The 144,179-nt window shown below is 38.4% G+C and overlaps 3 protein-coding genes, 1 non-coding gene and 1 pseudogene across 5 annotated transcripts; 4 read left to right on the plus strand and 1 right to left on the minus strand.

Annotated features, from left to right (window-relative positions):
• Nucleotides 1–13,597: 13,597 nt before the first annotated feature.
• On the minus strand, nt 13,598–74,778 carry WDHD1 (WD repeat and HMG-box DNA binding protein 1). Of its 2 annotated transcripts, XM_045823976.1 has the most exons (27): nt 74,701–74,718; nt 74,375–74,467; nt 66,866–66,957; nt 65,602–65,713; nt 61,376–61,527; nt 60,597–60,708; nt 60,375–60,425; nt 59,248–59,343; nt 55,698–55,790; nt 54,788–54,894; nt 54,250–54,391; nt 47,699–47,903; nt 45,077–45,264; nt 43,564–43,748; nt 40,521–40,762; nt 38,277–38,414; nt 35,729–35,885; nt 27,793–27,907; nt 27,009–27,140; nt 23,921–24,144; nt 23,687–23,823; nt 22,443–22,499; nt 20,457–20,500; nt 19,716–19,886; nt 18,982–19,112; nt 17,010–17,148; nt 13,598–15,258 (listed from the first exon to the last, which is right to left on the minus strand). In XM_045823976.1, exons 3-27 carry the CDS (start codon nt 66,898–66,900, stop codon nt 15,058–15,060), a joined length of 3,366 nt encoding a protein of 1,121 aa, XP_045679932.1. In that variant the 5' UTR covers nt 66,901–66,957; nt 74,375–74,467; nt 74,701–74,718; the 3' UTR covers nt 13,598–15,057. The 2 variants fall into 2 exon arrangements, with proteins under 2 accessions (XP_045679932.1, XP_045679931.1); XM_045823975.1 differs by lacking the exon at nt 66,866–66,957 and having other exon boundaries at nt 74,701–74,778.
• Nucleotides 22,102–22,301, plus strand: LOC123809084. The gene has a single exon (XR_006783950.1). It is a non-coding gene; the product is annotated as a U2 spliceosomal RNA (small nuclear RNA).
• Nucleotides 74,779–74,876: 98 nt separating the features above from the next.
• Nucleotides 74,877–99,079, plus strand: SOCS4 (suppressor of cytokine signaling 4). Its single transcript, XM_045823601.1, has 2 exons — nt 74,877–75,150; nt 94,041–99,079. The coding sequence occupies exon 2, from the start codon at nt 94,130–94,132 to the stop codon at nt 95,453–95,455; it is 1,326 nt and encodes a 441-aa protein (XP_045679557.1). The 5' UTR covers nt 74,877–75,150; nt 94,041–94,129; the 3' UTR covers nt 95,456–99,079.
• Nucleotides 99,080–104,032: 4,953 nt separating this feature from the next.
• MAPK1IP1L (mitogen-activated protein kinase 1 interacting protein 1 like) lies at nt 104,033–118,439 on the plus strand. Its single transcript, XM_045822266.1, has 4 exons — nt 104,033–104,228; nt 111,345–111,366; nt 111,993–112,700; nt 114,072–118,439. Exons 2-4 carry the CDS (start codon nt 111,349–111,351, stop codon nt 114,081–114,083), a joined length of 738 nt encoding a protein of 245 aa, XP_045678222.1. The 5' UTR covers nt 104,033–104,228; nt 111,345–111,348; the 3' UTR covers nt 114,084–118,439.
• Nucleotides 118,440–139,118: 20,679 nt separating this feature from the next.
• LOC123807885 overlaps nt 139,119–144,179 on the plus strand; it is a 5,844-nt pseudogene continuing 783 nt past the window's right edge.

Genomic DNA, 144,179 nt, shown 5'->3' on the forward strand with positions numbered 1-144,179 from the left:
ATTCTCTCCCTCACTACTTTACACCACTCCATGCTGTGTATGACGAGTTCAACATGTTTTCTTTACAACCGCTTCCTTCGTGTGATCTAGGGTGTTCTCTGTGGTACTATTTCCTATAATTTATAGCTCAGCATATGGTTTAAACACACACACGCATACACATTTATAATTAATCAAAGTGATACACATGAATAGTCAAAAAATCAAGCAGAAAAGATGACCCTATAATGGAAAGCCACAGCGCCCCCTCAGCTGTGCTCCTGAGAGGCAACATCTTTTCTTAAACAGTCCTTTTTGTTTTGGGTTCTTCTCAACCCTACACATCTCTAAATCATCTGCTTCTACTGCTGTTTCTTACTAATTACCTTTGGACAGTGAGTTTTCACTTTCTTCTATGAAGGCAAGAATTTAGCCCGTTTACTCCCTCTCTGCCATAGTGACACCACTATTCCTAGCTCTCCCACAGGACCCCTCTGTATCTTCCGTTAACATATTGAAATCTCAGCTTTTGTTCCAGCCGCTGTAGAAAGGGAACTGAGCCCCGCTTTGTAAGCAAAGAATATTAGCACTCTAATACCCTCTTCCCCTCATCTAAAGGCCGTTCTGTCAGTGTCAACTTACAACATTTTCATTCTGCTCTGTAATCTCCATTCTAATGTCCACAATTTGTCTATGAGTTCATTCTACAAGATGGACAACTAATAGGAATTACATTTCTGTGACAATGTGACCATGGCTATTGCAGAGCAAGCAACGAACGTGCTAGACGTGCTCCACGGGGCCAGGACCATGACCGCTTGTCACTTAGTGGAGAATGTTCCCTGTGCCAAATAGAAGTGGGGACTCTACCTTTTGTCTCCACCAAATCCCTCAATCAAATCTGCATGTTTTTCCAACTTCTTGCTGCTGCCTGATCACATTGTCCTGGCATCCACATTTTGTCTCTGGCATAGCCCTCCCTTCTCGGGCTTTGTCAGTGTGCAGGAGCCCTTGAAGTGCCAGAATCTCCCACTCTGGTTGTCCCTAGAACGTTTGCTCTGTTTCCTTAGGGCAGCCTTCCATTTTAATTGGTTGCCCAGAATGAAACAAATTCAGGAGATTTCGCATAAATTCTCCATTTCTATCTTATCTACTGAAAAATTACAAGATTGAGTAACTCTGGACTGGAATTCAGCAGCAGTGAATGGGTGTAGTGCCACGGGACCAGCTCTCTTCCTTTTACCAGGGGTAATGAATTTTCAGCACTTGAAACCAATGTGCACTTAATCTCCTTGGCTCCAGCCTCACGACTCACCCCTGCCCTAAAGCCTCTGTCAGGTTGCACAAGGCAGATGGTACCTCTCCTGGGCCGCAGCCTCTGCTCATGCATTCTCCCTGCTACTCACTCAGTGTGTGTCCAGACCAGAACAGCTCCAGTGGCATCACCTGGGAGCTTGTTAGAGCGATGCAGAAACTCGTGCCTACCCTGAACTTACTGAATCATACTCTGCAGTTTAATGAGATTTCTTGGTGACTCGTAGGCCAATTCAGAAAATAACTGGTCTAGACTATAGTTTCCCTGCCTTGCTTCATTGGGCATCTTTTTTTTTTTCTCTTGTCTTCCTAAATGTATTGAATTCTCTCATGCATGGATGTCCCTCAACCCTTTCACTTCATTATCGATGTTGTGAATTTATTTACTTTTTCTTTTCATTTCTTTTCCATTATCTAATGGAAACTCCAGAGGCAAAGGAAAAGAAATTGTGTGGTCGGTAATTCAGCAAGCCATCTGACAGCTTCAGACGCAAGCCTTAGAACACTGGAGCGATACAGATTTTTTCCGTGCCCCGTTTTTGTTCAGTTACTTTGTGTTTTACAGCTCTCCTCCCAACAAGAGCACGGACTGGGAGCCTACAACAGATGTTTCTGATCTTGATGAAAGAACTCTTCGTGCGGGAGTCTCCTGATGCCCTGGGGTTGATTACTTAACACCTGGAAGACTCAGAGATGCTGCTGCCTGTAAGACGGACAGCCGCCATTCTGCCAGAAACGAAACAGCATTAAACAAGCAAATTGGAAATTACAATTGTGAGGGAGAAAGAAACTTTTGTTTACCCTAAAGGTTCTTTTGGTTGGTCCAATAATCAAAAAAACACGAAACAGATTAGCAAGAGGAGATAACCAAATTTAATAAATATGTATGGGAACCCACACACATGAGAAAGTCAGAGACCCCACATACAAGACAGGTTCAAAGGCGGAAAGGGAAAAGGAGGTACATGTGACATTCTGAGCTAGGCGTGAGGTAAGGCACCTTGAGGTTTCAGAAGGTCATTGCAGGGAAAACAGGTGTTCAGTAATTACTAGTTTGCACTGCCATATAGATGATCTCTGATAACACCCTATCATGAGCAAGGCCTCTAATTCACATTCCTCTAGATAGTTAAGTTTCTCTTGAGCCTGCAGCGTCTCAGTTGCCTGTAGCTCAAAATAATCTGCAAGTCACTGAGGTGCATCCTGAGGTGGTTCTTTCTGAACCCCCACAGAATAAAGACAAAGGGAACGGAACAGCTTAGCAGAGATGCACAAAACCCTGTCTCTTTGCTGTTCTGGGTGTATTTTTAGTTTTAGCATCACAACTGTTACTGTACATTTGTCCCAGCCAGTCATCCAAGTATTGGTGGAAATTAACTGCAATGTTATGAATGTTTCACAGATGGATGAACCAAAGCTGACGAGAAAACAAACTGGTTCTGATCTTTTCACCATTTCAGAGATGAGCTTTATCTGGCTGAAAATAAGTCTTTTCAATCAGAATCTACTACATAGAAATAGAAAAGTTTGGGGGGTACTTTTTCTGCCAGAAACTGAATACCCAACTAAAAGTGGTGGTTCTCAAAATTGCCTGCACATTGGAATCCCCTGGGAAACCTGGCTTCTGCCTCGTGAGGTCCTATTTCGTCGGACTGGGTGTGGACTAGGCATTGAGAGTGATTCTCCTGGGCAACCAAGCTTGAGAACCATTGGCTTACACGAGGCAGATACTTTCTGTTCCACTTAGCCCGAAGCCCGGTGGTGGTATTGCAGGTCCGATCGGGACTCAGAAATGTCATCAAGGACCCAGGCTCTTCAACTTTCTCCTTAGTTCTTCTCAGCATGCTGTCTCCACTCTCAGGCACAGACGGCTGCTGCGTCTCCAAGCACAGAGCATTAAACACAGCAGGGAAAGTGAGGTCAAAACCACCTCCTGCTCCCACTTGTCAGTGAAAAAAATCTTTCTAGGAACCCCCACACCTTCACCCACCTCACCCCAGAAATTTTTCCTGTACCTCATTGGCTAGCACACAGCCACCCATAGATCAACAGCTGGCAGAGAAGAGTGGCTTACCTCAATCACCATGTTGCTGTTACACAACAAAATGAAAGTTCCACTAAACCAAATAAAAAGAGAGGGATGGCTATTAGGGGGGCAACCAACAGCATCTGCTCTGTAACCTGTTATCCAAAAACATTAGCAATGATTCTTCAGCTTTTGGGACACCATCAGGCTCCACTGGACTTGACGTTCATTTATTTTCTTTTTGGAGTCGTTCTATTTGTAAGGAGCATGATTTCGTGACTTTCATTTTTTTTTTTTTTGTAGAGGTCTCCCAAAGAACATAGAGAAAACTAATTTAAAAATAGGATAACATTCATTCTGTCTTGGTAAGTAATACATGGGTCCGTTGGCACTTTTATAAACCTAAGAAATATGGGAGCTTACCGTTTTTACTTTTTCTACTTCATACTCTGCCATTTCAGCATTTAAGGAATTATTTTATCATATTCTTCCATTTTTCCCAGCTACATTAAAAAAGGAATTAAATAATGAAAAAATAAAAATAATGGAATCAGCCCTGGTTGGTGTGACTCACTAGATTAAGCGTTGGCCTGTGAACTGAAAAGTCGCCGGTTCAATTCCTTGTCAGGTCACATACCTGGGTTGAGGGCCAGGTCCCCAGTTAGGGGCAAGTAAGAGGCAACTAATCAATGTTCTCTCCATGTTTCCTCTCCCTCTCTTTCTCCCTACCTCCCCTCTCTCTAAAAATAAATAAATAAATTCTTTAAAAAAATAATGGAATCAGAGTTCCAGCCAAGACAGAGGCATAGGTAGAAATGTTTCACTTCCTTGCACAACCAAAAGGAGGATAACAACCAATTTAAAAACAAAAACAACCAGAACTGCCAGAAAATCAAACTGCATGGAACTCTAACGACCAAGGAGTTAAAGAAACATTCATTCAGACAAGTAGGAGGGGCAGAGATGGGCAGATGCTCACAGAGTGCCAAAGGAATTGGATCCAAGAAGAAAAACACCAAGACATATCATAATTAAGTTACCCAAGATTAAAGATAAGGAGAGAATCTTAAAAGCAGCAATGTTGGGAACTGCCCTGCCTGGTATCAGAAGCTGTAACCCCCGCCTAGGCTAAGGCTGAGGGAGTGGCCTTGGACCGTAAGCCAGAAAGGAGACAAAAGCTTATCTCCCTGGCAGGAGCACTGCTTCTGCTGCTTCATTCATAACTGAACCCCAAAACTTGGTCGGTTAGCCAAAGACAGGTAAGATTCCCCAAGGGGGGAACAACCTAAGACAGGCACGATCATGTAAAAGGCCCCCAAGGAAGGACTTTGGGGCTACAGCAAAAGGGGGTGATGGACCCTCGCTCCTCGGCTCTGATATAGCCTGAGTCCTCATCGTCTGGGAGAAAATCTCCTTATCCCTTGGCTGCCTTACTTCCCTTACTCCTGAAACAATGACGGAGGGTGGTGCAGCTCTGTGCTGAAAAGGGCGGGTTCCCCAGGTAATCAGGCCTAAGAAAGAATATGTAAGATCCTGTGAAACCTGCTTTGTTTAGAATGCTCTCAGTTGAATGATAAGGGTCCAAGGAAGAAGTAAGTTTGTTCCTCAAAGTTTTACAGCTCTTTGACCCTGACTCAAAATAGGCCCTCACACTTCCTTGTTATCTATTGTTTGATCCTTACTTCCTAGCAGTGAGTAATGAGCTTTTACCTGAATTCTTATTCAAACAAAATCAATAAAAAGCCTCTCGGAGGGGAGAACGGTGTGCTCTCCCCACCAGGGAGGGTGGCCAAGTGGCGCTCTCACCACCAGAGAGAGGTTGGCCAAACGGCGCCCTCCAGGAGGGAGGGTGGCCGAGGTGCTCCCCACGTGAGGAGTGGCGCTTCTGTTCCTATTCCCCCACAGGACCTGGTTGTCTCTCTGCATGTTTTTAGCATGTTACGACGAACATCCACAGCCAAGATGGATGCTGCTGGCCGGTATCCTCTACACAGCAAAAGAAAAGGAGACAGTTACCTACAAAGGAGTTCCCATAAGACATCAGCTGATTGCTCAAAAGAAACCTTGCAGGCAAGAACGGTCTAGAAAGAAGTATTCCAAGTCATGAAAGGCAAGGACCTACATCCAAGATTACTCTATCTAGCAAAGCTATCATTTAGAATGGAAAGGGAGATAAAGTGCTTCCCAGATAAGGTCAAGTTAAAGGAGTTCATCTCCACCCAGCCCTTATTATATGAAATGTTAAAGGGACTTACCTAAGAAAAAGAAGATAAAAAATATGAACAATAAAATGACAACAACCTCACAACTATCAACAACTGAACCTAAAAAATAGCGAAAACAAAAACTAAGCAAACAACTAGAACAGGAATAGACTCACAGAAATGCAGATCATATGGAGGGTTATCTGTGGGGAGGGGGAGGGGAAAGAATGGGGGAAAGATACCAGGAATAAGTGTAAATTGGTAGGTACAAAACAGACAGGGGGAGGTTAAGAATAGTGTAGGAAATGGAGAAGCCAAAGAACTTATATGTACGACCCATGGACATGAACTAAAGCGGGGGGGGGGGGGGAATGCTGGTGGGAGGGGGTTGCAGGACAAGGGGAATAAAGGGGAGAAAAAAATGGGACAACTATAATAGCATACTCAATAAAATATAGCATAATTAGAAGAATAATGGAATCACCTAAACGGATGATGCAATGGTAAAAAAAAAATGTTGTCCTTCAGTTTTCTGATTGCACCATTTTTCAAGAAGGAAGACTTGAGGAAATATTTTTATAGTTTGCTTTATGTTTCATAGAACATGAGAATTCAGAATTTTCCATTTTCCATCCATAGTGGCAAAGGAAAGGGAATTGAGAGGATAATGTTTCAGAATTATTAGATGAATCAGAAGATAAATACAAAGAGACACCAACACTCTAAACTCTAATAATGATGGTGGAATTGATCATATAAATGAAACCTGATTATGAGTTTTCAGACGATACTGTAGATGAATTTTCTTAAACTCAAGAATCAATAAGTGATCTATGTATGCCTAACGACAAAAATGTGGTATTTTTTATCCTGTCAGTCATTGAACAGGAGGCACAGCATCACCCAATATATACATCCTCACCCAAGGATACACTTACTGATTTGAGAGAGAAGCAGGGGGGAGGGAAACATTGATGTGAGAGGGAAGCATTGATTGGTTGCTTCCTGCACACACCTCAACCAGTGATCAAAACTGTAACCCAAGTATGTGCCCTGACTGGGGATTGAACCCTCAACCTTTTGGTGCATAGGATGATGCTACAACCAAACAAGTGCCTGGCAGGCAACCCACCCAATATTTTTTTGTTAAGAACTTGGATTGTCTTGTTTTGCTAAAAGGATATATGATGGTATTCTTAAACATTTTACTGTTTGTGCACCGGTATTTATTGAAGGTTTGCTATGTTTAAATTCTTGTTAGCATTTCTAATACATTTTTTCTTACTATCCATTTAGGTTTATTCTTTTGGAAATTCATCATAAAATGACTTCAAAATGGTATTGAGTATATTTCTTGGTATATTGACAAAGGCCCTTCAGATCACCCAGTTGTGGGCTTAGAATCCTTTATCAAAGTGTCAACAAGAGCAACATTGATTATCTTGTTTAGGACAGGCACTGTGCCGTGCTCTGAAGATACAAACAAAACAAAGCAAAACAAATAAAAAATGGGTCTGCTCTTGAAGAGCTTATAACCTGGTTGGGAGTTAGAAATGTAACTTCTCTCCCATCGGTTACAAATGCCACCTTAGAGTTTTTCACTGCCAGTTGTAGGACACCCTCTTAAACTCCCAACTTTTCCCAGTGTTAACATCTCACACAACTATAGTAGAACATCAAAACCAAGAAATTGACCTTGGAACAAGCCATACAACTTATTCAGATTTTACCAGTACAGACAGATTTGTGGGGTGGGTTGGGGGGTGGTAATGCTCTATACAATGTCATCACTTGTAAGGCCTTATGAAGCCACCACCATAATCAGGATGCTGAACTGAGCCATCACCAGCACGACTTGCTCTGCTCACCGTTAGAATCTTATCGGTCCCCTTCCCATCTTTAACTCTGGCAACCACTCATCTGGTCCCCATCTCTGTGTTATTTCATAAATGTTATATAAATGAAATAATGTCGTGGAATGAAATCAAAACCTCCTTTGGAGATTAGCTTTTTCCACTCAGAATAACTTCCATGAGGTTAATTCAAATTGTTGCATGTATTGAGTTTGCTCCTTTTGATTGCTGAGTAGTAGTAATACACCATGGCGCAAATGAGCCCTAGTCTTTCTGGGTAATTTCCAGTTGGAGGCTATTAAGAATAAAGCTGCCACAAACAGTCATGTATAAAGGCCTGTGTGAAGTTTTCATGTATCTGGGATAAGTGCTAAGAGGGCAACTGCCGTTCATATTTTAAGTCCATTTGAGTTTCGAAAAAAAAACTGTCAAACTATTTTCTAGAGGAACTGTACCATTGTTCGTCCCCAGCCATGCTAAGAGTGATCTGGTTTCTCTGCATCCTCACCTGCACTTGGTGTTATCACTATTTTTCATTTTAGCTGTCATGATAGGTATACAGTGATATCTCACTGTAGTTTAATTTGCATTTCTTTAATGGCCAATGGTACTGAACATCTTTTCATGTGTTAATTTGCCATCTGTATATCCTCTTTGTAAAATGTCTGTTTTGCTCATTTTCTAATTGGATTATGTTTTAATTTTTTCATGCTGAGTTTGAGTTCCTTATATATGCTAAATATACACAGCTGCTATTTTTTAAAAATTACAGTTGACATACTCAGCTATTTTTAATCGGCTGCTATAACATTCAGTGTGAGGGTCTAATGATGTCATGAAGCCTCTATCTCACCGAACCACACTGCCACTCCTCCCTCTTTGGCAAAGCCATCTTGATCACCTCCCACCCAGCTGTCTTCAGAGCGGAACACTGTGGGGGCCAGGTTCCAACCCTGGGCATAACACTTTGTTTGCCATTAATCTGTTCCACACTATTTAAGAATTTGAGTGTTGCCCTGGCTGGTGTGTCTCAGTGGATTGAGTGCCAGCCTACGAACCAAAAGGTCACCGGTTCGATTCCCAGTCAGGGCACATGCCTGATGTGCCCATGCCTGTTGTAGGCCAGGTCCCCAGTAGGGGGCACGTGAGAGGCAACCACACATTGATATTTCTTTACCTCTCTTTCTCCCTTCCCCCTCTCTGAAAATAAGTAAAATTTAAAAAAGAAAAGAATTCAAGTACCAGCTCTTCATCCTTCTTTCTCTAGAGTTTTTGTTATCAGAGCCATGAAAGCAGCTGAACTGTTGACATGACAACTTTTCTGTTTTCAACCTCCCCCCCCCCCCACTTTCACTAGGTGGGTTTCCTCTGCTCACTCGTTTCTTGGCTTCCCACAGCTTTAGCTTTCAAGCCCTGCTAAGGCCATGACCCTCACCTTTACAAGCCTGTGCAGCACAGTTCCTCAGGTTCACTAATTCTGCTTCTGCTGTCCAAGTCCACATTTCTGGGAGAGAGATGGGACCCCTGAATATTGGGGTCAGTTGTGCACTTCTAGTGCAGCTGTGACCTGGGGAAGTGATGGCAAGAGACATGTGGCTCTCCTTCTGGGGATGTGGCCCATGAGATTCTCTGAGAAGAAAGTATGAACAGCAAATTACTGTCATCTTTATTACAAGGACCATAGGGAACAGAAAGTCGAGAGAGGTGACATGGTTCACAGAGCCACAGCTCCAGGGGTAGAGGCGGGATATAAATCCTAAGCCTACTAAGCTCCAAAGCTTGTTGCGGCTCCAGCAATCACCCGCCCCCAGCATGGTTCCTGCCCTCGAAAACCTCGGTTTCTTGGTGAGATCAAGTAGCCATGATTACAATAGAGACACATCAATTTCAACAGAAAACCAAACCGGGAGAGAACAGAAGACATAGATCTATTAAATGAAATAAAATCATAAGGAAAAGAACAATAGTTCTACTCCCTTTTAACAAGTTTTACAGTAGTTTAAATTTGTTTATATTGTCCTCTTCATAAAAATACTTAAGCGTTTATGAGCCCTTGGGTGACGTTTCAGTGACATACAAAGTTAATGCCATAAAGTGACGGGAAAAAGCAAAATGGCACAAATCCCTTTGAACAAGATACCTGCTTATGCAAGAGCACTCTAATCTTGTCCTGGAATCAGCATTAACTGAACTTCTACTATTAAAGCCACATTGTATTCTCAGGATTGAGCAAATGGGGTAACTAAACAGCATCTTTTTTACAGCATGTTGAGTCTGGCCTGCTAAAATTTTTACTTAGGAGTTTTCATCTATGTCCATCAGTGAGACAGGTTTGTAACTTTCCCTCTTGAACTAACCCTGTCAGGTTTTGATACGAAGACTATGACAACTGCTATCCCCAAAATGTGTACAAAACTGGGATTTTACTCGACTCCAAATGCATCTAGCTTGGTGTTTTCTTTTTGAGAGGAATTTTAAATAGAGTCATTTTTAAATTAGATCTTCTATTTCTTTAAGGTATAATGACTTTATAGAGATATAATTCACATACCATACATTCACCCATTTAGTGTGTGATTCGGTATTTAGTACAAATTCAGAGCTGTGCAATCACCACCACTAATTCCAGGCCATTTCATCGCTCCAAAAAGCAACCCCGTACCCGCTGTCAGTCATTCACCCTTCCCCCCTAACCCCTATTCCCAGGCAGTCTTACCAATCTACTTTCTGTCTACGGAGTGTCTATTCTGGACATGTCATATTGATGGAATCACAAAATATACAATCTTTCATGATTGGCTTCTTTCAACTAGCATGTTTTCATGGTTTACCCATGTTGTAACATGTATCAGTACACTTTTTTATTGCCAAATAATATTCCATTGTATGAATACATCCCCTTTTATCTATTCATCCCTTAGACATTTGGGTTCTTATTTTTTGGCTGTTACAAATAATGGTGCTCTAAATAGTAATGTGGACTTTTGTGTGGACCTAGGTTTTCATTATTCTTGGGTTTATACACAGTTGTGGAAATATTGGTCAACTTTCTTTTAGGAACTGCCAAATCAGTGGGTCCTACCAGCAATATCTGATGGTTCTGATTTCTCCACCTCTTTATGAACACTTGTTATTGTCCATGTTGCTCATTATAGCCATTCTAGTGGATGGGAAGTGATTAACTTTGTGGGGTTTTTTTTTAAAGATTTTTAAATTTATTTTTAGAGAGGGAAGGAGGGGAGAAAGAGAATCATCAGTGTGTGGTTGCTGGGGGCCATGGCCTGCAACCCAGGCATGTGCCCTGGCTGGGAATGGAACCTGTGATGCTTTGGTTCGCAGCCCGTGCTCAATCCACTGAGCTACGCCAGCCAGGGCTAAAGATCTTTTTAATTAATTTTTAGAGAGGGGAAGGGAGGGAGAGAAACATCAATGTGTGGTTGCCTCTCACCTGGCCCCACTGGGGATGTGGCCTGCAACCCAGGCACATGCCCTAACTTTGTGGTTTTGATTTGCATTTTCCTGAGGACTAAAGATACTGAGTATCTTTTTATGTGCTTTTGGCCATTTGTACAGGGTTTGGCAGGCCTGCTTGAGTGTGGTTGGTAGGGTAATAATATGGATATAATACTTCATAGTGTTAATTTGAACATTTCACCTAAAATGTCACATGGTGTGCTTGAGTGTGATATTGTTGTTAAAGAATTACATGCTTATGATGTTGTAATAAAAAAGGGGAGGGGGTGTTATTTGTGCCAGACCCTGTATATCCTTTGGAGAAATACCTATTCAAATTCTTTGCCCATGTTCTGTAGCTTGCTTTTTTTCTTTGTTGATGGTGTTCTTTGAAGCACAAAGTATTTAATTTTGATGTTGGCTTCATTTTTCTTCCGTTACCTGTGCTTTTAGTATTATAGCTAAGAAACCACTGCTTAATCCAAGGTTGAAGATTTGCACCTATGTTTTCTTATAAAACTCTGTTTTAGCTCTTACATTTAGGTCTTGATCCACTTGGGATTTACTAATATGGTATGAGATAGGGTCCAAGTTCATTCTTTTGCATGAATCCAGTTGTCCCAGAACTGTTTATGGAAAAGACTATCCTTTCTCTATTGAAATGTCCTGAGCACCCTGTCAAAAGTCCGTTGACTTTTAAATGTGAGCTTATTTCTGGACTGTCACTTCTATACTCTCATGCCAGTACCTCATGGTCTTGATTATTGTAACTTCATAGTACCTTCTTTTTCTGACTATAAGACGCACCTTTTAACCACATTTTTTGCTTCAAAATTTTTCCCATTTTCCTCCTCTAAAACCTAGGCATGTCTGGGGTCCGCCCCATAAGACACACCTAGGTTTTAGAGGAAGAAAATAGGGGAAAATTTTTTGAAGCAAAAAATGCGTTAAAAAGGTGAGTCTTATAGTCCAAAAATACAGTAAGTTCTGAAATGGGAAGTGTAAATCCTCCAACTTGTTCTTTGAAAAAACTGTTTTGGCCATTCAGGGTCCCTTGAATTTTAGGAGCAGCTTGTCAGATTCTGCAAAGAAGCCACCTGGTATTTTGACAGAAACTGCATTGAATCTGTAGGTCAATCTGGGGAGTGTCTCCATCTTAAGAAGTTTCTGATTCATAAACATATCTTCACATTTATTTAGGTCTTCTTGTCTTTCAACGTGCTTATAATTCAAAGTATAAGTTTTGCATTTATTTGTTAAATTTATTCCGAAGTATTTTAGCCTTTTTGATGTTTTGAGTAACTTTTAATAAGCTCTGCTTTTTAAAAAAGATTTATTTATTTTTAGAGAGGGGAAGAGAGGGAAAGAGGGAGAAACATCAATATGTGGTTACTTCTATTTTGTGCTCCCCCAACTGGGGACCTGACCTGCAACCCAGGCATGTGCCCTAGACTGGAAATCAAACTGGCGACCCTTTGGTTTGCAGACCAGCACTCGATCCACTGAGCCACACCAGCCAGAGCTAATAAGCTCTGCTTTTGTAGGTACTTGTTCACTTCATTAGAATTTTCCAATTTATTTGTCATGAAATTATTTAAAATAGTCTTGAATTAGTCAGTGTTCAATCAAAGAACACAACCAGTAAGAGATATATAGTAAGAGACTTACTGCAAGGAATCGACTCACACAATTGCAAAGGCTGGAGGGCAAGTCTAAAAACCTAAACCCATAGGGTACAGTATGGAGTATGAATTTGGACTGCACAACTATGTGAAAAAATTGCACAGAAAAAAGCCTAATGACATACACTCAAATGTTAACCCAATACCCTGTGGTTATCACTGGGTATTGGGATTGGTGATGTTCCCCCTCATTCACTCCTGTTTTAAAAAGCATGTACTTCTAATAATAAAGTGCAATGCAGGATTCTTGACTGATCCTACATGGGGAGGGCACTTAAGGAAGTCAATCTAGATAAAGGGTATAACTGTGTTCACTGTACTATCTGAAATCTTCTGTAGGTTTAAAACTATTCAAAATAAAAACCTGGGGGGAAATTGTACTTTTCTATAATAAAGCAGCTGGAAAACAAAAAAAAGCCCACCAGACAACCAGTCAAGATGCTGTCTGTGTGGAAGGGTCTGTGGCTCCCACGGGCTGTGAGAGGCTGCAGGTTCCCATGGTCCCCAGAGCTGGCAGGCACAATCCAGCTCTCACTCACCCGCTCTCTGGAATAATTAGGTAATGACCTTTTGATGAATTTAAAACTATAAAATAACCTCCTCTTTAAGAAGTTTTTGCTATTAGAGAATAAAATTAAGCATGGTAACTTTGTATAGTGCCTAGTAAGTTCAGAATAGGCAATATTATAGATATCACGATGGTGGTTAATAAATTATTTCCATTTTCACGTTCCTACCATTAAGCCTCAATTCTCTAAAACACTTTTTAAAAAAAAGGTTTAATCTTACACAGAAAAGGAATAAGGATAATGTTTCTTGGTTTCAATGTTCTGACTTTTAAGTAAAACCAAGTCAATAGAAAAACCTCCCTTCGGCAGAATAAAAGGGGATTAAAAAAACCATTTGCAAATCTTTGATGTTATCAGGTTCCTATGGATCTGAAACAGAATACTCAAGGATTAGATCCTTAAGTATTATACACTATGTACAATAAGGAAGTTGAGGAAATAAAAACAAAATATGTATCCATAAACACGCTTTCCAAAGTATTATAAACAAACCTTTACTTCAGGATCTTGAAATCGAATTCGTGCTCATGATCAAACTGAATGACAAATCAAGGTAAAATACCCAGTAGTACTATAATAGCTGACATTTATACTAAACATCACTATGTGCTAGGAACTCAGTGCGTTTGTCTCATTTAATTCTCACAACAACTCTATGCAGTAGATACTATTATTTATACCCATCTTACAGATGAGTTAAAGGCAGAAATTACCCAAGGTTATTCAGCTGGTAGGTACTGCAGTGGGTTTTCAAACGTGGGCAGTCTGGTATGGAAATCTGTGTTCTTAACCACTATGCTATAATGTCTCTCAATACTAAACACTAATTAAAAAATCAGAAATGTATTCCTTTATAGCCTTAATCATTGTGAGATAAGGAATATCCTTTGGCTCCTATACATCTAAACTTTTAACATATTTTTTTCCTTCCAAACTATAAACTTGATTTCCAAGTTTTCCTTCCAACCTTCCAACTTCATTTTATTTTACGATTATCTACCTACCCCCACCCCCGTACCTTGCCCTCACTAAGTGGCTGCATTTGTACTAAGCTCAATTTAGAATAGTAATCAAAAAAGTATGGAATAAGTCTTGTTCCTCAAAATTAAAAAATAAAAAAAAAATTAAATCTTGTTTCTAAAAAAAAAAAAAAAAAAAAAAAGTAAACATTTTCCCTAATTCTTTATTCTCTTCAAAGGCTGGCCAGAAAAGTACTGCTAATGCTGGTAACCAGAGTACCTTACCAGGAGCACATTATTTATGCCCTGGGCTGCATACTACCAATACACTGTCTTCAGTTCTTCTCTTCTGTGTGTGTGGATAATGTACAGCAGGGTAGGGATGGTGGAGGAAATTATGGTAATAAATATAAAATGTATTTTTAGAAATATTTCTATCTCGTGGAAATACAATGTATCGAGCTATATACAGAAATGTGAAAGTTTTATTTATTTTTTAAAAACTAAAAACTAAGCTATGCAGAGAATTAAAAGCCATCTATGAAGAAATTTCCAGAACAAAAGCAAAAGTCTCATCTACAAAATTATGTACATGTTTAGGGCCCATATTACAAAACATGGCCCCTGGGTCCGGTATGGAGAGAGAGCAGTGTGTGGGACACACTTGGGAAGAGAACTACTGCGGTTCCCTCCAGCACATGACATAACCCAACAGAAGAATTCCCTACAAGGCACTTCAATGCGCGGAGGCAGAAGTACCTTGGCTTTTAACGGTTTTGAAGGTAAAAAACAAAATCAAACTGGCTTCCCATGGAATCTGCAGAAATGACTGTTTTTATATATTCCTAGAGCTACTACGCCAGTATAATTACTACACTACCTTACAAAGACAAACAACTGTCTTTAAACTCTTTTAAAAAATATATAGTGTTTTCTAAAGATTTTTTTAAAAGTCCAGATTCATCAAAGACAGTTAAAAAAAAAAAAGCCATTAGTTTCCTAAGGCTACTTCCTTACTCTATTCCTGCTTAAATGCAAAAGCTGACAGTTTCTGATTTGTAGAAAGATCTAAAGGTTTCTGCTTTTTAGGCAAATTCAGATTCTCCTTTGCTTTTTTTTCCTGGTGTTCAGTTTCTTGATTTTCATTATCTTCGTGTTTCCGCTTCTTTGCTTCAGTTCCATCACTTGCAGTCCCTCCTTTGGCCTTGGTGGCCCATGCCTTTGTCAAAATAGTGGGGGAGAAAAAAATTTTACTCAATAACAAGGAAATAGGAAGAAAATTATTTAAAAAAATTTTTTTCAGGTAACATTCCTGTATATAAAGTAGTATAATTAGCACTTGAATTGTTAAGCTAATCATAAAGGATTCTCATTAAGAAATTTCTTATTACGTAATTGCAGAATACATTAAAAAATTTACATTCTACCTCTATAATATTTCAATCAAAACTCTGCTTGTATATAACCATATTAAGTGCGAAGTGCTTTTTAAAGTAAAACTTTTCATTTTGAGATTGTAGATTCACATGCAGTTGTAGAAAATAATACAGAAAGATCCTATATACCCTTTACCCAGGTCCCCCTAATGCTAAGAATCTTGCAAAACTGTAGTGCTATATCATATCACAACAAGGACGCTAACACCACAAATCCCTTTGAGTGTGTGTGTGTGTTCAGCTCTACTGCAGCTTCAGTGGTTACCACCACCGTCACAATACAGAACAGTCCCGCCCCCACAAGGAGCCATCACGCCGCCCCCACTCCTCACCAAGGCCCCACAGACTCTTGGCAACAGGCAGTCTGTTCTTCATCCCTCCGACTCTGCTGTTTCAGGGATGTTGCGTACAGTATACATTCTTTTTGGGACTGGCCTCTATTCACTAATCAAGAACCTAACAGCTTCACTCATTTCATCTGTCTCTTAAATCTCTTTTAATTTATAATAGTTCCTACTCCCCCTACTTTATATTCCTCCCCATTTATTTACTATAGAAAAAGAGAATTTGAGCTGTAGAATTTCTCACATGAACAGACTGGATGTAAATAAATGTTTAAGATTTATCTTAAAAATATTGATTACAATTCTAAGTACTCAGAAACAATCACAACTTTTGCCAACTCGCTTCCTTTAGCTACATAAAGTCTGATTCATTCAAAAGTCAGAGGGCGTTTTACCTAATTCTTTAGAATTTTTACGCTTTTATAAATACCTATTAAAAATGAGGAACAAAGCTACTGCTGAGATTCTCAATGAAACTATAGGTGGTTAGACCAGTTTCTTCCTCATTTTACAATACCTTTCCTCACAAAACCCAGTTTATCATGGCAAATCTGTCACTAGGTGCCCTAGTGACACCCAGGTGTCCGTGCTGCACACTGCCATCCCTGGGAAAGTGAAGTCCCAGGATTTAACTGATACACTACACACATTCCTTCCCACTGCAACAGAAAGCTGTTCCTAGCCCTCCTTCACATGGCAGAAATTTACATGAAGAGCAAGAGGTACAAGCCACCCGTTCTCATTTCCATGTGAAAGGCTGAAACTGAACACCAGCTCTTCCCCCCAAAAGCAGTATTCAGTGTAAGTAAATAGCATTTTTAAAAATTCTGCTTATAAGACCCTAAAGTACCAGTCTAAAAACGTGAATTAACTTTATTTTTATTTATTCATTTTATTTGCTTTTAATTTATAAGTAATGGACTTTTTCTTGGGGTAGTCCCCTAACTTAAAATATACAGGAACTAATACAGATGTAAACAATATACCTGCCCCAAATTAACCAGCTGCACTGAGTAATAGCTACTATATATCCATATGTTCCATGCTGACATTTTAGTTACTTAATTTCCTCTCCACACAAAGTTTATTGAAATGTATTCTATTTTCAAAAACAGAAAAGGTATTTTCCATAAGAATTTTAAAAACTTGTGAATTCACCAAGATCTCAACCTCAACACAATTATCCTTACCTTCCTTTCTTCAGCGGACAATACTCTAAATCGAAGCATTCCTTCTTTTATTATGTCTGCTTCATCTGAGAAGTCAGGATTGTCAGACAAAATACTACTTCTGTTTTCTTCCAGCCACATCTGGAACCCAGTCTTTGGCCTAAAAGAGCACAATCATGAGAAAAAATGTTATACCTGAAATACTGTTTAAAGTGCTTTATGACTTTTCAGGTTAGTAATTAACCATTACTCTTTGCATAGTTGTGTGAAGAGAGAAACAATTAATTATACTTGTTCATAATCATATTATACATTACTTAAAACTGCCTGGAGACTACAGGAATAATGAACTGAAAAATTCTTTGTAAGGTCAGTTCAAAGGCATTACTCACACTTGTATTTTCTAAGTGCGGCAAACTCGAACTCTGCACTTACAACTCTTGTTTTAATGTCGACAGGCTCAGGGTCTCCAATCCCCACTGGAGTAGTAAAATTTTTCCATGTAGCCTTGGTAGGCTCTTTCTCCATCTCCCAAACCAGAACCTGCAGGATTTCTGTCAAGCTCTCTAGCCATCCTCTTACCCTGGCTCTTGCAGCTGACCTGGAGTGTGGGTCCTTTCTTGTATCATCATCATGTAAGTAAAAAGTGGACACAACACACTGGTCGATTTTATTAGATTTCACTTCTGACACAACTGTCTTTAGGTCACAAGTGAGGGTGTAATGTGGACATTTAATATTTACTGAGTATATTTTTTCTGTATACCCTGTTGATAGTATAAAACACTGAATCTTCTTAAAATTTTCAGTTTAATACCTAAATTGAATTCAGAGCAAAACAACAAAAAACATAGCTACTCTCTCAAATTAAACTAGTTAATGTAATAAGAATAAAATGACCTTTTCAATTTAACTGATGCATTTTAAATAAATGTAGCACGACAGATCAAGAAATATAGTCACATATTGCAATGGTGGGAAAACAGGACATGGACAAACAGTGTACAATGCAGAATAATCTGGCAATATCTATCAGAATTATAAGGCCACATTAACTTGAACCATGTAAGTGGGAATCCACAGCTATAGGTCTACGTAGAAATGACATTCATATAGTTATCCATTGCAGTACTATTTGTACTAGCAAAAGACCTTTCTCTACCAGTAGAGAACTAAGTAAATTATGGTATATCCATTCAATTACTATCAAAAGATGAAAGAAACTCTGTGTAGAAATCTGAAATGACCTGAAAAAGCTGCTAAGTGAAAAAAATCAAGGCACAGAACAATGTGTAAGATACCATTTCTATAAAACAAAAAAAAACAAAACAACAAAAGATTAATAGAAGTGTTTGTACATTCATAGATTAATTGTGGAAGGCTATATAAGAAACTGGTTGCAGTGACTATTTGTGGATAGAGGAACTGGGTAAATAAGAGATTTACTCTTCATCATACCTCTTTTGACTATGTTTTTGCCATATAACTATATTATGTATTAAAAAAACTAATTATAAAATATAGTGCCCTAATAAAATGTATCTATAATTTAAAACATCCAAGTTATCAAAGCACACTTTCACTCTAGCTGGTGTGGCTCAGTGGATTGAATGCCGGCCTGTGAATCAAAGGGTTGCCAGTTTGATTCCCAGTCAGGGCACATGCCTGGGTTGTGGGCCAGTTCCCTGGTAGGGGATGCTTGAGAGGCAACCCCACATTGATATTTCTCTCCCTCTCTTTCTCCCTCCCTTACCTTCTCTAAAATAAATAAATAAAATCTTTTAAAAAGCATATTTTAATAAGTAATATAAATAGGTATAAATCAATATTTGTGACTTCCTTAAAATTGTAATTATTCAAAATGCCCACTACAAGTGTCAATGAGTGATTGACAATAACAAATCACAGGGCTGCATAAGTGTTTCTGCTGCTTCTGCATGTCTTTCACTGGGAGGCTGTGTCTTGAGAATACTACATTTCCCTATGCACTGACCTTTGGTTTTCAGTGTTTTGAGGACATGTGGCTGGAGTTTCAGATAATGAATTTCCAGGGCTTTCTTCTTTCACTTCCTCAGTCTTATCAGCTTCGGAAGTTCTTTTCTGGAAATAGGATGCTGCAGATGCCTGTAAAAACAATCATAAAGAGTACTGCAACAAAATCAAGTATGAATTTAAATGTTACAATCAAGTTTTGAAAAAATGTGGAAAAATATTTAGAATTCTTATGCCAACATGTTAAGCCCTTAAATTCTCAAAAAATAAGAGCGTGCACACACACAAACCCCCAAAACCATACTTCAAATTCAATGTTTTCTAAATAAACAGAGTTATAAGAAATGGAAAGATGAACAGTAGATCTATTTTACTCATGACAGGCATGGGATGAAACCTGAGAAGCAAAATCAGAACACGGGACAAGGGAAGATTACAGCCAGGTACTCCACAGTCATCATTAAATAGAAATAACACATCAGAACCATCTGGAAAATTAGAAACAACAACAACAACAACAAAAGACAGATGCCCAAGTCCCCAGGGTCTGGGCATATATTTTGGGGGCGGGGTGGGGGGAGATGATTCTGAGGCAGATCCAGAAGGGAGAATCTCTGCCCTCACCAGACAATCGATGATGACATCTGGGGCCTCCTGGCCCACACCTGAAACAGGGACATGAACTATAGTAAGGCAAACAGAGCATGTGTCTGCTGCAGATGCGGTAAGCAGTACCTGCTTAGACTTTGGCTTTGGAACGAGAGGCTTTATTACTGGAGACTTTTCATTATTTGTAGCTCGATTAAGTGCAGGAGATTTCTTGTATGATTTGTTCATACTGTCTAAAATGTTAGCAGAACGTCCTGAACTCACTGAAATGGCTGGCTCTTTGGAACTGGCCGATACCTAAAGAACAAACTTGTGTTAACATCTTGTTTAAAGAAGAAAAAGAATCCCAGTAATTTATTTTCCCTTAATATTTCAGTTAAGTTTGTATTGTAGTCTCATTTTTGAAACGGACTAAATTTGGTACAACCCAAATTTAGACTGATACACATATTCCCAAATACCACGTCCCCAATAACAACAGGTACTTAGAAATAAGAAGAAAATACAACCCGAGAATCTGTGCTGCTTTTGCGTTTGTTGGCACAAAGATCTGCTGCAGCCTTAATGCCTCCAATTCAGGGAGGGTCATAGAGTGGTTTGAAAATACAGGGTCTGGCAGAAGTAACGCCTTTGAGGGTAGTTGGTACGGTACGTGAATGTCTCACGTGAGATGGAGAGCAATTTGAACATTTCACCTAAAATGTCACATGGTGCGCTTGAGTGTGACATTGTTATGTCACAGGAATACATGCTTATTTTGTAATAAAGATTTTTATGTAATAAAACAAGGATATTATTTGTGTCAGACCCTGTATTTCTCTGGATGGAAATGTATTTAAATAGAAAATACCACTGGAAAAACTTCACCTTGAAGGGGTTTACTCGTCCTTGGCTGCCAGAGGTAGCTGCACCTTTCATGAGAAAGAAACCCTCACTTAATAGTGGTAAAAAAGAGAGAACTTCTGACTTCTGTAATAATACAATGAGCATTTTAATCTGTATTATATAAAAAGAAATATACTTCATAACTTTAAAACTATTAACTACACATAACCTCCTTCCTATTCCCAAGACAAAATAAAAGCCATTGGACAGGCACCACTGCAACTTGCCACTATAAAACACTCCAACCCAATACATGCAGATCTATTCTTTTCTCCTGTGAGCACAGAAAAATGGCGTCTTATTTTAGCAAGGTTAGTAATTCCACTCCTCGTGCTCTCCATCTCACCCCTCCTGCTTTGTCAAGACACTTGTCCTATCAATGGCTACACCATCTTTGACTTTTCCCTGGTTATTGGCTATTCAAGTTTCCCAACTTAAAAACCAAACAAATCCTCTCTACTCTCCAGCCACCATTTCCCCTCACCCCCCATATACAGCCAAATTTCTCAAGAGCTGTCTACACACTATTCCCACTTCCTCACTGCTCATAACGTGGCTTCCAGCCCCACTACCCTACAGAATCTGCTCTTGCTAAGTACTTACTAAAACTTTCTGTGGCCAAATCTGGTGGATGCTTTTCAATCATCTTTTATTTCCTCTTAACAGCATTCTGCACAGCTGAGTGTTCCTTTCTCCTTGATACTGTCTCCTTCCTTGACTTCTCGGATACTGCATTACACTTACTTACCTCCTCCTTCTCTGGTCTTACTCTCTGTCGATGGTTCCCCTCTTGTCCACTTCTACCTTGTATTTAAATGTTAGGGATTCCCTAAGCCTAAGCTCATTTTTCTCCTCACTTTACATACTCCCCCACTGCTCCCTTACCCACGGCCACGGTTTAAATTGTTATACTAATGCCAATGATTTTCACTTTATATATCGACTACAGAGACATTACTTTCCTGAGCTCCTATCCAAATATCCAATAGAAATTCATCGTCTTCCTATCTAAGCCTGCTTTTCCCTGGTGTTTCCTGACTCAGTAAATAGTACCATCATTCACTAAAGTACAGAAGCCGAGAAACTGAGTCATTCTTCATACCCCAACTTCTACACTCTCTACATCATCTTCCAAACTACCTCCTCAATTCTTCCCGTTCTCTCTACCATCACCACTCCCCTAGTCCAGGCCACTATTCAATCTTACCCGGACTCCTCCGCAGTCTCCTAACACGCATTCCTCCTCTGCAGTGTGGCACACTACGCCCCTGCTTAAAACCTACAGCCTCCCAACAACCTTAGAATAAAGACCAAAATCCTTACTATGGACTACATGACTCTGCGTGATTTGGCTCCTGCCCATTTGCCCCCAAACCATTCACTCAGCACCACTCTTACAAGTTGTCGCACATGTTTTGTCTCTGCTTCTGCTTCCACCCACCTTGGCTCACTTTACTGTCACTGTTCGGGTGTCAGCTTTCAACACTCTGTGCGGTCTTCCCTAGAACCCCAGCCCACCTCCCACCACTGAATAAACTGCACGCTCTTCTAATACTCTGTGCATATTTTTAAAGATAGTATCTTAATCACAGTGATATATATGTGTATAGTTTAAAAAGCCAATCTGATTGTTTCTCGGCCTTTCTCGGCTAAGATCAAGTGTAGTATCTGTTCTCGTTAGTTTAAAAAGTCAATCCTCACTATAAGCTTGTATACAGGGATCGGCCATGCATGTCTTCTTGACTTCCATATCCCTCATCTAGTCAAATGTCTGACACAAAATAGGCATTTAATATTTGTTAAATGACCATGGTTTCATAAACATCACTGATAAACAACAAAACCCACAAACAAACAAATAAGAAAACAAACAGGCCCTAAAGGGTAAAGTGTATTTGAGTAGATGTATCACTTTAAAGACTACTTAAGAAATCTTCTTAATATTACAAAATTATAAGTATTTCTTACCTGGCTTAACAAATGGCACATCAGAGGAATTTGCACTTTTGGAAAATGGGTTCTGTCCTAAGTGTAAATGGGAAGATAAAGTCATCCTCTATAATCAAGAGACAGGTATCTTGAAGAAGGAAGTACAGCAGTCCCCCCTTATCCATGAGGAATACATTCCAAGACCCCTAATAATGCCTGAAACCGACCGAGAATAGTACTGAACCCTATATGTACTACGTTTTTTCCTACACATACAGGGCAGAGCAAAAGTACATTTATAGTTGTGAGTATACGAAATAGTTTACCCTTGCATGATTATTTATTAATTATTGGATTATTTTTCATATGAACTATAAACCTACTTTGGACCCACCTATACATACCTATGATAAAGTTAAATTATAAAAAGGCACAGTAAGAGCTTAGCAACAATAACTACAATAAAATGGAGCAAGTATAACAATATGCTGTAATAAAGTTATGTGAATGTGGTCACTCATTTCAGGGGACCCCTGCTGAAGTCTTCTAAGGGCTCAGTGCCTCTGGGGCAAGAGGCTGCCACCAGCCTGAAGGTGTTTCCTGTTCACGCCTTCCCCCCACATCTTAACAAACCATTTCCACACACTGTGGCCACAACTTTTGCACTCTGAGGTGTGACAGCAAAACTATCATTAATTTTTTTCCTTTGTCATAATTTCAGATAGGAAATTCGTTCTTACCATAGATCTTAGCAACCTCAGCATACAATTTCTTCTTTTCTTATGAAGTCAAGAGCTGTTACTTTTTCACTTAAAAGAACTTTACAGCTTCTCCTTAGCATATCTGAATTGCCAGCATCACAACTGTTATGCCTTGGGGCCATTATTAAGTAAAATGACAGTTACCTGAACAAAGGTACTGTGATACCACAACTGATCTGATACATGAGTGACCAAGTGACTAATGGGTGGGTAGTATACACAGTGTAAATACACTGGACAAAGGATAATTCACATCCCTGGTGGGATGGATCAGACAGTACAAGATTTCATCATGCTGCTCAGAACGACACAATTTAAGACTTATGAATAATATATTTCAGGAATCTTCCACTCAATATTTGAGACCACAGTTGACTGTGAGTAACTGAAACCATGAAAAGCAAAATCATGGGTAAGCAAGACTACTGTATTCATTTTTATTAGCTCAGTAAATTAGGGAAAGTCCCACACATGACATTTCTCATCTTGAAACTGCATCTTATAATTTAAAATGTATCTTACCCTGCTTAGGTATTTCTGATTTTTCTTCTGTATCATCAGGTTCTTCAATATCATCTACTTCTCCAGTGTCTTCCGCGGCTTCTTCAACCTCATTTCTGAGCCTTGACCGGCTCCACTCTGTAGGAGTCTTACTGTAACTAAAAAGATAACACTATTCAATAAGAAGCTATATGCGAAGACAAAGTTAATATTCAGAATGGTAAAGAAAAATTCAAACAACTAAATACTTCTTACCCAGCATTCAGCTTTTGTCTGAAATCATCTTCTTCCTCTTCCTCCTCTTCTTCCTGGGTTGCTGCCAATTCTGCTGCCTTCTCTGCAGCCAGTTCACTAAGTCTTTGGGCCAACATTAGTTTCCCAGAACGAGTAGCATATTTAATGGCTAAATTCACAACATGTTGAGCCATCAGATCTGCAAGTTCCACACAACGAAATTCCCGCTCCAGTTTACAGGAAAGCTAGCCCAAAAAGGAAAACAAAACAAAGAAATCAAATCGCATTAAGTTAAACTTTTTAAAAATTAAGGAATGAAACTACTAATAAAACTGAGAAAAAAGTTTTCTAGATACTGCATCTCTGATTCTAAGATGCACATTTTTACACATTTTAACATCTCTGAAATTGGGAAGAGTGTTACAATCTGTGGTAGATCAGAGTTTAATTGGCAGCATTTTTTTCTCAGTGGCGTAAATGAATAAAATAATGGTGCATTTTACAATCAACAGTAGCTTGGATTCAATGAACTATGGTATATCATTTTAAGCTATTCATTGCAAGGAAAGTAAGAGATTCATTTAAAATTCAAATGTGATTCTCCTAAATTTCTTTTCCCACTCTCAACAAATAGGGCTAGAAATTCAAAGAAGGAATAAAATTGTAGAGGATTTATTTGTTATTACTTTGCCCAGAATTGGCACACAAATACTGCTATGTGAATTTGGGTGGGGATAAGCAGATTTATCCAATAATTTTAAAGTGTGATTGTGGCCCTGACTGGTGTGGCTCGGTTGGAGTGTCAGCCCATAAACTGAAAGATCACAGGTTCTATTCCCAGTCAGTGCACATGCCTAGTTTGCACATGCCTGGTTTGGTCCCCAATTGGGACACATATGGGAGGCAAATGATGGATGTTTCTCTCACATCAATGTCTGTCTGACTGTCTCTCTCCACCCCCTTCCTCTGTCTCTGGAGTCAGTGGATATAACCTTGGGTGAAGATTAAAAAAAAAAAAAAGTGTGATTATCTATGATCTCCAGCTATCAGAAACAGTTATATACAACTTCCAAATTAGCAAACAACCTCCTTTTTCTTGCTCTGTTTATACTTAATAATATGAAACAAAGGGCATTCATTTAACATCTCTTAGAAAACATTGACTAGTTTTCTTTCAGTATGAACTTAGACAACTCAAGTACAATGTGAAAAAAATTAACACCTCAACGACCACTAAGGGTCTCATAATTCACAGGGTAAAAGGACTATATATTTTGTTACTTGGACATCCCATGTCTGATTCATCAGACAGAAGTTTAAATATTCACCTGCACATCCTTCTCAAGTTTTCTAGTATCACTATTCTATAAGCAGTACTTCTCAATCAGGGTTAGTAGTCTGCCTCAGGGGGCATTAAGAAATAAAAGGAAGTACAGTTAAGTCCTTATTTAACATGGTTGATGGGTTCCTGGGAACTGTGACTTTTAATCTAAAGGACAGATAACAAATCAATTTTACCACAGGCTAACTGATACAAAGTAAGAGTTAAATTCCTACAGCATACTTCTGGTCACAAAAACATCATCAAACTTCTAAACAAAGACCCAAAGCAGTTCTAATATTAAACATTGAAATAAATGTGTGCTATTCACATATTTAAGAAAGATTGATAAGAATGAGATAATTCTTTTCCAACCCACTATTCCAGTTCAGGCTCATGGGTGGCCGGAGCCCATCCCAGTAGTTCAGGGCACAAAAAGTGACCCCATTCTTCAAAGAATGACCTCCCTTCACACTCACCCACACTGACTTACTCTGGAACAATGTAGACACACAATTTACCTAGCGTGCACATCTTTGGGATGTGGGGGGAAACTAGGGTAGCTGAAGGATACCCGCCCAGACATGGAGAGAACATGCCAACTCCACATAGGCAGCAGCCCCTGCCAGGAGTTGATTCCCGCCCCCCCCCCCCTTATTGACATTGAATGAAATGATGTTATTCAAGAACCTGCTGATTCTCCCAGTAACCAGGCTGAACAGGCATTTGCCGGGGGGCCAGGAATGCTAAAGACCAATCTCCAGAGTTACCAGTATCCCCCTGAGAAACACTGCTCCAGAGGAAAAGCTCCTGTAAAACTAAATCCAATGTTTCCTTAAATGTGTTGTAGGAAGTAAAATGGTTAGTAGTTCCTAGACCACAAATGACACTTTATAAAAGGAACACAGTTTACTCTACAATAAATTAATTGAACTCCTTTAGTACTAAACTCAAAAGGCAGTGCTGCCCAAAGGTGACTGTAGTAAATACCATCTTCTGGAAACTATAGTTACAATTGGCTCTGAGGTCTTAGAAACCACTTTTCCCTCAGAACTCTTTCCCTCAACTTTAAAGGGACAAGTCTGGACCACTCCTCTCTCAGGAAATACTGAGGTCTACTGTGTAGTAGATAGCATTGGGTACCTGGCATGCCACTGCCCTCAAGCGACTTCTAGCCTAGTGCAAGATGAGCAAAGAAGGTATTATATCCCACTACTCTGTATAAACCCACTACTCTGTATAAACAACATCATGTTTCAAAAACTGCATTTACCTCCAAAGGTAAAAATACTTAAATATACCAGGCACTGAACATGGTCACTGGCTATAGACAAACTTTTACCATCACAGTTACCTAAAAAGGTAAGAAAAAATAGGCATGTCTAAAAGCTTTATGAAAGTTCTTAAGATTGGACACCCTTGGAAGTCTAGGAACTCTGTCGCACAGCATAAGAGTACGAGCTGGAGTTCCTAGTTCTCAAACTTTATTAAGCATTAAAATCACTTGGAAGACCTATTAAATTAAACAGTGTGGGGGCAAAGGCAAAAAGAGAGGTGACACCAGAACAGTTTATTACTGCCTATGATCTTAAATGCAAGATAATGTTTTCAAATATTTTAAATGCAACGTCAACTGAAAAACAACCTTTGTTAAGAGAGAAAAACACCACTGGATACAACTTAAGAATTCCAGGTTGTGGAAGTCAGTGCTAACTCACATACCTTTAAGAGATTCAAATTTAGAAGAGCATTTAATTTTAATTTTTTCAGTATATTTATTTTACTTACTGCAAACATTTTCAATAAAAGTTCATATTGTTCTCTCATTGCTTGATTTTTAGTGCTCTCTTCATATTCATAACCATTTTTAGCTAAATAATCAAGGTGGTTGTGAAACATGACTGAACGCCAAAACTGTTCCTGCAAAAGTAGAAAAAAAAATCACTCAGTCAACTATCTATCATTTAATGCCAGGCAAGTGTTAAATATTTATCTTAACGTGCCAGTTTCTGAATAAAATATTTTCTGAAATACTCATCTCTATAGCATCAAATTCTAATTAATGGGATACTATGGCTTGATTTTATCTCCTATCCTTAAAAGGGGAGAGGGAATAGTGAAGAAATGTAGTGTTTTAAAAGAGTTTCCTAGCTATTATAGTTAATACTCAAATAACTGGATTAACTAGTTATTTAGAAGCAAATTGATTCTTGTTTAGAGTAACTAAATACAAGATTTCAAATGACTTTAGATGATGTAGGGTTAGGACTAGGGTGAATCAAAACTCATGGCACAAAAACCTCATAGAGGCACACTGTCTCAGGACTTGCCCTACTCTGACAGTGATGCTCATACTTGTGCAGCACTGGGGACACTACCCGTTCACCTCCCAGGCAAAGTTGTTGGCGACAGAGATGGCAATAAGGCGCCCTGGTGACCATAAGCAGTTCCCTCCCTCTCTGCGACCTCTATTTAATTACAAAGTAATGAATTCTCAATACTGGTCATCGGGACAATTCTTAAATGGCTGTGTCACAGGCAGTTAGAGTGTCAATGCAAGATTTCCACATACCTCCATCTGTCCCTTCTCTGTTGCAATCTGACAGTAAGGAAGCTTAAAGGATAATATAGCTACAGCGGGGCGCGGAAGGGTGGGAGGAAACCGAGAGCCTTTACAAGGAATGCACCTGTTAGTAAAGAAAAAGTCTTAGCATAAAAACATATATTTATAATATTAAATTAAATACACCTTTTCTTTTTTTTAAGATTTTATTTATTTTTAGAGAGAGGGGAAGAAAAGAGAAAGAGAGGGAGAGAAACATCAATGTGTGGTTGCCTCTCACATGCCATCTACTGGGGACCTGGCCCACAACTCAGGCATGTGCCCTAAACTAGGAATTGAACCGGTGACCCTTTGGCTCACAGGTCCATGCTCAATCCATTAAGCTACACCAGCCAGGACTAAATATACCTTTTCAAGATGGCATTTTCTAACAAAACAAATCATCTTACTTGCATAAACATTAGATGGAACAGTAAAAATCCATATAGGTTCAAAACTTAGCCTCTTATGATAAAAATGTGAATTCTTTCATTCAAATTACTAAATAACTTGATTCCTGAGAATAACATGCAAAAAATTCCGAGAACAACCTACACCCTAAGAACTGTTAAAAGTAGTTAACTAATATACTCCATTTGATATTAAAAATGTCCAATGGAGTACTTGGAGATTTTGAAAAGTTAAGGCACAGGGATATTAACCAGCAATTAATTCCTTTATGGTTCTCTATTAGTTTGATTTTGCATTTTCTAAGATCATGTTTTCCCAAACATCCCACACTGCCCACCACTGCCTCCAAAAATACCCTCAACATGGCTCCATGACCTGCCAACACTACAGAAGCCCTCAGACAGGAATTCCTGTCACCTTTCAACCACTAAATATGTCTGCAATTGTCTATCTTCTTCCCTCTCACGACTGATAAAATGTCTTATTTCCTATTTTAGACAGATGGTCTAAAGTCGATCACCTTTCTTTTCTTTTCTTTTCTTTTTTTTGAGGATTTCATTCCTTCAATTCTCTCCTTTTCTTACATTATCAATCTCATCCTGTTTACTAAATTTATTGCCAAAAGATGACAAAAATGCTGTAAAGTCACTCAAACTAAATAATTCCTTCTTTGATTTAATAGCCTTCTTTAGATACCACCCCATCTCTTCCACTTCACAGCTGAACTTCTGTTCAAGTTATTTACATATTATGCATTTTTTAGAATCCTCACCCAAGGATATGCTTATTGATTTTAGAGAGAGAGGGAGAGTTTGAGAGAGAGACATTGATGTGAGAGAAAAACATTCATCAGTTGCCTCCTATATGAGCTCCGATGGGGGGTCAAACCCACAACCATTTTGTACATGGGATGACGCTCCGACCAACCGAGCCACCCAGCCAGGGCTACATATTATGCTTTTATTTCTTCACTTCACATGCTCTCAGCCCACCCCAATCTGGAATTTAACGTTTTATCATGTCACTAAAAGTACTTTCATAAGGGTTACCAATCACTTCCATGTATCTAAACTAAGAAGTCTTCTTGAACTTAACCCCTATTCTTATCTGATTCGGGTTACTGAATTTCCTCTTTCACTTAAAAAATTTCAACTTAATTTTCGAACAAGTAAAACATGTACATAAACAAAGTGTAAAAGAGAATACGGAAAAGTCTCCTGTACTATCTACTGAGTTTCCTTCTACCAGGTAACTGCTGTTAGTTTCCTTTTTTACTCTCCCAGGAATTCTTTGGCATATATAAGCAAATACAATTACGTATTTTCCATATCACTACATTCAGCATCCTTACCCTTTTTTAATAGCTTTATTAAGATATATAATTCATATACCAAAGTTCACACTGAACATACCATAGTCATATGATATCATAGTGTATAATTCAGTTTTTAGTATATTTAGAGTTGTGCATCTATCACCACCATCTAATTCCAAAACACTTTCATCATCCCAAAGAGAAAGCTCACACCCATCAGCAGTCTCTCCCTATTCTCCACTGTCCCCTCCCTTGCAGTCCTTGGCAACCACTAATGTACTTTCTGTAGCTATGGATTTGCCTATGCTGAAGATTTGATATAAATGGAATGATAGTATGTGGCCTTTTGTATCTGGCTTCATTCACTTAGCGTAACATTTTCTAGGTTCACCCATGATGTAGGATGTATCAGTATTTTATCCTCTTTTATAGCCCCAAAACATTCCATTGCAGGGATACACCACATTTAACTTACTCATCAGGTGATTAACATTTGCACTGTTTCCACTTTTTAGCTATTATGAAGAAATCTATGATGAATAATCAATTATAAGTTTTTGTATGGATGTGTTTTCAACTCTCCTGAGTACATACCTAGGAGAGGAACAATTGGGGTCATGCAGTAACTCTATGTTTAACCTTTTGAAAAACTGCCAAAATCTACCATTTTTACATCCCTACCCAGCAATAGCTGGGGTTCCAATTTCTCTGCACCCTCATTAACATCTGTTATTATCTGTTTTCCAGGTTATAGCCAACCTAGTGAATGTGAAGTGGTATCTCTTGGGTTTTCATTTGTATTTCCCTAATAGCTGATGATGCTGAATCTTTTCATATGCTTATTGGCCATGTATATGCTTTTGGAGAAATGCCTACTCAAAATCCTTTGCCTATTATTATTTTTAATATTTTATTATGTATCTATTTTTAAATCATCACTCAAGGATATATTAATTGATTAGGGGGGATGGGGGGTGCAGAAAGAAAAATATCAGTGTGAGAGAGAAACATCAATTGCTTGCCTCCCATACACGCCCCAACCAGAAATCAAACCCACAACTTAGGTATGTGCCCTGACTGAGAATCAAACTTGCAACCTTTTGGTGCACGGGATAATGTTCCAACCAATAAGCCAAAATAGTCAAGGCTGCCTATTTTTTAACTGAGTCTTTTTTGAGCAACAGGGGAGTGGGAGGAGGAGAGAGGGGGAAAAGGTACAGAGAATAAGTAGCATAGATTGTAGGTAGGAAATAGACAGGGGGAGGGTAAGAACAGTATGAGAAATGTAGAAGCTGAAGAACTTATAAGTATGACACATGGACATGAAATAAGGGGGGGAAGTGGGTGGGAGAGGGTGTACAGGGTGGAGGGGAGTAAAGGGGGGAAATAGGACAACTATAATAGCATAACCAATAAAATATATTAAAAAAAAGAGTTCTGTTTATATTCCGGATACACATCACTTATCACACATATGATTTGCTTTACCATTTAAAAAAAACTACATAGTACTCTAGTGTATAAATAGTTTTATAGAATATATTTATTTTTCTAAAAGAAATTTAGGTTTCCAATCTTTTGCTAATATTAACAATCCTTCCATGTAAGGTATCTTTTACATGTCTCATTTCCCACATTTGCTAGCAGCGGTATTTTTAAAATTTTAATGTGCACACAAATCAATAAAAGATCTTGTTAAAATGCAAAATCTCATTGAGTAGGTCTGATGTGATGCCTGAGATTCAGCATTTCTAATAATCTCCCTGGTGATGCTCATGCTGCCTGTGTATCGTACATTAAATAGCAAATACTAGTATATCTGTAGGACAAATACTAAAAGCAGAATTATTGGGTCAAAGGACATACACACTTCTAATTCTGGTAGTTCTTGACAAATTGCCTTCAATCGGGATTTTAACAAATGTGTATTCCCCGTCAGCAACACATGTTATTATTTCACCAGAGCCTCACCAACACCAAGCAATTTTTAGATTTTACCAATTTGATATGTAAAAAGAGAATTCTCTTTTTAGTTTTGATTTATATTTATCTTATTTTTAGTGATTATCAATCATCTTTTCATATATTTGAAAGCAAATTTTATTTCTCACTGTTGCCTCTTTCTTGAAATAGTCCCCACTTACAGCATCTGTTATATGATCTTCTTCAGATGATTTTTCTCTTACTTACCTAGTTAATCCTATTTTTTCTCATGCAAAAATTCCTACTCTAATACCTGACACCTCTAAATGTTGGAATTTCTTAGGGTTGGGTTCTAAGACCATTTTCCCTCTTTCTTCTTGCTAAATCATCTAATTTATTACTATGACTTTAAATAACTTCTATATTCTGGTGACTCCCAAATTTATATTTCCAGGCAAAGCTGCTCCTCTGAATTCGAATTATATATACAATATATATTTATACAATTGATAGCTCCATTTGGATATTTGCATTTCAAACTTAACACATCTAAAAGAGAATGGATTTTAATTTCCCTTATTCTTGGGAACCGCCCTGCCTGGTTTCAGAAGATATAATCCCCCCTGCCATGACTAAGGCTGGGTGAGTGACATAAGCCACTGAGGAGACAAAGCTTACCTCTCTGGTAGGAGCACTGCTTCTGCAACTTTTACTTCATCCATAACTGTCCCCCAATGCTTGGTCAGTTAGCCAGTGACAGGTAAGATTCCCCAAAGAGGGGAATGACCTAAGCCAGGCACGAAAATGTGGGAGGCCCCCAGGGAAGGACCTTGGAGGGGCTACAGCAAAAGGGGGTGATGGACCCTCGGCCCTCAGCTTTGACAAAGCCTGAGTCCTCATTCTGTCTGGGAGAAGTCTCCTAGTCTCTTGGCTGCCTTACTTCCCCTGCCTGACTTAAGCCTGAAACAATGACAGAGGGCGGTGTAGCCCTGTGCTGGAAAGGGAGGGTTCCCCAGGTGATCAGGCTTAAGAAAGAATATACAAAATCCTGTGAAACCTGCTTTGTTTAGAATGCTCTCAATTAAATAAATGATAAGGGTCCAAGCAAGAAGTTTGTTCCTCAAAGTTTTACAGCTCTTTGGCTATCTGACCCTGACTCAAAGTAGGACCTCGGAGTTCTTTGTTATCTATTGTTTGATCCCTACTGCCTAAGAATGATTAATAAGCTTTACCTGCATTCCTGTGCAAATGAACCTAATAAAAGCCCACTGAGGAAAAGGCTCTTGGCCCTTCTCCTTTGAGAGATCAGCCACCTTTCCTCCCCAAGCAGATTGTGTCTTGGTAGACTTATTCTCATCTGTGGCGGCAAGGAGGGGCCCTGTGGACAGACCCCCCCACACCCTATATCTTTAAACAGTTCAACTATCCATCTAGCTGCTTTTAACTAGAAATATGAATGTCATTCTCCCTCACACCCACTCCCCAATTTAATAGCAAATCCTACTGTTTCTATCTTGCAACTGCTTCTCTTCATTTCCACTGCCCCCACACTAGTTCCAGCCACTGTTTTAGCTCAGCTGGATGACTACAAAATCTTCCTCAGTGTTTCTCAATGACGGCACTGAAAGCATCTGGGATTACCTGTAGTTGAGAAGGACCGTTCTACACTCTATGAGATGTTTAACAACCCTGGCCCCAGCTCTCTAAATGGCAGAGTAACCCTTATCATTGTCACAGCGGAAAACAATACCCCGAATTTCCAAACATGCCCAGAAGGAATAAATCCACTTGTGGGAAAATGGTCATCCTACTTCTAGTCTTACCTGTGCCAATCCATTTACAATTATATTTTCCTTTTTATAGCATAAATCAGATTACAACATTCCCCTGGATAAAAATCTTAAATGGCTTCCTCATACACTTCAACTAAAATCCAAACTTCTCTATCATGGACTATAATGCAACATATGTCTAAATTTCTGATATCTTGAATTTATACCCTCCCATCACCCCTTGATTCTTATATGTTAGCCACATTTAGATCCTTTCAGTTTCTCAAATACATCAAGTTCTTTCTGACCTCAAGGCCTTTATGTATGCTGTTTACTCTGCAGAGATTGCTTTTCACCCTATTCTGCCATAACAGACTCCTTGGCATCCAGGTCCCATATTAATATTACCTCCACTAAGAATCTTCTGTGATCAATCCACCTAAAACATGCCCTTCTGTTATTCTCTATCATGTGTCTGGCTTTGATTAATTAATGGCTTTTATCCCAAGTAGTAAATAATATTTAGTTGTTTCTGTTATCTGTCTCCTTAGACTATAAGCTCCATGAAAAGAGATATCTCTTTTTTCACCAAGTACCTACATATCATTGACAATCTCTTACACCAAGCAGATACCAGGTCAAAAAAGAGGGAAATCTTCAACACAATACTAAATATAGACTATCTGGACTGAGAATTCTACACCTGCAATATACCATTAATTTCTCTACCCTATTACAATAATTAAGCTAAAAATCTCAAAAAGCGCCCTGGTTGGTGTGGCTCAGTAGACTGACCGCTGGCTTATGCAGTCAGGGCACCTGCCTACGTAGTGGGACAGGTCCCCAGTTGGTGACATGTGAGAGGCAACCAACCGCTATTGCACACTGATGTTTCTCTCCCTCCCTTCCACTCTCTAAAAATAAAATAAAATCACAAAACAAAAAAGCATTAGAACTGCATGTATCAATACTGAACTTGTACCTTGTTGGGAATTGCCCTGCCTGGTATCAGAAGCTGTAACCCCCACTAAGGCTGAGGGAATGACCTTGGAACCGTAAACCACCAAGGAGACAAGCTTATCTCCCTGGCAGGAGCGCTGCTTCTGCTACTTCATCCATAACTGGCCCCCAATGCTTGGTCAGTTAGCCAATGACGGGTAAGATTCTCCAAGGGGGGAACGACCTAAGACAGGCACAATCATGTGGGAGGCCCCCAGGGAAGGACTTTGGGGGCTACAGCAAAAGGGGGTGATGGACCCTTGCCCCTTGGTTTTGACAAAGCCTGAGTCCTCATTGTCTGTGAGAAAATCTCCTTATCTCTTGGTTGCCTTACTTCCCTTGCTCCACCCAAGCCTGAAACACTGACAGGGTGGTGCAGCCCTGTGCTGGAAAAAGCAGGTTCCCTGGGTGATCAGGCCTAAGAAAGAATATGTAAACTCCTGTGAAACCTGCTTTGTTTAGAATGCTCTCAGTTGAATGATAAGGGTCCAAGGAAGAAGGAAGTTTGTTCCTCAAAATTTTATAGCTCTTTGACCCTGACTCAAAATAGGCCCTCATACTTCCTTGTTGTCTATTCTTTAACCCTTACTTCCTGGCAATGAGTAATGAGCTTTACCTGAATTCTTATGCAAATGAACCCAATAAAAAGCCTGCTTGGGTGGGGGAACAAGGCGCTCTCTTTTAGGGGTGCTCTCCCCTAGGGAGGGTGGCCATGGCGCTCCCCACTAGAGAGAACAGCCATTCTGCTCCTATTTCCCCATAGGACCTAGTTGTCTCTGTGTATGTTTTTCTCGTGTTTCAACGAGCCATCCGCAGCGTTCCGAGGTCACTGCAGGCCAGTGATCGCGACAGAACCTATTTGTTAGTTAATACCCAAAGGTTTAAAAAAAAGTAAAGAAACTCAAAAACAGCTAAATTATATACATTCGATTCTAAACCATAGTTAACAATAAGAGGCTGTCCTCGCTGGTTGGGTTCAGTTAGTTGGGGCGTTGTTCCATAACCCAAAGGTTGTGGGCTCATTTTCCAGTTAGGGAACATGGCTAGCTTTGCTCCTCAATCCCATGTCTGGACATGTGGAAGGCAACTGAGGTCCTTCAATGTTTCTTTCTCCCTTCCTCTCTCTCCAAAACCAATGGGGAAAAAACAAACAAACAAACAAACAAAAAAACCAAAAACAAACAAAAACAAACAAACAAAAAAACACAAGTCCTCCAGTGAGGAAAAATAAATAAGAGGCTGTAATAAAAGATGAAATGCCATGTCTAATAAGAACTGTCCCCCATCAACAGGCAGAAATGATGTTATAGCCACACCAATAAACTTAATCCCTTTTTTGTTCTCAGTTCCAAGTCAAGCAACTGATTGAAAATTTCACAGTGAATATAAACAAATTTCTAATTTAGTAAGTATAGAAAGCAAGTAAATGAACTAAGGTAAAAAACAAATAAAAATATACTTTAAGGAACAGTTTCTAATATCCCACCTCAGTTGCTGGGGATTTTCATGGATACCAACCACCCAGTAGTGATCAGATTTTCCTTTGCAGTGTTCTTTTGTATTACATACGGGAGTCCATATATTACCAAGTCCTCTGTTTAGCATTCGAACAATGCCTTCTGAATCCACAAAACAGGGGGTACCTGTAATATCAACAGAAAAACAAATCACTTGGAGACACAGCTACATATTCGTTAAATAAATACTATTTTAAATATTTATTTATTTTTTAGAGACAGGGAGGGAGAGAGAAAGGAAGAGAAACACCAATGTGTGGTTGCCTCTCATGCGCTCCCCACCACCCACTGGGGACCTAGTCTGCAACCCAGGCATGCACCCTGACTGGGAATCGAACCAGCAACCCTTTGTTTCACAGGCCAGCACTCAACCACTGAGCCACACCAGCCAGGGCAATACATATAATTTTAAAAATACATACCAATGATTCAAGTTTTAATTCAAAAGTAAACAGCAAAAAAATAAACAAAAACCAAAATGGCAAAAAATCCAAATTTATTTTCTCACAAAATTTCATTATCCACACAGAGTAAGACCTAACAGAGAAAACAAACAAACAAAGCCTAAGATATGACTAATATTTATCCCAAATAAAGAGAAAAAACTACCAGTTTCAGTGAAAACTATGCCATCTGCTGGAACAAAGCAGTATTTTCGAAAGTCAATTTCAGTTAAAAAAAATTAAACTTAAATCTGAAGTCTCAGTAGTTAAGAGACTTAAAAATTACTAAAACCTGACACAGTGTGAGGATGTAAAGAATGTCTTTAGTGGTCTTCTTCCTCCCTCTCTTTCTTGGGCTTATTATATGGTTCTGTCCCCCAACTCCAAGGTAAACAAAACTTGCCTAGGAAACAAGTAAGCATCATGGTTTCCCCCTACTCTGCTCCCACCTCAGGAAGTGCCCAGCAAATTTCCTAATCACCCCCTTTCTTATCTCTGACTTCACAGCCCTCTCACTCTGCAAACAGCAGTTTCTTCAGAGTATTAGATCTAATTTTTAATTGGAAATAAAAAGTTACATGAATGGAAGTTATTCACGGTCACATTATTAAAGCATAAATGACTAATATCCCAACAGAAGACACATCCAGAAATGGTTGATGTTTTAAAGATAAAACTGGAGTTTCTAATGATAACTGAAGGGTACAAATCTCTAATAATAGAAATAGTTAAGCCAGGAGACAAGGTTAACAGGCTCCTTAAAATAAAGTAATCCTCAGTGTCCTTCTAATCATCTGAGTTTACAAAGGCACTGTCCAAAAGAAATATGTGAGCCAAAAATGTAATTTTTAATTTCTTAGTACCACATGAGAAAAGGAGGGAAAGTGAAGTTAATTCTAATTTATATTTTATTAAATCCAATATACACAAAATATAATTTTAACAACTAAAATGTTAAAATAATTTTTAATATTATTTTACATTCTCTTTTCATACTAAATCTTCAAAGTCTGGAGAGTATTTTATACTCACAGCACATCTTAATTCAGATTAGCCACACTTCAAGTGTTCAATAGCCACTTGTGGCTAGTGGTTACAGTAACAGACAGTACAGCAACAGAAAACTCCTGATTTTTGTGTAGAATCTGCTGGAATAACCACAACTTTACCACTGATTTGTATCTCCTTGTTATCTTAATAAACTTAAAGAAAAATACAAGGTCTGTCCATCAATGTGCGGTTGCTGGGGCCGTGGCCTGCAACCCAGGCATGTGCCCTGACTGGGAATCGAACCTGTGATGCTTTGGTTCACAGCCCATGCTCAATCCACTGAGCTACACCAGCCAGGGCGAAACCTCTTTCCTTTCAAAGGTGATTTTAGTTTTGGGAAAAGCCAGAGGTCACAGGGCACCAAATCTAGGCTGTTAGGGGGCTGAGTCACCTGGGTGATTTGACGTTTCTCAAAAAACAAAACAAAACAAACAAACAAAAAACAACTCTGTACGAGACGTGATGAATGAGTGGGTGTGTTGTGATGAAGCTGCCAATCAATCACCAGTTGCCCATAGCTGCACCCTTCTGAATCATCTGAATAGTTTCCATGGAAGAGTTCCAGCTTAATGCAAAATCTGATGTAGACTTGTTGCTCTACTCACTCAGTCATTTTGAATGCAACAGTCACACATATACATGCTCAGTCAATGGTGTCTACCACTCCCACGGGCTAGTACAGTGAAGTCATCATTGCTCACGCATGTGCATTCCAATACGCTTTCCTTGGCTGCCAGATTACATCAATGTCGTGCAAACATCGTTCTCATTATATTAACAATGGTAGGACATTTTCCAGACAGATCTCATGTATTTCTTCTTTGTAAGTTTTCTAATCAGAATTCTCATGAAAAAAAAGACCTTGGACATAAAACAATGGCTACCTTGCCTAACAATTCCAGTTTTGCCAACATATTAAAATAAAGAAACTTAAACAATTTATCTATAAAGAAATTAATTAGAAACAATGAAACAGTTTTCTTCTTGAAAATGTCTTTAATATAAATAAATGAATTTGTCTTGCCTTCAGCTGAAAATCCAACCCACACAAGGTAGGATTTCCTTGTAAGAGGAAGAGGATCACCACGCAAAATTTGTTTTTTCTTTTTCCCCAGTTCTAGCAGATAAACTCCAAGGCACTGATCCCCATCAAATCCCGTTCCTAGTGAAAAAATATAAATATACATAAAGTATCAAAGATTATTTAGCTATACTGCAGTCTAAATTATATTCTGTGAATTAAACCAATTTTGTTTCTTAGATTAACTACCACTACTTTTTATGAATAACCTACCTAACTGGGCACCATTCAGGTATAAAAGGCAGAATACTATATGTTACATGGACTATTTACATAAAGTGGCTATAAGGGTAAATCACTCACTCAAGAAATGTTTACAGACGGCTTACTATGTGCCAGGCACTGGTGCTACAATGGTAAACAAGATAAAACCACTGTTCTCATAAAATTCATATTTAGGTAGGAGATACAAACAAATAAATTAAAAAACAAATAAAAGAACAAAAAAATGCTAAGTGCTATCAAAGAATTAAAATAATCATGTGATACAGAGTGCCAGGCTGAGTAGTTACTTCAGATAAGCTAGTCAGAGATGCCCCCTTTCAGAAAGTGAAATTTAAGCTGAGATATGGATTCTAAGTTGGAGCCAGCCATCGAAATGTTAGGAAGAGGAGCACTATAGTAGACAGACAGAACACACCTAATGAAAAGGTTCAAAGGTGGCAACAAGCTTGGTGAGTTTGAAGAATATAAAGAAGCCTGTATGGCCAGAATGAGCATCAAGAGAAAAAGTGGCACAAGAAGGTTGAAGAGGTAAAGATCAGATCTTGTAGGATCTGGTCAGCTATGATAAGAAGTCTGAATTTTATTCTAAAAGCACTGGGAAGTCATCAGAGGAATCTAAGTGAAGGAGTGCATGTTTTTAACAGGTTATCCAGCTGCTATGTGGAGATGAATTAGAGAATGCAAGAACTGAAGATGAAGACTGGTTAGAAGGCTATTCAATAGCCCAAGAGATGAGATGTGGGTGGGGCTGGGGTTTTAGTGGAGGAGCTAAAGAGACAGATTTGGAATGTGTTGTTCCAAAGAACTGACATGATGCTATGATCTTATTGACAGAGTTGATTTGAGGGGTGAGGCAAGGGAAAGAGAAGAATCAAGGATAACTCTTGCATTCCTGGCTTGAACAGCTGATTGATAGCATGCTATTTACCAAGACAGGGTAACTAAGTAAGAAGCAAGTTTGGAGGAAAAAAATGTTATCAGTTTTATTATGATCAAGTTAAGTTTGAGCTGTATATCAAACCTACACAGATATTTCAAGTGGACAAGTCTGAATGAAAATACAAGAAGAGGGTAGGGCTGGTGATATTAATTTAGAAGTCATGGACATATGGATGTATTTAAAGATATGACTCATAATGAGATCCCCCAGGACAATTTCTTAAACTGCATTTTTTGACATATGAGTCACGAAATCAATTCAGACTGCAACCATTATTTTAAAAAATTAAATCAAAGAGGAAATATTGTCCATGAGATTTTTATTTCAGTTACAGTTGCAGGCATGTTCAAAATAGCAGTATAGAATGTACTTCTTGCTGTGCATAAGCAATCAAAAGACTGAAAACTCCTGACCTAGAGAGCACTAGAGAAGAGGGGTCATCACGGGAGGAGGGGCCACCAAAAGAGCTGAAAGAACTATCAGTGAGGCAAAAAAATCGGTGATGTCACTGAAGTCAAGGAAAAAAAGTATGATAGAATTATTCTATAAAAATAAGCATAAAGAAATAATTGGTAACCTTAATAAAACCAGTCTGAATATAGTGGTGGGGACTGAAGAGAGAATATGAGGTGAGGAAAAGGCGGCAACTTTTTAAAAAGTCACTTCAAAGCCGTTTTGGTTCTTCAGACTAGCGTTAGTTTAGTTCTCCAGGCATTTACATTCTGAAAATTCTTTTAAGACATAGTCATGGAAGTAATTAACCAAACTCTACCTTGAAATTCTTTCTCTAATACAGTTCTTCTACAAATAAAATGTTTTCATTCTCATTGCTATTAGTGAATACAATAAAATTCTATACACTTAAAAATTACACTAAAAAAAATTACAGAGTCAAATGCTAAAAAAGTATGCAAAAAGAGGTCTATAATCCAACACAAAGAGAGAAGAATGGAAAAAAAGCTAAGTAATTTCCATTTACTTTAGGTTATGGTAAAATGATAAAAGACTAGCAAAAAACCTACCTCTGTGATAAACAATGAAAAGCTGTTCTCCATGTCCTGCCATTGACACCACAGGCCCAGGAAGACTGAAGATCTCTTTCTGAACACCTCCAATAGAAAACAATCGAAGGAGCAAGGTACTAGTGGCAGCAGCAGCCCATCCCTGACCAAGACATATGGCTTCAATGTCTTCATTCTGAGGCATGTCTACTACCCACTCTTTGCTTGAATCCCAAGAACTAAAGTGTAGGCAGTGAAGCTTGCTAAAAATTCAAACAAGATAGGAACAATCAAACTTTCATATTTGATATTTTACATATATAGCTAATCATGATACCTAGTAACAAAACTAAATAGTTTATTTTTCTGTTACACACAATAGTACAAGAAACATCTTTAAGAATTATGAAATATATTTAAAATGAACTATATTAAAACCATTAACAATCATGTTATTGAAGAATACTTAAATATACAGGAAAATGATCACAGCATAATGTTAAAAAAAAAAAAAAAAAAAAGACAGCTAAAATGTGCAGAGTATGTATGATGCTAGGTTTTAAATGCATACAAAAATCAGCCCTAGCTGCTGTGGCTCAGTGGATTGAGTGCCAGCCTGTGAACCAAACGGTCATCAGTTCAATTCCCAGTCAGGGCAGATGCCTGGGGTAGTGGCCAAGTCCCCAGTGGGGGGGGCATGCCAAGAGGCAACCACACAATGATGTCTCTCTCCCTCTCTTTCTACCTCCCTTCTCTTCTCTCTAAAAATAAATAATAAATAAAACCTTTTAAAAAATAAATAAATGCACACAAAAATCACAACCAAATTTTTAAAAAGGAAGAAAGCTTCAAAATGTTAGGCAACAGTTCCCTCATTGCCCCCCCGGCCCAAAAAATAATATGGGAAAACTAAAAGAGAAAAAAAAATATCACATATAATCCTACTAGTGATTACCAACCACTGCTTATAATTTATTTCCAGTCTTTCTTCATCTTTGCATATATAAGTATACATATATACACATGTATATACACATATACATGTAAATTATTATTAAACTTAGGCTTTGGAATGCATATATCATTGCACTGTTAATCTGAGGCAGTACTGACTTTCCGAACAATAATTTTAAAATGAAAATATCATACATGGTTATGAAGTATTTATCTGGAAAACAAAAGAGTATCTGAAATCAAAATTGTACATGCAAATAAAAGTTTTAATTATGTAAGATATTCTGGGCTAGAGACACTAAGTCAACAGTGCTTTATTTTAATAAACTAATTTAATATTGAATTAAATAAACTAATTCAATATTGATTTTACAATGTGTCAATTAAAAAACCAATTAAAATGTTAAAATGACCTAATGTACACCTGAAACTAATATTGTATGTCAACTGTAATTGAAAAAAATTTTTAAATTATTTTTAGAAATGACCTAATATAGTATTTCTCAGACTTTAATACATGCTCAATCACCTAAGGATCTTGCTAAAATATAGGCTCTGATTAGCTCTAGGATGGAATCTGAGATTCTGTTTTCAACAAGCTCTTAGGTAACTCATGCTGTTAGTTTGTGGACCACATTTCGAGTAGCGAGGAGCTAATCTATTTAATGAGAAGAGTTTGAATTTCAGCTCACCTGGGAGTTAGTAAAATCTATGATTAAGTGTATAAATATTATAATCAGCTGAAGGAAAAAATCAAGAAAGAGGAAACTTGGCTGGAAAAACAAAAGGTTAGTAAAATGTCTTTGTCTTAAAAAAACAAAAAAACAAAAAAACCCTCTGCATCTACAGCTTTTCCACCATAACTTTTCATCAACCTACCTACCTTCCTATTTACCCCCCTCCCTACCTATTGAAATATAAAAGAGATCCAAAATATACTAAGTTTAAAAAAATCAAACAGAGAGTCCTAGCTGGTGTAGCTCAGTTGGTTGGAGCATCATCCCATTGGCTGAAAGGTTAGGAATCTGATTCCCAGTTGGGGGACACTTACCCAGGTGTGGACCCCTAGTTGAGGTACATATGAGAAGCTCTCTTTTTCTCTCTCCCCTCTCCTCTCTCTCTAAAGCAGTAAAAAAGTGTTCTTGAGTGAGAATAAAATTTTTTTTTTAATCAAACACAAATAGCAGTAACATTTTTTGGTGTGTGTATATGTGTTTTAAAGATTTTATTTATTTTAGACAGAGGAGGAGGAGGGAGAGAGAAAGAGAAATATCAGAGGATTGCCTCTCATGTATGCCCCGGCGGGGGACCAAACCCACAATCCAGGCACATGCCCTGGCTGGGAATCAGACTGAAACCTTTCGCTTCAAGGAACGCTGCCCAGCCAACTGAGCCACACTGGTCAGGGAGTGTTTTTCTTTTTTAAAGAAAAGATTCAAATCTAATCTATATTAACAAAAACCAAAAACAACAACAACAAAAACCCAGATTAGTAATTTTCCAAGGCTGGGATTGGGTATACTGCAAAGAAATATGAGGAAACATTTTTGGGTGATAAAAACTATTTTGATTGTGATTATGGTTATCTGAGTACATACAAATTTATCAAACTTATCAAACTGTAAATCTAAGTCAGTACATTTTATTATATATATACATTATACCTCAATATGGAAATTTAAAAGGAGTGTTCATACAAAAAGATATCAGGATGGACACATACACTGTTTACAGTAGTTATATCTAAGTTGAATTCAGTAGGAAACTTTAATTTTCTAAAAATTCTGTACTTAAATTTGTTTACAATTAATATATATTATTCTTACACTAATAAAAAATAATAATAATGTAAAAATAGTCCAATTTGTCTTGTATTAAAATCATATGATGTCATTTTGACTTGTAGTTAAAAAATATAAAAAGGAGACAATTAGGCAAAAATAGCTATGTTCTGGGGAATTATGAGTGAGCTGATATTTATACTAAATTCTTTGCTCTGAAACTCCACACTATAAAAGATGTAAGTTGGTTTCATTAACTTTTTGTACTGAATTTAAACAACCCATCTAACCGTTCAACAGTGACAAATTCTTTCTAATCTCAAATTTACCTTGCTAGTTCATCAGTGCTTTCACATGCGAACAAAACAGCTTCATGGGAAAGATCTGCTATTGTATAATTCAAAGTGTTTGATAAGTGCGTCGCATGGTATATGGAGGTATCATGGAACTCCACATCTATGGCATTGTCTTGCTCATCATTATAGCAGCGAATGATTCCAATAGAGTTCCACACCTACAAACATGTAAGGTTAAACACAAGTCTGAGAAAAACCAAAGCTCTGAGAATCAGTAGTCTAAAGAGGTATAAATTAACAAATATTATGATTCAGTCTATATCAAGGTTTAAGTTACAGGAACAACCACAGCTCATTTACCTCTAAATTGTTTCAGGTAACACAAGTAACATCAGAGCTACAATAATTATTCTTCTCCTCATGAAATAAAGATATATATAGCACAAACTTATTAGGAAGTGGAATATTTCATTTAACATTTTTAATTATATTACTGCTGTTTAAAAAAACACTTTATAACTGACCTTTGAACAACCAAACCATTGTATTTCTCAAACATTTCAAAAATTTATTTACTTAAAAAGTATTGTTGTAAATGACAGCATGTTCTTCTGTTCCAAATAACTGGCTTATATTAGAGGAATAAATACATACATTTTAAGGCAACATAAATCGTATCACTTTGGAAAACTTATCTTCCACTGATGTACACTACAGGCTCACAAAAGGCCCAAGTCTTTCCTTTCCTCTACCATAAATATAACTTTATATATAAAATAGTTGACAATCATAAAAAATTAAGCCTTATTATTAGATAATGGTCATTGATACAGTTTTATTAAAATAAAATATCCCTTTAAAATTTACATACACATTTCTGCCAGGCCTATTCCTTCCAAAAAGCACAGCAAAGTCTTGAGTGGAAAACCTCAAATAATGAACAAATTGAAATATTAAATTTTTTTAGCTCTCAAAATTAAGACAAAAAGCTAATATTCACTCATCCATTCAGGAAATATATATTTAAGCCCTACTGTGCCACACTTTGTTCTAAGTGCTCTCAGTAAACAAAACAGAATATCCTCCATCCTTGGGGAACTTACATTCCAGTGGGGTGGAGTAGGGAAAGGGGGCAGACAGTTCTTTTTCATAGATATATCACCTAACATACTGTACGATTTCCCTTCTAAAAAAAATACCTTTTAAGTAGTATAATGGCATCAGTATAATCTCCTATGTAAAAACTAATATAATATGAGAATTAAGGTTTAGAAGTATAGTCAAGTATAGGTTTAGAAGAGGTACTGCAAGATAAAGCCACATTTACTTAGGTTCATTATATATCATTTTGCAGGGCAAATTTTACTTAACACAATTTTCAGTAATAAAGTTGAAATAAGACTAAGGCTGTGAGGTAAATTTAAAATCAACCAAAGGCTCCAGACCAGTTCTTTAAAAATATTTTTACTGAACTAGTTTAGCTATAGTGAGAGAAAATGCTTAAACACAAGATAACAGTATTTAGAAGTGTTGATCCAAGGCTTACCATGAATCTGTGAGTGAGATGCAAGGGTGTGGAACCTGACTGAAATGGCTTTTGCCGGGGAGTAGGCATAGGCCCATCATAAGATGGCCTCTGGGACGTTGCAAGCGGTAAATTGTAAATGCTGTCTGCTTGATCATCTTCCTCCTTCTCTTTGAGAAGGCTAGAACCAGTTTTCAGCATTGTTAAATCTAAAATACAAAGGATTATAATTAGAGACTCATAAACACCAATGATCTGGAAAAAGAAAGGCATTATGAAATCGAATAACCTTTTCGCTCACACTTAGTAATACTAACATGTTATCTGCCTCTTCCCTGTGTTTGCATTAGCCCTGATGGTGAAAAAGCAACAGAGGTTAACACTACTCGTGACTCAGCATTCATTGAGTCAGGGGCACCAATCTGCCAGAGGTCAATGAACTGTTAACCACCACTCAATTGCGGCAAAATATAATTTTATTAAATATTGATCCCACACAGATATTTTAAAATGTTCTCTGAAATGGGAAGTCTACATAAAGTACGATAGTTGTCTCAAAAACAAACAAACAAACAAACAAACAAACAAAACAACAAAGAAAGAAAGAAAAGAAAGCATTTAAGCCATTGAGTTGTAAGCTGAACTTACATGAAACACCATTTTTACTTGAAATAATGCCAAATAAACTATGGTTATGCAGACTTGGGTATCTGGCAAACATTTTCTTGAAAATGAATAACTGACAGAATTTGTTACCAATGATAAAATTTGAGCTTACAAACAAAAATCAGAATATTGGAAAACCTGTATCCACCAACATGAGTTTTATTGCTTCCCTATATTTAAAAACTTCAGGAAAGATTGATGACACTAACAAATATATTTTGGATAATGTGTCCATTTAAGGAAGGTCCACAAACCTTAGCAAGCCAGTGCTGACCAAATTACCAATGTCTATGTTATAAAATCAAACGTGGTAAAAAAGTCATTCAAAGTTCGAGTTAGACCAATGGATTTTAATGTAATAGAGTTGAAAAGTTCATTGAGAAGTTTTCAGATTCCACATTGCAAGTAATATTTAATTTTAGCATATGTGCTGCCAAAGCAAGCACACAAGTAATATTTAAAAAACTTCCACATGTTGAGTTTTTTGGTGTAGTAGCAGAGAATATCCACAATTATGTGAATAATTAAAATACTTCTTCCTTTTCAAACTACCTATTTGTGTGGGGCTGATTTTTCTTCATATACTTCCAACAAAAACAATATATAGCAGTATAATGAACTCCTAAGACTAAATCATTAAAGATTACTATTGTATAAACCCAATATGATTTAAATGCAGCACAATTTACTGCCATTTGACATTTTACTTGTTAACATTCAAATGTATTATATTAGTTGTTGCGATAGATACTTTATTTGAAGATTTTTATATACAATCTCAATTTCTTTAACAGATACAGTACCATTCAAGTTATCTATTTCTTCCTGAGTTAGCTAGGGAGTTTGTATTTTTCAGAGAATTTGTCAATATCATCTAAGTTGTTGAATTAATGGGCACAAAGTTGCTCATAATATTCTATTGTCCCTTTAATATTTATAGCAGTACTGTCTTACAGAAACATAACATGGGCTACATATGTAATTTTAAATTTTCTAGTATCCACATTTTATAAAGTAAAACCAGGAATAATTAATTTTAATATTATACTGCATTTAAAATATAATTTCATCATGTGCTTAATGTAAAAAATGACTAAGATATTTTACATTACTATTTTTGTACTATTCTTGAAAACCTGGTTGCATCACACACTTAACATCATTTCTTAAGTTGAACTAGCCACATTTCAAGTGTTTAATAACCACATGTGGCTAGTGGCTACCACATAGAATAATGTAGATCTACAGGATCTATGGTGATGACCCTTCTTCCTTACTTATGTCAGTCATTTATGTTTTTCTTTCTTGATCAGTCAGGATAGAGATTTATTAATTTTACTGATCTTTTCAAAGAAATAGCTTTTCGTTTCATTGGCTTTTTAAATACCGTACTTTGCTGTGTATAATGTACACTTTTTTGCCCAAATTTTTGAGGGAAAAATAAGGACATGCATTACACATAGGCAGCCCTAATTATGTATCTATATAAATGTTTTAAATTCTTTTATTTATGCTTAAGCATTAAAAGTATAATTCTAGAAAGCAGTAATGTCTGTATGCAAAACAATACCCTGGAATACAATAATTGATTGTGCTTCTAAATATAAATAGATAATTGAATTAAAAAATTAAAACAAAAGATTTTTTTCTCTGAAAGTTTGGGCCAAAAACGTGGGTGTGCATTATGCACAAGAGTGCATTAGGAATAGCAAAAAATACTTATTATTGTCAATCTCACCTAAACCTGCTTTTTATTTCTTTTTTTCTTCTTGCTTGGGGTTAACTTCTTCTTTTTCTAGTTTGCTAAACTTGTTGATCTGAAACCTTTTCAAATATAAGTATTTAGTGCCATTAATTTCCCTCTACAGAGTGCTTTAGCTACATTCAACAAAATCAATAATGATTTTTAAATAACAGTTGTAATAAAAAATTGAAAATTTTTAGGACGGATCGTCACATCCACAAGTCAATTCATACCAACTGAGTTTTCATCATCTTCTAGGAAGTGGCTTCGCTGTCTTGGACGACCTGAAGCCAGCATGATGTCATCATCCTCATCATCATTCATAATTCCTCTTGAAAAAGAAGGGCCTTCACCTGGATCGTCATTTAGATCAACAGCATTACTTGTATCATCTCCATCAAAAAGATCATTGTAATCCTTTTCCACTCTGCTAGATACCTTAAATAAATATAAATTAGAAAGTACTAGTGAACTATTTTGATAAACTCAATTACTCAAAAAGCAATCTTTTAATATGCACCTTGAACTCTACTAAGCAAATGTCCTGATAAAAATAATAAGTGTATTTATGAGGATTACATTTATATAAGACTTAGTCCTTACTTTAAATGCCTTACGACTGACCAATAGGGCAGGAGTGTAGGACTGTTTGTAAAGAAATACTGTATGTACCGAAATTTAAGGGAAGATGTTATTCCTCAAAAGTCATTCCCCAGAGATTCTCTCATTTACTTTCATTTGGAACAAAGTAAGTCGGTGGAAGAAACTTCTACAGTCCCAAGCAGTTCCTCTTAAAGAACCCACGTATGGACTCACCTACTCAGACTCACTCCCTCTGAGCTCAAGCACCATTGTGCAGTTTGAAAGGCATCAGTGGCATACAGGAAGGAAGTGAAGGATCTGGCACCAAGGAGGAAGCTGGGGGACAGCTTTCTCCTAGACAGAAAGGCCATTGTCCCTTTTCTGAACCCTCCCCCACAGAGCCACAGAACACATAGGGAGGTGCCACATCTGAGATTCCATCAACCTGGCTAACACTATGTGCCCAGCCCTGGAGATTCCCTGAGACTCTGTCCCACCCAACTTGTATCCCTCCCAACTTACCAACCCACCCAAGCTATTGACAGAGACTTTTCCATAGGAATGGCTGATCTTGGCTCATGCTTCACAACTTCCTAAATCCTCTCAAACAAGCAACAGCAGACCTCAGGGAGCCTGCAGCCCCTGTACCTCTTGCTAAGTGGCCCCAGGCCTGGCACTAGCAGTAGCCAGCCTAGATTCAGTTTGGCTTTGCCTGGAAATCTCCAAGCCCAGCACAAGTAGCAACCACCTCAGATTACTTTATAGCCCAGGTAAGGTTACCCAGGAAAAACACAGGTGGGGGCTGACTTTGGCCTGTACCACCAGGGAAACCCCAAAGCCTGCACACCCAGTGGACAGCTATAGACCATGTTGGAGCATCATCAATAATTAATACAATTTAAAAAATTTTTTGGCCCTGGCTGGTGTGGCTCAGACTGTAAATCAAAAGGTCGCCAGTTCAATTCCCAGTCAGGGCAAATGCCTAGGTTACAGGCCAGGTCCCCAGGTTGGGGGGCATGAGCTCTTGCACACTGATGTTTCTCTCCCTCTTTTTCTGCCTTCCTTCACCTCTCTAAAAGTAAATAAATAAAATTTTTTTAAAAATTTGAGGGGCCCTTGCTGGTGTGGTTCAGTGGATTGAGTGCCTGCCTGCCAACCAAAGGGTCACAGGTTTGATTCCCAGTCAGGGCACATGCCTGGGTTGCAGGCCAGGACTCCAATGGGGGGCACACAAGAGGTAACCACACACTGCTGTTTCTCTCCCTCTTTCTCCCTCCCTTCCCCTCTCTAGAAATTAATAAAATCTTTTTTAAAAATTTGGGGAAGTGATTTTCTTATTTAGAAAATGAGGGTTTTGCCTTACATTTATGGTGAGGGCCGTAAAGTGTTAAGAGTTTTTGTGAGAGAAATATATACTATGAAGAGTAAAAGAAAAATGGGAAAAGTGAGCAATCCTGAATGGGTAACCACTGAACTAAAAATTATTTCTCAATTTACTTTTTGTCTTTTATCAATGTTGTAACATGAACATAAATTAGTCAAACAGCATTATAAAAATGGAAATAGTCCTCTGCAGAGCCTCTGCTCTTAGTTGTTTCTTTTGATACCTTCCTCCATACTTGTAAATAATATTGCAGTGCTACTTTTTCAGTTTTAATTGCTATTTACATAACAGATCCTAACAGCCTTCTATTAGGAAAGATAAAGGTTTGGTGCATTTTCCAACCACCTCTACCCCCTTGTATACATGCATACTATTCTCCTACCCTAATCTTCCCAATAGAGATATATTCTCATTTTGGTTGGATCAATATATAGTATTTATATTATTACAACCATGTAAATGCTATTCATGGCTGAATAGATATAAGAGCAACACTTACAAAGTATTGTGTTAGACTCTTCTAATTCCTTTTTTGATTTTTTAAAATTAACCTAATTATTTTGTCCATAATAGCAACTACAGTAAAAACCCCAACAATTTTTTTCAAGGCAACTACCCTATCTCCAATCAATCAAATCTTCTCCTTCCTAGTTCCAATGCAAGAGTCCTGAGAGATAGTTTCACAAAGTACGGGTCATTGGCTCACGGGTGTCCCTACTACTTCAGGCAGGCAAAAGATGAGGAGTAAAACTTCTAACCTCAGAAAACCCAGTGTCCAGTCCAGTATGCCCTCCACAACCCACTCACATCATTGTTTATTCTAAGAGACTTAATTGCATGGAGTTTCTCTGGAGGGAGGTGGCACTGGGGTATAAAGCAGAGCCAGAAGATCCTACAAAGATCTCTTCTTTCCAACAAGTCCTATTTTCTTTTGAGGAAGGAAGGAAAGAAGGAAGAAAATGAAAAGGGACAGGGAGAAGAGCCTTTTAATATAACGTCAATGCCAAAGACTTTCGGTGGGAAATTATGTCCCATCATTTGGGGAATGAACAAAGCTCGGCTAAAGTTTGAGTCAGAAGCTTCCCCTGAAGGAGATGAACTGCAGCTGCTGCCCTCACATTCTCCATCTTCACTGCCACCACTGGAGTCTGAGGAGCTACTGCCTTTTCCGCATCTTCCTCATTTTCTTCTCCTGTGAGTCATGAGAACGGCCCCAATAGTCTGATGATTCTGTCTCTGGAGCCTGCAGCCTTGCACAGTCCTTGCTGATGGAGACCGCACGTTAGTTCTAATGATCTTGGCGTCTCAGGCTCCACTCATGCTCATGTTCTTCACTTAGTATAAGTTCTCTCTGTAAGCAGAGTATTCCTCAGGAGCTGCACTCTTGAGCCAGTGATTGCAGGTCTTCCTTGTACTGTTTCTGCAGCTCCTCAGCCTGCTTCTTATAATGCTCCTTATGACTTTGCAGGATGTGCTGCCAGTGTCAACTGATCTCCACCATTCATTCCCTCAGGGCCAGGTCTCACAGCTCCCTACTCGACCACAAATCCTGGTAAAACTCCTGGTATTCCTTCACTGGGGGCTTTGTGGTCTCTTCAGGAAATTACTTTTTTTAATCCTCACCCAAGGATATGTATTTATTGATTTTAGAGAGAGAAGGGGAGAGAGAGATAATATATGTGTGTGTGTGTGTATATATATATGATAAGATATATAGGATATATGTATACATGTATCTTAGAGAGAGAAAAATGAGAGAAAAACATCAACTGGTTGCCTCCCATACATCCCGACTGGGTATCAATCCCGCGGCCTTTTGGTGTATAGGACAATGATCCAACCAGCTGAGCCACCCAGTCAGGGCTCTCCATGGAATTTTATCTTCTCAGAAAAACAGTTTTCAGGGACGGGGCGGGGGGAACTTCACTTTTATATTCTCCTAAAACTTCTTTTGGGCTCTGGTTGGGTTCTTTTTGGGGACCAGAGATTTCTTGGAGTTTTGGACTATACCAGGGTAGTCCTTCCTAAGTAAAGCCACTTTCTCCTCAAACTCCAGTTTCTTCTAGAAATCTTGAATCTATTTCAGCTTCACCTGCTCTAGGAGCTCCTTGTATTTCTCAGACAGGACCTTGGTCAGCTCCTGGTTCCTGAGTTTGGGGTGCATTTGGGAGAATAGGAGCCACTTCTCCTTGAAGTGGAGGTAACCAGCCATGGGCTTCTTAAACTTCTTATGCAGTTGGGATGTTTCTTGAGGTTTTTTTTTGCTTTTGTAGGAATTTTCAACACATTCTTTAGCTTCCAGGACTAACTCTTTCAAAGCACAAATGTATCTCAAGTTATTAAAAATTTGTAACCATTTGAATGTGTCCATTTTTCCAGAAAAATCTTTAAAAGCTACTTTTTTTGAGCACATCTGTGACTGGGTTGACATTGGGTGTAAGGTTATTCTCCATGCATTCTTGTAGCTTCACAATGTCTTCTTTACACCAATGCTATCTTTAGGTCTCTGGACCACTTACATGGTCCTATCAGGTTAGCCACCTCAGCAGGCTCTCAAACTTCTTCACTGTCATACTCACCTGGTGAAGTATTTCTGAATGTCTTGCAGGGTGTGTGATTCTAAGTTTCTGATGTTTGAAGAATGATGTTAATACAAATTTATTGAGAGAGGATATCAGATTAATCAGATCTTTTACTGAGGCAATGTTTCCTTAATTCCATTAAAGAAGCTTCCCTAGACCACTCTACTTTCTAGGAACTGTTGTGACCTTCTAACCACAAAATTCTTATGAATTTTTCCTGATCACACTTTTTTGATCTCTAATTCTTTATACATAATTTATTAAATCCTCACAATAACTCTAGATGTTGCATTATTCCTTCCTACCTATTTTATAGATAATAGTATATTATTTTATGATCGTGTTTTCTTTCTTTTACAACTTTTTGTTTTTCCTGGAGTTAAGAATCTTCTATTCTCTCTTTAGGTCTTTTTTTCCTAAACAAATTCCCCTAACATGATTCTTCCAATCTTCAGCCTGAAAAGCATGTAAGACTGGCCAACATCTCTCTGGGAGCAAAGTATAAAAAGTGAACTGGGTATTTCAACACTTAAGCATACACAGTTTTATTTAATCCTTTTCAGTACAGTATTTTCCCTTCACCTAATGCCAGTAAACTATAAAGTGTGCCTGGACCAAACACCTCTATGTTACCTTTACTAAAGAATAAATCTCCAACATTCTACCAGAATGTGTCTGGGGGTGAGGAAGGAGAGTTACCTAGCTGTGCACACCAATGTTGACACTGGAGAGATCTACTTGCTTTAGAAAACAACCCTCCTGTTTTCAACCTACTTTTAGAAGTACCTAATGCTATCAAATTCTGAATCGTTGGGGTGTCAGCCAGGCAAGCTGAACTGTACCTCAGTTTTTCTCCATTGAGGTCGTCGAGTTCAACTTTCTGAAAAGGTCAAGTTAGTTTCCAATCATCTTCTATTTTCCAACCTCCAAAATATTATTATTATCAGTACTTCAACTGTTTTCTTTGGCCTTATGGGATTGTGCATTTTTAAAAAATTCCTTTAGGCCTGACCAGTAATGGCTCAGTTGGTTGGGCATCATTTCACAAAGCAGAAGGGTCACTGGTTCAGTTCCCTGGCAAGGCACATGCCTGGATTATGGGTTCAGTCCCCAGTTGTTTGTGGAAGGCAACTGATCAATGTTTCTCTCTCCCATCAATGTTTCTCTCCCTTTCTTTCTTCCTCCCTCCCTTCCCATCTCTGAAAAAGTAAATAAATAAAATTTTAAAAATTAAAATTCCTTTAATATAGTTTTAGTAGGGGTTTCACATACCAGGTATCTGGACAGAAATAAAAGCATGTATGAAGTCTGCAACTTTAACTGAGAGTTTAAACCAAGACTTAAAAAGTAAATGGGTGTATTTGCCAGGTAGGGAGAATAATGAACAAAAACAAGGAGGTATAAAAAAAGGTGGAGTGTTTTTTTATCTTTCTCTTTTTGGTCTCATCTTTGTTTACTTTTTTCTTGAGTAGACTATTTAAAGCAAGCCTTAGTAAGGTTACATGGCTAAGCATAGAGATATATGAGTAGCTGTAAGAGTTAAAGCTAATTCAGAGCAAAAAAAGTTTATCCGCCAAAACTAAGTTACAATGAACTTTAATCTTTAGCTATAAAACATTTATAGGCATATTTCATTTTATTGTGCTTTACAGATATTACATTTTTTACAAATTGAAGGTAAAGACCCTCCATCAGGAAAAACATTACAATGCACTGAAGGCTCAGAAGATGGTTAACATTTTTTAGTAATAAAGAATTTTTAAGTGAGGTATGCACATTGTTTTCTTAGACTTAATGCTATTGCACACTTAATAAACTACAGTATAGTATATATACAATTTTAACATGCACTGGGGAACCAAAAAATTTGTGACTTGCTTTACATGATACTCGCTTTTTTGCAGTGGCCTGGAATTGAACCCACAATATGTCTGAGGTATGCCTGTATTTAAGTAACAATCCCCAGAACAACGAACTAGAAAACCAGTATTTCACAAAGGTATTCCTTGGACATTCAAGGAATATTAATAAGCATTATATGGAGGAAAAATAGTTTCTTAGTAAAATACATTTGGGAAACATCAGATTAACCAATTTTCTTTACTATAGGATCATTACTAAAAATAGTCACATAAATTTTAATTTTCCAAGATAATAACGTAGGTTGTTGTGCTTTCAAAATCTATATAACCACAGAAGGACTTTGAAGAAACTGTTCTACGATATTACTTATTACCTTACTGCTCGGGGTCTTTCCATCGGGGTTACAGACATTCTCCAGGAGCCCGAGATTTCCTTCTGCATCAGTATATGCTATTCGACCACAAGTAGGATGCCAGGCCAGGCCACAAATTGCATAACCTTTCTCATGTTTTACCCTAAAAATAAAAAGTAAGTTCCTAAAACACTGTCAAGAAAAACATAAACTATACATATTATAAGTAGAAAAGGTTAAATGTAATAAATACATATGGTACCAGATCAATACCTGAATTATCGGGGGATCACTTTGTATATTATATAATTATTTAACCACTATGGTATAAACCAGAAATTAATATAAAGTAATACTGAATGTCAACTGTAATTAAAAAATAAAATTAAAAAAATGAAAGTCAAATAAATCAATCAACAAATGGTAAATGACTTTTGACACACTAACAGGTTTTTGTTTGCATTTTGACAATCTAATAATTACAAATTTGAAATATTTCATAGAACAAAGAAAAGTTTATTTGAAATAAACAAGAGACAAAATAGATATCGTATCATACCTTTCCATGCAATCTTTAGTTTCCACATTCCAAACTATAATCAAACCATCAATACTCCCTGCAGCTAAATATTGCCCACAAGGAGACCAGGTAACTATATTGAGGGTCTATAAAGAAAAGCAATAAATAATTTTGTATTATTTGAAACTAAACACTCACCTTACCAAATTCAAATTTTAATAACCCTTATTTGATATATTCTGTATAACTTCTAATTAGATCTGATACACAAATGGGAAAAAAAGTTTGCTTACTTCTTTTTCAATCATTTTCACCTCTCACTAGCAGCTATGAATTTATCATGCGAAAATTATACCGGCACAAGTTTTAAAGCAAAATATAAAAAAAAAATTATTATCCTGGAAAGAGAGATAAATACAAGATTTCCTCTTAGCAGTCACCATCACCATGGAGAGAACTAATAAGTGAATCTTATTAAACCACTGCTCAGTTACTGGGCCTCTGTTTCCTTAACTACAAAACAGGTATATATGAAAGAGAAACGAAAGAGAGGGGTGGGGGGGCGGAATACAACCACCTTTCCAGATCTAAAATTCCAGAGTCTATGATTACAAGACTTAGTAAAACTCATCTAAAAATAAAGGTCAATTACTGAAAATGTGAGAACAACTTGTTCTAATACTATGCTACAGTTCAATTTGACTTCTTATAAATTAAAAGATTTTCTTATCAAATTTCACAAAGAAGAAAGGTCAAACAGGACCTAGCAAAGTCCTACCTATTGTCCAGTTATTGGCTAAAAGAAGACTAAGAGGCAGAAGGTGGACACACGCATAACAGTCTAGAGCTGTCCTCCATTTCTATCAATATTTAACTGCAAGTATATTTAGGCAAAGTACACATTAAATATTCCCTTTAGCCTAATGAAAGCGTCACTTACAAAACCTACCTGAGAGATGGAATTATCTGAAAGATCAAACTGATTACCCCAAGTTTCTCTTCTATATAGCTTAACCAATTTTTCCACAGGAACTGCTAGTAACTATTAGAAAAGATAAAACACAGTTTGAAGAAAAGTTTACATTAAATTTGAAGAGAAAAAAAGGCAGAAAATTCATCCAAATAAGCTTACAAAACATAAAAGCAAATTTATATTTTAATTGGCATCTAACAAAACTCAGAAAATTACTTAAAATTTTGATAAGCAATAAACAGTTGATGGTCACTCTATTGCTTGCATTGAAAAACAGAGTCCCTGTAGTCACTAGTATTTTTAATACTACTTTTAAGGTATCTAAGCCCTCTGAATCCAAAAATTCATCTCATTCACTGGAAAAGAAGAATCGAAGCCACAATACTTTGAAAATACTACAGAAATTTATCCTCCTATCCATTCTTCCAAAGAAACAGACTAGTAGAAAAAGTTAAAATGATACATTCTTTCCATGTTAAACTATTATTTATAAACAGGAAAACTATGTTAATTTTATTAATTTTTAAATTAACCAAATTAATCAGCCCTGGCTAGTGTGGCTCAGTTAGTTGGAGTTTTATTCTATACACCAAAAGGTAACAGATTTGTTTCCCAGTCAGGGCATATACGCAGGTTGTGGGTTCGATCCCAAGTCAGAGTGTGTATGAGAAGGCAAATTGACTAAAGTTCTCAGATCGATGTTTGCTTCTCTCTCCTCTCTCTAAAAGCAATGGAAAAAAAGTCCTCAAATAAGGATTAAAAATAAGTAACATTTTTAAAAAAATTTAAACAGCCGTGGCTGGTGTGTTTCTGTGGACTGAATGCTGGCCTGCAAACCAAAGAGCTGCCAGTTAAGTTCCCAATCAGAGCATATGGCTGGGTTGCAGGCCAGGTCCCCAGTAGAGGGCACATAAGAGGCAACCACAACCACACATTGATGTTTCTCTCTCTCTTTTTCCTTCCCTTTCCCTCTCTCTAGAAATAAATAAATAAAATCTTTTAAAAAGTAAATAAGCCCTGGCTGGTGTGGCTCAGTGGCTTGAGTGCTGGCCTACGAACCAAAGGACTGTTGGTTCAATTCCCAGTCAGGGCACATGCATGGGATGCAGACAAGTTCCCCAGTAGGGGACACATGAGAGGCAACCACACATTGTTGTTTCTCTACCCCTCTGTCTCCCTCCCTTCTCCTCTGTCTAAAAAATAAAATAAATTAAAATCCTTAAAAAAATACTGATGGTTTAAAAATAAATAAATAACATTTAAAAAGTAAATAAAATCATTAAAAAATTTATCAGATTAATTAATGTTTTGTAAGCAAAAAAAATACATACTGGATTCCACAACTACTTATTACTTTAACACAGACTGTACACTTTTAAAAGTTCACATGACACAAAAGGGAATGCATTGAAAAGCAAGTCTCCCTCCCATACCTAAATTCTGTTTCTACTTCCCAAAGGCAAATATAAGCATAGGCCATATGAGAATGTATATGTACATATGTACAAGTATGCATATACCCAATTGATAAATAGCAGCATTTTTATATACCTATTATTATGCTATAGCTTGATGTTTTTTACTTAATTTCCCTGGAGATTATTCCATGTGAGGATATACAGATACATCATATTCTAACAGTTGTAGAGTATTTCACTTTCAGGAATACTACAATTTATTTAACTAATTCCCTATTAATGAACATTTTGGATGTTTCCAAACTTTTGCTACTACAAACAATAGTGCAACATTTTTGTTATAGTACCCTATAGTGTATATGCATAAATATGTTTATAAAACATGAGCCTAGAAGTGGTACTGTTGGTCTTTAATTCTGACAAAAACAACACACCCTCATCCACATAGCATATAATCAAACTTTTGATTTCTGACCATCTGATTAATGAAAAATAGACTATCACTAAAGCTTCAATTTGTATTTTTCAGTATGAAAGGCTGCATATATTTTCACATGTTAAAAGCCATCTGTATTTCTTCTTCTATATACTATCTGGTCATGTCCTTGTCCAATCTTTCCCCTGTTTTGAATGAAGACCTAATTAGCGTTATTAAGCAATTCATAAATCTCATGGGGTGTTCCCCCATCTTTCTAATGGGATCCTATTGTTTTGTAAGAACTCTGTATATCATTGACCTCAGCTCTTTGTCATATTGTTCCAAACTTGTCCTTTGACTCTGAAATATTTTTAATCACATAAAAATATTTACTTTTCATGTTAAATTTATTAATCTTCTTCAATTTCACACATACAGAAAAGTTGAAAGAATATAGCCAATTCACCATACGGTAGGAAGCCTCCAAGATGGTGCTCAATGATTCTCACTTACTGGTATTCATGCCCTTTGTCAACAGTTACTAAATCTCCTTTTCTCCACCTTTACTATACACCAAACTCCCATATATATTGAATCCATTTCTGTTTAATAGGCTGCCTATTTGTGAGTCAGTAGCAAACTTTTAATTCCCACAGCATCATCATTTGTTGTACCTCACTGGGCTAGACTCGATCACTTTTTTTTTAAGACTTCAGTTTCCCATATGGACTTTAGAATCAGCATTATCTGATTCCCCCAAACATCTAACTGATATTTTATACCTGAATGTTTTCCAAACTACAGAATAATTTAGGAAGGAATTAAATCTTTTTTTATATTCAAAATTTCCTTTCTAAGAATGGGATATGTTTTTCTATTTAACAAGTCTTTAACTCCTCTTGCTAGCATGTTAAAGTTCTCTTTATAACGATCTTTCATATTTTTTTTAATTTTATTTTAATCATTGTTCAAGTACAGTTTTCTCCCTTTTACTCCCAATCCAGCCCAGCCTCCCAACCCTCCCCACTTCCCTCCTATTACCACCCTCCCCCTAGTTTTTGTCCATGTGTCCTTTAAATTTGTTCCCGTGAACCCTTCCCATTGTCCCCTGAAGATCTTTCATATTTCTTACTAAGTTATCCCTAGTTATTTTATCCTACTGTATTTTCTAAATGGCTGTTGTTTGTACACAGGATTGTTATTGGTTTTGAATATTAATTTTGCTTACAGCTACCTTTCACAAGTTTCTTTTTTTATTAATATTTTCCCTCAGTTCATTTTCTTAGAATTTCCTTAAATACAAGTATTTCGTTTGCAGACAAGAATTCTCCCTCCTCCAACCAAACCTCTCATACCTTTCTAGTGTCTAACTATATCTGCTAGTACAACTCCAAAATGTTAAATACTGGTGGTAAGAGTGGACATAACAAGACTATTTCCAGAGTCACTCCAACAAACACAAATCTAAAGAAGAATATTAAATTCAATCATGCAAAATGTACTCTATAAAAAAGATTCTTTAAAAAGCTGAACTGTTTCTTAAAGCATTTCAATATTAATTAGTTGGCCTGGGGCTCAAAAATTTATAATGCAAATAAAATAGTTACAATTTAAAAATTATTCTTACATTCAAACTTGATAAGAACTGAAACAAATAATTTTTTAAAAGGTTGAAAAATAAGTCACTTACCTTCCCACTTTTTGGCTGCCAAGCAAGTCTGCAGATTGATTTTGCATTTATCACATCATTGGACTTTTGTAGCAGTGGCCAACTAATAGCACATGTCTGATTAAAAAAAAAATATTTCCCTTTATAAAAATTCTCCCCAAAAGATAGACAGAACTGAATATATTTAATAGGTGGATTCCTTAAAATTGATATATAGCTCCGAAAAAGGCAACTTAATTCACTTTAATTTAGTTACAATAAGGTTTGATTTATCTAAATTACTTTAAGTCCTTCAGAGGAATAAAGACCATAAGTCTTAAATAATTAAATTAAAAAAAAATTTCCTATGCAGAGTAAGGAACCTATGTAGAGTACATAAACATTATACTCATTGAATAAACATACAGCCATACACACACAGAAAACAGTATTAAAATCTTGAAGTCTCCACAAAAATAAACTTCAGAGACCTACTATAAAATGTTATGGTGTCAAAGTCCACCCTACTAAATAGTTCAAGAAGGAGCGGGGAGAAAGTGTGGCTATTGAAGCACATCTGGGGGGATATTTTTCTCATCTGCCACATCTCTACAAACACCAAGGCCTCTCTGATTGCCTGGAGAAGGACTCATTGTATCTTCTGCCAATCTGGAGAGCACTTTGTTCATACTTCCTTTAAAACTTTCATAGAAGAACAAACAAAACAAACAAATACAAGCAACAATTTAAAACGAAAAGAAAAGAAGAAACTTTTATCAGGCTGGGTTAGAAGAGTTGGTATGTGACTCTCCAAATTAAGTGTGACCCACGCTTTATTTTATTTTTGTATTCCCAACATCTAGGGTCCAACAGATGGCAATTAATTTGTAAATATAATGGCTGAATTTCCCCCACTGATTTTATAATACCTAAAAATGAAATATATATCTATCATTTCCCTTGTAACTGTGTACAAAAAACAGTTAGTCTTCAACATACTTACTTTTACATTAGACTATTATGGAAGTTGATCACAAAAACAGTTTTTAATGCTACTCAAAAGAAACAATAAAGAAAAAGAATTACAAATTTGACCAAATAATGTGTAATACCCATATATTATATTATGGAAATAGACAAAAAGCTTTAAATTCAATGAATGAGTTTACCTGATCTGAAATTTGCCACACTCTGACAGATCCATCACAACTAGCTGATGCCTGCAGGAGTAAAACAATATAGGAGTTACAGCCATAATATTACATGGAAACTGGTTCAACTAATAAGTCAAAGTATCTTCTTAACAACTGTAAAATTTCCTGCTAATTCTCGACTTACAATTTTAAACATAATCAAGAAAAATGCAAAAAGAGAGGGGGAAAAGTTATTACCAGAAAGACGTCCTTAGGATCAAAGGAAAGACTTAACACAGGGGCTTCATGTCCTCGAAATGTTTTCTGCTGGCTGCAATCCATCACATCTACAACTTTGACTAGAAAGTCACTGTGAACAATAAAAGTGATGCATATGAATACATGTCAATACAAAAGACTCTTCTAAATGCTATGACCCAAATATTTCAAAGTCACAAGAATGCCATAATTTCTTTACAGCAATTTGTAAAATTTGACAGCCAAGTTTAATGACTAATCTTTTAGTTTTGCTCTATAAAGATGCCAAGAACACAAGTCAAGATTTCTAATTATGTTAAAATATAAATATTTCCTAAGTGGCTTCCACAGTTACATTTTAGGCTTCTATGATTTGCTAATCAAATTACAGTCACACCATTTTTAAAAGAGCTTTATCTTTTACTCCACCTCAGCCACCCACCAATTACTTTTTCCTATGACAAACAAACATCAAGGAAAAGTATAAAAATATTGACTGTACAGGCCCAGTTCTACCTAAAATAATTTTTTAAATTTTGTACCAAACTATCATCTTCCCCAATCTTTCCCATCATTTACTAATAGACTGTCTGCAAAGCAATACACACATCTCAATTTACAAGAGACACAAGTCTGTCCTCAAAAACCTTTACTAAAGATTTTAATATAAAAATTAAGTGCACAAAAAAGAAGAGAGTCCTAAAAATGTTACCCTGAAAGCAATGAATGAGGCCATTCTGCTCTAACATTATTTCCTTTCTGATATCAAAGAGCCTTACCCAGACCCAGCAGCAATTTTTGTACCATCACTATTAAAGACCACATGGTTTGCATTCGTAGTGAAGCGTGTCAATATACCATCTGGATCTCCTTCAGGAAATGTATGGACTTGAATAGTATTGTTGGATACTGCAGTGACCAACTTTCCACTCTAAAAGGAAAATACGGGTAAGCAATATTGGCAAAAGAAATCTAAATTGACTGACTGGGAATCTCTCCATAAGCAAAAGTCCTTAAAAACAAACAAAAAAAAAAAACCCTTATACATATAATTCATGTGAAGAGAAAAATTACCAATGTTCAACTCTCCTGAAATGTATACTAGCAAGAAAGTTCTATTTGCTACCTTTAGAAAACTTAATTGCCCCTTTACCAACCAAACATTTAACCTCTGGTTTTTCTTTTACTTCTGGTTAAGAAAAAAATTTAATTAGTATTTTTAGAATTTATAAGTGTCACTAAAAAAGAGACACAGGAGACCTTTTTAGAGAAAACATAGCTAGTCTTAGTGAGGAACAAGCACATCAGAAGGCACGGCCACAATGGACACTATAGTTTCCACAACAAAATCATGATATTACATGTCCTGTCTGGAATAGAATAAAATCCAAATGCAGAATCCACAGCACCTTCTTAACTGTACTAAATAAATAGAAAGTTTCAGGTTCTGAAAATGATCAGTAGATACCACTGCTTTGCAGAGCTTTTAGCTACAAATCATAAAAGACCAAGGATCTGGCTCAGTACTTTATTACTTTTCCAAAAGAGAGTAAGTCCCAACATACTAAAGCATAGCCTAGCATCCACATAGAAGCTTCGATAAATAATATGGTCAATTTATTAACTTAGATTAAATGATAACCGCCAAGAGAAACAAATGATTCAAGTTTGTTAACGAATATACTCTATCATACAGTGACAGGTCTCAGCTACATTTGCACATTTTGCATATTTAGGACCCTTAGTCTACCTATAGCCTCTGCTGCTGCTCCAGTGAGTGAGAACTTGATGTTAACAATGACATGTTACCAAACAGCAAAATATGTGAGAATGCATACATCTGTTGAATAACAGTACAGATGATTCAAACTTGAACTGTAATATACATTTATAAAGTTCAATTACTTCAAGACTGGTGAAAAGAAGTATTTATGTCTATGTTGTAACTACTGTAAGTAGTTAAACAATCCACAATAAACTAAATTCATAAGGTTGGAGCAAAGCTAACAATTTAAATGTAAAAACAAGAAGAGAATTAAAAAAACTATAATCAATTCAAGACAACACTGATGATGCTAAGTGTTCTTTGGCAAAACTGCAGATATACCAATTATTTACAAGAGCACATCTACAGGAATTTTATAACTTGGCTGTGTTTTTCTTGCAGACGATTTCTAGCAGCATATTGACTAAGCATCCTTAGCTCTAACAAAGAATTTTGGTAATTCTTTAGTAACATGTTAACTAGCCCCTCTATTCATATCAAAGTATGTAACTACACTCATTTACCTGGAAGACCTGCATTAAAAAAATACCTGCTTTGAAGTCATTTTCCAACAAATCTACCAGGAAACCAAATACTATCAGTACTTTGTCAACTAATAAAAGTTTTAAAAGAATAAAGCATCCAATGGATCAGGGCTCTGGCCAGGAACTGGTCAGCCCACTCATCTCCCTGGTGGGTTTGGAGGAATGGAACCCCGCACAGGACGGCCTCATCCCCAGCCCACTGTGTTCCTTTCTAAGTCACTTCACCTTCCTCTGAGCTTTGGTTTCCCCAAGATTAAAATGAAGATAATTCCACATACCTCTCCGTATCTTTGTTAAAAGGCCTGACAATGTAAAATACTATGCAAGCGTTAAGTATCACTACCCATAAACATGTCAATTCATCCTGGTTTCACATTGGAGAGTGGTATTTTCTCCACTTTGTTCTCAAATAAAGCATCTAATTGTACTTTGCTGTATGATTGAATCCAAAAATAGAAAATATGTGTTTACAAGCAATTATGTTTTAAATAAAATATATTGTAAAACTATCAATTTTGCATGGCTATTTGGTAATGTCATTTCAATGAAGTTCCACAAACTCCATTCCTAAAGTCAAAGAAAACATTTTACCACTGACTATGGTACTTACGGTGGGCTGAATAACGGCCCCCAAAAGACATCTCTAAGTTCTGAGCCCAGGTACCTGCGAATGACTTTATTTGGAAATAGAATCTCCTTATAAGAAAAAAGAGAGATTTGAGACACAGAGAGATGGAGAAGGCAAAGTGTGCATTCTAATATATATTGATATGTAATATCAATTTACTTTAAAAAATATTCCAGCAACTGTGTATAATACTGAGAAATATGTATTGATCTCTGCTCCCAGTTTTTGGAGCAGAGTTCCTAAAACTGTTGTAAATTTCTAAGTGATAAGAACACAGGAAACATCTTTTGTTCTAATATCTGGTCCTTGACGCTAACTCCTGACACAGAGCTCCTAAATCCCTTGGAATTTCCTGGGTAACAGGAGTGTCTCTTGTTCTAATGAGGCCCTCTTCCTGGGCTCCTGGATAGCCTCAGGATCATGGCTAGTTCACTAGAAAGATAAAACCAATATTGGAAGCTTGGAACATTCAGCCCCACTCCCTACACTAGGAGAAGTGAAAAGGAACTGGAAATGGAGTTAATAATCATCTCATGTGATAAAGCCTCCATAAAAATCCCAATAGTATGGGGTTTAGGGAGCTCCCAGGTTGGGGAACACATCCATATACCAGGATGCTGGTGCACCCTAACTCCACAGGGACAAAAGCCCCTGCACTCAGGCCCTTCTCAGACATTGCCCTATATACCTCTTTATCTGGCTTGTTCATCGGTATCCCTTATCATATAATAAACTGATAAACGATTCCCTAAGTTCTGTGAACTGCTGAAGCAAGTGACAGAACCCAAGGAGGGGGTCATAGGAACCTGCAATTTATAGCGAAGTTAAACAGAAGTTGTAGGTAATCTGGGGACCTACTACTTGTGATTGGTATCTGAAGTGGGGGACAGTTTTATGTGACTGAACCCTTAACATGCAGAGTCTGCACAAACTCCAGTTAATGTCAGAATTAAATTGAATTGAACTGAATTGTAGGATACCCAGCTGGTATTGCAGAGAATTGCTTGATGTGGGAAAAAATCAACACATCTGGTGTCAGAGTTGTTATGAGTATGGTAGTAATGTGAGAGTTAAAACACACACACAGGAGGGTGTTCTCCCTTTACAAATACTTCTCCAAGCCTTCACTATTACTGGGATTAATAATATTTTTTGTTCTTGCCAATCTTATAGAAAGAAAAATCCAACTGTTTAATTTGCACGTCTTTGCTTATTAGTGAGATTTAGCTTCAATTTAATGTATGTTAGTCATTTATACTTCTGGGAATGTATTTTCCACTGTATATGACAATTTAAAAAATAATATCTTGCCTTGGCTTGTGTGGCTTAGTGGACTAAGTGCCAGCCTGTGAACCAAAGGGTTTCCAGTTCGATTCCCAGTCAGGGGACATGTCTGGGTTGTGGACCAGGTCCCCAGGGGAGGGCGTGTGAGAGGCAACCACACATTGATGTTTCCCTCTTTTTCTCCTCCCCTTCCCCTCTGTCTAAAAATAAATAAATGAAATCTTTTAAAAAACAAAATATCTAAAGTATCTAAAGACTATCTCATCTACCTGAATGAGCCTGAGTTTTAAAAAAAAATATTAATTCTGTAGAAAGATTTTTTCCTACCCAATACAATACACCCAACTTAAAATTCTGCACGAACAAAAAGCTTAGTGGTTTTTAGATTCTTAGTTTACAAAGTCCTTCTGAAAACATGTCTTCATTCTCCAAGTAACCTACATCTCAAAACCTGAAAATGCTACTGTGTTGTGCTACAAAGAAATTACAAGGAAGATTTAAAGCTCTTTCTTTAAAAAAAAAAAAAAAAGGTACATCTTCTTGCATATACTTTAACTGGTTCACCATTAACATCCATTAATCACCCTGAATAAACCATTCAGATTTTACCTGTAAAACTTTTGGGCAATGATGGCATTATTATACATTTTAAAATATTACTTCATAATAGAAATAAAAAGCTGTATCTATTCATAATTTATAAAAAATACTTTTCAGCTAAGCATAAAAAATATTCACATGGCAGTACAATTTCACATCAATTGTTCTAATTGTTTTTAGTACCTTCAAAGCACATGAATATGCCTTTTCTCCAACATTAATGGACTTAGGATCATCATCATCCAAGTCTTCCCAAATCCTCACATCACCATCACTTCCACAAGTCACAATACAACTATAAAGGAAACACACTCATTAAAAAGTCACCCTGTTTTCAGGCCTATCTTTTTAAATGGTACTTAGTTGTTTTTTTTAAATAAAATCAAATATGCTTTCCCATTTTACATTCTTGAACCTCAGTAACAAAGACTGCTAACCTCCTATGCTGTAAAATAAAAAGGTGAGTTTAATGTTCTCTTCAGTTTCTCCCTAGCAAAAAAGGTCTTTACTTATTTGTAATAATGTAAGAAAGATGAGTGTGTAATCTCTGTAACAGCAGGGACCAGGTCTCCCGTGCTCACCATTGTGTCTCTAACACAAATCAGTCTCTATTATATAGAAACTTTGATAAATGTTTGTTGAATGGATAAATGGATGCAAGAGCTCAATTATCCAAAGCTGATTATGTAAATGGATACATATAGCTCTCAAATCTTACTTTACATCTTGTCTTTCAAGTGCTTGTATTCATCTGGTTTATGTCCTATCTAGACACATTCAAAAGCAAATGAAATATACAAATAACATGAAAAATGGCAAAGAGAAGCCATAAAAAGAACTGTGGCCCTGGCTGGTGTAGCTCAGAGGATTGAGTGCTTGCCTATGAGCCAGAGTCTCTGGTTTGATTCCCAGTCAGGGCACATGCCTGGGTTGTGGGCCAGGTCCCCAGTAGGCAACCACACACCGATGTTTCCCTCTTTTTCTCCCTCCCTTCCCCTCTCTAAAAATAAATAAAATCTTTTTTAAAAAATTGCAATTTAAAAAAAGGACTGTGGATGTTCAGAAGAAAAAGATTAATTCCCACTTGGAAAATCAGAAGGGCAGTTATTTTCATTGGAGAGTGAAAGGACAAGTAGGATAAACTGACATTGGTGAAGACAGCAGTTTCAAACACACACAAACCAAAATATACGGTGAGTAAAGCTTGGGGGAGTTTAGCTAAAGCAGACAGAACAGGAAACTGAGAAAGAAAATGTAGATTACAATCATTCTGTTTAGGATAACCTTTAGGCCAGAGTGAGGAGCTTCAGTTCCCTTCCATAGGAAATAAATAGAACCATAAATATCAGTCGGACCCGGACATTCCTGTTTCATGCATCCAGCCATCAGTATTTATTCTCAATCAGTATTAATTGCATCAAAATTGGATGGGTTGGGTTTGACAGACCTCTTCTTTGCACTTCCAGCTTCTGTCATAACCATGTTCAGTTGTGTACCAAGTGCAATGAATAGAGTTCTCACTTTAACACACAGGTAAATCTGAAAGACAACCAGCGATAACTCATCTCCCCCTTTCCATTCCTTTCTTGATGCAACCAACATAACACCTCCTCTCAAGGATAGCACATAAAAACCAAAGTGAAGTCAAACATAGGCCCTTAGGGAAAGTGCTTTCTTTCAGTATACAGTGGAGACGGGAGAGATATTTCATGTTGCTGTCCCTACCAACTATTTGGTGTATCAGCCAAGGGAGATGAACAAAGTTGCAGGTGCCAGTTCGTGGGGCCAGTGGGAAATAATAGTGAAATACAGTGGAATTAATGAGAAAAGTAAGAAGTAAATTGTTAAGTTATCCTTTGAAGAGCTTTCAGAGTAGTCTGAACATACTTCCTACAGTGCTTTTGTCATTTACAATAGGAATAAAACTACTTATTAATTTTATTATTGGCTATGCTTTTATGTTTGCAAAACCAAAAATATTTCCGTAGTGATGAACTGAAGCAAAATACATAAAGTAGCTGTTTAATAAAAAATTAAATACTAAATTTCTTCTCAAGCACTTGGTAATAAAAGTGTAACGTGAACAAAATCTTAGTTGACATTTACCATGGGGGCTACAGTGACAACACAACCATAGGAAAGTCGCATACACACAGCTCCTGAAGAAGCATCAGCATCTACTTCGTAAGTCCGAAGTTATCTTGAGACTACCTGAAAACCATGCTTCTGCAGCTGCAGAGTGAATGTGCATCTTGTCAATTAGGACTTTGCTGTTCAATAGAACTTTCTGAGATGATGGAATGGTCTACCTCTGGCTACTAAGCAAATGAAGTGTGCCTAGTGGGACTGAGGAACTGCATTTTTAATTTAGATAATTTTAATCAATTTAAAGCTAAATAGCTATGAGTGGCTAATAACTACTATATTGGACAGTACAGCATTAAAACAAATGACAGTTGTTCTAAATTAATTTTGTTCACTTTTCATTCTAAAGTTCCTAGTACAAGTATGAAAAGTAAAGTGATAGCTGTTAATGTGTTGCTTCCATTAGTAAAAGAGCTTTTCAAATAGTTTAATGATGCTGGTTTTACATCAATTGTCATCAAAGGTCCAAAACAAAGTCAGTCAGATTAATTCCAATAACAGTTTAGCTTTCCCTTCAGTTCATGGAAACAAAGTACAGCTTCTGTAAGTTGATTCTGTTGAAAGGGAAACATCTGACATCATTGCAAATTCTATCTTACTACACTTGAAAAGTTCAATGCTAAAGATAAAATTTTTAATTTTTACAGTGATAATACACACTTATAAAGCACATTTGTAAAAGCAATGTTCTTACTAATCTATAAAATACAAATGTACTCAGAATTGTAATTGTAATTCATAATTGTGCCCAAATGAGCTGTGATTAACATACTAGTCAAAACAGAAGCCATACTTGTCAAATTTTAAAATAATTTTATTTATACCCAGAACAAAAATTTTATAACTAATATTAAATATACAAAAATACTTCAACATTGCAGATGTTTTCTCTGCCACCTACCATCAATTACATCTTTAATATATTTGAGCCTTTGACTTTATAAAACCTGTGTCATATGATGATCACATTATTATTATTGGAAATAAGTCATTTAAATCTTAGTTGCATTTTGTTCAAAATCAGAAATCTTTAATCAGATCATTCAAGTTAAGCCTTTGAAGCTTTTAGTAAAATTCAATTACTGAAAACAAAACTATGAACAGGAAGACACTGAAATTTATCCCTACAAAAGCAAATAAAAATTAAACAAATTGTGCATTAAAAGCTGACACAGTGAATTATTTAATTTTGAAATTCTGTAATTGCACTTTGAAATATGTTGACTTGCAGGAAGCATCTTCTGATGGAACTCCTTTCTAATAATATAAATTTATGTTTTACTCTAGAATGAAATAAAATTAAGTAGGCCTAAAATTTGGGACACATTCAAAGAAATCATAGAAAAACTTACCTGATGAATTTTGTCTTTAAAAATACCGAAGACCTTATTATGGAAAAAGGGTACTCTGAATGCAGATAAAAAGACAAAACCTAAAAAATACTAAAGCTGAAATATGTATACATTTCAATTAAAATAATTTTTTTTAAAATTGAGACTCTTCCATTTAATAGAATTTGCTCTGACTTTATTAGGCACATGAGAACCTAAACAGTATTTTATTATTTTTTTAAAGATTTTATTTATTTATTTTTAGAGAGGGAAGGGAGGGAGATAGAGATAGAGATAGAGATAGAGATAGAGATAGAGATAGAAAGAAACATCAATGTGCGGTTGCTGGGGGTTATGGCCTGCAACCCAGGCATGTACCCTGGCTGGGACAGTATTTTATTATTGAAAAACACTATGACCTAAAGAAAAGAATTAACTGAAGGCCTCACTTCAAATTTAATAACCATAAAATGAAACTCTGAAGATGACTGCACCCAATTTTTTAAGAAAAATAAAAATAAGACCATATTGAAAAAATATATATTTTTCAAAAAAATATCAGCAACACCATATTAGAGACTGGTTTAAAAAAATGATTCAAGTACACAAATATGTACTAAGAATGACTATTCTACTTATGTTAGTGTTTAGATTATGTTATGTTTAGACAATCACATACAAAGATGTTTTAATCTCATAAATATAAGTGTTTTTTAGGAAAAAGTGTTTTGAAGCAGTTTTTAATAGAAATGTTATGGACCTATCAAAACAGAATAATTTGCCAATCAGTAAATAATTCAAAATATAATAATTTTAATTGTAATTCTCTTGCAATCCTTCTCTCCCTTCTCAAGGAAGTCCTAGTTTAGATGATAAATTAAGAAATCCACTGTAAGTTCCTGAGTATAAGGAATAATTCTATTAATGCCTTTATCTTCTTTAGTATGTAACTACAAAAAGCCAATGATTACAAAGGCATTTCTCAGCATCTGGATTCTCTTACTCTCACAGAGCCATGTTCTTCCCTCACCAGACCTCCCCTCTCTAACCCTTGGACTGGGCCTCGGGAGATTATTCAGGCACCAGCAAAATTTCTGTACCATCAGCTCTTTTTCTAAACACTGCTGCCTCTTAAGCCCTCTTAAGTGGTGGCTGATTTCTTTTCTATATCCCTCTGGGACCTAGAGGTGGGCTTCCTGGCATTTCACTCACTACCACTTGCATTCTATTGCCACACCCTCTCTTTAAACAACAAAACTGCCATCAGACCACATATAGATTCTTAAAGAGAAATCCCTCCAGTTCCCTAAGGGTTTTTTAGCACTAAGTTCAATGTTGTTCTCTCTCCAACACGACTATTCCTGTCACAATTCTTAGTGTTTCCAATACCCATATTGGTGAAACCTTCTGATACTCAGTCTTATCCTCTGCCCCATCTTGGACTTCCATAGCCAGGGCCTAGATTTTGTCTTCAGCAATACTGCAAATGCTTCATAATCCCAACTTCAAACATCTTAATCACTTATCTCTTCACCTATCACCCTTAACATCCTAACTCCAACAATATTTAAATTCTATTAGGATCCACAATCTACTGAAACTATCTTTTCACTATCCCTTCAAGTTCTCTCATCCCTCCTAGTCTGGCTCAGATTTCATAGTCTGCTACTAAGATCACTCTTCTGCATCATCCTCAAACCCCATGGCCCTCTCTGACTTTGTCACCCTAACCAGGCAAAATCCCCACCCTGGTTAAATCCAATTCTCTGCCTATTAATACATTTGTACAAGCAGAACTAAATACAGCTGGAGAAAAACATACAACCTGGTAATATGTCTCACTTTATAACCACTATCGCTCACCTGAAGTAGGCCTTTAATGCCGCCCAGCAATCCAACTATATTCCCTGGTTCATTCACTTTTCTCTCTCTTCTATCTATCTCATGTCTACTCCTCTTTTTCAAACCTCCTCCTTCCCACTGTCGACTAATGACTTTACGTCCTATTCACTGAGAAAACACAAGCATTCTATAGATACTGTCCACAGGTTTTCCCCATCTCATCTAAATGCATGCTCCTTCCCTCCACATATGAATTTGAACATGCTCCTCCTACCTTTGGCCAATCTCTCCCTCTTACGCACAGTGTGCTAGCCCCTCACACTTGATCAAGACATCACTCCAGCAGTTCTCCCCCTTTTTGTTATAAAATCAACTTAACCCTTGCTATTGGATCATTTCCATGCATATATATGCTATAATCTAATGCAGACTCTGTCCAGCGGGGTCTGTGTGTTGTGGATGCGACAAATTCACACAGACTGCAGAAGTCTTACAGAGAAAAAGTGATAGCACAGCCACTCTGAGTGAGAAAGTGCCCCAACCCTTGCCTGGATAGGCTTATATAGGTTTCTAATAGCATACATCAAAGAAGGTTCTCATTTATTATGCTCAGGTTTGCTTTAGGTGGTTACTCTTTACAGGTAACAAAGAAAAGGATGTTGCTGATTAGTTCTTACAGATAATATTCAAAGAACTCTGAGGGCTTATTCTGAGACAGGGTTAGTTAGCTAAAGGGCCATAAAACTTTGGGAAACAAACCCATTTCATGCTTGGACCTTTATCATAAAATTGAGGACATTCTTAGCAAAGCAGGTTTCACAGGATTTTATGCATTCTCTCTTAGGCCTGATTGCTCCAGGGAACTGCCCATTCCTGCCCAGGGCTGCACTGTCCTCCTGCATTGTTTCAGGCTCCAGTAAGGCAGGAAGTAAAGGCAGCCAAAAGATTAGGAGACCTCTTGCAGACAGAATGAAGAATCAAGCTATGTCAAAGTGGAGGGGCAAGGGTCCATCATTCCCTTTTTCTATAGCTCCCCAAGTCTTTCCCTGAGGCTCCCTTCATAACCGTGTCTGTCCTAGGTTGTCCCTCCCTTGAGGAATCCTACCCATCATTGGCTAACCAGTCATCTGCCAGGGGCCAAGCAGGGTGAAATAAAAGGGGGCAGAGGTGGTGCCCCTACCAGGGAGATAAGCTTTGTCTCCTTAGGGACTTATGGTCCCAAGGTCTCTCACTCAGCCTTAGCCATGGGGGTGGTTACAGCTTCTGAAACCAGGCAGGACAGTTCCCAACAGTAATCTCTCTCACCTTAAAACAAAACAGAAATCTTTCCTGACCCCACATTTCTATCCAACTACCCTCATTCTTGGAATGTCATACTCACTAACTCGTTCCTCCCTTTCCATTCTCTTGAATCCACTGCAACAACATTTTCATTCCTTTTTTTAAATTGATTTGAGGGAGAAAGGTAGGTAGGGAGAGGGAGAGAGGGAGAAGAGAGGGGGAGAGAAAGAGAAAGAAACATCAATTTTGTTGTTCCACTTACTTATGTGCTCATTGGCTGCTTCTTGTATAATGCCCTGACCAGGGATCAACCTGCAACCATGTGGTATCAGGACAGGGCTCTAACCAGCTGAACCACCCAGCTAGGGCAAGGCTTTCAACCTTACCACTCCAGGAAAAAAAAAACAAAAAAAAACCCCTCAAGATCATCCATCCATGGCCTCCACATCACTAAAGATAATGGTGAATTCTCAGTCCTCAATTTGACCCACCAGCAGTATTTGATGTAGTTTATTATTTCCTCCACAAAATGCTTCATTTGGCTTCTAGACATCATTCTTATATCTTCGTTTTCTATTTTTCTAGCCATCCCTTCTTAGTTTCCTTAACTGGATCCTCTTCCTCTAACTTGACCTTTAAATATTTCAAATTGTTCCAGGGCTTAACTTTTGAATATTTTTTAACTACATTCATTCCCTTTCTACATGATTTCAAAGTTCATAGTATTAAACATCATCTCTACATTGACAACTCCCACATTTAGATTTCCAGGCAAGACCTCAATCCTAAATTCCAGGAGGCATGAGCTAAAGATGTAGATTTCCATCTCTAGTTCACATTTCGTCCCTGAGCTTTAAATGCGCTTATTCAGCTATCTACTTCTCTAGCTGAGTATCTCAAAGAAATCCTACACTAATCATGTCCAAAAGCAAACTCATAATCTCCATCCACATTCTACCTCTGAAATATGCTAAGCTTTTTGAACATGGGGGAATGACAGAACTGCAGAATTACAGACATTATCCTAGATACCTCCCTGTCCTTCATCCTTACTATCTGATCCATCCTCTCGATTTTGCCTTTTAAATGTCTCCTGAATGTATCTTCTTCTCTACATAACCATGTCTACTCCAGTCTAAGTCCCCATCAAATGAACCAAACTTACACAGATACCTTCTAATAGTCTCCCTGAATCCACTCCTGCTCCTTTTCCCCCATGTACCTTCTCAGAGTCTGATCATATCTCCTCTCTGCTTCAAATCTTTAATACCCTCCTACTACTTTTATTATGAAATCAAGATTCCTTAATAAAAATCAAAAGGCCTTGGGTAGGATGTCCAATGCCTACCTTCACAAATTTGTCTCTTGTCAATCTCAGCATCACTGCCTACATTTTAGATCGCTAGCTTTCTTTCAGTTCTTTGAGCAGACCACAGTCCCTATCCCCACTGGGTGTTTGCACATGTCTATCCCTTTGAGTGCCAATACTTCCACCCCACTGTGACCACCTCTTTATACTTCTTAATGACTACTCAGTCTTCAGATCTCATCTCACAAAACACTTCCTTAGAAAAGCTTTCCCTGCCTTTTCAAACTATATCAACTTCCCATTTTAGGATCATTACACATATCAATTAATATTTCTAAATACAACTTTAAATGTACAGTTATTTTTTGTGATTTGTGCCCAATGTCAATCTAAAAAGACCTTAAAGTCAATGAAGGAAAAGACTGTACTTTGCTTACTCTATTATATCTTTAGTCCTCAATTGAATAGACGTGCAAATATTTTTCAATGAAAAATCAACATAGAAGTGACAGGGGAAGCCACACAATTGGATAGTGGTACATAGGAATAGGGTTTAAAAAGCTCAGAGACCTGAATAACCCTAGGAAAATATCACCATAAGAATCAAGCAGGGGAAATAAATAGAAAAAACATCCACCAGAAAGTTAAAAACAACAAAAAAGTAAATAGCACCAAGAAAGCCAAGGGAGGATAAAAGACAAAAAAGATAGAAAGGGCCACTGAATGTGACAAGTAGGCACCTAGCGTTCTGACATCTCATAACTAATATGAGATGCAGCGAGGAAGTGAACAAAGGTAAAATACAGGGAAAAGTCACATCTTTCCAACTCCCCTGGAAGTAAGATTTTTACACTCATTAACTTTCTGATATCCTTAAACTACCATGACAGTCTGCATAGAACAATAAATGTAAGGAAAATAAACGTGCCGTTTTACATTTCAACCTTATTTCTCTATGTTTCTACGACTTGTTTTAGGCTTATATGACATAAGAATAGAGGTTCTAATATTTACACCTGAAACTTTTTTGCTTCTCACAGTACTTTACCTCCCAGAATCATCAAAACAGACATCTGTGTGTCCCTCTGTATGTCCGTATCTCATCGGCTTCCGTGTCGCAGGCATCTTTTCCTTCACCCAGCTGAAAATGTTCCAAAAAAGCTAGTGTTATTTTAAAGGAAAGGAAAGCCCTGGGCTGACGAAAAAAGGACCGTCTTTCTTCACACTATTAAATACCTCCCCCGAGCACGCTCTCGACATCCTCTATACCCCACCCGACCGGCACAAGCAGAAAAAAATGCAGGATCTCTTAGACAATAAACCGGGAAGAGGACACTCTCCTCTTCCGAACGGATAGCGCCAAAGAGAACTCACCGAGTTGCCTGCGCCTCCGCAACTGAGAAAGGAGAGACAAACTCAGGCGCAGGGACGATTCCCGCGCTCGGGCGCGCTCGCCACACGGCGCTTGCGCCGGCACGCCCACGCCCAGCACGGGTCTGGACTCAGGTCGCGGGCTGGTGACGTCACTGCTCGCCGGATGAGAGGAAAAAAGCCGGTTGCTGGGGGACTGAGAAAGAAAGGGAGGGAGCCGAACACGGAAGTGGTGGTAACGTCTAGGCAGTGAGTGGAGGCGGTGACCGCGACGTCTCAGACGGGAACCCTGAGCCGAGGGGTGGGAACTTGCTGAAAGGCAATCGCCTTGTAGGACTTAGATGAGGTGCAGGAGTGGCTGGGCCTCCCTCCACCTCAGCGAGCACCCAGACGGATGGCGATGGTGATGGCGGCAGTTACTCGGACAGCTCCGGTTAAACTGCGCTTGGAGAGGTGAGTGGGGGAAGGGTGGTTGCTGCCTGCCCACCTATTGAGGTCCGTTCCTACTTCTCAGGCTCTCCTCACATGCTACCATATCCGCGACCCTGAACGGGCCCAGCACCTTCTTGGCGCTCGGCTGGAGAATGTGATCTTTGGGCACGTTCTCTAGAGTAGAGGAAAACGAGATTCTTCTCGACCCTTTAATCTTGGCATCCTTCGCGCCCTCACCTTGTCATTTTTCTGGAGATAAAAAAGAAGAAAGACTTAATCTCAGTTTGCGATCCCTGGAGGTATGGCCTGTACATTAATGTGTAATCTTGGAGACTCTACATATATCCCTTAAGAGGAAAGTAACTTGGGTTCCTGTTCAGACCTCACTTAAAGTTCAGTGAAGTGCGTACTTGGATTTAAAAAAGGAGCTAGAACTAAAGTGCATTGTTAAATACTTCGTTCTGTCCGTGCAATATGTGCTTAGGTCTTGGCCATTAAGTTTATGCTTTTCTTATGTCTTCACTTGTCCATGTTGGTAGACCGATCTCCGATGAAAACCTCCACAAAGATTGTGTGTGTGTGTGTGTGTGTGTGTGTGTGGTACCCACCGCTTAGTCTCAGTCAAACCTTTTTATGACGTAAGTGAGACGTTTTTCTGTTGTAGAGATTTCCCCCATTGTTTTTCAATCCCGTTCCATCTTGAATGGTTGCAAACACAGCACATAGTTAAGACAAGTCATGGTATTGTTCTTACCGTTCTGGCATTTTGTAAAGGGTGGTTTTGAGTACTGGGGCTCCAAATAGGCTTACTAGACACTGAGGTTTGAAATATGAATGAAGAGAAAGAGGGATTGGCTGAAAAACAACTTGGGGTTTGTGGGAAAATAATCTGTTGTTGAATTCCCTCTAGAGCGAAAGATAACCTGAGACAATTCTTGAGTGACTTAATGTTATTTGCAGATCATTCGTTTTTTAGATAGACTGATTTGTACATTTTTTATCCAAGTAAATATCATTAGATAGACTGTAGGGTCAAGCTGAACTCTGACATTGTTCATTTCTATAATAAATAAATCTTGATGAGATTTCAGTGTAATACTATTCAGAGCTCAGCATAGGAATTTGCAAATTGGAACAAGAGTTATAGCTATAAAATGCTCTAACTATAATATTTATAATACCATTTGACTTTAAAATTATGAATGGTGTCCACACTTCTGTCCTTTCACTTTGCTTAGGTTAAAGAAAATTTTCCTTTACGAATTTCACATGTCTGAAAGAGCTTGGACTTACAGTGAAACAGCCCTATGTTTTCCTTTTGATTCTAACAGTTACTCTTTGTGTGACCCTGAATATACTCCTCTACTTTTTCAGAATGTCAGATTCCTCATCGCTAAAATGTAGAAGATACCCACCTACATTAAATTGCTAAAGTATACATAAGATAAAAATTTCACTAGACAGCCCTGGCTGGTGTGGTTCAGTGGATTGAATGCCAGCCTGTCAACCAAAGGATGGCTGTTCCCTTCCCAGTCTGGGGCACAAGCCTGTGTTGCTGTCCAGGTCCCCAGTAGAGGGCGTGTGAGGGGCTACCACACATTGATTTTTCTCTCCCTTTTTATCCTTCCCTTCCCCTCTCTAAAAATAAATAAAATCTTTTAAAAATATTTTTTAAAATTTTGCTGAATGATGATTTAAACTAACTCCATTTTAAATGAAACTACTAAATATCCACCCAAAGCATCCCATTAATAACACAAGACAATTAGTTTTATACATCCATGAATATAGTCTTTTTGCTACAGTGTTTTCACAATTCCATTTCTGTTTCAGTCAAATGCCGGCAAATTTTAGTATCTTCATTGAATTTATGGTCTTCTTGAGGACAACAGACACTGAAATAAAATGTACACAATGGTAGTGCAGTAATGAAATGCAACAAATGTTAGCAAAAGTTCTAGTTATTTAAGATTATATAGCAAATAGTGCATGTCTTGCAGAAGTAGGTAGCTGAATGAACTCACTGAAAATAATGCTAAGGTCACAAATTCAACTGCAGCGAAGTGAGTTAGCTTTGCTCTGTTGTGACCTCTCATAGTAGTACCCTTAGGCTCACAAATATTGTTGGTCTCAAGGGCTGTAGGGTGAGAAAACATGAATATATTACCATCCCACTAGTATCATCTACATAAAAAGTAATATTGTATAATCTTGAAGAATCTGTTTATCCAAGAGGCATATCAGTATTGCCTTATGGAAGGAGTTTTAAAAATACCTTTTCAATGAAATGTGTGCTTTATATAAAATGATTAATCCTGTGAAAAATAAGACGGGAAGAAAGTATAACAACAACAGAAGAACATAGTGCAGGATAATAACACTAAATGTTGTTTAGAAATCTGAAGACTTTTATATGCCTGAAAGTATCCTGAAACTCACCTGCCCTTTAAATTTATTTTTGGAGTAAATAATACTTGCACCTGTATAAACCTCCTAGGGTGTAAAAGGGAATACAGTCTTGTGTTACATTAATACTGGGTCCAACATAGATATGATCACTCTTATATAGATGAAAAAAACTGAGACTCAGAAAGGTAATTTGTCCAAGGTCACAGTCCTACCAAATGTCAGAGCTACAAATAGAACTCAGGTCTTTTACCTTCTAATCCAAGGTAGTCTTAACCACTCTGCCTCTCCAAATCATAACTGTTGCCATAAAACTTAGAAATTAGTGAAATATACCAGAATTTTAAGGCAATTTTATTGAAGTCTAGAGTCACCTTATGATAGTTTATAGGTAAAACTTGTTCCCAAGCTTAAATGTAAGCATATATAATTACTATAAAGTAATGAAAAGAATAATCTATAATCAGTTTTAAAAAATTATTTGCCTACCGTTTCTGTTGAAATCTATTTAAGTGAGCTTGCAAAACTACAAACTTTTGTAATTAAAGTTTGGTTACATATAACCATATTATTTTCAAAAAATTTAAAATGTTAAGATTTTTTAAAAACAGCATGTTCATTATCAGGAGTAATTTAAAGTGCTTTTTAGATATTCCAGAAATGCTAAAGCCTCTTCAGCCTCAGTTTTATGAAGTCTGTTTTTGTGCAGATTTTCTAGCCTTTGTTTCATCTTTTTCCTTTTCAATCTTAATTTCACTACTTTCCCATCTTTAATTTTTTAGAAATTAGCTTCTACATGAAAAGTTAAGTAATACTAGAAAGCAACTAATACATATTTTCATTAAGCTCAATGTATTCTGTTTTTGTACATTTTAATCCTGGCATTAAAAACAGGCAGCTAACATTATCCAGATTTTACAAAGGGAATAATGAAGCTAAAAGGAGATTTTTAAAATCAGTTGACTAGTAAGTGACAGAGTCTTAGTTTTAGCCCATGTTTGATGATTTATCAACTCATGCTATTTCATCTGTACCATGCTTCATTTTAAATATGGTATAGTGAAAAACTGTAGTTTATTATTTTTATGGAGCTTAAAACTTTAAAATTTTCTCTTTAGACTAACTTGCTCATACAGGAAAAAAAGACTGCAAGGGAACAAGCCAAAATATCCAAACTGACTGCTTAATTGAATTACAGTCTACCCTTGAACAGCTCTGGACCTAGGGGCCACAATCTCCTACCCCTACGTGCAGTTGAAAATCTGAGCATGAGTTTTGACTCCTCCAAAACTTAACTAATAGCCTGTTGTTGATTTTAACCCTATCTATTAACACATATTTTGCAATATGTGTGTGTATTCTTACAATAAAATAAGCCAGAGAAAAGAAAATGTTAAGAAAATTAACGAAGAGAAATACATTTACAGTAGTATACATATTTATTGGGGAAAAATGCATATAAGTAGATCCATGCAATTTAAAATGTGTTGCTCAAGTATCAACTGTTCTTCCTCTTTTTAAAAAAATATGTATTGATTGATTCTTAGAAAGAAGAAGTCAGGGGGGAGAGAGAGAGAAACATCAATTTGGGTTTTTTAAATTTGTTTTTTCAATCCTTACCCTAGGATATGTTTATTGATTTTAGATAGGGAAGGGGGAGAAAGAAACATCAAAACATTGATGTGAGAGAGAAACATTAATTGGTTGCCTCTGGGCCTAACCAAGGATCAAACCTGCATCCACCCCAGGACCTTTTTGTGTACAAGGCGACACCTCTATCAACTGAGCCACCTGGCCCAGGCAAAACATCGATTTTCTGTTCTACCCACCTATGCATTTAGTAGTTGCTTCTTGCATGTGCCCTGACCAGAGATGGAACCTGCAGCTTGGCCTAAGTGGACAGTGCTCTAACGAACTGAGCATGTGGCCAGGGCTGTTTTTCTTCTAAAGAAAACTTTTCTGGATGTTCCATATATTTTATAATGAGCATGTATTGTTCTTATAATTTAAAAGTTACAAGGAAAAATATATCTGTACAATCCAATTTATTCCCTAAAGTGTTATAATAGTCTACCTTAAATATTCTAGTTTCTAAGATTTCATTAGTTCTTCCACTTTTGGAAGTCCATGTACTGCCAACTCTTAGTTTTCTGTTCTCTCCATGCTAGATTAGCGATTTTCAACCTTTTTCATCTGTGACACACATAAATTAATTACTAAAATTTTGCAGCACACCAAAAAATACATTTTTTGCTGGTGTGAGAAAAAAATAGGTATAATTTTAATTCTTTCACACTGGACAGCTATTATTACGTTGACTGTTGTTTTTTTATTTGACAGTGTAAGGGAAAAGAGATCAGTACCCCTGACTAAATAGTCAGGCATGTTTTAAATATTCTTGAAGCACGCCATTTGAAAATCGCTACTCTATGTTAACTTCCATCAGTTGCAGTTTACTAGGCATTTCTCATTATCTTTAGTTAGCATGCTCAGAAAATATATACTCATTTTTTTAAAGATTTTATTTATTTATAGATGAGGGGAAGGGAGGGAGAAAGAGAGGGAGAGAAACATCAGTGTGTGGTTGTCTCTTACGTGCCCCCTACTGGGGACTTGGCCTGCAACCCAGGCATGTGCCCTGACTGGGAATCAAACCTGTGACCTTTGCTTCTCAGTTCAGTGCTCAACCCACTGAGCCACACCAGCCAGGGCCGGAAATGTATACTCATTTTAATATTTAGACCACGTTAAGTGTTTCCCCAAAGTTTATTCCCCAAAACAGATTTGTGGTAAGTTAAATATTGGAAACTATTGCTTAAGCGGTTTTCTTAACTGAAGGACTTCTTGGAACCTTTTGCTAAATATGCACTGTAATCTTTCAAAGGAGAAGCATTTCCGAAACTTGTTTGATAAAGAAACTCATTTCTCTAGAAGATATATTAACATCTTTTAGGACTAGTGTCTACAAGACTATGGATTGGGAAGCAAATTATTATTAGGAAAGTAAGTGGAGAAAGTGGGAGAAGATGAAGCTACAGTAGTACTAATTAATCATTTTTTTTAATTCAGTTAAGTCCTTCGCGTGGTAGCATGAAAAAGGAGACACAGTTGACCCTTGCACAGTATGGGTTCGAACTGCACAAGTCCACATCCATGGATTTTTTTCAATAAATATATTGGAAAATTTTTTGGAGATTTGTGACAATTTGGAAAAACTCACAGATGAACTGCATAGCCTAGAAAAATAGAAAAATTAAGAAAAGAATGTCATGAACGCATAAAATATATGTACTTAGTATATTTTTAACACTTAACTACCATGAAACATACACAAGTCAATTATAAAAAGTTAAAATTAATTAAAACTTACACAAACATTTACAGACCATACATGATGCTCTTCACAGTGGAGAGAAATGTAAACAAATACAAAGATTCAGTATAACTGCATAAAATTAACTATAGTACATACAATACTATTGTAATAATTTCATAGCCACTTTCTGTTGCTGTTACAGTAAGCTCAATTATTGTGAATATCTGCTTAAAATGCTGTGTGACGTTCATCATCTCGTTGTGAGCAGTTCGTCTCCCCAGTAAATTGCATATCACAGTAAAAAGTAATCACGTGATTCTCATGTATCTTTCATCGTATTTAATGCAATACCATAAACTTTGAATAGCAACATTGGGACCCATATAAAGTTCCACTAGTGGTCCTGCAAGTGCTCCCAAGAAGCAGTGAGAAGTCATGACATTGAGAGAAAAAGTTGAATTGCTTGATATGTATCATAGATTGAGGTCTGCAGCTGTGGTTGCCCACCGTTTCAAGATAAATGAATACATATAAAAACAGAAAAGAAAATACGTGAGGCTCTCGTTGCTGCTATGCCAGAGAGCATGAAAGCTTTGCCCTTTTTACAAGATACTGTTTTATCTCCTATTGAAAATTAAGCTTTTATGTGGGTGCAGGATTGCTATAAGAAAAGTGTACCTACAGACTCTTAATATGACTCAAGAAAAAAGCAAAGTCATTATATGACAACTTAAAGCAAAAGGAAGGTGCAGGATCTCAAGTTAGAGAATTTCATGCCAGCAGAGGATTGTTGGCTAATTTTAGAAAGAGATTGGCTTAAAAAATGTCAAGATAACAGGGGAAGCAGCTTCTGCCAACCGAGAGGCAACAGACAAGTTCCCAGACGCCATTAAGAAGACCATTGAAGGGGAAAAATATCTGCCTGAACAGATTTTTTTAAAGTATATTTTATTGATTAAGCTATTACAGTTGTCCCAATATTTTTCCCTTTGTCCCCTCTGCCCGGTACCCCCTACTTCCCTCCAGCAGACCCCACCACCACCTTAGTTCATGTCTGTGGATTGTGCATATAAGTTCTTTGGCTTCTCCATTTCCTATACTACTCTTAGCATCCCCCTGTCTATTTTGTACCTACCAATTATGGTTCTTAATCCCCGTACCTTTTACCCCATTCTCCCCTTGCCCCTTCCCCACTGCTAACCCTTGATGTGATCTCTGTTTCTATGATTCCATTCCTGTTCCAGTTGTTTGCTTTGTCTTTGTTGTTTTAGGTTCAGCTGTGAGTTTGTCATTTTACTGTTCATAGTTTTGATCATCTTTTTCTTAAATAAGTCCCTTTAACATTTCATTTAATAAGGGTGTGGTGATGATGAACTCCTTTAACTTGACCTTATCTGGGAAGCATCTGCCCTGCCCTTCCTTTCTAAATGATGGCTTTGCTGGATAGAGTAATCTTGGATGTAGGTCTTTGCTTTTCATCACTTTGAATACTTCTTGCCTGCAGAAGAGTTTCTTTTAAGAAATCAGTTGATGTCGTGGCTGATGTTGCTCAGTGGATTGGGCAACATCAAACCAACCTGCAAACCAAAGGGTCATTGATTCGATTCCCAGTTGGGGCACATGCTTGGGTTGCTGGCCAGGTCCCCAGTTTGGGGCGCTTGAGAGGCAACCGCACATTGATATTTCCCCTCTTTCTCCCTCCCTTCTCATCTCTCTTAAAATAAAAAAAAATAAAAAACAATATGTTCATTTTTTAAACAAAATCTGTTGATAGTTTTATAGGAACTCCTTTGTAGGTAACTCTTCTCGTGTTGCTTTTAAGATTCTCTCTTCATCTTTAACCTTTGGCATTTTAATTATGATGTGTCTTGGTGTGGTCTCTTCTCTGGTCCCAACTTGTTTAGGACTCTCTGTGATTCCTGCACTTGTATGTCTATTTCCTTTACCAAATTAGGGGCCTTTTCTTTCATTATTTTTTCAAATAAGTTTTCAATTTTTTGTTCTTCCTCTCTGGCCTCCCTGTTATTCAGATATTGGCTCATTTGGAGATGTCTCAGAGTCTTCTTATTCTCTCCTAGGTTTTTTTGAATTTTTGTTTCTTCATTCTGTTTTGGTTGACTGTTTATTTCTTCTTTATATCCCAAATTGTTGATTTGAATCCCGGCTTCCTTCCCTTCACTGTTGGTTCCCTGTGGATTTTTCTTTGTTTTACTTAGTGTAGCCTTCATTTCTTTCCTTGGGTGTTTGCCATAGTCATTGGGATCTTAAGCATCCTTATCACTAGTGTTTCGAACTCTGCATTTGATAAGTTAGCTATCTCCATTTCGTTTAGTTCTTTTTCTGGAGTTTTGATCTATTCTTTCATTTGGGCCATATTTCTTTGTGGCCTCAATTGGCAGCCTCCCTGTGTTTGCTTCTGTATATTGGGCAGAGTTGTTTTGACTCCATCTTGGCGCACCTGTTACATTGTAAGGGGTAGAGCCTTAGGTATTCACCACAGTGGGGCAACCTGCTTCACTGCTTTGTGGCACTGTATGTGGGGGAAGGGTCTGAGAGGGAACAATGCCGCTTGCTTGCTAGACTCTCATCCCATTTCCAGTCACTTCCCCCACTTCCTCTATGTGTCTGGCACCCTTCTAACTGCTGCCCTTGTGCTGAATCCCAGAGTTGGTGGGTTTCACATGTTCTGGGGCCCTGCAGGTCCTTTAAACAGACTCTCCTGAGAGGCTGGCAGTTTGTTCGCTGCCCAACCCCCACTGGCTCTTTATTTTGCTGGTGCTAGAACCCTGGACTATGTGGTCCAGCCTGGGGCTAGAATGGCTTGCTTCCCAGATGTCCCTCCTGGTTTTTACCCACAACAGGTAAACATGGGATAGACCACCACTGCTGCTGACATACCACATCCTCTCCACCCTGACCCCCTGTCTCTGCCCCTCCTACCCATCTGGATAATATTTCTTAAATCTTTGGTTGTTGGACTTCCATACAATTCAATTTTCTTTCAGTTCTGGTTGTATTTTATTTTGAGATTAGTTGTGATCCTTCTTATGGTTGTGCAAGGAGGTGAAGTGTGTATACCTCTGCCTCCATCTTGGCCAGAAGTGGCTGCCTAAACAGGTTTTTAATGAAGAGCTAATAGACACCACGCCAGAGAAATGAACAGAACATGACTTGATGGAGATGAGTATTTCCAATCCAGAGCCAGATGATGAGGAAGAAGACATAGAAGAAACTGCACCAGGAAACAGACTGACATTAGACAATCTGGTAGAAGGGTTTGGATTATTCAAGGTGGCTTTTGACTTCTTTTATGATATGCACCTTTCTATGATATGGGCACTGAAAGTAAAGCAAATGGTGGAAGAAGGGTTGTTGCCTTAAAGGAATATTCTTAGAGAAATGAAAAAGCAAAAATATCAGACAGAACTTGCAGTGTATTTTCTTAAACTTACAACACATGTGCCTGTCTGACTTGCCTCCCCTTCTACCTCCTCCATCACTTCTGCTCCTGCCACCCCTGAGACAACAAGAGCAACCTTCCTCTTTTTCCACCGCCTAAGCCTGCTCAACCTAAGACAAGTGTAATGAATAGTAAATAATCATTATGTCACACATTTCATAAACTTACCTGTTGTGTATGTGTATGAGTGTCTTCGTGTGAAAATCTGTATGGCAAGAACTGTGTGAGATGTTTCTGTGTAATCATCATCATTGCTTCGGTATTCATCGTGTGCAAAATTTGAATTGTGAAGTGGATAGACTACCTTTACCTAGTCATAGGTGAGTGATACTTGATATATAATTAATGTTTTAACTTTCTTAGTGTTTTATAATTTTGTGAAGAATTACATTACTGTACAGCATGCTTCTCATAATTGGAGAAACTGCTTATTGGCCTATCATCACAAGTAAGTAGTTTGAAATATGTGTTTCTAACGCTGTATTATGAATCTGACTGTAATAGTGTATACCATAAAAATTTTATAACCATTCATTAGTGTATATGCTAGGGTACTGTAAGTAATGGTATCAATTACAGGAGACTACCATAAAGCAAAATTGTATTGCTGCTTCATTATCAGTGTATGAATTTTTATACCTGCAAATGAATATGAATTTTTATACATTTAATTTTTTTATGTCTAGTGTTAGTAATATATATAACATCTACGGTATTTTTTATTATATAAGACAATATTAATGTAGGTACTGACAGACAATTCATTTTGTAAATGAGTAACATAAACATAACGCTATCCATATGTACAGCACAGTACTGTAAATCTAGTTTGTCTTCCTTTTGACTTTTTCTTTCTTTTATTGATTTTAGAGAGAGGGGAAGGGAGAGAAAAGAGAGGGAGAGAATCATCAACATGAAAGAAAAAGCATCAATCTGTTGCCTCTTGCACACACCCTGACCAGCAACCAAACCCACCCTGGCATGTGCTCTAAGTGGGAATCGAACTCCCGACCTTTGGTTTGCAGGGTAACACCCAACCAACTGAGCCACACGGGCCAGGGCCTTGTGTGTTGATTGATTGTTATCCATGAGGCTGCTGGTCAATAGTAAGTGATTAGGAATTAAGTTTTTAGAGAACCAAAAGTTTCAACTGCATGGGGAGTTGATCCCCCTAATCCCCAACTTGTTCAAAAATCAACTGTACTTTAAAATATATACTTGAAAATGAACCTGTATTGCTTTTATAATGAGAAAAAAAAATTGGTTCAGAGGTTTTTCTCGTATGAACAAACCAGTTTTTCATATTTTTTCTTTATCATTCCAAGGAATTCATTTGTTGTCTACTATCCATTATACTCCTTTTGTGGTACCTAAATATTTCCACAGAGTCCAACACAAATATCAGAATAAAATATCAACAACTGTGACCCTACCTAGAATCTAATTCAGATATCACAAACTGTGATCAGAATGCTTTCAAGGAATTTGGGGGTACATAAGGGCAGGAAAACTTTGGAATCATGGATTTGGTAAAGAAGTTCCTGGGCTGCATTACTATTAGAATAGTAATTTATTAATGAATTTTTTATGTAATGAAGTATTATTTATAGGATCGAATTTATGCCCTGTCTATATGGCTCAGTTGGTTGGCTCATTGTGCATATGCCAAAAGGTTTAGGTTTCAATCCCCAGGCAAGGCACATACCTAGGTTGTGGGTTTGAGCCCTGGCCAGGGCATATATGGGAGATAGCTGATTGATGTTTCTCTCTCTCTCCCCCCTTTCTCTCTTTCCCTGTCTCTCTCATTCCTCCCCTTCCTCTTTCTCTAAAATCAATAAAAACATATCTTTAGGTTTTAGGTAAGGATTAAGGATAATACTTATCTTTAGGTAAGGATTAAAAATATTTAAATAGAATCAAATTTATTTTAATTTAGTGTTAACATGAAATTTGGTCTTTAAATGTACATTACCATTGTAGACATACTAGTTGTTCAATGAATAATATATATGATAATGACCCCTTATCCAACATCATAGAGAATATAAAAGAATTTTCCAGATAAATGATATTTAACCTTTTAATTATAAGCTTAACAGTTTCTGTAGAATACTTGATCTTAAAACACCTTTCAGGCCTCGATAGAACTAAGTGTTATTTAAAGCTTTTATTAATGTACAGTGGCCATGTTGGGTATTCTTTTTTTTTTTTTAATATATTTTATTGATTATGCTGTTACAGTTGCCCCATTTCCCCCTTCACTCCCCTCCACCCTGTACACCCTCTCCCACCCATATCCCCACCTTAGTCATGTCCATGTGTCATAAGTTCTTTAGCTCCTACATTTCCCATACTATTCTTACCCTCCCCCTATCTATTTTCAACCTACAATCTATGCTACTTATTCTCTATACCTTTTCCCCCCCTCTCCTCCTCCCACTCCCCTGTTGCTAACCCTCCATGTGATCTCCATTTCTGTGGTTCTGTTCCTGTTCTAGTTGTTTGTTTAGTTTCTTTTGGTTTTGCTTTAGGTGTGGTTGTTAATAATTGTGAGTTTGCTGTCCTTCTACTATACATGTCTTTTCTTTATCTTCTTTTCTTAGATAAGTCCCTTTAACATTTCATAAAATAAGGGCTTGGTGATGATGAACTCCTTTAACTTGACCTTATCTGAGAAGCACTTTATCTGCCCTTCCATTCTAAATGAAAGCTTTGCTGGATAGAGTAATCTGGGATGTAGGTCCTTGTCTTTCATGACTTGGAATACTTCTTTCCAGCCCCTTCTTGCCTATAAGGTCTCTCTTGAGAACTCAGCTGACAGTCTGATGAAAACTCCTTTGTAGGTTACTGTCCCCTTATCTCTTTCTGCTTCTAGGATTCTCTCCTTCATTTTTACCTTGGCTAATGTAATTATGATGTGCCTTGGTGTGTTCCTTCTTGGGTCCAACTTCTTTGGGACTCTCTGAGCTTCCTGGACTTCCTGGAAGTTCATTTCCTTTGCCAGAATGGGGAAGTTCTCCTTTATTATTTGTTCAAATAACTTTTCCACTTGTTGCTTTTCCTCTTCCCCTTCTGTTACCCCTATAATTCGGATGTTGGAACGTTTAAAGATGTCCTGGAGGTTCCTAAGCTTCTCGTTTTTTCGAATTCTTATTTCTCTGTTCTTTCCTGTTTGGTTGTTTTTTTCTTCCTTCTGGTCCACTCTATTGTTTTGAGTCCCAGTTTCCTTCCCATCACTATTGGTTTTCTGTGCATCTTCCTTCATCTCTTTTATGGTAATCTGCATTTTTTTTCATGTAATTTGTGCCCAAAATCAACCAATTCTGTGAGCTTCCTGATCACCAGTGGTTTGAACTGTGCATCTGATAGGTTGGCTATCTCTTGGTCGCTCAAAAGGATGAGTCCTGGGGCACTGATCTGTTCTTCTGTTTGAGATATGTCTCTCTCTCTCTCTCTCTCTCTCTCTCTCTCTCTTTTTTGGTCTGGTTGCTCCTGTTACAGTGAGGGGCTGAGCCTTAGGTGTTCACCGGGGCTGGGCACCCCAGTCGCTAGATTGTGACGTTGTATGTGGGGGTGGTAGCTCTGTTCTCCTGGGATCTCAGTCCCTTCTCTGGGGTCCTGGGTTGCGTGCTCTGCCCTGGTCCACAATCCCCGCCTCACTGGGTCCGCCAGCTGCCACTTGCATACTCAGGGTCCACCCGCTGCGACCTTGTGCACCCCAGATGCCTTACGCGCTCCCGGTTGCCTTATGTGCCCAACTCTCCCAGTTCTCCGCGCCGCGACCCCATGCCCGGCTTCTTGTCTCCGCCCCTCCTACCGGTCTGGATGAATGGGTCTACTTCAACTTCTTGGCTGTCCGACTTCCATTCAGATAAATTCTCTGTCAGTTGTGGGTGTTATCCTGCCTCTAAATTGTTGTTGTTCTAATCTTGGCTGTGCGTCCACCTATGCCTCCATCTTGCTGGAAATCCTCCCATGTTGGATATTCATTCTATTGTTGCTGTCATTGCAATTGATGCTAGAACCAATGACCAAATGGCTACTGAATCTGGGCACTTGCTTTTTTAAAAGAAGGCTTTTATATAAACTTGCTTTTTAGACATTTGCCTTTGGCTCATTGAGAAATATTTTTCACAAATGATGTCACTGTGTACTCTGCAGAGAAATGTAACTTTGCCTTCATAAAAAATTAATTATTAAATCAAAATCCAAAACAACCTTCTCTCAAGTGATTCTTTCACCCTTTTTTTTAAGAAAAGAAAAGCTCTTTGCAGCTACCAACAAAGATCTTTGATTTGTCAGCACCTTTCAAAGTATCTTTGATTTCTCTACTACATAAAATGGTAGTAAAGCCATCTTCTTGACATTTTTGTCTTTTCTTGTACTTTACACAAAGTTTATATAAAATTCCAAAAATACCTGAAATTAAAAATATTGTATATCAGTTATACCTCAATTTAAGAAAAAAAGAATGAACATAGGCTATTTTTTACAGGACTCATTCAGATTTAAAGCCCTGCACTTTTTTTACATTCAGATATTACATGTCTAGGCAAGATACCAATGCACTTTTTTTTTAACTTATCTTTAGTCTTTAAAACTATGACAGAGTGCTGGCCTGTGAATCAAAAGGTCTCTGGTTCAATTCCCAATCAGGGCACATGGCTGGTTTGCAGGCCAGGTCCCTGGTTGGGGGCATGTGAGAGGCAGCCAACTAATGTTTCTCTCTCACCTTCTCTTTCTCCCTCACTTCCCTTGCTCTGAAAATAAATAAATAATTTTTAAAAATAAATAAAATATGAAAAGTTTTATTCTCACTAAAAATTAATGTTATTTTTATTTAGAGTATGTGATTGATTTTTATTTTTAAGAATTTTGATTTAGCGGAATTTCTAGAAGAGATTTAAAATTTTTTCCATGTATTTAAATGTAAAGATGTTAGATTTTTATATATATTTACTCTTTTATAAAATTATGTAATAGTAAAGGAAATTCTAAATATCTTTTTTCCTAAAATTATCTCTCCATAGCATAAACTTTTTAAAGTTACTTTCTCAGTAATTATTAAGATGTTTCCTGGCCCTGGCTGGCGTAGCTCAGTGGATTGAGCACGGGCTGCGAACCAAAGTGTTGCAGGTTCGATTCCCAGTAAGGGTACATGCCTGGGTTTCAGGCCATGACCCCCAGCAACTGCACATTGATGTTTCTCTCTCTCTCTCTCTTACTCTCTCTCTCTCTCTCTCTCTCTCTCTCTCTCTCTCTCCCCCTCCCTCTCAAAAAAATAAATAAATAAAATCTTAAAAAAAAAGATGTTTCCTATACCATGAAGTGACCTGTTTTGTTCTGTTTTGCCTTTCCCTCCCTCCCTCCCTCCTTCCTTCCTTCCTTCCTTCCTTCCTTTTTTTCTTTATTTCTTTCCCTTTCTCTTTCCCTCTCTCTCTGCTTTTGGCTTTTGTTTTGTGGGGGGATTGTTTGTTTTGTTTTTTGAAAAAACACTTGTGAGCATTTAATGAACTTCCCTTCACATGGCTTCAAACTAACAGGACTAAGGGTCCCTTTCCTGCCTCCCCTGCCCAAATCCAAGACCTTTGATCCTCTCTTCAGCTCTTCTACTAAAGAATTTGGTCTTCAGGATGATAAGCTGCTATGGGGGCTTCCCCTTCGTCAGAATTTTGTAGTAGCCCTATCACACCACCATCAAGGATAGGAGCAGCTCAAGTCTTGTTTTTGGTAGCATTTACCCATGTCTGCTCACTGACCAAGGTCCACCCACAGTTTATCAAGGTTGACAGTTGGGCAGAAGCTTGGTTCCTCTTTAAGTGGTAATGCTTCATACCAACTTTCCCAAAGTCACTTGGGTGGTATTTATCAAAGTTGATCCTGTGATGGATGATGCAAGCCACCAGCATTACCTCAGCTTCCCAGGTGCTTTTGATATGGCCAAGGCCATGGCTTACATGGCCTGGAAATTTCCAAGTCTTCCTAAGTCTGGATGGCTGTCAGTGGCTGAGAGGCAAGAGGGAGGCCTCTTCTAATCTTTTTTAATACATCTGCTAAGTAGCTTCTAAGAGTCACCTGTTATCCCAGTAAAGTTAATCAAATTTAGAACACTTGTCACTTTGTAAAAGAAAAATGCATAATTCATCTTAAAAGTTCAAAACTTATTTAAATATTTTGCTCTGAGGTAATTAGCAAACCTTGTGTTATAAAATTTCCAGGATCATATCTATTTACAAAGGATTATAAAGATTCTCTTATTTAAGATGATCTATTCCACTGTTCTATTCCAGCAACATGCAGGCAGTGTGGTACACTGCAAGTAAACAAGAAATGGAGAGGGCGCAATCAAGTCCTCAGCTCTTTGGAACCCCAGCTCTTCCTTCAGGGATAGCACACCTTCAGACAAGTAACGCATGTGATGATGAGTGATTGGAACATTGTCAACTAGACATCCAATATTAAAACTTTATTTTTTCTAACTTTTAGACAAATATAAATGGAAATAAATTTTATTTCTACTTTGGAAACTATAACATTAAGTGACATTCTGACTAATATATCGATATGCTGTGTTTTGCCAAATCAACTTTTGCCATAGCAGTTTTAAAAAGCAGGACTTCTGAAGCATGAACTCAGTTTTCTAGCAAAAGACTACCTATGTAAAATTTATATAAAGCTATAATTCTTAGATTCAAAAAGATAATCAGAAGGTTTTCTGTGCATTAACTCTTTAAGTACAGGTAAATGTGTGGAAAATTTAAGGTAATGGTATTTTTCACTTCATTTTATGGATACCTGCAGCATTAGCACATGTAAGAATGGTTAGTTAACTTAAATTCCAGGGCATTTGATCAATTGGTACCAACCATATGCAAGTTGGTAAGCCTTGCCAAAGTAAACCTGTTAGGTTAGCATGTAAACTTGTGTAGAGGAAGGCTGGAAATTAGTTCTCGGGGGGAAAAAGTCTATTTGTTTTGTAGCTTTATGGTCTGTTGAGTTTCAGCTATATCTGGCATATTGATCCTTTTTTTTTCTTTTTTTACTTTGAAGTACTGTACTAGTTATCTTCCTGAAAATTTTATTTGCTCATAAACTGTGGTTTGCATTGGGCTGAAGATTGAGGGGTTCTGCTATTTCTTCATTAAGAGCTGCTTGTCTAACTAAAACTGGCTTAGGTGCTTTAATAAAATAACATATCTAATATGTTTTTTTTTTCCAAAAAGAAAAAATATGTTAACCTTTATTGAGTACATAATACATTTAGAATCTAAGCTAAGTACTTCACGTACATTATTTCATTTAATCCCCAACAGCCCAGTGAAATAGGTAGCGTCACTACCTCTACTTTACAGATAAAGAAACAGGCTTCAGGGTCATATAGCGGGTGTAAAACAAGCCGGACTTGAACTGTATTTGCAGTGCCTGCTGTCACTGCTATGGAACTGCATCCTTGCCGTATGCGTGTGTAGAGATACTGAAAATGTTAAAAGTGGTTACTGGGCGGTAGGATTATGGATGGTTTTTATGTTTTTCTTCACAACTTTTTCTACTTTGAATTTTTCACAGTGAGTATTAATTACTTTCTTAAATTTATATTCATCAAAATGATACATGCACCTAGGTTAAAAAATTAAGCTGAGAAGCTAAGAAACACTGCAGTTCTCTTCTGTCCATCCTGAAGGAATCTTTCAATTTTTTTAACTTTTTCCGATAATTACCATCATATTTCTAAATAATATGTTTATGCTTTGCTTTCTTGAGTCATCAATTATTAGATTAGATACCAGTTGAGTTCTTAGGATTTACCTCTCTTTTAGTCTTGTTCTCTTACCATTCTTTTATTATAGTTATATCACAATTTTGGTAAATATCGTTCACTGCCAAGCCATGTGTTATATTTCATAACTCTAATTTCTTGTATAATGTTTTAATTTTTCTATAATTAGTAATTACCTAATTCTTTTTCCATGGCTTTCATATGTTCTCAATTGCATTTTCCAAAAGTTAATTCTATTTTTTTTTTCTCCCCTAAAATCTTCCATCTGGCAGCCCTAGGTCCTTGTATGGTTATATGAATGACATGCTCTCCAGCAGGTCCAGAGACCTCCCTTCATCATCATCTCAGAAATTCACTTTTCCTTTCCCCTATGTTGAATATCTTGTTTCCTGTTTTGCTTCCTTTGTTTTGGCTTTACACCCTAATTTTAGAAGAGAATGTGTCCCTGACTGGTGTGACTCAGTAGATTGGGCACTGGCCTGCAAACAGAACAGTCACAGGGTTTGATTCCCAGTCAGAGCACATGCATGGGTTATAGGCCAGGTCTCTGGTAGGGAGTGCACAAGAGGCAACCACACATTGATGTGACTCTCCCTCTCTTTCTCCTTCCCTTCCTCTCTCTCTAAAAATGAATAAATGAAATCTTAAAAGAAAAATAGAGGTAGAGAGCTTAGCAATGATGTAGAAATGAAGGAAGAAATGACACAATTTAGAGGTAGCAAGGAGGCAAGATGGAGCTCACACCCATTGGAATCAAGTTGGTCATATATCAACTAAACTGTTACCTTGGTAATTTTTTAGTAAGTAAAAGCACCAGGCATTTCAAACTTTAGATAATATGTTTTTCCTCATTTTGCCACAAGTTGGCCTGATGCCTCTTTCCTGAAAGCTTGTGGCACCAAAATGTGGGTAGATGCTGAAATTCACCAGATGCCAAATACCACCATTCCAGCTCCAAAAAATTCATCACTTGCCAAGAACTGTTCTTAGGCATTTGCCTGAGCTAGATTTCTTCAGTGTATATTTAATCCTTCCCCAACCCAAGAATGGTTAAGAAGCTCTGCAAGAGAACATGTGCCTGTCCTACTTTGGAAAGGAAAATAACTGTCTTACTCTGAGAAGATAGACTCCTCACACTAAAATTGTTGTTTCTCAAAACCAGGGCCTCTGGGTCCCAAGGGAACTGGAAAGTCATATGGGACTCAGACTTCCTCCTTTTCTTCCTCCCCCTCAATTTCTTCCTTTCTGTCTTTCTTCCCTACTCTTTTTTTCTTCTCACCTTCTTTCCCTCCTTACCTCCCTTCCTTCCTTATTTCTTTTAATGTTCAGCACTTCAAAACTTCAGTGGATATTTTACACTTCCCCATAAAAAGAATAGCTAAAAAAATATTTTGGGGGTGCTGGAATTTGATAACCTGGTTATCTTAGAGTGATCTAAAATGTATGGTGGCTATTATTTGTGTTTTTTGTAAATAAAAATTGGAACCTCCCCCCCAAAAAAATACATTGGGAATGCTTATGTGGTTTTTATACTGTTCAGTGGTGATTACTATTTAATAAATTCTTAATAGCTTTATAACTTAAAACTGTTGATATTTTCAATCAGTAGGAATAAAAACAAGAAGTGAAGGAAGGAACTATGTGTATGGTAGTGACCTTTAAACACCAGCTTATAGATGTCTCACTGTCTCTTAAAATGAATTCAGTGATCTATTGTGAAATGAAAAAATAAGGGAAAAAGCTATTGGCATAAGATGTATCTCAAGACAAGAAATTATTCACATTTTGATCATATATTTTGGCTAATAGAGGAAGCTTGGTTCTTTTATTTAAGTGCTCCATCTTTTTCATGAACTATTTACTATTTTGCATCCTGGGACTAGTGGGGTTTAATATGTAAACTATATGATGTGAATGACAAATGATTAAGGATTTTTTTTTTCCTTCCTTAGGTACATGAACGTGCCTAAAAGAAATTTCCTTCCAGAAAAACTGAAAAAGCAATATTTATAACACTGGAATTTTTTAATAATTTATTAAAATGGCAGAAAATAGTGAAAGTAATAGTAAAAATTTAGATGTTAGACCCAAAACTAGTCGGAGTAGAAGTGCTGACAGAAAGGACGGCTATGTGTGGAGTGGAAAGAAGTTATCTTGGTCAAAAAAGAGTGAAAGTTGTTCAGATGCTGAAACAGTAAATGCTATAGAAAAAACTGAAGTTCCTTTGCGGAGCCAAGAAAGAAAGCACAGCTGTTCATCCATCGAGTTGGATTTAGATCATTCCTGTGGCCATAGATTTTTAGGCCGATCTCTTAAACAGAAACTGCAAGATGCTGTGGGGCAGTGTTTCCCAATAAAGAATTGTAGTGGTCGCCACTCTTCAGGGCTTCCATCTAAAAGAAAAATTCATATTAGTGAACTCATGTTAGATAAGTGTCCTTTCCCACCTCGATCTGATTTAGCCTTTAGATGGCATTTTATTAAACGGCACACTGCTCCTATCAATCCCAAATCAGATGAATTGGTAAGCACAGACTTGTCTCAGAGTGAAATGAAAGATGGTCAGCCACAACAAAGAAGAGACATGGAAGAAGAGGTGAACTGTTTTTCACATCCCAGTGTTCAGCCCTGTGTCATAACCACCAACAGTGCTTCATGTAGGAGTGGTCCTATGACTGGCTCTGTGATGAACCTGGTTTCAAATAACAGTATAGAAGATAGTGATATGGATTCAGATGATGAAATTATAACACTTTGTACAAGTTCCAGGAAAAGAAACAAACCCAAATGGGAGATGGATGAAGAAATCCTGCAGTTGGAAACAACTCCTAAGTACCACACCCAGATTGATTATGTCCACTGTCTTGTACCAGACCTTCTTCGGATCAATAACAATCCATGTTACTGGGGAGTTATGGATAAATATGCAGCGGAAGCTCTACTAGAAGGAAAACCAGAGGGTACTTTTTTACTTCGTGACTCAGCACAGGAAGACTATTTATTTTCTGTTAGCTTTAGACGTTATAGCCGTTCCCTTCATGCTAGAATTGAACAATGGAATCACAACTTTAGTTTTGATGCGCATGATCCTTGTGTCTTCCATTCTCCTAACATTACTGGGCTCCTAGAACATTATAAGGACCCAAGTGCCTGTATGTTCTTTGAACCACTTTTATCCACTCCTTTAATTCGGACTTTCCCCTTTTCCCTGCAGCATATATGCAGAACAGTTATTTGTAACTGTACAACTTATGATGGGATTGATGCCCTTCCAATTCCTTCTTCTATGAAATTATATCTGAAGGAATATCACTATAAATCAAAAGTTAGAGTACTCAGGATTGATGCACCAGAACAACAATGTTAGGTAAAGGGTCGGAAGAAAGGAATTTAAATATTTTATTTTTGTTAATGCTACTTTGAATTTTTCTACAAGGGCAGTTAGAGTCCAAAATAAACCTCTGCCCTAAATTTTGCTTCCAGATCAGTTCATTTTTCTCATGATACACTAATTGTTTAAGGTTACACACTAAGGGTTAGTGGATATTTTTGACCAGGTGTTTGTTTTTTGTTTCTATCATACAGAATGTATACTTAACTTTTTTCTTTTCTTAATTGTAATTTGCATATGACCCAGGGATATTTGAATTTGGTAGACATTGTAAACACAGTTAAAAATCTGTATTTCATGATTTTCTTTAAAAATAGTCCTATGTCCTTTCCTACGTGTAAAATGCTTTGTTAACCTATGCCACTGGCATTCCTATACATAAAATATGGTTTCCTCATCCCCCTTTTCAGAGTTGTTTTTAAATTCTTGAGTAAAGCTGAGTGTTGTAATTCACAATCCATATTAATGTAATTGACTTTAGTAATTTGCTAATAGGGATGTTAAAGTTAACAAAATGGCTTAAATCAAATTTGTGTTTTTATGTAAAATATTAAATATAAAGCAGTATTACTAAATTTGATCGGTGAGAATCAAATGAGAATGTGACATTTTTAAAGGTGAATTTATTCCACAATATGGCATGGTCATATGTTATTCTTTGAATAGACCTCTTGAAACCTGGAAGAGTTACCATCTTCAGAACCTAAATATTGTTCCTTTCTCACTAGGCGCTTTAAAAATAATGATAGTACTGTTAGTAAGTAGTAGTCACTAAAGTACTGAAGCAACTGTGTGGCTTTTCTTCATTGACTAATGAACTGTTGCTCCTACTTAGCTCTTTTATAGAAACTCTGAGCCTATTATTTGGGGAAATGCCACAGTTCATAAACAAATTTTCATTGATCCCTATATAGTTTTTCATTATTTTAAATTGAGCTTGAGTAAATCTTCAAAAGTAAACATAGAGCTTATTATTTAGAAAGCTTAATACTGTTTTTGACCTTCAGGTTTCAAATAATTATTTTCAGAGTTAACGTGTTACTGTGGCTTCAAAAAGAGGAAAACATTTTGAGAGCTACATGGCTTATGCCATGCTGAACAGTACTGGGCAACAGGTGTAATATTTTAAATTTACTGTCCCCAAGAAGAGGAAAGCATTTAGAAACATAATTATTTCAATGAGATAAATGAAGTGATATTTATCCATCCCCTTTTTTAAAGAATCAGTGAATAATAAATTTCCTAAATAGTTGTTTCTTCTGATGAGCTGTTTACCACTTTGTAAATTCCCATTTTTAATATCATAGTAAGTAATTTCTTGATGCTGGTTTAGCTCTACTAGAAAACAGATTCTACCTGAGTTGAAAGAAATTTGACTCAAATTTCCAAGTTAGAACAGCTGTTTCTTAAATATCATTGCTTTTATGTTGAAGTAGCATTTATCTTTTGTGCAGTTCTGCTGCTAATGGAAAGATGCCATTTTTTTCAATAATAGTATTAAAATAAATTCTTAGCAATTACTACAAAATTAAACCAAGAAAATCTGTTCCCATTATCGGCTAGCATTTTTTTCTCGGTGATCTCAAGATTGTCTCAGTTCCAATGAAAGGTAGCTCCTAGAATAGCACCTCTCTCAGCAGTGATGAGGCTCAGAATCTCAACACCAATGTCAGGACAAATATTTCTTCTAAAGAGATATTTCCCTTTTACAAAAGAAAAGTCTACTACTACCTCGACTTTATTGAGGCACTTTTATAGATCACTGAGAGCTTATCTTACTTACCAATATAACACTTCCTAAATACTCATCTTTGATGAGAGAAAACTAATAATATGGTAAGACTACCCATGGTTATAATTTTTTTATCAGAATTTGATAATGAGACTTTCTGTTTCTATGAAACAATTATTTTAAATATTTTTCTTTAAAAATAGCTTTTTATTGGTACAGAAAAACCTAAGGGATGACAAACTAACAAATATTCTGTTAAAAGGTAATTTTATAAAGAAAAATGAAGCATAATTATGTTTTATAATGGTAAAAATTGGTATTTATATAAAAATCATGATCTAAGTAGCTTTTCACATAGTCAAACTGGTTGTGGTATATTTTCTCTGGCTTTCTATTTTCTCAACTTCAATTAGTAGCTCAACATTTTCAAAATGCTGCCGTGTATATAGCCTTGAAGTAGATGATCTAATAAATGAGAGGAGGAAGAGTCATTTACTCTGAAATGGTTTGTATTTTTCCCTTGGTATTTGCTATAGTAAAAAGAAATCTGGAAAGTAGAAATATAAAAGACTTGAGAAGAAAGTTGTTTACCATGAAGGAAAAAGAAAAGAGTAACAAATTCATTTTTTAAAGCATTAAGAGATCAGAATTTATAAAAGTTAATCTCTTTCTTGGCTACTTTGTGAGGATATATTTAGAAAAGCATCCAATATTTAGAAACTAATACATTTATTAAAATGAAATTAGGAAAAATGTGAGTAAAATGAGTAAGTACAAATATATCTAAATTTTGTAACACTTAAGGCATTGTGACAATTTGAAAAGTAAATTCTGGAGTTCAGAAAGGTGGAAATGTGTAGAGCTTATTGGTAAGAGGATGAGGCTAAAAGAAACAAGATAAAATATTAAAATTAAGAATTTAGGCTTTACCTCAGGGAAAAGCCTTGACAGTGAAAGGGAGCTACTTCATTGCTAATAGCTAGTCTGGACCAGACACTTAACTGTGCTTTGGGAATCATCCTGCACTAATCAGGAAGTAAACTTGACTTCTCTATTTCTCTTGAAGCTGTTCAGGACATTAACCCCCCTTTTTTAAGCTACAGCATCTTGATTCATACTATAATTCCTAAAATATGCTGACGGACTTTTTTAGGTTCCTTGAGCATTTTTGTATGAAGAATCATGTATGATGTTTCTATAATCATGCCGTTCACTTAAATAATTCATAAAGGGCATGGTTTAATTTAAAGGAAGACCTAATAGGAAGATTAGAGGAAGCTTTTAGTCAGCCTGTGGCTAGATTTATTGATTTGGTGATCAGACCTGTGTTCTTTACTAAATTTCAGCTGATGGCAAACTGTGGTCAAAGAGTGGCTTTCAGTTAAAGTTGTGACTTCTTTTATAAATAATAATACAAAGAATGTCTTAGAAATTAGAATCCTTTAAAAAGGAGAGCAAATGTGGCAATTAGGACTCATATCATTATACAAATTCCATTTCTTTTTATAAGAAAAACAAATCATTATCATTTATTCATGAGCCAAGTCCATTAAGAAGATAAATCAAGTTATCAGCTTCCTGTCTCTGAAGTTTGGATCATTTTATAGATCCACATAATAGAGAGCTTCCTTCCTATGAAACAAAAAAACCTTGAGACCTAACTCGTGAATATATGCTTAGTTTTTTTTTATTTTTAAAATATATTTTATTGATTATGCTATTACAGTCGTCTCATTTCCCCCCTTTTTTCCCTCCGCCCTACACATCTCCTGCCACCAGCATTCCCCCACCGTAGCTCAGGTCCATGGTCGTACATACAAGTTCTTTGGCTTCTACATTTCCTATACTATTCTTAACCTCCCCCTGTCTGTTTTCTACCTACCATTTGTGCTACTTATTCTCTGTACCTTTTCCTTCACTGATAACCCTCCATGTGATCTCCATTTCTGTGATTCTGTTCCTGTTCTAGTTGTTTGCTTAGTTTTTGTTTTTGTTTTTGTTGTAGGTTCGGTGATTAATAGCCATGTTTGTTATTTTACTGTTCATATTTTTTATCTTCTTTTTCTTAGATAAGTCCCTTTAACATTTCATATAATAAGGGCTGGGTGATGATGGACTCCTTTAACATGACCATATCTGAGAAGCACTTTCTCTGCCCTTCCATTCTAAATGATGGCTTTGCTGGATAGAGTAATCTTGGATATAGGTCCTTGCCTTTCATGACTTCAGATACTTCTTTCCAGCCCCTTCTTGCCTGCAAGGTTTTGTTTGACAGATCAGCTGATGATCTAATGGGAACTCCTTTATAGGTAATGGTCTCCTTTTCTCTTGCTGCTTTTAAGGTTCTCTCATCTTTAATCTTAGCTAATGTAATTACGATGTGCCTTGGTGTGTTCCTCCTTGGGTCCAACTTCTTTGGGACTCTCTGAGCTTCCTGGACTTCCTTAAAGTCTATTTCCTTTGCCAGATTGGGGAAGTTCTCCATTATTTGTCAAATAAGTTTTCAATTTCTTGGTCTTCCTCTTCTCCTCCTGGCACCCCTATGATTTGGATGTTGGAATGTTTAAAGATGTCCTGGAGGTTCCTAAGCCTCTCCTCATTTTTTTTGAATTCTTGTCTCTTCATTCGGTTCTGGTTCAGTATTTCTTCTGCTCCAAACCATTGATTTGATTCCTGGTTTGATTCCTGTTGGTTCCCTGTAGATTTTTCTTTATTTCACATAATGCAACCTTCTTCGCTGCCTGGGTCTTTTTTTATGCTGTTGAAGTACCCAGTGAGTTCCTGGAGCATCCTGGTAACCAGTGTTGTGAACAGTGCATCTGATAGGTTGGCTATCTCTTCATCACTTAAGTTGTAGTTTTTCTGGAGCTTTGAACTGTTCTTTCATTTGCACCATTTGTTTTTTGTTGTTGTTGTTTTTTTTGTCTTGGCCCGCCTGTTATGTAGTAAGGGGCGGAGCCTTAGGTGTTCACCAGGGCTTGGCAACCCACAAGGATGCATTGTGATGCTCTATGTGGGGGAGGGGTCTGAGGGAACAATGCCGACTGCTTTGCTCTCAGCTGGCTTTTTAGCTCTCAGCCGGCTTTCAGTCACTTCCACTGCTACCCACAATCAAATTGGGCCCTTCTGGTTCTGATCCCTGGTTGGGTGGGTTTGTGTATGTTCTAAGACCCTATGGGTCTCTCCAACGAATTCTCCTGTGAGGCTGGGTGTTTCTCCCGCTGCCACCACAACCCCCACAGGTGTTTTCAGTTAGAGGCTTTGAGGCTTTATTTCCCTGCTGCTGGAACCCTGGGTTGCGTGGTCTGTCTTGCTCCCTAGTTGTTTGTTCCTCCCGGTTTATCTGCACGCGAATGCAGGACCCCCACCGCCTTGCCTGCCCCAGTCCACCAACCGCTGCCTTGCCACAAGTCCTCTCCACTCCTACTGGTCTGAATGAATATTTTTTCTTTAACTCCTTGGTTGTCAGCCTTCCATACAGTTTGATTTTCTATCAGTTCTGGTTGTTTTTTTTGTTTTTAAATTTGTTGTCCTTCTTTTGGTTGTGCGAGGAGGCACAGTGTGTCTACCCATGCCTCCATCTTGGCCTGAAGTTTCTATATGCTTAGTTTTTATTAAAAATACTTTTTGTCACTCTTAGCTATAGTCAAATCAGTTATGTATTGATTTTGGTAGGGCAACTTGCATAAGAAAGTAGATTTACGATCGTCGTAAGATGCCTGGAGACAACTCAAGGGAAACAATGCTGGAACTTAAAATAGCCTATGTTTTAGGTAATTTAATGCTCAAATGAATAAAATATTTTAAGTCAAGCAGATTGTTTCTACTTTGGAAAAACACCTTTACAATTTTGGTTTTAATTAGTTTTACATTCATTTTATTTCTAAAGAATGAACAGAAAGCACAAAGCATTTTCTTTTTTAATGACCTACTAGAAATGAGCAATACTGCAAGACTGTACTATTCCAATACACCAATATACTGGACACAAAATGGATATAACTTTTTGAAATGCATTAGTTTTTCAGTAGAAATGTAGACTAATGGATATAACCCATTGGAAAGGGATTTGGGGCATGTGAATCTTACTTCAAATAAAGCCAGAGTCTTTTAATTTTTACTTTTAAATAGGTTATTCAGTCCTAAATATTTGCCTTAATTTCCCAGCCTATAAAATATAGATAATATTTGTCACTTGACTTCTGAAGGTTAATTCTTCAGTTAAGAGGTCACCCTTGGAACATACTTGAAAATAATTTCTGTACAACTGTTAAGTGCTAATGTGGTAATAGGTTTTCAAGGTAGACCTTAGTGGACCCTGCAGATTCACATTCACTTTTAGTCTGTAAAGTATGACAATAGAGAAAACAGTACAATTTGAATTTATGGTTTAGACTCTGCATTTAGGTGAAGAGTTGCAATTTCTTCCTGCTTTTAGTAAGGTTTATGTAAAATTGATGTTTGCCTAAATTATTTTAAAAGTTGGTTACATTTGTAGGAAGTAAAGATACAGGCATACCACATTTTATTGTGCTTCACTTTATTACACTTCACAGATACCGTTGTGTTTTCTTCATTGAAGGTTTGTGGCAGCAGGTCTACTAGCATCTTTTTTTCTAACAGCATTTGCTTATTTCATGTCTCTGTGTCACATCTAGGTAAACCAGTATTTCAGACTTTCATTATTATATTTGTTATGAAGATCTGTGATCAGTAACCTTTGTAAAGGCTCAGCTGATGGTTAGCATTTTTTAGCAATAAAGTATTTTTTAACTAAGCTATATACTTTTTAGACCTAATGCTACTGCACACTTAATACAGTATAGTGTAAACATAACTTTTATATGACTGGGAACCCAAAAAATTCATTTGACTTGATTTATTTTGATATTTGCTTTACTTTAGTGGTCTGGACTTGAACCTACGACATTGCCAAGGTATGCCTGTAATCATTTTGTAGTGGTTATAATCAAATCTTACCTTTCAAACTAGAGAGAGTGTAAAATTCAAGGAAGTTTACTTAAATTATGCTAATTTTGTTGGAATTGGATAAATTCTGTATAAACCACATATGAACTCGAAGTATACTTCAATATACAGAGTTTAAGTAGTAAATTCACAAAGCTAATAGTACCCCCATCAGGGCTCTAAGATCCACCCCTTACCCAAAAAAGACTATTGCCATTTTTATCTCTAATCCTGAAGTTGTTAGTTTTTTCTTGGATGTGAGTTCAAATAAATTGACCTTAATAAATTTTTGTTCCTTAATTAAAACTTCATATACAAAATCCAAAGGCTTTGTTTTTTGTTCTAAAAAACATTGTATGTTAACTCACCCATTCAGCTTTTACAATCTGAAAAAAAATAATTTAAAATTTGTATTCTTAAACATTTTCTAATTTATAATACACTCCTTTCAGTTTTTAGTGTATCAGTTCAGATCTTTCAGAAGCAGGTGTCAAGGTGTGATTACATGTGCAAGAGATTTATTGCAGTGTGGGGAATATCTATGCAAGATAAAGATGAAGGGAACAGAAGAAGGTGAAATCTGCATACCACATTGCAGATCTGACATCTGTGAAAGAAATGGAAGGATTGGAATGGGTGGGCTTCAGTCTTCAGTGCAGTTCTAAAAAAAAGCTGGATGGTGATTTAGTGCCCAAAGGTTGCCTGTAGGATCCCACACAGGATAGGAATGACCTAAGGCTGGAATTCCCATCTTCCTCAGTTATTTGCTGGGAGCATGGCAGAAGGTGGAAGCAGTCAGTAATATAACCAGGATCAGGATTACGGTGATGTGAGGCACTCAACTTGGGCACAACTTATTTTTTACCAAAAAATGCAATAATGAAAAATAGTGTTTTGGTGCAACACTTTAAAATCAGAACACAAAGAAAAAAGACCTATAATAAGTAAAACATCAAATTTTTAAGTAAAGATAACTGCCTCAGGCTTCCTTGTGGTTCCACAAGAGACTGACTCGTATGAGGGCCGGTTTGGTTGTTACACAAATGGTACCATTTTTCATAGACTACTGTCATTACCCAAAAAATCTGCCAGGCTTAGATATTTGAAGTCCCTCTACAGCTCATTCATTTTTCAGTGTGGGAAGTAAGTGTGATGTGTCGCATGTTCAGAAAAATTTTCGTTTAAGAAGTTTATAACAACATTCATCCATTGACCTTACTAATAGCTAACACAATGTTATAAGAATATTGCATATTTTTACACAAAATATACCTACTATATATATTTTGCACACCATATAATTATGGTATTCCTAGCTAGTAGGTTCCTTAATATCAGGGGCCATGTGTCCATCTTTCAGACCGAACAAGTACTTAAAGGTTTATTCAAAAGTGAACGTGGGGAAAGAGGTATTCATCAGGAAAAATCTTTGAAGACAGCTGCTTATTTAGTTAACTTCAATATATCATGCCATTAGTAAACATCTTCCCTTTTCTCTCTCCCTGTATTGGCCCGAGGGTTCGTATCCCCCAATTGGGCCGCAGACAGCGCGCTTGGAGGGTTGGGCTGTCCAGAACCTGCCCTCAAGCTATTCCAGGAAACGGTTAAGCAATTTCCTCCAGGCTGCCCGTAACGTCACTAACTACAGGCGTTTCCTCTAAAGGCTAAGAACTCCGGAAAACTGGGGAGCTTTCCTGTCGCCCACTTGAGAGCCCTTGGGAGAGGGGGGCGGGGCCGCAAGCGCCAGGAGTAGCTGCTCTGGAACGATTGAGTGGGCTGCAAGGCCACCAAAGGCCTGCGAGGGGCGCCCACGAGCCAGCCGAGGGGAGGGAGGAGCGCCCCTCAGGGGCGGTCGCTCAGCGCTGGTGCTTCCTGTTCCGGTGCCAGGAGGGGCCGCGCGCTGTTGGTGCTGGTGCTGGTGCTGCTGCTTCCGCTGCTGGTGCCGTCGTCGCCACTGCTGTCAGTCAGTCTGCACTTGGTTCTTCAGCCCTTGGTGTCCTCGTGTCCATCACTGCCTCTGGACCTTGCTCCGTGCTCGGATCTTGCCGGGTGAGGCTGCTTCAGCGCTGATGAGGGTCTGGAGGGGGGAAGGGAACGCGCTGGAGCGGGAGGCGGGCATGGTAACGGAGGTGCCTCGAGTTGCTATTCGGGGACTAAACGATTTTTTTTCCCGTACTCTTTCTTGGGGCTGCTAGCAGTCCTCCGACCACCCCCAGTCCTCCGGAGAAGGTATCAGAGGCGGGTGAGGTAGCGCCAGACGGGTTTCTCGGCGCTTGACGTCAGGCCTGACTGGGGGGGCGGGGCGGGGAGCGGGCCTGGCCCTTCCCCCACCCGTTGCCCAGCAGGCACGACCCACTCCGAGGCCGGTTCGCTCCGGTTGATCCCGGCTCTCTTTGTTCATGTGGCCCTAAAGGGCCTCCAGCCGCGCGCCCCTTGGCCCCGACTTCCCCCATTCATTAATTTCTAATACATGAGACGAGCTAGGCCCGAATAGCTACTTCGAGGAATCTTTGGCTCTTGTTTAAGATTACACGCAGTGTGACAACGTTCCGGTCATTCCTTACTACAGGAGTTGCTAGCAAACACGTTAGATGATTTTAAGTCCCGTAATATTTTGTCTTGGGGGTGTTAGTGCATACTATGAAAGGTAGCTTATAAATATAGCTGAACTGTCTTCCTCTCTGAAAACCGAGAGTAGTGCTTGCAATATGTAAAGATTCTAATGTTGAAGCATCAAATCATACCAGACGAAAACATTTTTATAGCATTACTACTAAAGAAATACTTCTATACCTGGTGATTTCAAAGGCCTGTTTTGAAAATGAAACCTCATTACAAGCGAAGGTGGTCGTCAGAAATCTTTCAGAAATTCTGTATTTAGTAGTGTTCATTGGGCAGGAAAAGCGGAAATTTTTCTTGCTGCTGGCATCCCTAGTGTGTCTTAGAAACTGGAATTGGGCTGCGGATGTTGATTGGCGTGTTCTCTTCCTCCAGAGATCGGTAACCGAAATCCAGAGGCCCGGTGTGTTTTGGAATTCAGAAATCTTTGAATTTTATCTTTAAATTTTTAGACGGTAAAGTTTATAGACATGGTGCCCTCAGCAGTGTTGGGGCAGCATCCCCTACATAATCTAGCGGTTAATATTTGTACAGCGATAGGTATGAATTCATGGAAACTATAAATAGCTTCATGTCAGGTTTTGCCACCAAATAAGTTTTGTGCCAAGCGAGAACCGTCTCTTTCCAGTTCAGAGGCTTCTGAGTTCAGAACTGCGGGTAAAGTTTTGTGAATCTACCATAGCGATTGTAAAAGCTAATATGTGTTGAGTTTTTGCTATATGCCAGGCAGTGCCCAAGAGATTTGTTTGCAAATCTGTGAGGTGGATACTATTCCTGTCTACTTCTACCTCTGGTTTGGAGAGTTCACCTTGTCCAGAGCCAGCCATGAAGAGCTGTGTTTTATCTAGTTAGTCATCCTTACAGCGTTCACTCTTTTAACCATATGCTGCACACCTATATACCAAGGAAGACAAAAGAATGTATTTGTAGGCCACCCGCTGTTTTCCTGTTGTTACAGGCACTTGACTTATACGTCCCACTTAGTCCCATTTAGGCTCGTAACTGGTTCTCAGTTGAAGAACTGAGGTTCGTTCAGGAGAGCTGACACTGACTGAGGCATTCCAACCCTGGTCTGAGGCCCTCTACTAAGACTTTCATATCCCTCGCCTTTCTTTCAACTCATCTGACCTGCTAACACCACACGCAGACCTTTTTTGCCTCCCTTTGAGTTTTGTACAAACTGCTCTCCTTTCCCTAAGGCCTGTCCCACCGTCTCCTATTCATTGTTCTTCTAGGCTACCCAGGCACCACTTCTGAGGACTCCTCCCTTAATTCCATTAGGAGCTCTTGGAAGTACTCCCTTAGTTTACCCCAAGAAATGTTTCAACTCTCCACCACGCTGAACTCCTGAAACATTTATTCCATGCATTGCTATTCCTTTCCCCAAAGCCCAACACAGTGCCTAGCCCATATGTAGCTGAATAAATGTAGACAATATGGCTGACAAGAGGTTATTGAAAAATTTACTTTTTAAAATTACATTTTAAAGAAATTTAAAATGTTAAAAATTTTCAAATCCCTAATTGCTTGAGTTCCCCAAATGTAAGGTAGATAAGAAAGCCAGTAGTAAAAACTGGCTTATTTTAATTGGAGCTTATACTTCCAATGCAATATATTACCATCCCCACCCCACCCCTGCAAACTAAACAAATCAAAGCAATAATCCCAATTTCTCTTAATACAGTTTACATGTCTGTAGTACTCTATGGACTATTAACTTAATTATCTGTGAAGTCGTAGGAGTTATTATAACTGTTTGGCAGATGAAAATATGGTCTCTGGTTAAGCTTGACTTTGTCGAGCCTCAGTTAAAAAGATTGATGCCCAGGTTTCACAGCCAAGACGTCCCAGATTGTTCACTATTCCATCACAGTGTAGTGGCCTTTTGAAATAGTTCTTGTCCAGTACTTAGTAATCTGTGGAGTTCAACTTTTGTTAACTTTTCTGTAATTGAATTACCATTTTTTACTCTAAAGGCCAAAGAAGCTATAGAAATGTTTCACTTTTCGGTTATATTATAAAAGAAATTTTGTACTCTCTTTTAAGATTACTAATTTTCTGCTCATAATATGAAATGATTATTTTTCAGATAATGCATAGATCTTGCCATAAAGTGGTAGTGGAAGTTTTGGAAGAAATGGCTTTAGATTATTCCAGAAAGAAAAAAATGAAAATCTTACTTGATTATAGATCTTTATTTGTTTGTTTGTTTGCCAGTTTAAGGATACATTGGCCTCATCTTACTGATTAGTATAACCCAGATGTTTGGGAATAGTTGTTCAGAAAATGTAAATTTTTTTCAACATTCTGCAACTCTTCTTTTGTTAAGACACTGATGGTCCTGCTCAATTTTTTACCTTTTTATGATGAAAGTATCCCCCAAAATGTAAATTGTAATGGTTCCAATTAACATTAACACTGTTCATTCTAGATACGAGGGGCAGGTCCCTTTTACTGAGCAGTGATGTAGAACAGGATGTGACCTATTTCCAATGCTTTCGGTCAGGACTTCATTGTTTTTATAACAAGATTCTAGTATTCCTCTATCTTCCAGGATTTGTTGTTGAATTTAAAATTTTGAAAGACAGAATTGTGAATCTGTTTAATAGTATTACCTTATGGTATAACATTTTGATATAATTCTATGACTAGTTAACTTTATATTATATATACATACATGTTTTTCAAAGACTAAGAGGGGAAAAATAATTCTGACAACAAGACCATATGAAATTGAATTGGTTGCTTTGTTCTCTGCTTCAGAATTAATGTGAACTTTGATACAGAACCATTTTCTGTTTCAGGAAAGGCTTACTCTGAAAAACATGTTAGTCTTATGTGAACTTTAAACTTGGCATTCACTGATAAAGATTCTTCAGGTGTTAGTCTTGAGAATTTACTGGTGTTTTAATATAAAACAAACCTTAACTTGGAAATGAATGGATAAGTATATTTGCTGTGCATTCAGGATGTGTTTTTTCATATTCTGAATAAAAAGCAAGGTTATGGCAGCTGTGAATTAGTAGGCTTTATGTTCTGTTTCTTATGAATTGATACCAAATTCACACTTGAAAACTCTTAAGAGTGCAAGGATGGTTCAATATTAAGCAGTCTATATATAAAATTAACTATTGATGGGGTTTTAAAGGAGGGAAACTGAGATCAACTCTCATTAGATGCCAAAAGATCTTTTTATTGTCTTCTGTATTTTTTAAATAGTAAAATTGGAATAAATAAATATAGGCGTAAATCAACTTCTTTAATGTAATTTTTTTCAATCTCAAACTAAAAATGAGAATTAATTTAAACAGAGGCATTCCCAAGATAGTTGGGAACATAACTTTTTTTGCATTTGTGCATAGTTCCACTATTTATCATTTCTTTGTTGTTTAAGTCCTAGTTGATGCAAAAGAGAAAAAAGGTATAACTGTGGAAAAGAGAAGGTAGAAGTACATTTTTGTAAATGCCATAGTTGTTTACCTGGCGATCCCAGGGAACTAACTGAGAAACTTGCAACAATAAAATAATTCAGTAATTCACTGCTTACAAAAGTAATACACTAAAAATTTTAAAACTCCCATATATGGACAACAAGACCATATGAAAAGTGGGCCAAAAAGTCTGTATGGTTTTTTTTGTAAAATAAAAGACACATTTTTCATTTTCACCAATAACTTACTTTATTTGGATTTTTTTGTTGCTGTTTGGATATCTTAAGTTTGTTGGCTATCTCCCATGAGGTATAACATTGATTGTTACCAAGTAATGTCTCGATTTGATCACTCTTAACTTCAGCTGGTCTACCTCACTATGGAGCATGTCCAAGCAAGAAATCTTTAGCATGAAACTTCACAAACCACTTTGACACATTCGCTCAGTCATAGCACCTTCTCCACACACACCACAGTTTTGTTCTGTTTTGTTTTATTTTAATTTCAGTTGCATTTTTACCTTTCTTGAAGTGTTGTGTATTTTCTTCTATCTTTATTAAAATGACTACAAAAAAATCATTAATTTTGATAAGGTTTTTATGCACACTGATACGACAGTATAATCTAATAATTGTTTCAAATGAAGTTAGAGACAACTAAACATTACTAGAGCCATTTGCAGACAAAAACAAATGAACTTTTTGGCCAGCCCTATACAATGAAAGATCCAGTTTTATAACCACAAGAAAAAGTTTACCAGTTAGAAATCTATCTCACAAGAAATGGGTAGGAGATGTGATTTTTTAAAACTACTGAGTGATAATAAGTGACATTTATGGGAACTAGGAAGACATACCTTGTTCTTGAATGAGAAGATTTGATATTTTAGATATATAATACATATATGCCCCCTAAATAAATCTGTAAATTTAATGCAATTCCAACCAGAATACCAACAGATTTTTTTTCCCCAAAATTGATCTGGAAAGGGTAAGCATGAGAAATATTCAGGGAAATCTGAAAAAGGGACAGTAATGGGGCCCTGGCCACATAGCTCATTTAGTTAGAGCATCATTCCAATATGCCAGTGTCGTCGGTTTGACTTTTGGTCGGTGCACATATAAGAATCAACCAGTGAGCCCTGGCTGGTGTGGCTCAGTGGATTGAGTGCCAACCTGTGAACCAAAGGGTCACTGGTTCGATTCCCAGTTGGGGTCATGTGAGAGGCAACCACACATTGATGTTTCTCTCCCTCTCTTTCTCTCTTCTTTCCCCTCTCTCCAAAATAAATACATAAATAAAATCTTTTTTTTTTTTCCTAAAGAATCAACCAGTGAATACATAAGTGGAACAACATACTGATTTTTTTCTCTTTTTCTCTCAAAACCAATAAATAAATAATTTTTAAAAGAACAGTAATAGGAGGGCAACTCATGTTAACATTTATTAAAAATTAAAGCTGCCATAATTAAGGTAAAATTGTATGGTGGGATCAGTAGAAAAGAATAGAGTCCACAATGCCGTTGGAAAATGACAGTGGCCTAGTAGTAAAGAGGCTTAGTTCCAGAATTCGACTGTACCTGGGTTTGAATTCCTTCTCTCCTGGTCACTAGCTATGTGACCTTAAGCAAGTTAACTTGGTAAGCCTCCCTTTTTCCAGCTGTAAATTGGGGGTGGTAATGAAATTTGCATTTGTAGGGCTCTGGGACTATTAAATGAGATTATGCACTTAGCATGGTGTCTGTTCCCTGGATGTTCAATAAATAGTATTTGTTAATAGCAGTAGAAAGTATTAAAGGCAGCTTGTTAAATCATTTGACAAAAATTAGATTATTCAGTGATTATTGTTTGGAAGAACAAAGAGTTTAAACAAGTTAATCTATAAAAATAGTATACCCAAGCATAGGCGAATTTTTTAAAACTTGGAATAGTAGACAAGGCCTTTGTAAAACAGAAGCCATGTGTAGTTTGGAAAGATTGATAAGTTTGACTACACAAAACAAACCATTTATAGGATAACAGGAATTTAGAGATATTTAGAAATACTTAAGGTATTTAGAGATAACAGGAACTTGGGGGGTTTTTGTTTGGTTCGGTTTTGGTCTCATAAATGACAGCTAGAGCTAGCTAATGTCCTTACTTATCTCAGAAAGCATTTTTTTAGAAAGATGTGTGCTACTAAGTAGTAAAGTTATCAAACATAAAGGAGTACATACTGTCTTCTATTTATAAGAAGTCAAAGAACAAGCAGAAAGGTTAAGTAACAAAAGGGATTGCTGGGAGGGAGGGGAATTGATTGGAAAGGAGCATGAGCAGCCCTTCGGGGGGTAAGGGCAATGTTCTGTGTCATAGGCGCATGCGCACCTCTGAGCCTGTTGGTCTAATGCTTAAGATCCTTGCATTTTAAGGTGTTAATTTACTTCAATTTAAAAAAATTGATAAAAGTAACCCAAGGACATAAGCAAATTAACAGAAAAAAATGTAAATGAAATATTAAATATAAGAGATGCTCTACTTAAAGAAATCTAAGTTAAAACAAGATGCCAATTTTTCTTTGCTTCTTGGCCTTTTGGCTAAGATTATGTGTAAAACAAGATGCCAATTTTTAATCTACGATAATTGAAAATGATTTATAAATTTAAAATGCCCAGTGGTGAAGAAGAGTTAAAAGGAAAAGGTGGGCAGTGTAAATTGGCATGGACTTTTGAGATGGAATTTATATAACTACGTGTTAACTGAAATTCCTACATTTTAGTACTTTTTGCTGGTGATAGACTCCTGAGTGAGCAAAGATGTGTTCAGATATGTTCACTCTGTCATTCTTTCAAACAACACAAAAGGCAAACAAACATAAACTGCCACCCAGATTAGCATGTAAAACTAAATCGTGAGTCACTTTTGTATGATGTGCAGCCAGTAAAAAGGGATGAAGTTGATAGAGCTGTCTGGTCTGTTATGGAAATGTTTCCTACATAAAGAAAAATATTTTACATAAATGATTAAGATTCCATTTAAGTAAAAATAAAGAATATATAAGAAACAGTAAACACTGGTTTTGAAATATTACTTCTTCCTTTCTTTTTCTTTCTTCCTTTCTTTCTGTTTTTGTTTTTAGGAAAATGTCTGATGAATTTTCGGTAAGTTGATACATTTATTCTTTATAAGTTTTCTAGCTCTTAAGACACAACATAGTTCCAACAGCAGGCCATAGTCTTTCAGTTTGAAAGAGATGCTTTCTGTGATTGTTGGGCTTTGGTGGGGGGTGGTATGTGATTTTGATAGGTTATTTACCTTAATTTACTTGCATACATAATTTGAAAATATATTTTCAAGTATTCTTCTCTCTTTTTAACTTCATATTAATAATAGCCAACATTCATTGAAAATTAATACCCAGCACAGTGTTAATTGCATTACATAAATTATCTCATGTAAGCCCTAAGTTAACACTAAAACTGTTTTTTGAAAATGAAGAAGCTAAAGCTCAGAGAAAGATGTAACTTGCTTAAGGCAAAGCCGGGATTCAAACCCATAATATTAGTTGTAATCAGTTAATTAGTAGTATTTAGAAAACTTCAGCTTCTCTGAGGAATTTGCATTGTAAGGTTGATATTCAAGGTGACCCCTCAGGTTTTGTATTAAATGAATTGTTTTTAAACTGAACAGCTTGGCTTTGGAAGATGTTAATAGATATTTATAATCATGTTTGGTGTGACTTCTCCCTAAATAAGGTTGGTGAGACATGCCTTTTTTTGTATTCCAGTTGGCAGATGCGCTACCTGAGCACTCCCCTGCCAAAACCTCTGCTGTGAGCAATACAAAACCCGGCCAACCTCCTCAAGGCTGGCCGGGTTCCAACCCTTGGAATAACCCAAGTGCTCCACCTTCTGTGCCATCTGGACTCCCACCAAGTGCAACACCGTCCACTGTGCCTTTTGGACCAGCACCAACAGGAATGTATCCCTCTGTGCCTCCCACTGGACCACCTCCAGGACCCCCGGCACCCTTTCCTCCTTCTGGACCATCATGCCCCCCACCCGGTGGTCCTTATCCAGCCCCAACTGTGCCAGGGCCTGGCCCCACAGGGCCATATCCTACACCAAATATGCCCTTTCCAGAGCTTCCACGACCATATGGTGCACCCACTGATCCAGCTGCAGCTGGTCCATTAGGTCCATGGGGATCCATGTCTTCTGGACCTTGGGCACCAGGAATGGGAGGGCAGTATCCTACCCCTAATATGCCATATCCATCTCCAGGGCCATATCCTGCACCTCCTCCTCCCCAAGCACCAGGAGCAGCACCACCTGTTCCGTGGGGCACTGTTCCACCAGGAGCTTGGGGACCACCAGCACCATATCCTGCCCCTGCGGGATCCTATCCCACACCAGGACTCTATCCCACTCCTAATAATCCTTTTCAAGTGCCTTCAGGACCTTCTGGTGCTCCACCAATGCCTGGTGGTCCCCATGTGAGTGTTTAATTTGTTATTTAACATGCACTAGTAGTCATACAAGCACAACTAAAGATGATTTGTCTCCAGTTTGGAATGGAAGATTAGAAAGTTTTTAAAACTTGCTGAAAGAAGGTGTGTCTGTGTGTGTGCACTCCTGTGTGTAAAGAGTAAATTTCAAATTTCAAGTAAATCATTTAAAAGGATGAAAACACAAAGTTACATACTCCCGGTACTAAATGCAAAGAAAAATTTTCTGAAGATCCCCCAAAGACTTTGTAGCATACTTAAGCAGTGTCCTCAACAGCATCCTTGAGGTAAACTCAGGTGCATTACATTGGTCTTTTTAAAAATATTCCTCAATAATGTTTTATAGCATTACACTGAAGTACAGTTCAATAATAGCAATCTCTGCCTGTCTGGCTTAATGTAGAGGTAGTTGTGTTTTGTTTTTTTGGTTTTTTCTTTTTTTAGTTGAAATTCAGTATTTCCGTGTATTTGTTTTTTATAGTGTATTTTATCAACAAAATTTTCAAAATGAATCAAGTTTTGTATTTTTTTAGTGAGTGTAGATGATTATAATTGGTGTTTCATGATTTAATTATATTTGTGTATAACATTTAACATGCACTAGTAGTCATACAAGCACAACTAAAGATGATTTGTCTCCAGTTTGGGATGGAAGATTAGAAAGCTTCCCAAGCTTTCTAATATAGCCATCCCAAGCTATAAATGTATAACATTTATACACAAATTTTATTCTCAGAAACAGACTGGAGAGATGGTTACCAGAAGTAGATGTTTAGAGTATCCAGAGCAGCAAACATAACATTGCCCGTCTTTTGTGCAACTCGCCATAGTGTTTTTTAGCCAAGGTTTTGTTAGATTCTTTGCAGCATTCAGCTCCATATTCTACCACTGTTGTAAATATGTGTAATGCTTTATGGTCTACCGCCGCGCCAGAGTAGGGTTGACATCTTAGTTGAAGAGCCTGTCTTTGAGCATATGACCAAATAGAAAAACACTCCTCTTCTCCATGACGTAAGCCAAGAGAGTATTCAAACACAGGCACGAGTTTCCTTGAGGGGAAAACAATCTTATTTACTCCTAACAAAATATAACTAATCAGGTCTCTAACTAGATTAACCAGACATCCACCTCAAAAGTAAAGGAAGAAAATCTTAATTAAATGCCCCAAAACATCCTTTCAATTAATGTAATTGCTTGCTATATATATTCTCTTTTAAAATTGTTTTTGTAGATTGTATGCCAAAATAAGTGAGATGACTTGCTGTTTGGATTTATTAAGCAATCAGTTTAAACCACAGGCAGGAGTGGTAAACTCCATTTACAAAATCTAGAAGTTTACTTTTTTTTTTTCTGTTGCAGTCTTACCATTAAGTTAATGGATGAAGAGATGACGCTTTGCTTTTTGAAGTACATATATATGCACATGAATGCATATATAAAAATTGCTGGTTTCACTATTAGAGGGCATTCATGAAAGAACAACTGTTGCACCTCTCAGAAGATATCTGCCTCTTGTACTTGGATGTATAATATATCAGATGGATACAATCAGATAAAAATGTAAAAGTAAATCATTAAAATGTGATTTTTATTCAGTTTTTATGGAAAGTTAAAATAAGTATATTGAATAGCTCTTTGATATAATTTGTTTAAAACAAATTTTGGATTTGTTTAAATTATGTAACTACACACTTAAAAATCTAAGATGTTGTGGATTATTGGTAGACTCTGCAACCTCATTGGCAAATTATTTCAAGTATTTTTCTATAATCACCTTTTCCCTAAATAAACACACTTTGAAAATATTCACAATGTCATAATTTAAACAAATGATGCTTCTCAACATCTTGAACTGCTCTATCCATAGAATAAATAAATCTAGTCCTCTTGAGGTTATGTTTTGAATATACATTTTTGAACTGGCAGTAATTATTGTCAGATGTTGAGTTTATTGGGCAGTGTTCATTTCATCCTTGAGAATTTAGTGAAAACTTGCATTTTGAGTTTCACTTGATTTGTTTTACTTCTAGCCAAATGAGTCAAAAAGCTCCAAAATCTGCCATTTATGGAAACTTTTATTTTTAATGCAGGCCAACATGTATGTAAATTATGCTCTTAGAGAATTGGTGGTCTCTGTATTGCTTTAGAATAGATTGAGATGTCCATATTGCTTTGGGAAGAGCTCAAGGAAGGAAATAGTTCTCTCTTTTGTGTCGAACCTCAAAAACGAGAGGAAACCCTGGGAGTTGCTTCATAGTGACAAGTAATTTGCATTCCCACAAAACACTCTTCCACCCCTTTCATGTAGCCTCTTCTCCCTCAGTTCTGTAGGATCACATTCCTTAATTCCTCCCTGATACGGAAAACTGGCACGCTCTAGAGGTCTGTCATAAACACATATAGCAGTTCTGCTGAGAGAACCTTAGTCATACAGGCATGACTGTTCTCTTTGTACAAGTGTGATCAAAATAATGTGTCTGTCTTTCAGAGTCTGGTTAAGCTATGTCGTTGTCTCTTGCATAGTATCCTGGATCTGTTTGTAGAGTGCTTATGGCTAACAGTTCAGTTCTGTATTCATCAACAGGTAAATAGATAGAATTAGTGCCATCCTTAAAAATTATCCTCTGACACTGAAAATAAAGTGTAGATCTCTGCAATTGAGTTTAAAGAAGTGTGATTGTATTGCTTAAATGTGTTGTTTGTAGCTACCAGAATAGTCTGAGTAGTTTTTTTTGGCACCTTATCTTTGAATCACATTCTTAATTTTGGGATAGAACTGACTGTGTTACTTGTGGAATAACATTTTGAAGCTTTTAATATATCCATTGGGTTATACTAAAATGTATTGTGAATTTCTTTACCAGTATAGGACAGATTTATGCTAGAGCTCTTGTTTTTGCTTAGAAATAAAGTATTTAGTAGTTTATTTCTTGTATAGTTAAAATGTCAAGAATGCCAAATGCTGCCAATGTAATGGTTTGATAGCTACCTCCTTTTAAGAAAGCAAGATGATCACCTTTGGGAGGAACACTCAGTGTTTCAACCTCCCTTTTAAGTGGACGATAGATTCAGGCTTCCAGAATTGAAACTATAATTTGTTTAGATATTTTCAGACTGGTGAATGTTGCTAGACAGTCTTACAAAGTGGCACGAGTAGTCTTTTTATCTTTCACTTACTTACAAGACCAAGTGGCAGCTATCTACAACACTTTTGAAATCTGTTGTCAAAGTAGCCTTCAATTTACAGGGCAGGTCACTGTAGAAGGCTGTACCTTAAATTATCAGTATCATGTCAGCTAACTTTGGAGACATAAGATGATAGGAAAAGTGAGATGGCAGCAAAGATATCTCTCCTTTTAGTTGTTGTGATTGTCCTGCGTTAGGATGACAACTCTGGCTTTAGGTGTATGTGACATTTGATATAACACTGGACAGGATGATGTCGGACTGAAAGAGGAAGAGGCAGGAAGTTTGGGACTCTGATTGAGGAGCCCGTGTGTTATTGGAGAAAAATCTTTTGTTCAAGGATTGGAAGGACCATGAACACAAGATTTGAAATTACTCTTCCCAATAAGTATATTAACTTTGCTAGTGATTCATACTGCTCAGTGTGCCCTAGACAATACTGCTGTTAGTAGTTTACTTTTCAAGGACTTTCCAAATGATATTTGGGGGGATTTTTTTTTTTAATGGAAGAGTAAAAAAGGGAACAGAATTTGCTTTTATTTCTGTAATTATTTAGAACATCATTTCTCAAATCAGGGAAGAGGTCTCAACTCTTGAGAGTAATCTGGGCAAAAAGTATTCTTAGGTTCAGGATGGAGTTAAGAATGTAAGTTTCCATGGAGAAATGGGAGAAACATCTAAGGAGCATTTCTTTTTACAAGGGAATAATTTGCTTTCAAAATAAGTCATGCTAGGCTAAGATGCATTTGTGGAAGATTGCTTGTAACCAAGTATGTTTGGTCTTAAAGGAATATAAAGAATGGAATAGGCTGGCATTTGGACTTAAGAGCAAGAATTTTCAAATAAATTGGATGGAGATAGTTCGGATAACATTGAGGAATAATATTCCTGGGGTGTGAATGTTAGACTTTGAAATGTTGAGCCTAAAAATAACAAACGAAAACTTAAAATATAGACCTTACATTCACACACTCGGTTCTCAAGAATCAAGGCGCTTTAAAGGAATTTATAAAATAGCTTGGCTTGTTTTTACTGGGCTCAGCCTGACACCTTTTCATGTTTGAGAATGGCCGTTTTGTCTAGTTATATATTGATTATTCAGGAACAGACAAGGCATTTTTTAAATTGCCAAAGGCCTCCTTCCTTTTCCATTTTACTGTTTATTCTTTTCAGTAGAGAATGGTAATAGGGCAGAAAAGAAAAGTGAATTTTTGGCCTTGGTCTGTCACACCATTACAATGGAACATTGGAATATTTTCTAGGAAAAAAGGTCAGTGTGCCCATGATATTTACCTCATAAATAATTAGTGCTACCTATTGTACTCAAATGTACAGCTTTTAAAACTAGAGATGGAAAAAGCTCTACTCAAAGTTTCAAAAAGAATACTGTGCCTAGTTTGCATATCAGTCAGTTGCCTACACCTTTAAATGATTAGTGCCATGTCTTCCTTCCTCACCCTGAATAATCTAGTGCCAGCTTTATTAAAATACCACGGTTATAAACCCTGGGAGTTAAACCTAAGCACAGACCTTCCAGTGTTAACATTTTTGAAAAGCAGAAGGCTAAATTCAGATGAATCACACTGATCCACTGTGCTATGCATAGAAAGTGGTGGGTGGCGTTCGGGGAGGACTATAATTTAATCCTAATAGAGCAATATTTAGTATGAAGACACTGTTCTTTTTATTTTCAGAATTCTGCCAAGTAAAACAAAAATTGCCAATAAAATAGTAAGTATTAAAGAAATGCCATGCAAGCTTCTGGCTCTAGAATATTTCTGAGAACTACATTCATTCAACACTTTATGTCTGTGACCCCGGTGTTTTGCCAGATGCCAGAGATACAGACATGAAAGAGAATGCCTGTCCTTGAGAGGTTTATAGTCTAAGGGTGGCATTACAGAATTCGTTAGTGTATCCATTACTAGTTTAACCTAGATAAACATTTTGTTATTCCTGCTGGTGGAAATTATAGACCCAGCCTTAAGGCATTTAAAGAGCAAAGTGTGCTGTAACTTTTTTTTTTTTTTTTTTTTAAGAAATTATGTTTTCCAAGATTGTAGTCTTGTCAGTGTAGCTTTTCAAGCATGCAAATAGTGGGATGTTTTTTCCTCCTTTCCCCTGGATAAAGGCACTTTCACTTCCCGTCACTGATAACAGATACTGATTTGTTGCCATTAAGTAAACTTGACTTCTTTGTGCTCTATAAAGGTTTTTTGTATTTTTTCTTGATATTGTTATTTTTTTCATTGACTCCATGACAAATTTAATGTATGTAACTGTCTATGCATTTTAAGTTAAACTGCCTAAAATGTGATTTGAGACATATACATTTGTTTGTATTATGAACTATAAGCAATCTGTTTGAGACTAGGTTTTATCACCTGCTGCTGTATTTGTAAACAAAGACAAATGTCGCTTTAAGAAGTAATTATAATTAGGAATAGTCTATGGGTGTGATACTTGATATTTTTAAAGATAAACTTGTTTGCTTTTGTGTATTATACCTGAAAACTTTTCTTAAAATGTATTTTCATGGTTTCACAGTTTTTCCACATACTTTATTCTTTAGGCCCAGTTCTGGCCTTCCCTGAACAAGTCCAAAGCCTAATCAATGCAAATTTGTTGACATAAAGACAAAAGGGCCTAAGAGGCCTCTCCATTGTGTGTGACCTGCATTCACTAAGGCATTGCTATAGGCTGTGTGGGGACAACCCCTCCTCCACAAACCCTCTTTCAGAAACGTGATGTCCAGAGTGAGGATTTCCTTTTCTCCCTTCATGGCCAGGCTATTCTTTGTAACCAGGTTATCTGTAGACACAAAGTTAGGGGACCTTACCCATCCCTGCTACAGCCACTCCCACTGAAAGACAGTTCTGCGCTCTCCATGATTGTTAGGCCGTTAGTGAGGATCACATTGTTAAATTTGGTATATTTTGCCATTTTCTTTCCATAGGCAGGTTACTAGCATTTTTTCAACCCCAGTATGAAGGGGGCTGTGAGTGAATTAATGATTTGTAGCACATTCTACTTTGGAATGGGAGGTCTGCTCGTTACCTTACGATTGAACAAAATGCAACTATAAATTTTTAAGTTGCATTTGATGTCTTATTTCATATCCCCTAAAAGTACCCATCTAAGATGGAGCTATGAAAACTAAAACTTAATGCCAGTCCTTTTGCAACAGATCTCTAATGCAATATAGAATCCTAAGTATTAGCTGACATCTTAAAGAAGTCAGTGCAATAGAATTTTAATACCAGAAGAAAATTTAGGCCATCCCATAGTTTGTTCCCATAGCATTTGGACATTATTCTCATTTGAGCTGGTTTTTATGTTGCTGCATTAAACTATCAGACTGGGTGGCTTAAACAAGAGCAGTTGATTTCTCAGTTCTGGAGGCTGAGAAGTCCAAGGCACTGACCTATTTGATTTCCCAGTGAGGTTGCTTCCTGGCTTGCAGATGACCACCTCTCTGTGTCCTCTCACGTGGTAAAAAGAGAAGCAAGCTCTCTTGTCTCCTAATTAAGGGCACTAATCTCATCATGAAGGGTCCCTGCCCTCATGAACTCTTACGAAAATTTTCTCCCAAAGGTCCCGTCTCCCAATTCCATCACACTGTAGGTGAAGGCTTCGATATATTTATTTGGTGGAGGCATACAATGTGCTACATAGACCTTAAAAATAAGTTGTGTAGGGAAACAAAGGTTTGCTGATTTAAAATTTAAAACCTTAATAGATGACCACATCTCCTAACTGAGATTTGCTAAAATCATAACCAGTGATTCACAAGAGTAATAGAATCTCAGATGGGGGGGTGGGAGCTGTCCACAGAGCCTGCCCCTACCCCACCCCACTCCACCCCCCAGCTGTCACAGATGAGAATAAGTCTACAAAGACATGATCTTGGGGAGGAAAGGTGGCCCATCTCAAAGGAGAAAGGCAGGACCCTGTTCCTCAGTGGGCTGTTATTGGGTTCAGTTTGCACAGGAATAAACAGGTAAAGCTCATCAATCATCAGGCAATAAGGATCAAACAATAGATAACATTCAGAGAACTCTGAGGGCTTATTCTGAGTCAGGGTCAGTTAGCTAAAGGGCCATAAAACTTTGGCAAACAAACTCATTTCATGCTCAGACCCTTCTCAGAAAATTGAGGACATTCTTAGCAGGTTTCACAGGATTTTACTCTCTCAGACCTGTTTGCCCTTGGAGGGGGGACCTTTTCCTGCCCAGGGCAGCACTGCCCTCCTGCATTGTTTCAGGCTTAAGCCAGGCAGGGGAAGTAAGGCAGCCAAGAGATTAGGAGACTTCTTACAGACAGAATGAGGACTCAGGCTATGTCAAAGCTGAGGAATGAGGGTCCATCACCCCCTTTTTCTATAGCCCCCAAGTCCTCTAAGGTCCCCATTGTGACTGTGTCTGTCTTAGGTCATCCCTCCCTTGAGGAATCTTACACGTCATTGGCTAACGGATCAAGCATTAGGGGCCAGGCAGGGTGATGTAAAGTGAGCAGAGGCAGTGCCCCTGCCAGGAGGATGAGCTTTGTCTCCTCAGTGGCTTATGGTCCCCAGGTGTCTTTACTCAGTCTTAGCCATAGGTGGTTACAGCTTCTGAAACCAGGCAGGTGGTTCCCAACCTCAGACCATCTAAAATTCTAAGCAGTGCTTAAAGTGTTGGTGTTACATAAGAAATGAGGAAATTTAACATTTTGTTAGGTTTCTCATATTTTATGTTGGACGTTTTTAAATGGTCATTTAGACTAGCATTCCTTAAAGCTTAGATTAAAAAGATAAACTCTTCCCTAAAAGAAAAAAAGGAAAACTTGAAAGAGGTTGAGTAAATTTCTATGGTCATACTACATAAATGGTGGCACCAGCTTTTTAGTCATAAGTATTTAGGTTTTTTCCCACTGGGTTGTATTTTGTCTGAGCATCTAATACCCTTCTTAATGCAGTTCCTTGATTACCAGTCGAGACCTTTCTGTCTTCCACAAGACATCTTGACTTGTTCTTGTCCTTGTAAAACCCCACTGAGCCCTATCCAAAGCTATGGGAAAACTTGCGTAAGATAACACTCAACTAGTTAAATTCTTAGAGTCCAAGTTAAATTGAGTGTCATGTATTGTCCTAATTCTTACACAGCTTCCTTTCTGGCAGCTAATGAAATCTCTTACGTACACTTCATATAATCTATTCAATTCTTAACACTCCAGCCTTTGAGATGCAATATAGGAGGAGACAGAAACAAATCTAGTTGACACTACTTAACCAAGAGTGCCTCAGTTAAGCCTCTACAAACCTCTAGGACAAGGAAGGTTCTTACCCCCTTTTACAGATGATGAAGCTAAGGCTAAGAAGTCAGAGACCACATAGGTCACATGTGGAACAGAATCCTAGGTGCAACTGGTATCAAAGCTTTTGCTTTAAACCACCACACGCTATAGAATGCTGCTTCCCTAAGAACAGGTTGCAAGTACCTGGCATGGTTTCCTTGGTGCTATGGTTATACTTCCAAAATTGTACACCTGGAAGGTCAAATCCATATAACATTGAATGTTTTGCAGCATGCTTTCACACATTATGTCACTGGGCTTCATTGGATATTCACTTTAAAAAGCTAGTGTTGATGCCTGAAATGCATATTTTTAGAGTTTAGTGAATTAAACTAAAAATTTAGTTATGTCTTCATAAACAAAGGCAAATACTGTTCAAAGTGGTAGCAGTTAAGAGTAGATTTAAGATGGATGTGAGAATTGTTGCAAAAGCTACTGAATGATCAGACCATTCCTGAATGATCCAGACTAGCTCCAGTCCTACCAATTGCTTAAGACACTGAGTGTTCAGCTGCCCCCGGTGGGGAAGGCTCAGACAGCCGTCAGAGTGGCTGAGACAGAAGAGGTCCCTGTTCAGCAGTGGATGAGCAGCCAAGATGTACATGAACTGTGCGGAGGGTGGGAGTCCAAGGGAGGTTCTGCCAAGTACGGCTTGACAGTTCTTTTTAAATTTTCCAATGCAGGACGTGCTAAATTAAAACATCTCAACTGTTGCTTAGTTACCACAACACAAAAATCCCAAGTACTATATACTTAATGAATACCTGGATCCCTTGAATGTCCATAGAAATCTTTACAAAAAAAGACCCAAGTACATGACTAAGGATCAGGACTCATACTTGGGCTTTTTATAGAAGCGATATGAAGAGGGTTATACAATGGTAATGTGAACTAGGACGAACCTCTTTACAAACGTCACGCGATTTCTTATCTGAAAGGTGAATCCGTAACAAAACTGATCAAAGTCTAGAAGGCAGCCCTTCATGGTTCAGTGAGCAACACGATTGCTGGGGATTTAGGGGGCAGAGGTTTTTCACATTTATTTTTACTGAGTTTATTGGGGTGACATTGGTTAATAAAATTATATAAGCTTCAGATGTACATTTCCATAACACATGTATATTCTGTATATTCTATTGTGTATTCACCACCTAGGGGGAAGAGCTTTGAGCTCAGCTCTGCCACATGATTTAGTGCAATTGACTAGCTTCCTGTCCTCTATCTTATCAGTAAAACAGATAGTATTGCTCCAAGTACCATGAGAGGAGAAAAATGGAACATTCTTCTTCTGGACAAAGAGATCTATTTGATGTACTAGCATAACTAAAATAATACACATATAATAGTATCTCTATGAATGTTCCTTTTTTTTCATGTCAAGTTTGAGGGCTGAAAGTTACACACTAATAATGGATTAATATTTATTGAACAACAAGCTTGTACTATAGATGGTCATACTCTATTTTGCCTGGAACGATTCTGGTTTATGTCGTCTAGGAGTAATTAGTACTATCACGCCCCTTGCATTCTCAACAGTGTCCTGGCTCTAAGGATAAATTACATGGTTATTCTAACTATAACAAAAAGAATACAAATGAAGATTTTCTGTCTCTATTTCCTGAGTTAAGAAACTCATCCTAGCCCTGGCTAGTGTGGCTTAGTGCATTGAGTGCCAACCTGTGAACCAAAAAGTTACCGGTTTGATTCCTGGTCAGGGCACATGACTGGATTGCAGGCCAGGTCCCCAGCTGGTGGTGCTCGAGAAGCAACCACTCTCAGGGAGAGAAATTGATGTTTCTCTCCCTTTCTCCCTCCCCCTCTCTCTAAAAGTAAATAAATCCAAAAAAAAGAGAAAAAGAAACATCCTAAAAATTAGGTTTTAGCATAGAAGTTACCCTTTGATTCACATACATTATTTAGAGTGCTACTTATACTGCATCTTTTGAAGGTGAAGAAAAACATCCAGGTCACTCAATTGTAGCCACGTTGGCTTCAGCAAATCCCAAAAGCAAGAAGGGAGCACATTCCAATCGTAGGACAGGAAGCAAAGCACTTTTTAGGAGGAAGACGCTAGATAGAGAAGGAGAGGTGGGAATAAGTTTTCCTACTTTTCCGGGCATCTCTCCAGCCATTTCTGCCTCATGGCTTGTCTTTTTTCCCTCCAATTCTGAAAGCAATTTCCCTTCAAAGTTCCAAGTTTTTCCTAACTTAATCCTCATAAACTGAGAAGCACTAAAATTCCATCCCTTTTTTGGGGGGTGGGGGAGGGGGATGTCTTTTAACTGCTGCGTACAAACATTACCAAATCTATGGTAGAATTGCGTCTCATTTCCTCCAGACCTGGGCTGACAAGTTTCTAAATCACAGTAACAGTGGTCAGGAGGAGACCGTGAAATTATTTCATAGGGTACGTTAGTGGCAGGGAGTAAGTGATGAAAACTTGTTAAACCGCCTCAGAAATAATCTACTGGCTGAAGTAATAGTTCTCCATTTTTTGGTGTTTGGGACACATTTTTTAATATTAGAACCTGCAGCTCTCCTCGAAGGATTAAGTGCTTCACGAGTTAGCACACGGGTACTGGTCAGGCTGTTTGAGTAGAATGCTTACGACCAACGACCAAGTTCTCGCATGTTGCAGGAAACACTTTTTCTTCTGGTGCTGGCTTAATGGGCTCCTCCCTGCTCGCTCCTGCAGTTTGAACCCTGCACTTCGCCATCTGCACTCTCTCAGCTTGACATCCTGACAGCCATTGCATAAAAGTATGTCCCTGACTGTGGCGAAAATTAATTCTGCACAATGACCACTATTTCGTGACGCATCTGTTCTCAGCACACTGTCATGCTGCAGTGACTGTGAAGTTAGGGTTGGAAACAGCTCACTGAAAACATCAGTTGGAATAGAAAGTGAAACCTCAAAATGCCTGAAGTTTGAATGTCGTCTGCTGTTAGCACCTTTCAAAACAAAGGACTCCGGAATCACATCTGACTTATTCATCAGAAGATCATCGCTCTCAAATAGCCCACACTCTTGTATAATGAGAAGCATATTGGCAGGACGAGGGGAGGGCTGGGAGAGGGACGTACCTGAGGAGGGGAATGTGGAGGACCTGAGAGAGTCTCATAGTATTCTGTCGAGGGGGGTGATGACTGTACGTGAGAATTCGTTTATTTAGCTCCAAAGATATGTAATACTCTCTTGTATGTGTAATTTACATATTTTTTAAAGCATATGGGATCCAACCACCTGATATTGAAAGGAAACTAGTTTTAACCAGACTGTGTCTCCGAGAAAGGTAGACAGGCCTAACTTCAGTGGGGACTGATTCCTGAGGCAAGTAACAGTAGTGTGAGGTCACACCAAGAGCCAGTGTATCCCCTTTATGTCAAAACTGAAGCTGTTGCCCTCACCGGTGTGGCTCAGTGGGTTGAGCATTGTCACGCAAACTGAACAGTCACTGGTTCAATTCCCGGTTAGGGCACACACCTGGGTTGTGAGCCAGGTCCCTGACTTGGGGCGTATGATAAGCAACCAATTGATGTTTCTCCTGCACATGAACGTTTCCCTGCCACTCCTTTTCTCCCCCTTCCCTTTTCTCTAAAAATACAAAAAACATTTTTTTAATGAAACTGAATCTCTCAGTTGCTTTTGGAAACAGATGGTTATCATTAAGAGCACAGAAGCATAAAGGGTCCGCACAGTGGACCGCTGAGTGTGGTGCGAAGTCCACCAATGGCACCGAGAGATTTTTTGTGAGAGAGTTGCAACACAAACCCAGCACTGAACCAATGCAGAAGTGACCATAAAGCCGTCCCCTGTGTGAGGCATCGTGTTGGACCAGCACAGAGGGAGTCATAGAATACACTGAACCCCACGAACACAGGAGGCAACAACAGGATGATACGTTTCATGGTGATATTAAGGAAGAGGAGAAAAAGGAGAAAAACAGAGTGAGGCTTGAGGTGGAGCTGTGCAGTGGTAAAGAGCACAGGTTCTGGAACCTGACCAGCCACGTCTGAATACTGGCTGCACCACACACTCCATACACAGTGGGCAAACGTAGGTTTACAGTTGTTCATATGGAAAATAACATAGTGATAAGTAATACAATAAACTTTTGTGTACTCACAACTGAAAACCTACTTTTGGTGAGGTACTTAACCGTTACATGCCTCCATTTTTTCCTCTATAAACGTGGATAACTATCATTTCTAACTTCATAGGGCTTTGAGAATTAAATGAAATAATCCATGTAAAGCGCTCAGTGTTTGGCATTATAAGCACTCAACAGATGTGAGCTACGGGACCTGGAAGGCATTCTTCTAGGTGTTGGGCCAACAAGGGTGTTCGTCCAGAGGAAAGAGAAAAGTGAGCAGGCCACAGCTGCTCCCACTTAATCAGAGTGACCGATGCTGTGTAAGCCATGAAGAATCTCCATCACCAGAGGTGTGCAAACTGCACCTCGGGAGGACCTCCTCCTCCCCAACAAGAGGGTAAGTAGCTTCACACACCTTACTCAGGAAGATAGCAGCAATCTGATTAGTGCCTTGTGCCAAGACACCCAAGGACAAATGAAGTTAAGGAAATAAAGCTCATTTTACACAGCAGCATAAAGCTGATGGGTATCCTATTGAGACCCTCCCCTAAGACCTCCCTAAACTAGTCTTTAAAGCCCTCAAGAGGAAGGACCCAGGGGCTCTCTCCTGCCCAGGAGCATACTCACACTTTTCTTCTCCCTTCTTAGGCATGCTTTTTTCTCCTAAACTCTCAATTGTCCCCATGAGATGTGTTAATCAGGGAGCAAAGGGCAGCATCAGCTGGTCCCAGGCTAATCCCCCGAACCTGTCTCCAAGGCCCGCTTTTCTCTAACTTCTCAGTGAGCTGACAGCAGCCCTACCTAGTCTCTCTCCTGTTGCTCCTAAGCCCTTCCTAGTTTCACTGTCCCCAACCTTAATAAACGTACTCAAAATTAAAACGAGAAAAAAAGTGAGCAGGCCATTTTTGTCTGGAGTGATGTTTCTGATGCAGGAGGCAGGGATTACTCTGAGAACACCCAAGGAGCACCTAATAGTTAAACAGCTGCCATGTGTTGAGCACTAACAATGGACCATACAGTGTCCTATGGGGGTTAATAACATTATCTCATTGGGTCCTCACAACAACTTCAAGCCATGGGTAAAACTCAAAGGCAGAGCCCGTTCTTTCCCCTTTACCTCTATGCAGGTCTCTGTCAGTGCTTCAAAGGACCTTGTGCTTGAGAAAAAGTCCTGTCTCATAGAGTGTACAAGCGGGAGACTGCCCTCATCTCCAGCAACTTCGACCCTAGCTATATTTTCCTAATCACATCCACACCCTGTTTGAAAGCAACTGACTTTGGAGATGGGCTAAGGAAATCTCAGGCCCCAGGCGTCGGTATGTGAATGAGTTGGGGGGAGAGATGAGGGGCAGGCGAGTGCTCTGGGGAGGAACTGATTGAAGCAGTTGAGTGCAACTATTGTACCTCCGAGTAGCCACGTTCCCAGCATTCCAGAGAACAGCCGCACCCTGACAGCTCTCCGAGCGTCGTCCCAATGACCTCTCCAAGCGTCATCCCAATGACGGCAGCAGCACATACCTGCAAGCATAACTTGCCTCGTGGCTGCCCACAGCTGCGCCCTTCCTTCTTGCTGGGTTTTGGGAGTACACACGAGCTATTCATCGTAGAGTCTCAGACCCACTAAGAAGTCTGAAAACCTCATTTAAAAAAAAATAAGTTTATTGAAGTAACTTGGTTAGTAACACCATGTAAATTTCAGGTGTACAACATTATTATTTGATATCTATGTACTCTATCGCATGCTCACCACCTGAAGTCTAGTTGCCTTCTGTTACCATGTATTTGGCCCCGTTTATTCACTTTGCCCTCCTCCACGCCCCCAAACACTTCATGTTTAAAAGGAGAGCACTCCTTTCCCCAGACTGCTTCTTTGCTCCAGATCACATGAGAGACTTCAGCCTATGTACCATGATGTCAACTGTTCTGATCAGGGAATAGATAACAGAGGCATTTCTTGGAATGAGTTTGGGAGGATCTGAACTTTGGACAAAGGGAAAAGAGAAGACTTAGACCTAGGACAAAAGAAGACAGAACAGCCCTAAATTAAATGAGCAAAAATATATCAGCCTCCGTTTTTCAATGACTCAACAGGTACTTAGTGACCCCTGACTCTCTGCCATGTACTGGTAGGTAAGCAGTGAACTTGTCAAAGTGTTTCTGCCCACATGCAGCTCACAAGCTAATGGAAGAGACAATCACTAACTAATGCTGATTACACTTATTAATGGCGGGGTAGGGGGGAGAGTACAATATAACCTAGTATGTAGGAGTCAAGTAAAGCTCACCAGAGAAATAACATCTGAGCTACAGTCTCAGTGCTGAGCAGGATTTAGGCAGGAGACAAAGTGAGGAAGGGGTGCCAGGAAGAGGATGCAAGAGCAGCAAGAAAAAGGCATCCCTTGCGTGCAGGAAGGAAGGGGCCAAGAGTGTGGGTACCTGCCTATCTGTTGATGGTGTTGAGACAGAAGAGGTGAAATGAATGCAATAGGGTAGGGAACCGAGGATCAGCTCTTCTTTCCTGTTTTGTCTCCTAGGTTAAGTCAGCTGTCCTCCCATCGGCAAATGCAGAGGGCTCCAATAAACACTGGGAAGTCTTTAGAACCCCTTGACCCTCCCCATGGCAGGGAGCTCCTTTGCACAGCAATCTGGGTTCCTTGAGGTCTCATTAGGCATGAAGAAGTCCCCTTTTTATAATCTTAATATCTCTCAAAGTGCCTGATTATGCAGCAATTTATAAGCCATTTGTGGGAAAATGTCAGCTCTGTACTAATTGGGAAATAGGGTATCATCACCCTTGGGTTTACTCCAAAAGGGAAATTAGAGAAACCTTTGATTGAATAATTTGGTCAGCTCACACCCTGAGCAATTCCAATTTCTCTACCTGGTTTCTTGTCCTAGTCTTCCCTCTAACTCAGGAAAGCAGAATGTTTACCCCATAAAATGTACACAAGGGGATATTTCATATCAACCACTTAGTCTATGGTTGCTATAGCAACATCTACATTTCCTTACCCTTGCACAAGGAACCCCCAAGACAGCATTTCCAAAGATGTATTTTGCCGAACACTGATTGCGAGGGAAGCACCTCAATAAAGGGTTTCATGGGTCAGTCAGTTTGAGGGGACTGCATGTGATGCCACTGCTGGAAAAGTACCCCCGCATTAGTGCATTAAGTCACTAACAAGCCCTGTTGTAAAGAAAGCCAATATTTCCCACCTGTATTTAACTGCAGGAACTCTTTAAGTAACTACGTTTCTACAGCAAGACTGCCTGAGGGTCTGCCTGTTGCCAAGGATGTGGAACATCTGGGCCTCTCCTCTGCTATTATTGGTGGGAATGCAAAATACTACAGATGCTTGGAAAGCACATTGGCCGTTTCTTAAAAATTTAAGCAGCTACATACTTATAGCCCACCCATTGTACTCCCAGGAGAAATATAAGTCTATATAAACACTTGGACACATGTCTTCATGGAATTTTTATTTCTAATACCTCAAAACCAGAAACAACTCAAATGTGCATCAGTTAGTGACTGAATAAACAAATTGTGGTATGTTTTGCCGAGCGATTGATACACTCAGCAGTTATACATGAATCTCAAAATAATGCTGAGTGAAAGAAGCCAAAAAAAGCGCATCCATGCGCTTTCTTTGAATGGAAAGCGATTCCATTCATACACTATTCTAGAAGGTGTCAGCTAGTGTGGAGAGACGGTAAATAATGGTTGCCTGAGGACGGGAAAGGGGTTACAGGAGGATATAAGGAAGCTTTGGGGGTTGTGGATATGTTCATTAATTTGATTATGGTGATGGTTTCAAAGGTATATACGTGCCCAAACTTATGACAAGTGTGCTTTAAACATGTGCAGTGTCTATTGGGTGTCAATTACCTCAATGAAACTGTTAAAAAGATCAGAGAATAGAGTTTTCCCAAATAAAGAGTACCTATTTTAAAAATAACAGCTAATGCTTATCAAACACTTGTTATATGCCAAACTCTATGCTAGTTAAGAATTATTACTTGTGTGGGGGCTCTGCCCACAGGGCACAGCCTATATTCCTCAGTGGGCTTTTATTGGGTTCAGTTTGCACAGGAATAAACAGGTAAAGCTCATCAATCATCAGGCAATAATGATCAAACAATAGATAACATTCAAAGAACTCTGAGGGCTTATTCTGAGTCAGGGTCAGTTAGCTAAAGGGCCATAAAACTTTGGCAAACAAACTCATTTCATGCTCAGACCCTTCTCAGAAAATTGAGGACATTCTTAGCAAAGCAGGTTTCGCGGGATTTTATGCATTCTCTCTCAGGCCTGTTTGGCCCTGGGGAACCACCTGTTCCTGCCCAGGGCTGCACCGCCCTCCTGCATTGTTTCAGGCTTGCGCCAGGCAGGGGAAGTAAGGCAGCCAAGAGATTAGGAGACTTCTTACAGACAGAATGAGGACTCAGGCTATGTCAAAGCTGAGGAATGAGGGTCCATCACCCCCTTTTTCTATAGCCCCCAAGTCCTTCTCTAAGGTCCCCATTGTGACTGTGTCTGTCTTAGGTCATCCCTCCCTTGAGGAATCTTACACGTCATTGGCTAATGGATCAAGCATTGGGGGCCAGGCAGGGTGATGTAAAGTGAGCAGAGGCAGTGCCCCTGCCAGGAGGATGAGCTTTGTCTCCTCAGTGGCTTATGGTCCCAAGGTGTCTCACTCAGCCTTAGCCATGGGGAGGACGGGTTACAGTTTCTGAAACCAGGCAGGGTGGTTCCCAACAATTGCTTCCTTTCCTACTATCAATAACCTTATGATGGAGGTACTATTATTCCCATTAACTGAAATCACATGAGCCAGTGAGATGCTAAGCCAGAATTCAAACCCAGGATCACTTCATTTCACCACCGGCAGTCTTACCCACTGTGTAACCTGGTTCCAGCAGGCCTTCGAGGAATTAGCAGTCCACTGGGGAAATAGACACCACCCTGCCACTCACAAGAGAGTCAGTGAAGGGTAGAGAAGGGAAGTTTTAGTGAAGATGAAATGAATCTCTTGTGAGGTTCCAGACTGGGCTATTGACCCAATAGCATGGGCAATGCTAGACAGAGTCCTGGGGACGGGTGGGAAGCCTGTAACCCAGGCGAGAGGAGATGGGACCGGTGCACTTGGTTCAGGCAGCTCCACCACTGAGGGCTCCTTTAGTTTTGGCCCACAGGAAAGACAATCAGAAGAAGCAAACTAAGCAAACATTGCCTTATTTCATTGCAGGAGTTCTAAGAGAGATTTTAAATAGGAAACATTTAAGATTTAGCACCTTCAGTGAGTCCTTTCGCTGCTCAGTATTCCCACTTCCTCAGCTCCGACTGGGGGAAGCTGACGAGGTGTTGCTGTGGCTCCTCCTCTGCCTCACATGCTCCGTCTTGGCCTGTTTTTATGGTTTTCCACACAAGGCTCTCTGGGCATCAGTGAAATACCTAGTAGGGTGGCTTTACTTTTCTCAGCAGCTCTGCTGACTACAGGGAAATGCTCTGAGATCACAAAGCAGCATCACTAAATTACTGAAAAAGAAAACCATTAACTTTGGAGGCCTTTATACTAATAGTTATTTGTCTGATTATAAAAGTAATACAGGTTAATTATAGGCATTTTAGAAGAATGCAGACTGTGAGGAAAGAGTTAACAGGTCTGGTTGCTTACTCCTTACGTATCTCTAAGCGACCCATGACTAACCCTCGGCCAACTGCTGGGAATGTGGTCTCTAGAATGTTCTTCATGTTAGTCATTGAGGGGTTGGTTATATGTACCTGGAGGAACGGACATACCTTCTTGTCAGGCTGCTTTGCCCAAACATCAAGATCGATGGTTTCATTGTTAGTGTCCTGAGTTTTTGTTTGGTTGGTTTTTGTTTTTGCCATGGCTGGTGGCATACAAAATATACCTACGTGATCAACTCCCCATAAAAGCCTTGGCCTCTGAGACTCAAACAGGCTTCGGTGGGCAAATACTTTCCACTCATGTCCCCATAGTTAACTGCGAGAGAAAGAGCACCTTGTGTGGCCTCGGACGAGGAATGACAATGAAAGCCTGGGTTGAATTCTCTGGACTACGTAAATGCATATTTTTTAGTACTGTTTTTGCTATGTATTCTTTGCTGTAATAAATCTCAGTGAGTTTATACAACCTGTTGTTGACTCTTGTGGGTACTTCTGGTGACTCACCTAATGAAACACACCAATATTTTTTTTTAAAGAAAAGAAAGAAAAGATAAATTAATCTAAATCCCTCCACCTAGAGATCATTGCCTAGCTTTAAAAACAGGTTTTGAGCCCTGAGTGGTATGGCTCTGTGGGTTAGGCATCATATTGCAAACCAAAAGGCCACTGGTTCAATTCCCTGTCAGGGCACAGGCCTGGGGTGTGGGCCAGGTGTCTGTTTGGGGGCGCATGAAACGCAACTGATTGATGTTTCTCTCACACATCAATGTTTCTCTCCTTCTTTTTCTCCCTCCCTTCCCCCTCTCTAAAAATAGATAAATAAAAATCTTCAATAAAATAAATACATGAATAAAAACAGGTTTTGACCAACCAAATCACCTTGCAAAAGTCCTTCTAAATTATGAGAAAGAAACAGAACTTCTAATTAAATTAATAAGTTGTATAGTGGAGAAAAGATTACATTTCATAGAGGTCTACATTAAGTGTTAAAAGAATAATTTTACTGTTTTAAATGATTACCAAGATTTCCTGAACTTGGCTTTTGTGTCATAATTATAGTTTCTTCTATGACTTAGTCACTAATTTGGAATATAACTTTTAATTTTGGTTGGGGAGAGATACAGCACTGAACAAGAAATGGCTCTATGATGTCCCCAGGAACAAGTGGTGGAAAGCAGAGACTCCCTGTGCATGAGAGCTTTGGAAGGCAGGGGGGTGGGTGGACGAGAATGGCTACCCTTCTACGTAGCCCTCACTCTTCTTTGACAGCTTCCCTCAGTAAAGCTAACAATAATAATAAGTACTAACATTTATCAAGTACTGTATTTTGCTTTGTATAATGTGTACCTATGTTTTTGGCCCAAACTTTCAGGAAAAAAATCTTTTGTTTCAATTTTTTAAATTAAAGTTTTTATTTATTTATATTTAAATACTTGTTTTTTGTATTATAAAGGGATTTTAGCATTTATTTTTAACATTATGGTACAAGAAATTTTTTGTGACAAATAATTATAAAACACAAGAACAGATATAAGTTTCAGGTACTGTACTACCCAATGTACAATGTACAATGTGTGTCCTTATTTTTCCCTAAAAAATTTGGGCAAGAAGTGCACATTATACACAGCAGAATATGGTACTCTAAGCCAGACACTATTCTTTTTATAAAGATTTTATTTTATTTCCTTTAGACAGAGGGGAAGGGAGGGAGAAAAACATCAATGTGTGGTTGCCTCTCACGCACCCGGGACCGGGAACCTGGCCTGCACCCCAGGCATGTGCCCTGACCAGGAATCAAACGGGCAACTTTTGGTTTGCAGGCCAGTGCTCAGTCCACTGAACCACATCAGTCAGGGCAAGCCAGACACTATTCTAAGCTCAAGTTTTTTTTTATTTCATCATTATAAAACCTATTCAGTGAATATTACTATTTTATTATTTATACAAATGAAGAAACCAAGGCTGTGATTAAGTAGCCAGGTAGGACTAGGACTTAAACCTGAACTCAAAAGATCCATCACTATACTTCATGTCTTTATGTTCATTCAAATGAGATATCACTGATATAAAATGGGTTTTTGCATTAGGTTTTATATTGTCAGGGTTCCCCGAGGAAACAGAACCAATGGGATGTATGTATGTGTATTATTTTAAAATCTATTTTAAGGAATTGGCTTGTGCAATTGTGGAAACTTGTAAGTCTAGAATTTGTAGATTGGGCTGGCAGGCTAGACATTCAGGGAAGAGCTGATGTTGCAGTTTGAAGCAGAATTTCTTCTTTGGGAAACCTCAGTTTTTGTTTTTAAGGATGAGGCCCGCCCACATTATGGAAAGTAAAAAAAAGTGCCAATTTAAATGTTAATCACATATAAAATTAGCCATCGCAATTTTTTCTTATTATTTTATTTTTTACTACAGTTTCATTCAACACTACATTTTAGCATTTTATTTTCATTTTTAATTTTTTTAAAGATTTTATTTGTTTTAGAGAGATGGGGAAGCAAGGGAGAAAGAAAGGGAGTGAAATATCAATGTATGGTTGCCTCTAGCATACCCCATACTGGGGATATGGCCTGCAACCCAGGCATGTGCCCTGACTGGGAATCAAACCCGCGATGCTTTGGTTTGCAGGCCCGCAGTCAATCCACTGAGCTACGCCAGCCAGGGCAAATTTATTTTATTTTTTTAATTTAATTTTATTGTATTTTTTTTCCATTACCATTTAGTCACCTTTATAACCCCCTCCTCCCAACACTATTTTGTGTTGGTTTCAGGTGGACAGCACAGTCGATAGACAGTCATTTAGGTTACGAAGCGTTCGTTCCCTCCGGTACCTCAAGTGCCCACCTGCACCGTTCATAGCTGTTACAATATTGTTACCTACATTCCTTATGCTTCACCTTACATCCCCATGTACTTCTTAATTCCACTATAACCATCAGTTTCGATTTTCTTTTTTGGAGGAGGTGAATCCCCCAGCATGATTTACTCAAGACTGACCCTCAAATGAGCTTGCTCCCAAGGCGAGAAAAACAACAACAACAACAACAGTCCCCTTGGGCTGACAATCCCTGGTACAGCCATGCAAATGTAGCATTAGCCAGAAGAGGGCGCTGCCTTCTACTCATGTAGTAATCTGCATGGGAGCCAGTAGGATGGAAGAGATTTTGACACTACTTTCAATTATTTTTTACAGCCCCCCATTTCAACTTTGGTAGCATAGTTTCACTGTGAGACCAAAACACCTCATCGACAACACTCGGATTTTACGTTCCATAACGCAGATGTGAAACGATTGTGTCCTTTGGTTTCCTGGTGTGTTGTAACTAGTCAGGCAAAGCCCAACCAGTTTTTCCAGATCAGATGGACTCCTGGCTGATGCAGGGGAAGGAAGAAGCTGGGGCAGCTGGCCGCGGAGAGAAAGAACTGGGAGGCCCCTGGGGCTCCAGGCAGTTGAGGAATCTTCCAGTGGTAGACAGAGGGCAGGCTTGGGAGGTTACTCCTGGTGTTTGGGCTTGAGAGAACAACATTAGAGAGGCCCCAGTGGGGCGACAATTCTGTCTAGCAGAGCAGCTAACCTAATCTCTGGACTCAATTCAAAATGGAAATTCACGTAAGTATAGTTTTGCTTTGGTTCTCATTAATAATTAAAACCCTCCCTCCTTTGCTTCCATTTTAATGACAGCTTACATTTGTGCAGCTTGAGACTTGACAGAGGGCCTTCCCATCCCTCAGCAAGTAAGAGAGCAGGCACTAATTATTTCCAGTTTATAGCTGAGGAAACACAGAGGGTAACTGGTTTGCTCTGGCAGCTCTATAATCCAGGCCTGGGAGGGGACCAGAGGCCTGTGGCCTGATCTTAGCTCTGTGCTCTGTCATCTGTCAGAAACATTCCTCACTCATTCACTGCTGTTTCCAAGGTCCATTAAAGCTGAATGGATGCACACACTGTGACCCAGCAAGTCCACTTGTAGCGATGTCCGAGAGGGAAGTGTCTGCACGTGAGCACCAAGAGATATGTGGGAAACTGTTCATAGCAGCACTGTTTGAAATAGCCCAAAACAGCCCCAAATTCCATTAGCACAGAAGGAATAAATAAACTGTGGCACATTTCTGTCATGGAATACCATGTAGTAATAAGAACAGATGAGTAAGAGTACACAAAATGTGAATAAATCTCGCCAGTCTATATAAAGTTCGAGAACAGGCATAATTGGTGTCCATCTCTAGGGTGACCGAAGTTGGATTTTTGACTCCGAAACAGCTATAATTCACGCAAGGCGAAACCCCAGTGGAAGAAAGAACCTTTGACTGATTATTCCCGTTGATGCCCAAGAAAGGGAAGGAGACCGTGAGTGCTTACGCTACACTTACTGTAGGACCTGTCTTGTTTATTGTCTTCTCCTGGGCTGGATGTTGGACTGTATTTTATTACAGTTTTGAAAGACAGCTGGAATGTTGCATAATATTAGTTGGAATGTTGTTCATATTAGTAACTAAATACATAGTATATTAAACCATAAAAAAAAGAACAGACATAATTAATACAAAGTGCTGAAAGTCAGGTTGTGGTCATACCTCTAAGGACTAGTGACTGGGAGGAGGGTATGGGGGTATTCGGGGGTGCCATTAATGTTCTAATTCCTGACTTAGGTAGTGGTTACCTGGGTGACAGAGGCGTGTTCACTTTGTACAGATTCACCAATCTGTACATTTATGTATGATGTATGCGCTTTTCCATGTGTATGTTATACTTCAATAAAAAGTTTAAAAATCCTGATTTGTCTAAACAAATTATTTCTCCATGAGTAAACTTCAGTTTTCTTAAACGTAGCCTATCCCTGATTAAAGCAGATTTGTTTATTGTTCCACTCTGGCAGTGACCACACCACCATTTCCCGAAGTCTCTGGAGGGCTGAGAGAGAGCAGGTCAGCATCTGCCTCTGCGGCGGTGTGCGCAGGAAGACATCCGAGGAGGCTGCCGCACAGGAAGTTCCTCCCCTGCCTCCAGTACCACAAACACGTGTTCTTTCTGTGTGACCAGAAAGTAAGGAAGAAGGGAGTGTCCAACCAGGGTACTCCAAACACACATATATCTCATCCAAAGGACTGTCTCATTTTTAACAGCCAATGACCCTAGCACTATTTTGCAGGAAAAACGAGAAACCTGACCTGTCTCCCAAAGGGGCAGATAGATGGCACCTCTAGATGAGAGAGACCGAAAGCACGGGGCAGCAAATGAGCTGCTCAACATTCCGTGGCAGGCCCTGGTGCAGTCGTAAATGGAACCAGATTTCCTGTTTCCCGGAGTACAGTCTGCTTCTCATTAGCCCTTATTGCTTCTTGCAGGACCAGAGTGCTTGAAAATCTTAAAGGACAGAAAGTACAACACATTAGATCAAGGGTTGGCTCTCTCTGTCCATGGGTCAAGAACACTTGGTTTGAGGCTAAACTCACACACACACATGCATGTGTGCACACACACTCACACACATCACTCTCCCTCGCTCCCTCTGCTGCTTGCTTCAAAGAGCCTCTACCACCGCTTCAGCTACCCACATCCTCGACGTCAGAGATTCCCTGCCCTTTCAGTCCCACCCTCATCCCAGAGGCAGAAGAGCCTCTTGAACCCCACTTTGGTAGACACGCACTCTCACGCTTTCTCTGGCTGAATCGCATTTGGAGGAGCTGGCCCACTATCTTTCCTCCAAATGGTCAGCAGAACACTAGCTGTACTTTTTGCACCTTCCACGTTGTGGGGGCCGGCCTGTAAGGTGTGCTGTGACCACCACAGCAAAACAATGGGGTGAGAGCAGAGGCCAGGGCCGAGCCAGGGAGTGTTCTTCCAGGGTCCGAGTGACTCCTGGGAGGAGCAGGGGTGTCCAACCTTTTGGCATCTCTGGGCCACACTGGAAGAAAAAGAGTTGTCTTGGGCCACACATTAAATACACAAACACTAACAAAAACTGAAGAGAGAAAAAACGGTTTAAAGTCAATTTACGATTTTGTGTGGGGCCACACGCAGCCCACGGGCTGCAGGTTGGACACCCCTGCCAGGGTATGCATAGCTGGAACCCCACACCAGGAGTGTTCTGGCAGTGGCAATACTCAAAGCCAAAGAAATGGCACAAGGACATATGCACAAAGGAGCTCATTGTAGCATTGTTGTTCCAGAGAAAAAGTGAGAAGCAACTGAAGCATCAGCAATAAAAGTATCAAATTATAGGATATCATTGTATACCATGGGTTAGCAGGCAGCCATGAAAAAGAATGAGGCAGTTCTGTATTAACACAAGTTGGTCTATGCTATAATGTTAAATGATAAAGGCAAGTTGGAGAAAATGATATATAGCATGATTCCACTTACGTATTTTAAAAATCCTGTATGCGTGCACACACGGTGTCTCACACAGTAGCAACGGTGAATGGCCAGAAAAAGATCAAAGATACACACTGTCAGGTTACCTCTGGGGAAGGGAAGGGCAGGAGGGAGACGAGGGGGAATGTTTCAGTTTCACTGTTTGTTTCTATAGTACGTGTTTATGATATTCCAGTAGCTCTTTTACACTTTAAAAACCGAGGCTATGGGGATGGAGTATGGGGGAGGCACATGGGCTGGGGGGTGGTCAGCACAGTCAGAGGCTCTGTGAGTCAGGGCCGAGGGCTGGGACGTGGGCTCCCCAAGGTTAAGGGAGAGGCTCCAAGCTTGTGATGATATTTGACTGGTCCTTTTTCTTTTCATTTTTTTTTGTTTTTGTTTTCCCTCTTTGGGGTCACGTGCTCTTGGGTTTCTAGGTTACCTCCAACCCTGGCAGCCAGAGGAAAGGGCCCCTCCATTGGAAAGCCCTGGGAGGGTGGCTTGGGCTGCCTTTGCCCTGAGTCTTAGGAAGAAACCTCTTTAGTGCCCACTCTGTTGAGGGTCTTTCCCTCAGTGCCCACTTTTGGAAGGCTCTTCTCCTGGGCCTTTGCTATCAGAGCACGAGACCTCCAGAGGCCGAGAGAAGAGGACCACCGCACCTGGGCAGCTTTTAGTGCGGTTTACTGTTGTTCTCCAACTACAGACATGTACACTGAAATATAGAACAAATGTTCTGTGACATTAGTGGATGACCAACGCTGGGTGAAATCGAAATTTTCATCTACCCTGGAATGACTGTCGGTTAGTTCAGAGCCATCTGAAAAACAGCTGGGCTGAAATAAAATTCCTGGGAATTTCTCCTAACGAGATGCAAACACCTCCAATAAAGAAAATTTATGTGAAGATTGCTCTCATCCTGTTTCCTTTTATAATAGCTAAAAAATGCAAACAAATTATGGTTAAATATGTGTACTTCATGGAACATTTTGCAACAGTTAAAGTTGTAATGGGCCCTGGCTGGTGTGGCTCAGTGGATTGAGTGCCAGCCTGAGAACCAAAGGGTCACCAGTGTGATTCCCAGTCAGGGCACAGGCCTGGGATGCAGACCAGGTCCCCAGTAGGGGGCGTGAGAGAGGCAACCAGTTGATGTATCTCTCACACATTGATGTTTCTCTCACTTTCTCCCTCCCTTCCCATCTCTCTAAAAATAGATAAATAATTTTTTTTAAAACTCATAATGGAAATTTGTAATAATAAAAAGGTACTAATGATGGACATGTAACTTATTTGGACAAAAATACTTCTGTACTTACATAAAAGTTCACTTCAAGAGAAAGAATAAACTCATTCAGACCTCATCCCAGTCTAATTAAATCAGAAATGCAGAGGGTGGAGCCTGGACAGCAGCATCTTTTTAAGTTTCCCCAGATGATGCTAACTGAGGCCGAGGCTGAGAGAGAACCTCTGGCCTTGGATTCAAATGAGACCTCCCCATTCAGCTGTGGCCCAGTCCAGCTCGTCTGGATGGAGTTCTGCGTGAGGCACTAAAATTTCCCTGGCCTTTTCCCTGCCTGTGGGGACCAGTGCGTCAGCTGGTGGCCCCAGTAGGAAGCTAATCATAAATTTGGGATTATGGCCAAATATCTTTACATCCAATCACAACCAGAGGCAGGTATACTCATTAGGAAGTAGATGGTTAAATTAATCTAGGTAAGAGCAAGGGCTTAAACTGGGCCAGGATGGCAGTGGGAAGCATAGCAGAGGCAGATCCTACACAGCCGGGCACCTGGGTGAAGGACGGAGGTTACAGGGTCATTACCAAATCCTCAAATGTACGAGGCTGTGGGTGAGGGGATCCAGCGCTGCGAGGCCGCTGGTTGCCTGCCTGCAGGTGTCGACCTCCACTGTCTTAATAGGAATTAAAGCAGAAAACTCCGAAGGTTTGCAGCTAGGAGATTCTGGCAAAGGAGGCTTGCCTACAGGGCTCTTTATAAGAAGGTGTTACAGTCTATTTGTTGCTGGGATAAAGGAACAGATGAAAATTGAGTAAGAGAGAAAACTCAGAAAAGGCAGATAGCCAAAGGGTCCTGTCTGCAGAACGTAATGATCTCTCTATCACCCAACCTTCTGAGGTTCTCAGGGGAAGAGTGATGTGGCATGACTGGTGGGACACCAAAGAGCCCCCTGCTCACAGATGTCCTCTGCTGCCTGTAATTCCACTATTAGGTTAATTCCACTGGGATTATTTAACCTTGCACATTCATGTTATCTTCCTCTAAAATGCAGACTCCTAAAAGGGGTAACAGCACTTCGATTCAGCAAAATTTAGTGGAATTAGTTTGTGACTCATTCAACCAATCTGAGCACCTGCTGGGTGCGTGGTGCTGAACTGGGTGCTGGGCAGGACACAATGGGGAGAAGACCTTGTCGAGGGGCTAAGACGCAATTCAATTCAGAAGTATCTGCTGGACACCTGTCACCTGACGGGGGACTGGTGCTGACATAGGAGGAACACAGCACGGTCAACTCCCTCCAGGAGCTCTCAGCCTGGTTGGGGGAATCCACGCACACACGAGACAGGCAGGAAAAGCCCCTGCTGATGGAACTGCTAACACAATCAAGGACCAGAGCCAGCACGAAGAGCGGCACTACATTCCTGCACGTCAGAGAGCCTTTTCAGACACTCTTTGATAGAACTACACTAACCCTTTTCATTAGGAAGCCTGGAAAAATGAGCTATTATAACCCTACTGTTTTCTGAATATTAATATGGGTGTGACCTCCAGGTTCTAAGGCCTCACCTTAGTTTCTGCCCTGCACCATATAGCTCTGGCCAGGCTCTGCACTACTGAAAAGGAGGCATTCATTGAGCGTTTGTTTACAGGGTGCCTAGGGGCCCACCCACCTTCTCTGCTTGTGCCCCCAACTCTGGCCACTTGCCATGCCTTGATGATGAACCGAGTGGTTTCACATTGACTGAATGCCCACAAGATACATGGTTTCTGTTTATCATAGTCATGTTCACAAGATATCTTCATGAGAAAAGCCGCACCAGCTGCCGGCTCCAGCTGTCACTAGGGAGGGAGGACTGTGACAGTCACCCAGCTGGAGTAAGGAAGCAAGATGTAGTAACAGAGGAGCAGACATGGCTCAGAATCCAGCCACTGAGCAGGGCCAGACAGGGTGATGTTGCCAAATCTTGAGGAACTGTGCCTTTTTATGAAACTGTCCCTGGGAAATGATGTTAACCTGGAAGTACACTTCAGGGCAGTGGTCCTTTCCCCAAAGGAAGAATGAGGAATGTAGACTAGTAATATAGTAACCAACTCCACATCTAACCTGGAGGAGGGGCAAACTCTCTGGCCCTGGGGACAAAGAATGCCTGGGGGCCACACTGGAAACCAACTCTGGGAAATCAGGGAAAACCCGACAAAACACAACCTAAGGCCAGACACTGAGGGGCATGAGCTTCAGAGGGGGAAGAGCACAGAGTGGGGCAAAGATGAAAATGGAAGTTCAAAACCAGGGGAGTTCATTGAGACTGCAGACTGGCAAAATATCCATCGCTTCTGGTGGGGGCAGCACTGACTGGGAAGATAGGGAGGAAACTTTCTGAGAAGATGCAGAGAGGAGGGTCACACAGGTGCAACCATTTGTCAAAGGTCATTGAATTGTATACTTAGGATTTGTGCATTTCAATGTTTGTAAATTTTACCTTAACAATTATAAACAAATTGAACTCTCATTAGGTTTACTTTTTGCAAGGCTGTGGATTAGCAATTCTGAAACTGCAGTTTGTGTATTACTGAGTTTGAGGCAAATGGAAGCTGGTTTCCTCACTGTTGGGAAAAGAAGTTACAAACATGGGAGGAGTGTTTTTGCATTGGAGTTGGAGTTAGAGTTATCAGTGTAACTACACATCTGTGTCTAAAGCTAATCTCTCTCTGAACATACATGCACATTTCTGATGTATATCGCTGTCTCTGTATTTATCTACTTTCCTGTGTGTTTGTGTGTATTGTTAACTACTTCTGTCTGCTGAGACGTCTACACTCGTAGGAATGAGCATATTTAACACCAAGATCTTGGTCTCTAAATACCATTCCCCTCTAAAGGAACCAGGGATCCTTGAGAAATGATTTATTCCAGGGCCTGGTCAGGGAAAGGAGAAGGTGAGCTTGGAACATCTTATTTTCTGCCAAGAAATAAGAAAGTGTTTGAAAATCATGGGAATATGTTGAAAGAATTCAGAAGTCAGCTTGAAGGGGCTCCCACTGGCCAAGCTGAAGACAATTTGAGTATCAGAATAAATTATATTGGTAATGGATTAGTCCCCATTGAATAAAATAACCCTCATTAATATAAACAAAAACAACTAAATCAGGAGAGGTGAACGGAAACCTCTCATCACAGTAGAATGCCAGCTAATACATATAAAAGCAGTGACAGAAGTAGAAAGTCATCAGTGGACACTAAAACTGATGGGTAAAGTGCAATAAGACAGAGGTAATTACAGAGTTACAAAGTATGTTCCCAGAAACTACTTAGTAATTACAAAGGACAGAATAACTTCACAGTGGCAAACAACACTTAATCAACTCATCAACCCTAACATCACTGTATTGGTATAAAGCAACTTTGGATATCATGTGCCTCTGATTAAGAGGCTTGAGGAAGGCCACACCTTCAGTTCTGTGCTGTTCCTACCAAACACGCATAATCTGAATCTAATCATGAGAAAACACGAGGCAAACCCAAATCGAAATACATTCTGCAAAATAACTGTACTCCTTTATAATGTCAGGGTTAAAAAATGCGAAGAATGGCTGAAGAAATGTTCCAGAATAGAGGAAAATAAATAGGCCTGACAACTAAATGCTGTGCATGATCAGGAGAAGGAGAAAAAAAGTAAGAACACTCGGGGGCAATTGATGAAATGCAGGATGGGGCAAAAGTAGGTTTACAGTTATGAGTACATGACACAGTTTATTCTTGCATCATTACTTATTAATTATTGTATTATTTTCCATACAACCCCCTCGTAGATAATAGTATTTTATTGATAGTTAGTTTCCCCATTGTGTTAACTGTACTGTGTAAAAGTACAGTCACCTTCCTCACGGAACTTTTGGAAAACACACACTGGAGTTATCTAGTGGCTAAGGGGCACCACATCAACGTACTCTTAAATGGGAGAAAGAGAGAAAGAGAAAATAATGAAGCAAATAAGGCAAAGATGCAAATAAAAATGCAAAGACATGGATTGAAGTTTATAAAAGTTTCTTTTACTATTCTTGTAAATTTTCTGTAAAATGAAAATTATGTCAAAATAAAAAGGTCCTCCTTAAAATAGAACAAAGCAAATAAGCCTACAGCTGTGGTCGGGAGCTAGGCAACAAACTCCAGGCTCAGGGCAGCCAAGAGGCCCGTGCTTCCTGTTGGGACCGAGCCAGCCAGTGGTGCGCAGTGCAGCTGTTCCAGAGCGCAGGAGGGGGCGCGTCGTCACCCTGCAGGGCGAGCTTAGTTGGCCGAAACATGTATTATGAAAATTCTGCCAGTGAATCGATAAGGAACTGGGGTGCATTTCCTAATAGAGTCCACCATGTCCTCACAGCAGAGAGGCCTTGTATACAGCAGTTTTGTGTCAGATGATTCATAGATAACTTGCAGCAAACAGAGAAGAATCTTTGGAAAATGTGTGACTTGTGCTCAGATTTCATCTCTTTTCATAAAACTAATAATTGTGTAAGTCTTCTGCTTTTGTTGCAGCCCATCAGGAAATAGAAATGTGTTTGCAGTTTTGCAAGGATGGCTGATTGTTTTTTTAATCTGGTAAAAGAGTTTAAGATAAACATCAATTAAAAAAAGAGTTTCACGTAAATCAAAGTTTTCCCATTTAGTAACAGTATAATTAAAAACATCATTTCTGTCCTGGCTGGTGTGGCTCAGTGGATTGAGTACCGGCCTGAGAACCAAAAGGTTGCTGGTTCGATTCCTTGTCAGGGCACACGACTAGGGTGTGGGTCAGATCCCCAGTTGGGTGTGCATGAGAGGCAACCAATTGATGTGTCTCTTCCACATCAGTGTTTCTCTCCCTCTCTTCCCTTCTCTCTGAAAATAAATAAAATCTAAAAAAAAAATGTAAATACCATTTCCTATGGAAAAATATAATAAAGGTTAAATTTTAAAAAATACCATTCCCCTAAGCAACTCCTTTCCAAAGAGAAGCATACCTTTACAAGCAAACATCATTCACTAATATCTCCCCTGTGGTCACTAGCCAGTGCCTGGCCCTTTGCCACAGCTCTAATGCACAGTGATCTCTTTTTCTGTGCCATCTTTTTTCTTTGCCAGAGATTCTGAAATACTCTGAATTGCTAATTATATAATTTTCTTAATAGTCAGGTCTTTCTTGTTCCAGCAAATTGAAACCCCCACAAATCAAAGACCAATTAAAAGTAATGTTAATTACTTTTCAGGTAACCTCTAGTAACTATCTTTTTCTCAAAGTAAGAGGAAATCACTCTGCCAGATCCCTTCAAAATTGATCCCACCATGTGAGTTCTTCCTAACATCTAACTTACACCTCTTAGCCTGGGCCTCGGAAGGGCTAAGAACAACCCAGGGAGTGGAACAACCCAGAATTCACCTTGTCTTTTCCTCTGCCTGCCTGTGGGGAGCGGTTTTAACTCCCATCCTGGCTCCAAGGGCAGTGCCCCAGCCTGGGCAGCACCTGGACAACCTCAGAGGAGGCACCACCCGGGAAGGCCTGGAAAACACCACTCATTAAAGCCGGGCTG

Source organism: Phyllostomus hastatus, unplaced genomic scaffold, assembly GCF_019186645.2.
Source record: "Phyllostomus hastatus isolate PE091 unplaced genomic scaffold, TTU_PhHast_1.1 phas_scaffold_501, whole genome shotgun sequence".
NCBI lineage: Eukaryota > Metazoa > Chordata > Mammalia > Chiroptera > Phyllostomidae > Phyllostomus > Phyllostomus hastatus.

Coding starts and splice junctions, on each gene's coding strand:
- SOCS4 (XM_045823601.1), top strand. CDS start 94,130: ATGGCAGAAAATAGTGAAAGTAATAGTAAAAATTTAGATGTTAGACCC.
- WDHD1 (XM_045823975.1), bottom strand. CDS start 74,451: ATGCCTGCGACACGGAAGCCGATGAGATACGGACATACAGAGGGACAC. Junction 59,344..60,374: donor TGTGGCAAATTTCAGATCAG/GTAAACTCATTC, acceptor TTTTTTAATCAG/ACATGTGCTATTAGTTGGCC. Junction 55,791..59,247: donor GGCAGCCAAAAAGTGGGAAG/GTAAGTGACTTA, acceptor CTTTTCTAATAG/TTACTAGCAGTTCCTGTGGA.